Raw genomic sequence first — 144,179 nt, 5'->3', positions numbered from 1 at the left:
CTGTTTCTATTTCTGTTGACGGTAAAACTGTTGAATTGGATCCGAGTCCCTGTTTTTCATTCCCTCACAACACAGCGCAGAGGAAAAATGCACAGCGAAAGGCATGCCGGCTACATCATATAGCGCAGTTTGAATGGCTTAATGTGATTGGCTTATGAGCAAATTGTCTCCCGCGTTGGGTGCGTTCTTATGATTGGCTGAAACAGGGAAGATATCTGATTGGTTGCAGATCATTCCGTGTTTTAAAAAAAAAAGACATTTGTGGGTTGAGGCAAGTCAGGGGAGTCTCAAAATCCACACACAAATGCAGCGAAGTCCACAGACCAGAAGCAGTTTGTAAATCAAGTTATATTTGTGTGTGCATCAGAAATACATTTGTAAATCGACCTGCGCATTTGTGAATCGTGTCCTGCGCATTTGTAAATCGTCCTGCTCATTTGTGAATCTTGTCCTGCCCATTTGTAAATCTTGTCCTGCACATTTGTAAATCGACCTGCACATTTGTGAATCGCCCTAGGCATTTGTGAATCTTATCCTACGCATTTGTGAATCTTATCCTGCGCATTTGTGGATATTGAAACTGATTTATCTCCATAAGAGGGTACCCTGCCTGTTGCCCAATGACGGCTGGGATAAGGTTTGGCTATAGAACGATATTTCTTGTTATTTATAGAGTGTAGAAACAGTTTATAGTTGCCTGATATGCTGGAACATCTGCATCTAATGATGTTGCAATTATTCACAGCCAAACTCACGCAGATAAAATCTAGCATCAGTCATCTTTTAAACAGACTCCTGAGTAATTCTCAAGAAGGTGGTTTGGTTTTCCTGGTCATAGCTGAAGGGGAACTCGGACAAAATTACAGAGAAAAAAAAAAAAAAAAAAAAAAAAGTAGTACAAGTGGAGAACTTGAATTTTTATGACCCAGTAAGTAGCCTGGAGATTTCCAGGTAATATCAGTTACAGGAAATTATAGGAATATATGTGATAATTAGGTAATGGCTCACATTTCATTTTATTTTTAAACCAGACACAAATAAATCTGTGCAGCTCCAACTGTACCTACACTTCCCCTTGTATACTGCATTTCAGGAATACATTGGAATTGTAAAACTGTCTTATTTAATGTTCATACAACTGCGTCAGACCAGGAGGGGGGAGCTTGTTGCTTGGAGCCAGCAATCCCAGCAGAATAAGGTGAACTAAACCTCTTCTCTACATGACTGATAAATGGCTTGGACCCAATCCCCTCGCTTTGGTTTTTTAATGTCGTCACCTGTCTTTGATGTCATCAGATAATTGCTCCTTTTAGAACTCGGAAAGGGCCACTCAGCCCTCATGGCATGGAGCAGTATCCATGGTGACAATCTTTGTTATTCCACATTTATTGTACCAGATAAGGAAAACGTTTTGAGCAGATATTTAGCACATCTGGAGCCGTGGAAAAAGGGAGACAAAGGGCAAAAACAGGCAGAAATAATAAGACAGGACTGATGAGGGATGATAAAGGAGAGAAATGAAAGGCAAACTATATTTGGGTCTGTGAGCTTGTGATGGATCGAGAGACAGATCCAAAATGAATATATCTGTTCGGTTTAGAGAAAAGAAAACTTGACAGGGGCTAATGCAAGAAATACAAATCCACCATTTTTTTTTCCACGTTCAAAAAAGCCTCTTTATGAAGAGATATTGATACCCACCATTGACAAGATGGATGGATAGAAAGACAAGCTCCAAGAAAGAAAAACACTCTATTGTAATAATATTGGTAAGTGTATTACATATTTTCCCTAGAGTTGGCTTTGATTAGAGTCATGTAGAGTCATGTCATACAGTACTACTTGAATACCACCATTTCCATCGGGGGCTGGAGCCTCATGCCCAATGACAGCTTGTGTCATTGGGCATGAGGCAGGCTACACCCTGGACAGGTTGCCAGTCCATCACGGGGCCACACAGCGACAAACAACCACCCACGCCCACACACACACTCCTAGGGTCAATTTAGAGTAACCAATTAACCTAACATGCATGTTTTTGGGCGCTGGGAGGAAGCTGGAGTGTACACAGGCATTCACAGGGAAAACAGAAACCCTCTTGCTGTGAGGCGACGATGCTAATCACATGTTCTTCAGATCAGACCTTAATCCCCATATTTCTCTCTTGTAGTAGACATGATGATCGAGCTGAACTTCTTCACACGTTGAAACACTTTGAATTACAATCCTGTTCACACTCCAGTGCAACACTGAAGTTGGCCTTCCTACATTTTGGAAATATTATTATTGGATAGGGACCACAGCACATTTGGCAGCAAAGACATGGCTTCCAGCCAAGGTTTGACTTTGACAAGCTTCTATATTAAGTTTATTGTATCTTGACAAGGTGATAAGAGTCACACAGATTAATGTACTTGATTGATAAATCAATCTGTAACTCCTCATAACACAGATTGTTTCATGGTCCAGGACCAGGACCATGAAACAGTTTTTTATCTACTATATATCATATGTTTTGTGAAATTCTTCTTTTTCCGTTCACAGTACACAGACTGATTTTGCTTCAAGGTGGGATGTCTACTGTTATTTTAAAGAACAGGATGAAATACTGATCACTTGTGGATACTGACAGCATTTCACAGCAGGTTCAATTTCAAGGAAGAATTAGATTGTGATGGACTTGTTCAAGCTATGTACAAACTCAGAAAAGCACTCTCTTATGTGGTGAATGTATTACATATTTTCTTTCAAAAAATGTGGAAGTCATATTGTGTGAAATTGCCCCCTGTCTACAACCGTCTGCAAATGATCTACCCACATGATGTTTGTTGTTGTGTATGCTGAAGCATTAGCCGCAGCACTTGTTTCAGTGGCCCGTCGAAGATATCTCTGGGGTCTGGAGCAGCAGTCACTTCCCCGCACTGCATGTCAATGACAGGGGAGAGGAGTTAGAGGATAATGTGGTAAAGAAAATAAAGGAAAGTGGCATGTCTAGCAGGAGAGTAAAGAGCAGAATTGCACATTATAATATCACAGAAATAGGAAAATATTTCATAGCCATCTGCCTATTTTGGACATATTGATAACAGGCCTGTGCCATACAGGAGACTCATCCTTACATTTTTTGTCTTTTTTTTCTCCGTGCTTCTTATTTTTTAACTCATTTATTTTCTTATCATTTTTATTTATTCAATTTCTTTCTTTTTTCATGTTTGTGCTCTATTCAAGCATTTTTCGAATTTTTGTAGAAAAACAGGATAAATGTAATTACAAAATTTTTCAGCCAACAAAAGCCCAACGTCGCCACCATCACATCTCCTAACACTTAGAAAAGTATTTCTATGCCAAATATCTTTCCTTTTTTATATATACCTGAATAAAAGAAAAGGTAACACAGAGGTCACAAGAAACTGGATTTGCAATATCTGAGGTGAAACAAAGTGAAACTGTAATAAGCTCTCTCTGGTGTTGAACTCAGGTCTCTCGCCAATGCTGACTTAATACACTGCGACCCTCCTTCAGCCTCCAAATGCGGGCTTGTTTGCCAGCAGGCAAATATGCCTCATGCATGCCAAAACATTGTTCCAAAGCATTTGGACTGTATATTTCTGGGGATTTCAAGACAAATCACACGCCAGCATGAGAAATGTTGTAGTCATATGAATCTGTGGTCTTTCGATAGTTATCATGCTCAGGTGTAGGGATAGTGATAGAGATCACACCTGGAAGTTGCAACATCCTCCTGAATCAATTTTCTTTTTAAAAATATGCAGCGTATCAATTTAGTGTAGCCTTTTTTTTTTTTTTTCGAGAGTGCAACTGAACCGTTATTCCTTTGTAATAAGCAGGTAAAATCCATTGCATCTGTGCTAGCCTTATTAATGGATGCCTCTTCATTTGCTTTACCTGAGGATTCATGTCTCTCTTTAGATGTTTTTTTTTTTAAAGTATGTTCTTCCAAGAATACACCAACAGTCGTGGTGGTTGTCACAGTAAGAATCCATAAAGTCTACAGATGGAGGAGAATGGATTTGAGGGTAATCAGACATTGTTTGCTAAATGCAGTCAATAAATTATGAGCCTTTGTGTGATGTGAGATCAAGACAAACATACATTCTACCAGTGGCCCTTTGAGGCAGAGTTCTGACTTTTTGGGCTGTATAAACTGACCTGATTTGAGAGGCACAGAATAAAAAGAGGAGTAAAATAGGGTAGAAAAAGTGACAGAGAGAGTCCTAAAAATGTAAGTTTTGAAAACTGACCATAGCCTAAATTTGAATTTTAAGAGGCAGAAAGACTGTAAGTAAATGAGAGGGATTTGGAGGGTAATGGAACCTTGAAGACATGAAAGCAACACATAACAGAGTTCGAGCGAAAGTGTTGTATGTGCATAGCCACCTTTTTGTTTTTCCAGGAGTGCATAAGTATGCTAGCATACAGTAAGATTCCCTGCAGGGAATTTCAAAGCCAAGCCTCACTGGTTTCAAATATACAAAAGTCTCACTCTCCCCGTGGAGTTTCAAACATTTATTTCTTGTAATTTTGTTAGGCTGAGTTTTACGCTGAGTGTAACGTATTGTTCATACATCTTTGTTAATCCTGGTCTATTCCTAGTGGATTAGAGTTGAAAATTCCCCCAGGTTGTTGAAACTAAACTTTATTGATAGTCAGTGTTGTCTGGATGAAGAGGAGACGCTCTTGCTCATCACAATGAAAATCAGATAGGATTTCACCGTCTGCTGACTTCAATGGTTTTTCCCTTAACTTGTCATTGTCAAGTTCATCCCAACAGACATATTGCAATTTTCCTTAAACATACTGTCAAATGCGTTGCACAGTGACATGAGAATTGCCTGATCTTGCTCGTGACTACAGCTTTATATCAAAGAAAAACATCAGATTCATTATAATTAAACTGTCAGGAAGCATGTCTGCATAATTCATGTATGGTCAAACTGATTATTTTGTCAACACCATACTTTCTCCTGTCAGCTCTTTTGCCATACTGTAGTGTTTGGGGAACCTTTGCACTTTTTTTATACAACAAGTCCTTCATCTGAAATGGTCATGTCTGTCATTTGTCCACATAAAAAGGTAGGCGGAATGGTTGGATGCAGCAGCTAAATGCTAGGCTTCCAACCATGAGCCTTTGTGTGATGTGAGATTGTGACCAACATATGCTCCATTTTACACTTTACCAAAACACTTTTCTCATACATTCTTTTTTACAATGGGAATACCATCTTGACAGATGACATTTTTTAGGCTACCATGGTTACATATACACAGCATATTATGAAAAAAAATTGACATTGCTGGTTGGTTTTCGGCTGTAACAACACTTGGTAAGGGGGAGAATTGGATCATGATTTGAGCTAAAGAAACATTCTATTTACCACATAGTTTTAACATAATATCTGCCTGCATGCACATACACCACATGGGCACATTTTGAGTACTAGGACAATCTTGTCACTGTTCAAATTTAATGAAATTTAGGATCTAATTGAGCTGGAACTCAATAGATTAATTGAACTCCCATGTACTGTATATGAAGATTATGAAACATTGGTTTTATATCAACAATTTTTGACTCACTAAAGAATAAAGATAACTAACTTGGAAAATAGTTGCATATCTATATTACCAAGCTTCTTACAAAATGTCAATATTTTCATGTGACATTATGCGAAATGCTTACTTTGTTTTATTTTTTCAGATTCATGTCAAAGGATAAAGAAAGTAACCACAGATGAGGGTTCTCATCCCTTCCGCCACCGACAGAAACAATTTAACCAGACGACAGAATTTGAATATTATCATATTGACTCACCACTAATCTAAGTGACTAGTTACTAAGGAAAACAAACTGTAAGGATCAAATAAAGTCAAAGCAGTCCCCTCATACTCATTCGCTCACAAGTCGCATTAAAGAATTCAATTTCAGTCATCACAGCTTACTGTAAAGAGACAGGAAACAAGTAGAATACAGTCCAGGTTGATACAGTGCAATTCAGTCCAAATCATTATAATCCCAATCAGCAGAACTAGACTGCCTTATCCAATTAACGAGTGTGAGAAGACAGGACAGTAAAAACAACAAATACAGAAACACCTGACTGGGATTACCTCTATACGAATGCATATATATGTACATATATATATAGTCATGCTTAACTATTCCCTAAAGGTGAACCATCAGTTAACTGTGTATAGTTTTAAGAGACATTAGATTCACTTTGATAAAGTATAACCAGGTTCCATATTCCAGGTTTTGGAAATAGTAGGACATGATTGTTTTTATTTTCTTCCTTTTAAAGTATCTGAAAATATCTTGGGAATAATTAGATTAGAGTAAAAAATTTCAGAAGAATGTGTGACTCCAAACTGCAGTAAAAATGTCGCTCAGTGAGTTCATCTCATCCGAAAACCAGCGGCAGAATACTTTCATCTTTTCTACATGCTATATGAAATTTAGTAGTCTTTAATTATGGTCAATACCTTGTTTTCTACCCTTCTTTCATCCCATCCTCATGGTAACTGAGAGCTTCAGTTGTTTTTTGATGCTTCCTGCTATACTTAAGGCATTTGTATCAAGACTACAGCTCTACATTTTACAGGGTTCTGTAACAAAGCAGTGTTCCCTTTGTGAATACCACAACACACACTCTATGCTTTGCTTAGAGGTAACTCCATGACAGCATGTTAAAGACTTCCTCCATTCTAAAAACTAGTCTGTCCGTTAATATTACAAATGTAGACAATTCACCATAACAATAATTACTTAATGTCTTAAAATTATGATACTTTAGATAAAACTCGCTCGCAATTCTGGGATCTGTGAATAAATAAATTACTCCTGCCTCTCTCTTGTTCCTATTGCAGCAGTTTCAAGGTGAAAATGTCTTCTTGCCTATGAAACACAATATAAACATGTTAAAAAGGTCAAAAATGTCTTTTTAACTTGAGGTGGATTATAGTCTATATTGGCACCATATCATAGGCCCTCAACTCCAGTACATGAGGGTGAGAGTGATGCACCTGCTGGAGAGATTTGCACACCCTTGAAGGCAAAGAGGTAACATAAAGCATTAGTACAACATAAGTAAGACAAGCTCACAGAAGGCTTCACATTTAATGCTATCAGCATATTCTAACTTGCTCACTGCAGTTATGTTGATAACATTTGTATATTTCTACACACATGCACAACCTGCCAATTTAGCAATGGATTCTGTTCTGAATTTTTATAAAAGGAGGAGATTTGAAAATGTTTTGGGACAATATAAGAGTGGTAATCATTTCAGTGGTGAGCAAATTGTGCACTGACTCTGCAGCTGTTGACAAACTGTTCCTCCTGTACCTGAATTATTGATAGAAGATGAAATAGGAATATGCTATCAATAATGACTGTAGAGACAAAATTCATTCACTTATTTTTAAATTCACGAGTAGGATTTTTGTCTAGCGTCAATATTCGTCATCTGGGGTTCAATGATGTATCGGTTTTAAAGAGGAAGCTCAGTGCTCAGGCAAAAAAAGGTCATTCGGCACGAGGGAACTTTCAAGTGACAAGCATCTTAAAACTTGTGTTTTTGATCTTACTGTTTGTAGTTGATGCTTTTTTTTCACTCACAACTTAACTGATGGAATAAGTTGCTAAAAGCATTGTGTAAATTGCTATTTTCTTTTTCAGCACCACCAAAGAGGAACATGGTGTTCCACTTTGTGAGGTACTGTTAAAAAGGTAGAGTAAACATAGCTTAAACTTCAAACAGGAATGACATGTGAAAAAGCCAGTAAACAAAAATCAATCTGCTCTTGCTGATGGACTTTCTTTGTTCGTAGTCCCAGCACAATTTTGGGTATCATATCTTTCAAGAAAAGTTTACTATGAGCTAGCAACAGGTTTGTGATGTTTGCTGGTTAAACAAAGACTAATCGCCTGCTAAATTATGAAAAGGATACTTTCAACATGATTAAGGAATTGTACACGGGTCCATTATCTTTTACATAACCCTAACCAAGTAGATTTTAATCCCTAAACCTACCTTGACCGATGACCTTATTTTTATTTTTTATGACTTTTCTTTTTTTTGCCTGATCTTTAAGGGAATGACCGTAGAATACTCTGTTATGCTACACTTACTCTTTTGTGGCATTGTAAAGATTATATTGTGAAATAAGATTTGTTGGGAAGGTCTGATATAGTTTCAGAAAGACGGTTCATTAGATTTTTGCTTTGTGTCTGAAGACTTCGAAGCCCCGAACTACAATTACATAGTTAATTATGAGATGAAGCAAAGGGATTTTTTTTCATGTGGTGTTTAAACTAAAATATTTTTATATACCTAATTTAAATTTAAGTTCTTCAGTAATTCTGTAATTCTACGTGAAATAGCTCTACCTCCTCTTTTTTCTGGTTGTGCGTCTTAACGTATGCCTCTCTCAACAAGATGTGCCATACGCAGGTGGGCATTAAGGTTTTAGGCGTTAGAGAGCCGACAATGCCACACTGGAAGTTTCACCCAGGGAATATTATGGGTAAAATTCCCATGATATACAAGATACATGCAATAAATGACACAATATCAAAATGCAGCTAAGGCTTACCAGTAGGGAAGCAGGTTGACAACAGGAGTAACTCCAGATGACACGTGCATCGTACCCACACACACATGCACACAGTGCAACCAAAACCAGGTGGTGCAATACAATGTGCAGCACAGAGGAGGGAGATTGCTCCACAGTAATCTGTCAGCAGCTGAAAAAAGAGAAACACACTGAGTAGGGGAATTTAAAAAAAAGCATTTTACAGCTTCATAAGAAAACTCTGGAGAGGCCTCCTGCCAGCGGCGTAACAAAAGATAGAAATTACAAATAGAAAACACTTTTCATCAAGTTGTTCTGCTCCAACAAGGAGGAAATTAAATCACAAAACAGATTTGGAAAATAATGGAAAGAAATACGAACATTTTTCACATTCCGCCACCCGTTTAGACACCACAAATATTCACAAACAGGTAAACTATAGTCATGATATCTTGCAGTTTATGTCAAATAAGATGGTTTGATTAGAAATCCTTACATCGGCATCTAAAACAGAACTGAAAGCAAGGCTTAAAAGACATACCACTAAAAGTAATTCCAATCTGAAAGGTAGAGCAAAGCTGCAGCGTTCTTGCACCTTGCACCAGAGAAGTAGCAGCTTTCTGTGTGGTTATGACCTGCTAATCAATCAATGCTCACTTCAGACAAAATGTTCAATTGGTATCAATATGGTGGATAGTTACCAGGGAATAAGCAAACATATCAGCCATGATCCAAATGGGGAAAGTCTGGATGGAACCCACAAAGAGATCATCTTAAAAATTTAAATCTACAATAAGCAAGTGGTAAAAAGTAGTGACAGGAAATGAGACACATACCTGCATTAATGAAGGAAGTCGGGGAACAGGGTGTGCATCCAACATCTTGAGGAGCGCTCATAGCATGGCAGTGATACTGACTTCCATTTGCCTTTCATACTATCAGGGCCGTGATACTATTTGCCTATGGTCTCAAAGTCACTTACAGAAAACCTAAAATTCATATTCAGCCACTGCTCCCAATGTTCAGAAAAGTGGAACGAGGGCGAAAGGTCAAAGATTTCAGTCAGATAGCAAGTGGGTGCAGCTCTTCTCTGAGCAGCTATTTTTTCCATGTTAGAAAAGTCTATAAAACCAGACAGTGAAGAGAAGATCTGTGATTACTGATGAATAGTAAAACAGCATTGAAAGGGGTGGTAAGCAAGAAGGACAGAAGGTCAAAGCGGAGAAAGAAGGCCAGTAAAGATGAGAAAAGAAACCACGTCATAGAGGGTCATACACAGATTACTGCGTGTATTCGTAGACTTTTACTCCTGTTAGTTCATATTTAAACACACTGAAGCCAATGTTTATTCCAAAGTGATTGGTTTTATAAATGCAATAATCCAAGAGTAAGAAGAAAAATAACAGAAAATTGCAGACAAACAGAGAAAAAGATGTTGCTTTTAAACATTTGAATCAACCTGTGTTGATTAAGCCTGTGTTTGCAGGACATTAACGAGTTTTTGTTTGTACTAACTCCAGTCCATGACTGCTATAGATGAGTCTGTACATATAGTCTCATATATCTCCCAGTAAAATAGTGTTGTCCGAGCACCATAAGATAAGCCCCTGGGGTAACATCAGGACCGCATGTATCTTATTGGCCTCAGTTATATAGTGACTCAGTTTTTGAGTAATGAAGTGTCTTTGGGCTCTTATCCTTTTGATATGAAGAACTGCAGCTTAGACAAGGACTAATGGAAAGGTCTTCAATGTGAGTTTTTACTGCTGCTGTCCACTGACATGGGTTTTATAAGGTAAGTTGTGCCTAACAAGTCATAAGACACAACTGGCACAGGAGAAAACAAATCACAAATGGCCATATAGTACATGCACGGATGATGTCAAAATGTTATACCTATTTAGCATTTAAAGTTCTGGTCAGGAGAAGGCTTTACCATTCATTATGCAAGGTTGGCACAAGTATTGTGGGCAAGCAGATGTTACAGCAGAATGAGAATAAAGCTTAACATTTTAGCAGCTTGGCTGCACAGTGGTGTGGTGGTTAGCACACTTGCCTCACAGTAAGAAGGTTCCTGGTTCAAATCACAGCTAGGGCCTTTCTGTGTGGAGTTCTCAGGGTGTGGGTTCTCTCCAAGTTCATTCATGTGAGGTTAATTCTAATTATCCCAGAGCATGCATGGTTGCTTGTCTTGTTTGTTTCTGTGGCCCTGTGATGGACTGTTAACCTGTCCTTAGATGTACCCTGCCTTTTTCAGAGCTTGGATATGCTCCAGCCCACCCCTAAACTGGATTAAGAGGATGTAGAAAAGGGATGGATTTTAGCAGTTCAGTTTAATTAATCCTGGAAAATTACTACCTTTCTGGTTCTAAGCTAAAGAAACAAAATACAATGAGACATCCTTTTCATAAATGTCTGTGTGGCTGTTCGTTAAACTACCTTGTTGATACCACTAAAAAGCAAACAAGCTAAATCGGACCTGTCATAATCAACCTTAACATGTAACTTTTGCTTTCCCTGGTCGTTTGGGGCTCTGCTGACTCTGAGCCCTTTATTGGCTGATCTGTTTTGTTTTGACTGATGCCCTCATCCCTGGTGCCCATCTTGTGCTGCATGTCACTACCGTCATTGCCACTGGCATCCTCACTGTCATCCCCACAATTTTCTTTCAGAAGTAGTAGCAGCACCAAAAGAAATGTAAGGGATTATAAGTCATGCTGATACACCTGACTCAAGTCAATGTCTTGTCTGAGTGATTGACAAAAGGATGAGAAAGAACTGGGACAACTTGAACTCACACAGTTCAAAGTTATTTGGTTATACACATTTAAAGATGTCTTACACTTGCAGGCAACAGTGTTGCTATTAGTTGCCATCAGTTTGTTAGGCTGAGCCAATGATAGGTAACATCTTTTGCAAATTAGGTAGGAAACAGACAATCAATGAGACTTCTCTGTGTCTGTGTTTATTTCTATTTTCCCAATTAATGAGCGCATCTCCTGCATGTGTCAGCATTTTGTTAGCAATTAAGGCAACATGACTGAAATCAAAGATGTCTCAGTGGACATAAAAATGTGAGCAAGGGGATAAAGTTATTGTTAAAGATCTATGAAGCACAGACATCAAATAAAGGTAAAGGTAAAACGTTTTGCAACAAGACTCAATTAAGTGGGAACCGGACAATCAATGGGGCTTCTGTGTGCCTGTTTATTTGTATGTGCCCAAAACATCTTCTGCCTGTGTCAGCATCTCCTCAGCAATTAAGGAAACATAACTGAAAACAAAATTGTTATCTCAGTGGACATTAAAAAAGTGAGAAAGGAGGCAATGTTAAAGATCTGTGATGCGCATCCATTGCTACTGAGGGTGCACACTTTATTGCCAAAAAACATGCAAGCTGAGGGGTGTATTTCAGGTTGCTGAAAAAACTTTTAAAATTCAAAACTATACATTCTAATTTGATGTGGTCCCTGAAGCAAAAAAGCTGACATGTTGTTTGCACCCAAACTGTGAAAAACATTCATGGAACACGTGGTGAGATGCTCTGACAATGTATTGCACGAATTGGCAGAAGGTTAAAGAAAGACATTTCAGCTTTTTTTTTTCTTTGTTTTCTTGTGAAAGTTAATTTCATATCAAGAGATCCTACTCTTGGCAATATATTTTCCTTTCTGACAGGCAGTTGGAATGATGCAATATACACCAAATGATGTTTGCTCTCCAAGATCTTCCTCCTTCTCCCATCCTGTCTCTTGATCTTTGTTTCTTACTTTGTCTTTCCATGACAATAACAAGGTGCCAGGGGCAGTATGGTCACCTATTTTGACATGATTTTGTTTGAGAATCACTGCTACAGCTAGCCCTTAGTGAAGCACACTCACAAAGTTCATGTAGACATGTAGACCTAAATTTCAGATCTCTGAACAGCTGAATTACATCTAGATTTTGAACAGCAAATATTCATAGTGTATGACTTTGGTTCAAGGTTATACCAGAATCAATTGGATGATTGTGAGATAATTTACTAGCAATGTGCATACACTGCAAAGTATACATCTGGTGGGCATGGAGTGAGACTCATTATATACAACTGTGCACTTTAATCTGTAATAATGTGACACGTTATATTCAAGTCTTAATGACATCAAATTAATATTTGTTTTTTTCTTTTTAATATGTTTTGTCCCTTATATAATCTACACTATAATATTGGGCACATAAACTACATAAACGTTGCTTCATTGATTTCATCTGTACTTTCCAGTTGAAAGTCAAACTTCTCTTTTTCTTCACTAATTGAATATATTCCAATGTTAGATCAAGTGAAAAACATTTTGTCATCTGAGCTGCTGTAGATTGGTTTATGTTGTCTCTTCAGGCCAGAAGAGCTGACCACAGAGAAGACTGGGCCTGTGGGGAGAGGCAAAGACTCCATAGGTATTGAGATTTCTTGGGAAACATGACTAGAAATGACTGCAATTTGGGTTGCAGTCCTATAAATTTCAATCAGCCCTCGTGCTTAGATGCTTCGAGATCATTTTATTCAGAAAGCGACCCTCCCACTGTAGGCTATGCAAAAAAGATGATTCAATCGCAATCAACATTTCATCATAAGGAAGTTGGATTATAGCTCCAGAAGAAAGTTATTTCTATGAGACAACTGACGTCTCACAATGGCGAAGTTAATGGCTACTCAGTAATTCAACATTTATGATTCCAAAAGTTTTTCAAGCACAAACAGTAACAGTCACTCAAGGTGATGCCAGTAACAAGTGCCAAGTTTTAAATGAAAAACGTGCCACATGGTGGTGATGATGTTGTTTTGTGTATTTTCTCTAGTGTTTGTAATTTGACATAGTAAATGTTATCAGTGTTTGAATCCACGTGAGTTTGTTGTAAGTAAAATGAAGTTAAAGTTTTTGTTTTTAGCACCCTATTTCCTGTATTTTATGGATGTTTACTTTCTATGTTGTGTTGCCCAACTATTTACCATAACTGCATGTCCACCTTACTATAACCCTAACTTTAAAACCTTCAGACTCTTAAGCAGTTCTTTAAACTTGTTGGTTGCTGGGATAGGCTCCAGCAACCCCGCGACCCTGAATTGGATTAAACAGGTATAAAAAATGATTGAATAGATGGACATTGCTGTTTATCCTAACAAGTATAGTGTGCTATAACAATATAATAAAACACCCTAACACCCACCCACACACACACACACAGAAAGAAGCAAAATGTAAGATTGTACTGTAATTGCCTCTTGGCAACTGAGATGGGACTTGTTTAGTTTGGAGTGCACTTTGTTTAAAGACTGTTTCACACAGTCTGTTTGTGTCACTGAGCAGTGTTTGGTATGCTAACTCTTTGTAAGCCCACAGACTTTATCCTTTCGAAGTTTTAGAGCTGAGGAACACTTTTTGAATAGCACTGAGCAATCGTCTAGGGAAGGGAAAGTAGGAAAAAACACTGCACCACATGTTTACCTTTTGTTGAAGGAGAGACTGACAAGTTCTTTAAAATTTCAAAAGCTGAGGTGAAATGTTGCTGACTCATTGTAATGCTAACAGAACTGCCAAAGGGGGTTGCAACTTTTTGTCTCTGTTGGCCTTTTGAACTGTCTGTGAAAACAGCGAATAGCGCAACGGATAAGCTAGCGTTTACTCTTACCTGTTTTCATGTTTGCTGTTGTCCTTGAGTCCTCCATCACAGTGATGAGTTTGAGTGCACACAAGAGGCTATTTTATCCATCAACATTTAGACCATTTTGAGAAACAAAGATGACACATCTGTTTCTGACAAACCTACATTGTGAAAAATAACCATATCTGAAAACAGCCAAACCCTCATTTCTTCCCGTCAGAGTCTTTTCATGTATCGTCTCACGCTTGGCTGGAGAGAGAGCCTGTTCTGCCTGATGGGCTGTAAGATCCTTAGAAATTCTCTGACATATCAAAAAGACCCTGAAATAGGAGGGGGTGAGGCCGAAATATGAGGTAAGCATTCAGTCATATCTATTTCTTTGTAACCGTTTCCTTGTCTTTGCTCTCCTCTTCCTCGTGTTCTTTTTTCAGCCTTTTTCCACCCTGAGTTTATTTTCTATTAGGTCATTATCTTCCCTCATTTTTTAATCCAGCTTTCTGCTCATCCTCTCATTGAACAGCTTTCCCTTTTTTTCATTGCCATACAAACCACTCAGACAAATGTGCTTAAATCTCTTGTCCTCAGTTTACACAGGAGTCCGATTAACAGATGTCATCAGAACAGATTCCAAAATGCTTTTGTCCACTTTATGTGAGCTAAAACAACATCCTTAGATAATAATAAATCATTATCGTTATCTTAGTAGTTCATCCAGATTGAAAAGAAATCCAACTAAAAGTATTTAGTTGCATACAGAACAACTGACAACAACCATAACAACCAAATATTTGTCCATATTTGCCAGTGTCACATAACATACATGTCTTGTATGTGTTTTTTGATTTTTTTTTTAGAACAGAACCACTTACTTGGAGAAAAAGAATGACAAAAATCTGTAGTAGACAGATAAATCACTGATTTTTCATCTTGTCACAGTCCATACCACAGTTGGAATGTCCTTGGAAATATTGAATATATATATATTTTCTTTCCCCTCAGGATATTGACTTCCAGATCATGAATTGCTATTCAAATGCATTACAATGTTTGCACCTTCTTATCCAGGCAATATTCTATCATAATTTTCTGAAAAGAATATGTTAGTATCAAATATTTTTGGACTATGCTTAGTGTTTTTTTGTTTGTTTGTTTGTTTTGGCTTTGCTCTCAGGTTTTCTTTCTAAAACACCCAATTTAATATGCTTTAGTTATTGGTGGTATTTCATCCTTTTGCTGTCCCATCTCAAAATCAACTCATGTAAGGCAATAACAAATAGAAAAACTGTCAGTAACCTTGGGATTCCCTCTATTATCTCTATTTTTTGACTAACCAACCACAGTCTATTAGAATTAACAACGCCACATCCTCATCCATCATTCTCAATGCTGGTTTCCCCCAAGGCTGTGTCCTCAATGCTGACACATTAGTGCAGAGCTGGTTATCAAAACAACCTCGTAGTGATGACACTGCTTTGGTGGGACTCGTGACCAACTCGATCATCTTGAAAAGAAGCTCCTCAACACCTATACTTCCTAAGAAACCTAAAGAGAGCAACATTCTCAGTTCAGTCTACAGGTGTTTGACAAAGGGCACAACAGCCTTGTGCACCATTGGGTGGTATGCTTGCTGCACAATGGCAGAGAAAGATGGTACTGCAGTAAGAGGTAATGTCTGCACAAAAGATCATCAGAAGAAGCATACCACTCATCTGATACATTTACATCCGCAGGTGCATGCACAAGGTAGCTTGCATCTTGAGAAACTCCAGCCAACTTGCACATAAAATGTTTGCACCTCCGCCATCAGGCAGGAGTTTGCGCAGCATCTGAACAAGGATCACCAAACTGAAGATACCCGACATGTGCCGATTTTCATCACCCTGCATCCACCTGAATATTTTACAGAAAATACCCATAGTGAGTGAGATTAACACAGTCTCACAATCCAAACCTTTGCTGTAACGGCAAAGTTGAAAGCAGCTCAGCTGCTTTGTAATCTCCTATAACAGAACCAACATGTAATGATATTGATGGCCTCACACACTCAGTGTGATTCACCATTGTGAGCTATTCTTCCCTGCTCAGTGGCTTACACCACATAATCCACATTATGGGTTCCTTTGAGCTTGTCATAAGCCCAGAAATTGACCCAGATATCACATATATTTGATACATTTTCACAAAAGCATATTGATAATATTGACATCATAATAAAGCATCACTGAGCAAAACTATTCAGATGGTAAACAGAAACTGAAGCTACACAGACGGAGATATTTTATGGATCCCTGTCTCCAACTAGTATGTATTCATAAATGGACTCTATGACTTTGTTTGACTTTTTATGCCAAGTATACCTTTCCATATCATGGTTTAATTATTGTTTTATGTTTAATTTCATCTTTTCTAATTTTTACATAATCAATGCTGATGTAGTTCTGTCCTTATATAATTCAGAAATGTCTGGAAAATTATGCATTTTGTGATTATGCTCATAAAAATCTATATTAGTGAAATGACCAAGCTTTATAAAATGGATGATAATAAAACAAAGTTTTTATACAAAGTTTTGTTTTTGGGCAAAGTCAATTTCACAGCTTGGTGCTGAGTTTAATTTCCAATGTAAAATTAAAAAAAAAAAAATTGTTATCATATTGTATAAAAAAAAAAATACTTATATTTTTACACTTGACAGACTTTATATTGCTATTTTCTAAATAGCTGCAGAATCATTTCTCTGTTGCGTGACCATCAGATCATTCACTCCTTATTTCAGCGTGAGCACAGATTACGAGTTTCATCATTTGAGTAACCAACAATGCATCATGTGAAGATGCAGCTAAATTTTCACTTCAAAAACCAAAAATTATGTCAGAAATTAAGTCTTAGAAAGTTTCAAACTTACATTACAAATAGAAACTTATCGTGCAAAATGTGCATGTTAGGTTAATTGATGATTGATGGAATGGTGACCTCTCCAGGGTGAAACCTGCCTGTCCCTCGATGGCAGCTGGAATAGGCTCACTTTATGCTGTTAGACAGTCAGTGGGGGCAAGAATCTGAGCTGCCCTTGAGCGAGGTTGCTTACACCCTGGACAGGAAACCACTCCATCATAGGGCTAATACAAAGAGACAGACAACCATACATGCTCACATCTGCAACCAGTGTAGAATCACTAATTAAGATAACATGCATGTCTATTGGCTACTGGTGAAAATCAAACTGTAAAGCATATGAAAACAGCCAACCAGCAGTTAAGAACCCAGAGCCCTCTGTAATCACTACAACAAGGTGCCACACTTCTTGAATTCTCAATGTAATTAATATTCAATTAAGTGTTTAATTATATTCGTATTATACATCTACAACCTCCATGATAAATGCACAAAATGCAATCACTAATGAAGGTTGAACTTTCAAGACATCCATCTCTTCATGTGTTAAGATTAAATTTTTAACCATTTACCATTCATTACTGAACCATCGGTCGTTCATTATTGAACCAATCATATATTATTTGTAGGGGGCTATGGTGGTTTACAAAAACATTTATAATTAATTTAGATCAAATCAATTGCTTGAAGCTTTACTTTAAAATATCATTGTGTGTATCCTTTTTGTTTGCTTAAAGAGGTAAAATTTCAGAAGAGCTATGCTTGATTGTTAAAGTCAAAAGCCCCACCAAAACAATGCAGTGAGCAGTCAAATATCCATGCATTGATTCATTGAACTCAAATAAGTTGTAATTTTGGAGTTTTTCATTTAAAAATATAAAATAAAATAAAAAGTATTTCTCTCTTCAGAGCATCAGAGCATCAGACACCTTTGGCAGAATATCTTTGCAAACCAGAGGTCATCCATATATTGTCCTGCTCTGTCTCATATTCCTGTCTGTCTTCAGCTAGCAGCCTGCCTGCCACTCCGACAACCCACTATGCCTGGGGCTTGATGTGTTGCCATGACAACAGGTCAAATAGCCACCAATCTTGTGCAGCATTCAGGCCTCTTTGGGCCTTCCTGAAAGTTGTTTTCCTCTTTCCTCTTTCAGTGTCTGACAGCCTTTATCTGTGCATCTCCTGTAAGTGGATTTGTGTCTGAGATTTATGTGCTAGATGAGTGGAGTTACTGTAGCTATACAGCAAAATGGTTGCCTGCAACTCTATGTATATGTGGCCTATGTTTCTGGATAACCTATTAGATTTTGTGTTATTTTGCTTTTGCATGCTAAATTAAGAACAGATTTTTTAAACTTTTGACAACGTCTTTATGGAGAATGGCACTGCTCAATAATCAAATACAAGAGAAAAAAGTATTCTGCTCTCCCATTTGTTTTCTGTTTTCAAACAATCTCTCTTTCATTTTGTTGCTGCTTCTGTTATTTTGCAATATACAGGAAACAATCAGGAAATCAGAAATAGATAAATGGAACAGGTGAGATCTCAATAAGCAAAGGGAGAGAGAGATATATTATATCACATATGTATATATATATATATATATAATACCAGACAGTATTTTGGTTGAACAAATGAACAAATATTTCTGATCTCAGCATTAAAGTAAGTTTGATGGTGAGACAGCGGGCTCTATTCAATATCAATCAACTGAAAACCTCAGGTACACCATACTGATCATGGTCATCACCCATCGGTATAAAGACGGCCTGTCAAACTAAATATATAAATTGCTGCTCGACACCACAGAAAATACTTCATTTCTTACGACCTAACCTTTACGATGATATATGACGAGACCACTTGATATCGGCACAGCTTTTTTCTTGGCCCATTACTTCTTATTTTCTGAAAAAAAATCCACTCAGATTTCTTAATAGCTAAGTGGTTGCGTTTATTGTTTCAGTGCTACAAAGCTCATGGCGTGGGACGCCGCTTGCCTCATAATATAATGCATGAAATCAGCACAAGACACGTCTTGCATGATAATACAACGATGGCTGTCGTCGCATATTGGCTATATAATGGCTACAACACTGAAGAAACATGAGCTTGTACATTGAGAACCAACGTTTCTGTCTTATGTCGTTTCATTGATGGTTTATTTGTACACGATTCTCTAACACACACCTAAAAGAGAATTGTTCCTGAATAAGACCGTTATTGTTTTTTGCTGTTCTACAGTCATTTCCTGCTGTCCGTTTATTTGCTGCACATTTTTGAGTAAACGCAAACGTTTTCACTGTTTGGTTACGGTCTGTGGAATTTGCATTTTATGATCTTCTTGAAAGCAATTTGAAAGTCTTTGTTGAAGTACGCATATATGATGGGGTTCAGAAGAGAGTTGGAATAACCAAGCCAGTTTATAACTGCACCCAGCCAGTCGGGCATGTAACAGCTCTCTGCACAGAAAGGCAGTACCAGTGCCACGATGAAAAAGGGCAGCCAACAGAAGATGAAAGTTCCCATGATGATCCCGAGTGTTTTCACCGCCTTACGTTCCCTGGACAGCGCCAGCTTTCTCTTCGCCCCCGAGTTCTTTTCATTCATGTTTTCATAGCCGTGTGAGGACAACTGAGGGGTGTTTGGCAAAGGCAAGTGAGTCTTGGAGTTGTTGATAACTTCTATGATCTCAAGTGACTCGCCCTCCTCACCATGCTTCACTGCACCGTTTACGCACGGAGAGCCGGGCTTAGACTCATCACAGCTCTTCCAGCCTTTGCCACGGGTCTCCCCGTTGGTTTTCTTGTGGAATATGGACGGAGACACAGCCAAGCACTTGTCTGAAACTTTTTTTTTCTCGGTTTTCTTCACTGTCTTTCGAATCCGAAACCGCGCAGCCCTGAATATTCGCCCGTACAGGACCAACATGAGAATAAGAGGGATGTAAAAAGCTCCAAACGTGGAGTAGATGGTGTAACCTGGGTCCTGGCTGATCATGCAGGCGTCGGGGTTTGCCCTGTCTTCGGCACTTCTCCACCCTAACATAGGCGGGATGGAGACGGAGAAACCAATTAGCCAAGTTGCGCAAATCAAGAGCGCAGCTCGCTTTGGTGTTCGTTTATTTACATAGTCAATGGGGTCTGTTATGGCCCAGTATCTGTCCAAGGCAATTGCGCAAAGATGCAGGATGGAGGATGTGCAACACAGTACATCAAGAGAGATGAATAAGTCACAGATCTCCTGTCCCAAAGTCCACTTATTCAAAACCTGATAGAGTGCCGCCATTGGCAACACCAGCACTGATACCATCAGGTCTGTCACAGCCAAGGATCCGATCAGATAGTTGGCCACATTCTGGAGAGATCTTTCCAGGGCGATGGCTGCCACGACGCAAGCATTGCCAAATATGGAGCAGAGGATGAGGGCCCCCAAGAGCAAAGAGGTGATAATCTGGTAACTCAGCACCAGATCTGGCAGAAATCCAGACTCCGTAACATTTTCACCTCCAACCCAGTCGGCAACCACGTCCATCCCTTCAGGATACCCGCTGGTCGAGTTGGTGTCGTTGCTGCTTGTTGTTATAAAATCCATAATGCCACCACACTCAGGGCACAACTTTTTTTTTCCCAAAGCAGTGGGGTACACGCAACTGGAAAATGAGCAGGAGGCAGTCAGCCGCTCAGACTGCTGCTGCTCCTAATGTACGTTTTACCGGGTCCATCGTAGTTACCGCGCTCGTGATGTCGCTCTCAGGACGCATGACTCAGACGTGTTTGTGAGTGTATACGAGAGGGATTGAGCGTGTTGCAGCCCATGAGTGTTGATAGCCGGATTCGTTCACTGGTACTGAGAATCATTCGAGCTTGGTGACGCCGTGAATTGTTTTATACCAACAGGTTTGGGTACGTCAGACTGGGAGGAGGTTGCCCTGGAGTTTTTGTGCCTCTGCTTTCCATGTTGCTCCGTTTTTCACTGCAGACAGACGACGAGGGGGCTGCTTTCCCTTTGGCTTCCTTCAATTTACTCCTCGGACTCACAGCCTATGACATTTTGATTATAATTTTTTTTTAACTTCTTTTAAGATAGGTGTTAGTTGAGTGATACGCAGCACCGGGTTTGTTGATTAGGAAACATCACTCGTGGAGGAAATGTTCACAATGAAAGTATTCTCATTTTACGATCACGATAAATATATTGTTTATTTGCTTTCATCAGATGCAAGAGTTCGAACTGGGACATCAAATAACTTAAAGAATGTGAATAAGTGCTGAGCAGTATTCAGAGTCCAAATTACCAGAGCGTTGAGAGCAAAATGTAGTTTCAGGACCAAGAACAGCTCCTCAGTCGTTCAGAAAGGAATGCTGCTGCCATCTGCTGTTAACAGCACGTATTGCACCAAATGATGTCCATTGTTCTGTATTTGCTTTTAGTTTAGGGAACGGTTAGGCACTCAAAGGAGGTATATAGACAAACTCACGCCTTATAGACATAGATGAAAGAGGATAATGTAGCACAGGGGGTGATTTCTTTGATGAGATTGAAGACCAGCAGCTTTTCTCAGAATTATATTTGAGGGTGAATGTTATTTTTTCAAAACAACAGAATGCTTTTTAGAGGGCAAAGGTCTAGGAGTTTTTTTTTTCTAATACGATGATGTGACTAACTGCTGCAAGCTGCAGTTGATGACCCAAGTTATCCTGTCATAAGATAAAAACTACAAAGCTTATTCTTATACTTTCCTTTCTATGTGTGATGCCTCCCATATCAGAATATCAAAAGATGTGCCATGGCAAAAACAGTCTCTTCCAAATGATCCAGAGTGAGGCAGAATGTGCTTACATTAATGGAAAATGTCTCTAGTTGTAGTAATGCTCATGCTTGTAATCACAAAAAAATGCTTTAAACGTGCCAAACCCAATCAGACATTTTAGATTCCTTATCTAGAAACAATGAATCCACCCGTTGGAACAAAGCACAGATGAAAAACAAATCACCCTAACACACTTATATTTTCATTCTTTGTAAAATAGATTTTAAAGTTGAGCACACAGAAAAAAACAAAAAAAATCCGATATAATTTGTCTCAATCATTTGTCAAGTCAAACAAATGATTTTCCTTGACAACATGTAAATGCACACACAGATCTTTATGTGCTCTGCTTATCAACTAGTGAGTGAAAAAGCTGACACCATGGTGTTGGATGTTCAAAAAAAAGTAGCTCTGGTTTTTTCACCTTATTTTTGTGAGTTCATGGTTGCATAGTTGTGCTTTCTATAGGTCACACAGGACAATAGTGAGGCCATGAACAGTGCAGCTATTGTAATGGGGCTCACCATGGGGACTTTGTCTTTGTCAACAGTGTGGAATGCCCCAGGGGGCTCACAGGGGCAGGATAGGCTAGGCCAGAGTGTTGCACAGCTCACCTCCTCTCAACTGGAACACTCCCTCTAGCTCTTAAAAAAACAGAGCTTGAATTTACATATCCAGAAGAAGTGGGAGGCCAAAAGAAGACTGAGGGATGGACAGTTGTGGCTAAAGCAAAGTTAGATGGTTGAAACTGCATCAGCTTTTAAGTGCCATCATGAGTTCCTATGTGAGAACCTCTGTCGTAAGTGGCTCAAGCAGAGTTGGAGGTGGTGGAAATGGGGATGCTGGTGAAGAAAACAGAAACAGTGAGAGTCACAATCTGTGCTCAAAAGCAGTGAGACCCAGACTGAGGAGTTCAGATCCAGCCAGAGAAGGAAGGTCAAGTAATGTGGAGCAGCTGGTGAGACCTGCCCTACCTGGGAGAAAATCACACAGAAAGACCTTCACCGAAGGTCGAAGATGGAGGGAAGGAAACCAAGAAAGGGATGAAGAGAGACCAAGGGCTGAACATTGGGGAAGCAGAGAAAGAGAAAAACAAAGACAGAGAGAGACGAAAAGCACTGAGACACATGGAGATGGAACTCACGATGGACAAGGAAGAAGAAGCACAGAAAGTTCACCTAGCAGTAATTCTGACATTCAGTTAAACAGCATTTTGGAAACTGGAGAAGGATCAAACAACTCACAGAGAAGAAACACTTATCCTAGACCTCAGGGCATTGGGTTTACCCAGAATATCACTTCCAATTCAAACTCTCAGTCTCCTCGGCCTGCCATCCAAACCAGATCCACAGCCCTGCCACCACAGAGACTTTCATCCAGGGCAGCAGCAGGAGACTTGCACAGCCACTCCTCTAGAGAAGCAGATCCATTCTGGATTGAGATGAGAACTGGAGAAGCATCTGGACAATTATCACAAAGCCAATATCAGTATCAGACACACATCTCACCTCTCACCCTCTCAGAGCCGGAAGAGGAAGATGAAGAAGAGGAGGGGAATACAGAAGATGAAGAGGAAGAAGGCAGTGGGGTGATGGAGGTGATGAGCCAAGCCATAACCGTACCAGTGGTGCCATCCTGCATTCCTTTTGGGGAGAGGAGAATGAGTAAACGAGAAAAAAACAGGATTAAAAGTCTGAGAAGGAGGCAGAGGAGAAGGGAGAAATGGAGACAAAGTCAACAGCAAGAGAGCAGACAGGTGAATCACATTTGAATGACACTGCAGTCACTGCTTATTTTGCAAATGTTTCCCCAGTGTTTCTAGGATTAAGATTAGGTAACAGCCTCACATCTTCGTGTGGCATAGGAACCAAAAGAAATAATAGAATAATCTAATTTTCTCTTCTGTTCCCCAACTGATGCTATATGTTCACGCAATGCGATTAAGTTATAAACTATTGAAGCTAAATGTTTTTTATGGGAAAACTGGGAAGCATAGAAGTCATATGCAGTCTACATGGACAGGAGGCTTCACAATGAATAAGGATATTTGAGTCTCATATTTTGGCTAAACATTTTGGCTGTGATGTGTCGTGTTGACTGTGTTGTGTTGTGTTGTGTTGTGTTGTGTTGTGTTGTGTTGACTGTGTTGTGTTGACTGCGTTGTGTTGTGTTGACTGTGTTGTGTTGACTGTGTTGTGTTGTGTTGACTGCGTTGTGTTGACTGTGTTGTGTTGACTGTGTTGTGTTGTGTTGTGTTGACTGTGTTGTGTTGTGTTGACTGTTTTGTGTTGACTGTGTTGTGTTGTGTTGTGTTGTGTTGTGTTGTGTTGTGTTGTGTTGTGTTGTGTTGTGTTGTGTTGTGTTGACTGTGGGGAGTAAGTGAGCACAACAAACTCCAAAGTGAAACTCTAAAATTCATATCTAAGCACTTCAGCTTTAAATGGCGTAACTGAGCTGCTTAAAGATCTATTTGAATAAAATAGAAGCCAAAAGCAAAACAAAGTAAAAGCTTCATTTTGCATGAGTATGTGGCACAGAAAAAAAAAAGACTTAATACTGCATTGCGGCTACTTTCCACTACATTTATTTATAGCAACTCTATGTGACAGCGTGTGGTGTGTTTATCTGTGTGTCTGTGTAAGTTCATTTCATCTAGACCCTGACACTTGACAGTCATATCAGCGCCCAGCTCATTTCAATAGCTATTGTGTGTGCAGTTTATAGTGGGGTTACGTGTGAATTAGGTGCACGATGAGGCTTGGGCAGAGAGCCCTTCAAAACCCACCAGACAAAGAAGCAGATTCAGCTTTGATTGGCTGCTGCAGATCTGCAGTCATGCTGACAGACTAAAATCATTCTGACTGCTGTGTTACAGGAAGCTGAATATTGTGAAAAGATTTGAGACTTTCATAATATCAGTGTCTTATTTCAAGGACCCGTGCGAACATCATTGTTTTATTTAGAGTATGCCTTTCTCTTCCACATTGTTGTTGTTGGGCCAATATTAAGCCATAATGTAAATACATGATACCCAAAAATGTTGTTGGAAAATTAAACAGTTTGAATTTGGAATGTTATTGAGCAAAGTTTTATTGGTGCTGGTAACCAAATTTGAAAAAGCTAGTCAGGCCAATTGGGGCTTTATCTTCTAAGCTAACTTTTTAAAAAAGGGCTTATTTGGCTCATTAGATATTGTTTTTTATTCAGGTGAATCTGAATGTACTTTCTTGGCCATCTATCATTATCAAGCCCTATGATCAAATTGATACAGTTTCAGTTGCATCCATTCTTACTTGTGAGAAGACCAGTACAATCAAAACTTTTATTAGACTTTCAGCTCAACTGCAGCACATGTCCATGGTCAGAAATAGCTTTCCCCATAGTGTTACTAACTTTTCAGGTCTCGAACCCTCCAGTTTCAAATACTGGCTTTAAAAGGACCAATATTTGGTGGTACATAGTTTCCATAAGCTTAATAAATCTTTATGACAATGTCTATAAAATGTTTAAACCAGCCAATAAGTTTCCAATTTATGGAACATTTTGTCCGAAAATCTATCCATTTTCTTCTCACTGCTGACAGTATATTTAGGATCTTTAATGAAGAGAGATGAGAAATAATTCATCGTTCATCATTCATCATACAAATTCATTGTATTTAGAAAATCTCTTAACCTCACTATTATGTTCCACATTTACAGAGAACCCCCTTCAAGTAGGCAATTCTCTGTACATAAGGAATATGTAATCAGGTGCACAGATATCAGTCTCACTGTAAACACTCTTGACTCCACAGTGTCAACAAAATTTAAGGTTTTGGCATTTTGGCATCTACTGTTCAAAACTGATTTGATGTTATTCATAAACTTAGTTGCCGAAAATGTTACTTTCTTCATTTGTTGTGTCTCCCTTTAATGGCAAGATTTTTTCTAGTAATCCTTCCACTAATCTGTACCTGGCGTTACATGTATATAACTTAATTATATAGTTATTGGAAATTTGATTTAGTATATTTGCTAGAATTCCATGCACCTCTGTTAAAACGTTGCATCCCATTTTGCAAGCGGTGCACTGTGCGGCAGAGGTACAGTGGGTGTTATTGCTCAACAGCAAACCACAGGAAACTATTTCATCCTGTGTGACAGAGAGGCAATTAGTGTGAGCTTGTTCAGATTCTTTTCCATCTGTTCTCATTGCTGTTGTACATCTGATTGGTTTTAGTTGCTTTTTGAAGTTCTTCTGAGGAACTGGTGTAAAAAAATTAAAACGTAAAAGAAAAACTATTTGGGTTTAGTTTTGTGACTGTGCACGATTAATCAGTTACTCTACTCTTCACCAAAGCAGTAAAATCAAAGTTTAATATACAAATTAGTTGTATTTATTTGTATGAATGAACAGCATGATGTAAAACAAGTGTTTTATATATTAATGTGTCAATTTATCAATGTAGGCAAAACAAAGCTGCCATTTTACAGTGCATGTGTCCACAGGAGACCTTTAGTGTCCATGTTTACTTAAGAGCCATGTACCTAGCGTTCTCTCATATGTGTTAATGACACACCTTGGGAGGCAGGGCTGATGCTACAGGGAAGTCCCTGGAGCTCCCCCTGAGTGAGAAAGTGGTAATTACTCCGGAAACACCCCAAGGCTTTTTTTAAGACTTGAGTTCCAGACATGGATCCCGTGGGGGTCTTCCAACACGTCTGAAGAGGAGGTGGGGGACTTGAGACGGCTCAGGTACATCCTCTTACGTGAGTTCTTGTTAGGATTTGGAAATAGGAAGCTGAGTGTTGGTCCAAGTGCAGATAGTTTTAGGAGAGGAGGAGAAGAAGAGAGTTTGAGGAGCATTGTCAGATGTGTTGTTTTGCATGATACATAACAATACGCAAACATCTTAAAGAAATAGTAAAGACTTTCCTATGGGTTTAGATCATTTTTTTATTGAATAAGTCCTGGTTAGAATTTTGGCTGAGGCCTTTTCGTGTGGGGTTTGCATGTTATCCCTGAACTCAAATGCTCTTCCAGCATCCAAAAACATGCATGGTCTGTTAATTGGTGACTCTAAGTTGACCTTAGGAATGAGCGTGAGCGCACATGGTTGTTTGGCTCTGTTTTGGCTCTGCGATGGAATAGCAACCCATCCAGGGAGCACTCTGTCCCACTGTTCATTGGAATAGGCAAGCGAAGAAAATGAGAATGGATGGATATATGACTGATAATGTGGCTTATGGAAATATTGACAATACATTCAAGTGGTAAATCCTAAGATAGACCATCTCTCTATATATAAATGCCAACACCAGGGTCATTACTGTCTCGAACAGTGTTTATGCTGCTCAGTAACTTGTGGGGAAACATAGGGAGATAGGCATTGCACTCCCTGTACTCGCATCTGACTCCCTCATGTCCTCACACGTATTAATATGCTATGTGGGTGAGTGTCAAAGAGGTTTACACTCATCAAAAAGGCTGATAAAGACAGAAACACATTCTCAAGAGGACTACAGAAGAAGACATGCTCATGTATGTGTATCAACAGCTGGTGGAATGATGACTTGTTTTAGGGGAATCTGCTAAATATCTCATATAGCGTGTGAAATCTCTGGATTTCTCTCCTTGATATTTTCGCCCGATGCAAAGCAAATGTAATTGTTACTTTTTTTTTTCACAATGTGTATTCAAAATTTGATCAGACTTTCCTATTTTGGCATTTATCATTTTGCCTACAAAAACAACACGCTATAAAAGGACAAATTTGCTTTCAAATAAACATGTTTGCTCACATATACTTGGGTGACGACACAACTCTCCAGCTTCAACAATTTGCTTGATTTCCTAAATGTTTTGAATTATATTTAGACTTTCTGCATTTTTTTTTCTTCTCGATATACAGAGCTCAACAGGGAACCCAACCACTACCAGCAGCAGCAGCAGTAGTAGCAGTGAGGATGATGAGGCCCTGAGCACTGGGGACAGAGAGGGTTTCATTTGTGCCGTGTGCTTGGACGTGTACTTCAGTCCTTACATGTGTCATCCATGCAACCACATCTTCTGTGAACCGTGTCTGAGGACGCTTGCAAAGAACAGCCCCACTAATACGCCCTGCCCCCTGTGCAGAACAATCATTACGCATGTCTTCTTCCAAAAGGGTAGGATAACAGCCCACATCTATTAACCTAATACAGTAATAATCATGATCATGTAAAAGAGACCATCAAATCATTCAAAGTAATGATAACAACAGCGTAGGATTATGTTTGTTTCATCTGACCATATAGTCCTCTGTTTGTTGGTTACAGATTACATAAAAGCGTCAGATTGTTCAGAGGGCCAAGCTGCAGTTGCCCTATAGGGAACAGAGTAGACCTTTTGTTCAGTTCACACCAGATGAGTCATCGAGGCATAGAAGGCAAATCAAACACAATCGGAAAACTTTCATTTGGTACATTTAACCGAAATATGGACAAGTGTTTCTTTTTGGTGGGAAATGCACCATGATGCAGTAAAGTCAGTTGCCTGTTGTTGTTGCTGTTTTTCCACCAGTGAAAAATAAAACTCAAACACTGTTTGTAAGCATTTACTCAAACATGTTACGTCATGTACTGTCATTTGTGTTCATACACATATACATTTTGTGTATTGACAAGTGTCTTTTATGTAATGTAATGATGACTGCACACTGAATGCAGATAGTGTGATTTGGACAAAGCTATGAATAAGTAATGAACTTCCATGATTCACATTGGCCTACTTCTGGATATAGAGCAAAAGTAGCAGGGTTAAGGTGGATATGAGGACTACAAAAATACTGAGGGTTCTTGTCAATGATCAAGATTTTATTCTTGTGTTGATTGCTAAAACCAAGGTCATACTGAAACAGAATGAGGAGAACATTAGAGAGGCTAATGATGCTACATCTGCAGTTATTGAATATATCCAATAGATCAAACATTATCTATCCATGATTTTAAGAAGTGCATATGTGTGTAACAAGTTGATTTTTGCTCATTCATAGTTTATCCCTTTTCTTCCTTCCAGATCTCAACCAAACTGCAAGGACATTCTTCCCAAAGGAATACCTCTCCCGGAAACAAAGCTTTCAGAAAGCAAGTTGTGCAAAATGGCCTCTTCCAAGCTGCAGAAAACTCTTCCGCATATTTGGAGGCAAGTTTTGAATAACATGGGCTTAATAGTTGGGCAAAATGCCAGCAGCTAAGGCTGCACATGAATACTGAAGCATGGCACATTTAATTGCTTTTCTCTAGGGATTTGTGACATGAAACAATCTTAAAACTCTAAAAGCAGCTAAAGGTTTCAAGAGCATATTAAACACCTTATTAAACACATTTTTGTTTTATAATTTGAACAAAACAAGTAGAACCTGCTAACTTTTACATATCAACACAGATCAAATTGTTCTTTTACCCACAGAGTTCCTAAAAATATAACTTGAGATTTTATCAATGACCTACATTAAAGGAGTGGACTGAAAGGTTTTGCTGTACATTTACACCTATTCCCGAGCTTCTAAATCCTAGTTATAGACTATAAACAAATCATTTTAATGTTAAAAAATGTCAGAGATTATTTTCTAAATATCCTGAGTATGTGGTCTCACAGCCATTTCATAAGTCAAATTTTTGGATAATAATTTTAGACTGTAAAGTCTGCCATGAAACTGTCTGAATGACCTTGATGCCTTCAACAGTAGTTAACTGGAACTTAAGTTTGACTGGAATTTATTGTGCATGAATTCTACTCATGCAGAAACTGTGGTAATATTTCAAGATCATCTTTAATGGAAAACTTGACAAAAATTAAGTGTCTCATTTGTTTTTTACACCAGGCTTCCAGAGGCAGCCTAGTCCCATAATGAGACGGCAGTTTCCCCATGGGGGAGGCTACCGCCTAGACGCTATGGATTTTGAGGACGATTCTCGAGGCTGGCGATTCGACATGGACATGGTCATCATCTACATCTACTCAGTCAACTGGATCATTGGCTTTTTCATATTCTGCTTTCTTTGCTATCTCTTTTTCCCTTCTTTTTGACCTCCCTGGAAACTATTATTGGACTGCACAGAAACAGGAAATGTTTGACTGATGAGCGTAGAGCCAGTAATTAAAAAGATGAATCATATGTATCGTGAAAAAAGTGAAAACTGAGCTGTAGGGTTTAATGAGAAGCCAGTGAGTGAATTTCAAGCAGGTAGGATGGTGTGATGGAGGAAAAACAACTGTGCCAGCTTGTTGTCTCTCATTAATAAGTAATTGAGATGGGGACATGGTGTAGGTGGATGCTTTGAGATACAGTATTCTCTAATATCTGACTCCACATGATGCATATGTATGGTGAGTTGGACAAAATGTCCCTTTGATGTATGGAGAGGAGATAAAATAACAGTTTTTAGGTTGAAGTGTTTTACTTTCAACATAATCCTGTTATAATTTGATTTCATAAAGGCAGCTGGAACACTCCATTTCAAATTATTTTTTCTAATTGACTGTGGTTATAAGTGATTTGTGATCTTAATTTTTGAATGGATGAAAACCATTTGTTTGTGGCTGTAAAAACCCTTGTGTTCTAATTTTCTAACATACATCATATCCTGGCCACTAATACACTATGTTCACAATTGCCACTTGTATTTTTGAACTACACTATACAGTACATTTTGCTGGATGTTTTGTTATTTTTTTAATTTTTTCATTTAGACAGAAAACAGTTTCTTTTTCTCTTTGTACTCATACAGGAGAGAAACATTTTTTTGATTGTACTTCAGTCACTGTATTTTCTATCAAATTAAGTTGACAAAGAGGCACATACATACTGGTATGTAGATGTGCTTTTTGAAATATGTAAATACAAAATTATTTCCAATTTTTAGGGATTAACTAATGTAATTCAGCCAAATAAATTGAATTTATTCCAATTCATCCTTGAGATGAGAGACTAAATTTTTGTGCGATTTTCCAATAAACTTTTGTTTTCTACTCGCATCAGAAATAGTCGGGACTTTGAATTTCCATGTGAGGTCAATGCACATTTACTGCAACTTAGCAATAATGATAATTTACTTTTCAAGATGCTTAACCCATTGAAAACAGTCTTTCTGTTTTGTCAAAATATATAAAAAACCTAGTTGTATTCATACATATGCTGTCAGTTAGAATGGGGGCAATACTTTACGTGTTTATCTGATTATTCATTTACATAACAAAAAACAAAGAGAGTAATTAGCGTTGAAAAATGACCTCTTGGTCAAAATTTTAAATCTCTGTTGTATATTTCTATGAGCAGATTTTTGAGAAAAAGCCATTTCGGAACAATAGGAAACCATTAACCAGCCTTTTGAAACATTGGAGTTGGGTACAGTGTCGGGTTTTTCAAAGAAAACACCAAAATGAAATTAGAGGAGAGAAAAAAATTATCTTTTACATTAAACGTGAAAATACAATTGATATTTTCTTATTCGTTTTACTTTAAATGTCTTATTTTTGACTGTCAGATTATTTGAAAACTAACTAATCTGAATTTTTTTTTACATAAATCAAGAAATAGAATTTATTATGGACTGAAATTTCAATGATCTCATTGAGGTGAGTTTATTAGAAAGACGTCAAACAAATGAGGATACTCAGGAGAAGTTAGAAGTTTGTTGTTGTTTTAAGAAAAAAAAATAAAGGTTTGACCTTGAATTTTTTTACTTTATGTTAAAAGTAGTATGAATGTGTCTTTTAAAAATATTGAAAGCACATCTAACCAAATTAAGGTCAGTAATTAATTATGTCCTTTAGATTTAGAACGTCTCCGACTGTCAATGAAAGCAGTCTTTCAGATTGTTTTAGTGCTGACTCTGGTCCAAAATGACTTTAACAGCTACAGCTCTAAGTTATTAACGAAGGTACCAACTATTTTAACAAAGAAATCATAGATAAGTACTAATTTACTTGTACTATTCAGAATGTTGACCACACTTTTTTTTCTTCTTTTTTTTGTGGCTGAGAAAAACAAGGAAGGGCAAATAGCCACTAAAAGGCAGCAACACATTCTGGCATGTTAACAGCACAAGGATGCAAATGCTCAAGGAGTACATTTTCTTTTTTGCTGTAAACATAGACAGCAAGTTGGCACATTCATCATTCACTCATACCTTTGTGCATTTATATACAACCACCTATGAATACCCTTTCCATTATGTTAGTCTTTCATATCTGTGTCTTTACTTGTATTACTTGTGCCGTGGTTACACAAGTCTATCAAAGTCTCTCTTTTGAGGACAAAACATCAATCTAAAATATGCATATCATTAAATTTCAAGATGAACACCTGGTTTAAGTGTAACATTTTACTTGGCACGGAGATGATAACATTGTTAAGTCTATATAACCAAGATTTGAGGAATGTATCCAAACATATTTTAGAAGCAAACAGTAATCATCATACAAGCTTTACACAAATTTAGACCACTGTGAACTAACAAAGTAAAACTAATATGTTATTATAGAAATAGGGGACAGAGGTTAAATATGACATGTAAAAACTTTGAACCTCATTTAACCTGCATAACAGACTGAATATATCCATTTTCATTTATGTTTATTTTTGTTGTTTCAGTTATTCACTCGTGTATGTTGAATTCATACAGCTTTTTTTAATGAACATATACTCAAAGTGCTGTTTATTTCAGTTTTAATTTGAAGGTGTTTACATCTAAATTGAAGAAAAAGTTTAGAAAGTTAGAAAAAACTCTGTAATATGTACGGTACGACTGTTCAGGCACTCAAGTGTAACTGGACAAATGACAAAAATTCTGGTGTGGGCGTTCATAAGCTGTAACTGTGAACCAACTATGTCATTGCGAGTAAAACAGGCCACCCTTGCGAAAATAAGATAAATCTGCTATAAAGATAGTAGGAACAGTGGACAAAACCTAGATTTCTATGTAATCTGTGAGGAAAGAATGGTGAAGCTTGGCAATATGAAAGGTCTGTAGATCCACAGAGGTGGATGATGACAGGATGGTGAAGAAAAATTACAACATCCAGCTAAGTGAAAAACACTTTCCAGGAGTGGAACATATCAGCATCTACATCTGCTATAAAGGAAATACTTCTAAAGAGAGGGTTCACCACAAGACTCAAAGTATTCACAAGTCTGAAGATTAGAAGTTCTGCTCGAGCCATGGCAGTTTGTCCAATTCCAACTGAGTCCCTCACAAAGAGGTTCTCTGCTGTATACTGACTCCTAAATTGATTTCCTTTTCTTAAATCCCAAGTCATTATCTTTAATTTCCATATGAATACGCTCTCATAAAAGCTAGAAATCAGAACTTTATTGCACATCCATTATAGAACTGAAACTTGAATATGTTTTGGAAAATGTCAAAAGTAACCTAATTTGTTCAAATATTTAGAACCTCATTGTATGCTGGTTGATGAGCACAACAGGGTATGTTTAAGTTACAGTAGCCTATGGCCCATCCAATGCAACAACAAAAATTTAAACTGTCCCACTGACCCAGGTCGTTACTAGAATATTGATTCAATCTTCATTGTATTCCATACATGTTGATTAATTGTGAGTAATCTGAATTTTTCGCGTTGAGGACTTTATACAGCCTAAAGCTCAGGGCGTGGGTCTGTGTTGACGGGCTCTATAAGTATTCCCGTCCCTTGGGTGCGCAGTGTTGCCAGCCACAGAGCCACGTCAGGCCTGTAGCAACTGCTCGTCTGCTACTGCCTCTCCAAGGTTAGTGATAGGCCCGCCCGACTGGCTGGAAACACTCAAAGAAAAAAGGCACGGGGAGCCGGATTGAAATCGCAATGCCCGGAGGGAAGTTTTTTTGAACAATTACAATTTCTCCGGCACAGACGCTCAAAGTGTCGGCTGCGAAATTGTCAGCGTGGACACTCAGCGTTTTTTTCGTCTCCCCAAGAGGTTTTGCAGCTAAGAAAAGATCGTTATCGCCCGGTGCTTGATGGAAACGCGCAATCATAAAAAATGGTTGCATGTGGAAGACATCCGTGAATGCGATCGTTTCCTTTTGACATCGGTGCGTCAGGAAAGGCTCCACTGCAAGCGGGACTCTTGTTTGGGCGAGAAGTCTCCACGGTGCACCGAATAGTGCTGCTGGAGTGAAGGTGACTTGAGCCCAGTCGCAGGCGAGGCAATGCGGAGAGGACCCACAGGCGCTCATCCGGTACTTTTCCTTCGCCCTCAGGCTCGTCTGGGAGAGCATTTGCTGCCTCTCCCACTATAAAGGGAAGGAAGGTGAGAAATAGAGCAATAATAGTAATCGAGGTTCAACCCAGCTCGTAGCTGGCGAAGGTGAACTGGGTCTAAACGGAAGAGAGAATAAGGTGAACACTAAGGTGCAGGGTGGTGAGGCAGGAGGGGAGTAAGTGGTGGAGTTTTGGGGGATCAGACTAAATCATTCTGTCTTAGGGCTGTTTTAATAGTGGATCTGTATGCATGAGTTCTGCATCGAAAGGGCGCAAAAACCGCCCCAGATCCACCGGGAACATCTTCCAGATTGGCAAGCCTCCTTACCGAGACCCACAGAGGAGGGAGAGCACCGAAAGTACCCGCAAAGCCCAGCGCGCCGTGGCCGACTGCAGAATGGTAGGTCTGCGGCACGTTAATGCCTGCATAGTGCTTCTGAGAGAGTGCTTTTAACCTAACATTTCTCTGTTCTTGGACATTCGACTATCCTGTGCATATATGCACAATGGACAGCTGTTAATAAAAGGACAAAAAAGATTGCACCCAGGTCCGGCAGCCTAAAAATAGCTGTATGCATTTACATGGCTCTGTAGGCAGTGAAGCCAAACAGAACACCTCAGCGTGCAGATTTACTGTGTGATTTGCATTTAGAGTGTGCAAAGGGGCCAGTGATTTGGACTGCAAAATTTCATGAATTGAAAGAACGTCTGTAGGGATTTTAGTGACCATGGAACAAACGTCCTGTATTTTCACAACGCTCACAGAGATGATACAGCCTGCTTCCCTTTTTTTTTTTTAACCTTTCATACACCAGTGATTGTCATGGAGCCTCGCTGTTCGTTTACAGGACTACAGCAAGATGCCGTGCAGAAGTTGAACAAAACGAGTAAAATACCTGTACCCTTCAAGCTCTGATTTGTGCAGGCAACCAAATTTAACATAATTGAGCCCCAAACAGCTAATTAAGCAGTCGTGTAGTCTGTCTTTGCTGCCTGTTTAATGGCAGTGCTTCACTTTATGTTCAGTCACGTTTCTCCCGGACATCAGTGGGTTTTTGTGTCTGAATATGTGTGCAGGGTTGCCAGTTTGCTGCTTGTAACGAAGCACACCAACATGCACCTGCACATGGCACATACATTTTTGGATAGTGTTGCTTAACATTTCCTTCCTTGCTGACGCCTTGTCATGTTAACAACTCGGGCTAATGAGACTGTTCTGCTGCAATGTCCAGCCAAGGAGGTCAGGCAAAAGTTTCGTGTCATAATTTTTTTTATTTTTTTTTTATTTTTGTGTGATTTTATTATCTCCTTGTGATACAGATCGTCCAAGAATTCAACACACTTGTGGCTCTGTACCGTGAACTGGTCATCTCCATTGGTGAAATCACTGTCGACTGTCCTTCCTTACGGGCCGAAATGCTCAAGACCCGATTTAAGGGCTGCGAAATGGCGAGAGTGGCACACCACAGTCTTTCCCTAATATCGGGGTGAGTTGGCACAGATGCTGTCCATGGTGCTGAAAATAATTTGCAAGGCGCTATTGTGGCGGAGTGTGTGACAACCCGCCACAAACGGCGTTCTGCAACACTGCAGTGCCTGAAGTTGTAAAGTAGCTCATTTTACCAAAGTAAAGTTCCAATTCACATGAGCATCCCCATTTTAAGTCCATGTATATTTATCCAAGCCGGCTCCTCTACTCTTTATAATAATCTAAGTGTCAACCTTCTGTTATAAGGAGAGGAGGCATGTGGGAAAATGGAACGAGAGATCAGCTTTTAAAAATCATGACATCTCTAATTTGCAAGTAGAGCTTTGACAGGAAGCTCTCACAAGAACATGATGTAACTGATCATTCCCATGTAGCTGTGGCTAATGCACAAAGTGGAGCGGAAGTGGGATGCATCCCTGGTGGAATATCCAACACAATTATCAATATTTATGAAGCCAATTATCATTATTTTTTATTCTTGTACAATAGTGTGAGAGGGGTTCTGGGCCTGTGTGTGTAATTTGGGGGTTGCATCTGTTATTGGAGCTTGAATATCTAGATCCTATACTTTTCACAAAGAAAATTGTGTTTTTACTGACTGTTTATGAGAATCCAAATCTTTGGGATGACATTCCATGAAAAACACAATAACCAGGATGAAACAGCCCATGTAAAATGGCAACATTTTATGTTGGCTCACTGTTAGCTGGATCGGAACATGTTTTCATGCTAAATTTCAAGTGGTTTGTATGCGATTTAAGTTGTTCTTGAAGCCAGAGGGAAACAGCACAGATAAAAGCCCAAAAAGCCTGTTGACTTGGCCCATAGCATCCCCTCTACACTGGTGCCAGTGGAAGAAGGGCAAAGTGTGGTTTGGGATTTGAAGATCCCAAGCAAGGCTGAGATGCCAGTTGACTTGGCACCCTTAAACTTACTTAAATAACAATCGGACAGATTGTAGCCAGTGGTGAGAAAAAATTGGACGATGTTTGTAGTGCAAGATGCTTGCCAAAGACCAGCCACTGTTAGAGCAATAACAGTATTAGGTTTACTGTCGTGCTGTAGGCCGTATTCCTCCTTGGGATTGGCATTAAAAAATTAATAAACTTGTTAGACATTTGTGAATGAGCTTTCATTGACGACAAGTTTATTGGTTATGTTTATTTAATCGGTTAAGCTCTGTGCTGCTCTGTATCACATTCTGGCTCAATAATTCTTAAACGTTCTACATTATATTCTTCACTGTATGTTATGTGCATGACAAAAACTTTCCATTCACTCTATTGTGCCTTGACTCTATATGTACATGACACATTTAGCCAGTAAACAGGTCTACTTTGGATATATGAATTATAATATAGCATTTGCGCTGTGGCATTCTATTTGCTCTTTTATAAAAAAATACTTTTATAATATGATATTCAAATTGAGTAAACGATGCACCTCTTTTTCTTTTTTTTTATACATTATACGCCTTAAAATTATGCACCGAGACACAGTATTAACTATTATAGTCCTTAACTCGAACTTCCTGCTGTTGCTTCTAAGAGATGTTACAACAGTATGAGAGAAAACTTCCCACTGATAACAGGATCAATGTAATCTCAGAAGCACATATTCTAAACTTCCTCCAAAAAAAACTGTGTCCATGTGTTTCTATGGTTTGACTGGTGAGGGGGACCCTCCAGTGTGCTAGAGAAAGGCTGATAGCACTGGTGACAGCTGTGCTTTTGGAACAGTGCTGTAGAAGGCAGCATTGTCACAAAACAGAGAAGGCATGGAGATGAAGCTTGCTGTTGGAAGAGGGGATGTTCAAGTTTCACACCTTTCCTTCCTTCTTCTCTGATATCACACCTGCTAGATATCACCTGCAAGTGTCGCCTTCAACATCACATTTATTTAGTTGCAAAGCTAAAATACCGTCGTGTCTCATAAGTGCTGTGGCTCTGCTGTGGTTAGGTATAAAAGAAAATACTGAGATTGGCTTTTATGTTTTATTTGCATAAACACTCATGTTAGCTGCTAATACATTCTAATGCAATCGAGGAAAAATCAGTTCAGTAAATATGTTGAATATGTATATATATATACATTTGTATCCAGGATTAACATAAAGCATTGGGTACAATAAGCACAATGAATTCATCATCATTACAAATTTAATAACATATTATAATGTCAGCCATTCCTAGATATTTATCAGTTGTTAAAGTTATTGGTCAGCAAATTTTGGCCCCTTGATTGAACTCCCTGAGAGGTTAAGTTAACTCACCCTAGGAGTACATGCATAACCATCAAATAGATTTCAGAATTAGAACAGAACTCTGCTTGCTGTCAGAAAACATGAACCCTTAAATTTGATTAACTTTAATATCCATACAATGGATCATTTTATACATGTAAGACTTATGAACGTATATGCAATCAACTTCAATGAATTTCAGTGATGTAAAAAATATATTTATTTAGCTGTATCTATATGTTTATGCAAGTGTTTGCAACTGATGGCCACTTTGAGACCAAACAGGCTCCACACAGGCTCTGCTTTCTCAAAGGCTGAGCTGACACATGGGTCTGAAATCAAGTTATATGTAACTTAAATGTGCATTTATTGGCATCTGAATTAATGTTAAAAAATGCAGTTAATTAATATTCCTTAATTGATATGTTAAGTGAGAATTAATCACATCAATTATTTTCTTAACGCTGAACAAAACAAAACTTCATGACAAATCCAGCATTACTTCAGGCATGTCACATGAGTCATGATTCGTGAAACTTTGATTAATAAATGGTTTCTGCTCTTGATAGAACAAAAATAATGTTATCGTAATATAATTTAACATAATAATGATTTGACATTTTTAATCTCCCAGGTCCTGTAAATATTTATCTTGCCACAATGTGACAAAAGATGACCTGCTCTCTTCAGTGAAGAAAAAATGGTAGCATGGAATTTAACTGATAGCCAGAATATCCAATAACACAAACCTGGTAACTTTTATTGTCACATTGTTTGATTTCTTCCATTCATTTAACATATCCATAGTGATTGAAAATTCCAGTACAGCTTACTAGGAAAAAAAATCAAGAGACAGATGCATAATATTCTGTGTAGTTTAACGACTGAAACTGCACACACAAGGCAGAAATGTGCACTTGTATTCTTTTTCACTGGATTCGCAGTGCTTTACAAAAAAATGGGTATTGCTTCTGTAAATCAATTTTTAGGACATACCACAGATTGTCACTCAGACTGAAGTCTGGACTTTAACAAGGCTCTTCCAAAATATTTAAATGTTTGTCCTTAAACTACTCGAGTGCTGATTTAATAGAAATCTTAGGGTCATTGGCATCCTAGATGGTGAACTTCGGTCCCAGTCTAAATTGGATGGAAGACTGAAATATGTTTTCTTCCGTAATTTGCCTCTTTTTAGCTCTATCCACTATTCCTTCAAGTCTGACTGACTGTCCTGGTAATGCTTGTGTAAGTATCCCCAGAGCATGTTACTGCCACCTCCGTGTTTTACTACAGGAATGTTATTTCTAGGGTGGAGGTGTTGAGTTTGTTCCACATTTGGCGCTTTCCGGATGCAGTTTTTACTTTTATAATCAGAATCTGTGTTTCATCTGACCAGATTTCCTTCCCCCATGTGTTTTGACAAACTCTAAGTTTATAGTCGTTATTTTTTTATTATATGAATGGGTTTTTAACTTTTCTGTTCACCAAATATGACAATGTTTAGCATTTCTTTTTCACCTATTTAACTATATTCTAGGGGCTGCACGGTGGTGTGGTGGTTAGCACCATCGCCTCACAGCAAGAAGGTTCCAGGTTCAACTCCCAGCTGAGGCCTTTCTGTGTGGAGTTTGCATGTTCTCCCCATGTATGCGTGGGTTCTCTCCGGGTACTCCAGCTTCCTCCCACCATCCAAAATCATGCATGTTAAGTTAATTGGTGTTTCTAAAAAATTGTCCTTAGGAGTGAGTGTGAGCGTGTATGGTTGTTCGTCTTGTTTGTCTCTGTGTGGCCCTGTGATGGACTGGCGGCCTGTCCAGGGTGTACCCTGCCTCTTGCCCATTGACCACTGGGATAGGCTCCAGCCCCCCCGCGACCCGACCGACAGATTCAGCGGTAGCTATAGAAGATGGATAACTATATTTTTACTACTTGATTTATTACATCATGACTTCCTGGAAGATGTAAGAATGTTAATCAAAGTTTTTTTGGGTTTTTTTGGATGAGCTGCCATCAGACTGAAGCTTAAGAATGGCAAAAAACAAGCTAATCAAACAGTACCTGCAGAAACTATTTAGGAATTTTCTGTCAATAAAGTTGATTATTGCACTCAGAGTCAATCAAACTCAACCAGTATTTTTTCTGTGCTATAACTCTTTGCCATTTCAGGCCAGAGGATGGTGAAATCCACCCTGAGATCTGTCGGCTCTTTATCCAGCTGCAGTGCTGCCTGGAGATGTACATCACAGAGATGCTGAAATCTGTCTGCTTGTTGGGATCACTGCAGCTTCACAGAAAAGGTAAATACACAGACATGCCTGATGTGAAGCTTATTGATAGCATGCTTTATTTGATAATAATAATAATAATATATATGTATATATATAGAAAGAGATAATATTTTCTGCAACTTTTCCATCAAAATTACTGTTAGCCACCTTATTATTAAACTTGAATAATTGTGAATATACTGTAAACTTGTGCTTTTGTACCTGACATGTAATTGGACTGTAAGGCCAGCTATTTTCTCCCTTTTCCCTATATCTTATATTTTGTCTCGTGATGTGACATGGTAAGGCTAACATCTGTGTTCTTTAGGTAAAGATTCATGTGGCCCTCCTGGTGTTGACAGTAAGACTGAGGATTCAGAAATCCCCATCCTGGAGGACACCTCTTCGTCCCCCACCGATTGTTCTCAGCTCTGCTGGCTATTGGCCACTGACATAGATAACATAGAAAAGTAGGTTGAAAAAAATGATAATGATTCCAAGTCTACATATTTCTTTCTTATAACACATGTCATAAAAAGTAAGTTATATGTCTCTGAAAATGGAAAATTGCTGCTGTTACAAAGACCTGTAACAGTTGGAAACATTTCCAACTGTTTTATAAAACTGCAAAACAAAATATTAAAACAAAGCATTTCTATAGGTGATGCTGTACCGTTATTATGTTGATTACAAACTACTTGAAAAATACTGAGGCTGCATATCACTGTCAGCATACTGTGCTTGTTCAGAGTGTTTATTACATAGGAATCTAAAATTGTAAAATAGTTCATTTTACTATGCTAAACATACAAAGTTCTTAGAAAGATGTTTAGCTTAGGCTGCAAAAATGAGGATAGTATTTGTTAAAACTGTGGGTCTGGGTTTATGCATGTGTATTTGTTACTGTTTATGTTTTCACTGGTATTCTTCACACAGTGATGACATACAGTGGTGCTTGAACATTTATGAAGCCTTTAGAACTTTTCGAGTCTTTGCATAATGTAGCCTAAAATATTGTCAATTTTTTAAATCCTAAAATTAGACAAAGAAAACCCAGCTGATCAAATAAAACAAGAAAACTCCAGATGGTCATTTTTTTAACTGATGATATTGTTCAAATAAAACATCCATAGGAGTGGCAGAATATATGTAAACGTCAAGGATAAGCAGTTCATTTTAAAGTTCATTCCTGAAGTGTTTTTAATCGATGAGATGAAAATACGGTGTGAGTGGAGTTAGTTGCCTTGTTTTATAAAAAAAAAACAGGGATCTATAAAAGACTTGTCTTCAAATGAAAAGCATTATAGCAGAAACAAAGAATACTTCTTCAGAATCTCAGAAAATTACTTGATGGTGCTTATCAGGCTGAAAGATGGTTATGAAACATATCAGGGTTTGGACTCTACCAATCCACATGCAGACAGAATGCGTTCAAATAGAGTTTGAAAAATTCAGGGATGTTGTGAAACCAACAAAGAAAAAGCCCCCAATCACTAAGCAACTGATCATTCAGACAAGCCGGAATGCTACTAGAAAAACAGTTTTTTGGAGAAATTGGAACAAAAAACTTTATGGTTCAAAGGCTAAGTTCTGAGTAAGAAAAAAAGAAAGCTTTACATTCCAGTATAAGAATCTCATCCCATCTGTGAAACTTTGTAGTGTCGGCAATATCAAGGTTTGGACTTGTTTTCCTGCATCTTGGCCAGGACAGCTTGCTTATATTGTTGAAACTGTGAATTCTAAAGCAAAATGTCAGAATTTTCTGTCCGTGAACTGAAACTAACTCAAGAGAAATGCAGTAAGGCAAAAGTCTACACACTGAAGTTGTTTCAAGTCAAAGATTGTTTCAAGGAGAAAAAAAATCTGCTTTTGAGTGGCGAGGACAATATTGTGACCATGCTCTGAACTGAGCAGTTGAAGAAACCCACCAGCGGACTTAAAGACAAAGTCCTCCAAGCACATGGGCAGAACTATCAGCAGTTAAAAGAAACATTCAGCTGCTGCTATTAGTGAACAAACGAGTTATGCAAGTTACAGCAAGCAAAAGTTCACATACTTTGGCCATATCTTTTCCTCAAAAAATAAATTGCTTTTGAAGCATGATATTATTGTTTCGTTTACCAAATTTGAACCTCTTATCTGTTTTTTAAGACTTGTCGGAAACTCGTGTCTTGTTTCAGGTTAGAATGTGAAAGTTTCTAAGGGTTTACAAACTTACAAGCAACACTGTTTACTCAGACATACTGTTGGAACATCACTAATTTTGGAAGCAAAATACAACCTATTAGTAAGGTTAACGTGAGAGAAAGGGTTAGGATAAGTCTTTAGGAAATGACTTCTCCTTTTGAAGCAATACAAAAACCTACTGCGTTTGTGTGTTCATCTGCAAAAACACTAAGTGATAGATGCTTGAGGTGCATACAACATAAAACCCTTGTTTGTATTACTGCAGGGATATGAGAGAGATGAAGAACCTTCTCAGTAAACTCAGGGAGACAATGCCTTTACCACTGAAGAACCAAGGTAAGAACAAAAATAAGACCTGAATATTTCACCCTCTTGCTCAAATCCCCAGCACACCATAATTGCAAAAAGCAGTAACACAATTAGCAGAGATACATGACATGACACTGGTATCCTTGTGTTCTTTTTCCCAGATGACAGCAGTTTGCTGAACCTGACTCCCTACCCACTTGTCCAACAGAGAAAGAGGCGGTTCTTTGGGCTCTGTTGCCTGGTTACCAGCTAAGGGCCACACCTCTACATGTAGGTGGCGGCAACAAAGACACCATTACCCACTGTCCATCACCACTTGTGTCTACCACCAATCTATTACTGCCATTTTCAAATAAAATGTCTCTTTCTCTTTTTCTTTTTTTCCCCCCCCAAAGGATACCCATTTTCTAATTTAATTTTGTAATACAAAGAAGAATTGTAACTGCAATGGAGTGAAACAAAACTCATGAACATATATTTTCAGATATTTTGCAAGAAATGTTTTCCTTTTGTGGTAATTGCAGCCAGATATCTGCTTTTCCAATGTAAAAGAGAATGAGAGATCATCTGAAACATCATTGTTAAATTACTTCCACAGTCCAGAGTGAATGAAAAGAGGGCTCATGTTTAACAAAAAAAAAGGGAATATATATGTCTGTTTTGTCAGAAATAATGTAATAATGAACAGATGCCATTTCAACATGTCAGGATGGCACTTGCAAAGTCAAAGTTATACCTTCGTCTGTCTAAAATGGTGCAACAGGTTTGTGCAGAAGAGGTCTTTTGTGTATTCTAGTCTCTGTTTTCTGTTTCTTACTGTTAATGTACTTAATTTAGTCTTCCATAAACCAAGAACCTGTATCCAATTTAAACTTTCCAGCTTCAAAATGGAACATATGATAAAATACTCAAAAGATAACTTCTTTGCACATAATATCTATCTATGAAATAAGACATAAGACTTGTACATACACATACTCTTTACGCAATGCTCTGAATTATTTTCAAAGTTGGAGGTGTTTAGCAAAGAATGTTGGTATAAGAGGGAAATATCTTGTACTGACTGAGGCTGTTATGGAGCTGGGGCCAGATATTTGAGTACTGCTTAAAGAAGATAGATTTCAGTGTTAATTGCAAGGTGAAAGTACAGTAGTCAAAGCTGTAATAGGTCATTTTACATTGTTAATAAAAACTTTTGTTATAGAAACCAATCAGCTGGCATTTCTGATTGTCTTGCATGTAGTCCACAAAATGTCCACTGGATGGAGACAGGATCAAAGGAGACAAATGACACGTTCCAGAAAGAAAAAATGTATTTTTGTGTTTAAATAAATAAATTTGATAAAATGAGTAAACTTTAAGCAATTAGATGATGAATGTAACTGCAAATTAGGTGGTTGGTCGGTTACCCGACATCCCAAATATGCGATAAAGCATGATATACTTCCACACTGTCTAGGCGTAGACCTGACCAACATTCAAGAAATCTACCATTTTCCAAGGAGAGTTTCAGAGTTAGGCAGTCCCTTTTACGAATGAGGTTTTATCAACTTAGTCACCATCTGCAAACAGTTTTCAACCTAGATTTTTCCCAGGTGGTTATCTTTGTCAAATGGCTTTCTCCTTAATTGACAAGCCTCACTCTTGCTTGCTCCTTCTGAACCCTGTTACTGAATGAGCTAGCAACAGGACAGCTACTTTAACTGTTAACTGTAACAGTTTTAGGATGACTTTAGTCACCGTACCCAATGCTCATGATTGCATCTGTCTTGATTACACTGCTCTGTTAATAAACATGCAGCTGGCCTATCTTTAATAGAGTATTTAGTCAATTTTCAAAATGAAACACCTCACAGAAACTCCCAAAATCACATCACAACATCAACATAACTAGTGGTACTAAAACAACCAGTTGAAAAATTTTGACCGTGAATATAGAGAGATTTGTCAGTTGAAAAACACGAGGTGTTACGTAACACCACAACCTCATTAAAAAAGGACAAAATATGTAACAACCCTGGCTGAATGATGGTCTCTCAAACTGCTAAACGCTTGAGGTGAGCATACCTCTGTAAAAGCTACTTGGAAAACATTAACACCAAATATAAAAGTACATCTGTTTGCCCTGATAAACAGAAACTTAAATTTCAAGTTAAACTTAAAAACTTATCGCAGCAAAATTAAGGTGCAGCTCCCTTCAATTTCCAGGCTTCCAGCTTTACATTCAAAAACCCTGTACACTTGCAAAACCTTTAAAACATCATAACATACTGACAAAACTTGTTCCCAGTGTCAGCCAGGAGTTTACCATTAAACTATTATCATTAGTATTATCATTATCATGCAGCTTGAATAAACTGCCAGGGCTTTAGTAGACATCTTCTGAATCCAGAAAGCAGAGTTTCAAGCATCATCTTAAGGTAGTTTTTACAAAGCTATTTGAATTCAATCTTAAATCTTGTTGATCAGGGCTGCATGGTGGTGGTTGACACCGTCACCTCACAGCAAGAGGATTCCTGGTTCAAATCCAGTTCGATCTTGTTAATCAATATCTTATTCACAACATAACATGGAAAATATATCAAGTATTGAAAGTGAGACATTTAACTATGTAATGAAAAATATTAGCTTATCTTGAATTTGATGGCAGCAACACATCTCTAAAGATTTGGAATAGTGCCATGTTTACATCGTGTGGCATCCGCTCTTCTTCTAACAACAATCCATAAACATCTGGGAAGTGAGAAAACCAATGACTGGACCTTTGGAAGAGGAATTCTTATCTAATTTAGGATTCTAACTGCTCTTCAGTCCCGGGTCATTTTTTTTCATTACACACAGAACTGTCTCCAGATTATTTTAATATTATGATAATTTAATGTACTTTAGAAGATGGAACAATCAAAATCTTTGCATTTTTAAGTTGAGAAACATTATTTTGTAATTTCTACAAAATGTATAGATGAAGTCGTATCTCCAGATTGTAAACATTTACCCATCTTTACCCATCAGACTTTGTCCCTCTATTTGTATTCTGTTTATACCCAATCATGTTACTGACCTGTTGCCGGTTAACCTAATCAGTTTCAACGTATCCCTATGCTATTACTTTTGTTTTTAGTGCTTACTTTTACTTACTTTTCCAGCCTTTTGTTGTCCTGTTTTAAGTTTATTTTAGATATATTTTATAGACAGTAGATTTTTTTAGAAAATATTTTCATGAAACAAGTCATATATCTCACTTCAAGTTTTTGACATGTTTTCTATGTTTTGTTATGAATAAGATATTAGTTCTCCCAATTTGCCAATTTTGCTCAACTTTTATATTCTGTGTTGATGTACATGTACACTGTCTTTTAAACTGGAAATGTATATTTTTTCAAAAAGCAAGAAGCTTTACAACACATTCCATCAAGTGTTGTGCCTGTAGATTCCTATTTGTTTGTGATAATCAAAGAACTATAGGGCATATATGTGGGTCTCACTATCATATAAAAAAACTGCAACAGTATAGATTAGACTGGTGTACCGTCTTTAATTTCAAAATGCAGTTATTTTGTACATGCATAAAAATGTGCTTTTAAAGGGTTGTACATATTAGCACATAAAACGATGTAACGTATAATTAACAGAAAAAAAGAAGGTAATTAGAAGACATCAGTCAGCCAAGCCCCTGAATCCTCAGGAAGCACAGGGAAGGATACTGACAATCGACACATGTTCTCCTTTACATTGCCGAAGCCCTGCTTCACATTCACTCATGGTTTGTGTGGCCACGGCTGCATTCTCGCCAACGCGGACACACACACTCAAACCGGGGTTTGAGCAATCTTCAGGATTCTTACAGCGACACATGTTGGTTTGATCTAACAAAATGAGGTGAGAACAAATGGGATGAACAGTGAAAAACATGCAACTGCTGTCCATTGTGATGGACTGGTTGTGACCTTGTATGTTCCTACCATCACACTTCTCCCACATGTGACAGTTGGTGCAGCCTTCTGTCTTGCGCTGTGGCCAGTTGCAGCTGCTGTGCTCTGCTATCTCAACGTTTTTCCCTGCACACTGCAGTGCATGCATTTTGCACACAGAAATGGGAAAAAATGTGCTACTCACTGAAGATGTGACACACAACTCCAGTGATGAACTGGAGAAAAGAAAGAAAGGACAAGAATCTGCATAAAACACAATGAGCAAGATGAGATCGTCAATCAAATCGTTATGACCAAATTGCTGATTATCAGAGAAAATATACCTGCACTCATTAGCCATTTTGCAAATACATCTTCCTTTAAAAAGCTTCTCCCATGCCTTACATTGTACTGTGGGAGCAGTCGGTTGCTGGGCTGTATCAGCTGTGGTATACATGGAAATAAATTATATACAGGGCATCCATACATGGAACAGTTTTGTGTTAAAGACAAAGTACAACGTAAATTAACAATACAGCATGGTGTAGTCAAGTCTTGCTGACAGCATCTAATTAACATCAATTTGAGGATTACGTGAAAAATACCTTGGCTGCATCTGATTTCTGCTGGATCTGGTGAAAAATTTAAACTGGGATCACAAATAATCACTGCTTCCCCTTCTAATGTTCTACCCTCGGGGCAGGACAAGGTTACTCTGTCCCCAATAGAATAAATTGGATTTAAAGGAGAAGCTACGACATCCGTGGCAAGGGAATTAAGCTTGCATACTGAAACTGTAAAAAAAAACAACGACAAAAGAAAACATGAAAAAACAAATGAATGTCATTTAGTTTGATAGTTAATATTACATTTTTGGTTAAGTGTACTTACGTGTGCACTGTCCAAGTCTTCCAGACCAAGTTAAGTCAGCAGTACATTCTAGGATGCTTTGGCCAACAAGATGAAAACCTGAAGTGCAGGAGTACTCAGCTTTGTCAGTCACAAAGTAAATGTCTTTAGGGTTCTGTAATTAAAGAGAATAAAAATGTTCAGTTTTTAACTGTGAACAGACACTTCTTTAAATGAGCTGAAAAATGAGCTGAAAAAGCCTGACAAATGATGAGGACAGATGCAAAAGCAAATGAAACTGTACAAAGAGAAACATTGTACTTTTATGTCGCTTGGAAATATTGAATGTTTGCTTTGCCCCACAGAGCTTCATTAGCTTTGTCATACCTGGATGAAACCATTGATTAGACTGGATGGGGTTTCACACTTGTGACTTGGTGGAAGAGTATTGTCAAAGCACTGAGGCTCCATGGTCCTGTAGAAAAGTAGTTCAAAATAGCATGTTCTACAGCTGCATTTAGATGAAAGTTATAGTGAAACATTCGCTCATAAAAAATTCAATGCGTTAACTGTTATTGACTGTCTAGAAGAATATCATAGACATATTTGTAGTGCAATAAAACTTTAATTCGCTCTGACATTAAGTATTGCAGCTCATCATCGTCACACTGAGAAGACTCTGTTGGTTCTCCAATACAGTGTTGGCCCCCATTCTGAGGGTAGGGATTGGAACAGGAGCGAGTTCGTGAACTACGGCCCCCAGAGCAATGTGACCAAGCAGACCAACAGGACCAACTACCGTGAATCACTCCTTGATAGACAGAAATAGAAAAGAAGTCAATTTGTATTCAGGAATGTATGGCTTTTAGATTTAGTTTTTGTATAAATCCAGGAAAAAAAGATTGAACATTTTAAGTATGACTGTAGCAGTAAAAATCCTGTTTGAAATGCAATACCTACCCTGTTGGCCTCCCGCCTCTGCTCCCTGCTCACAGGCCAGCCCTTTTGTGCCTGTCTTGCAGATGCATTTACATGTGTTGCCATCCATTACAGCCATGCCATTGTTGCTGCATGGCTGGCAGTGGCAGGGGTGGCTCTCTGAGATATACTGTTGTATGGCCCTGCGTAGATAAAGCTTCTTCACCCCAGCGCACTGAACTTCCTTCACCAGCTCTGACAGCGGCCGCAGCTAACGAAACAAGACTTGTAGTCAGACGAGAAAGAATAAGACGTAAAAATATTCCAAAATAAATACTAAATAAATATTACATATTACCTTACCGTTTGTTTTATAACCTGTGGGAATGATCTAACAGACTCCGCCCAGTTTGAGTACATTTCTGAGTTCTTATTTGGATCAGTGATGTCCAGTCTCTCTAGTGCTGCAATATGTGAAACACCTCCTCCCTCCACATCCACTTTAGCCACATTATTATCCGATTTTTTATCTATTTAAAAAGAAAAATTGAAGAATTAATTAATGAGACAATGATATAATTATATAGTCTAATGAGCACTGGCATGTGTGTAAAGAAAAACATCCAGATTGTACCCCAGGAATATGGCGTCTCTTTTTCATCGTTCACACACTTCTCTATGGTTAGAGGGAAGAAAAGGATCCAGCGTTTAGTCCTTTCACATTCGTCATGCTTATACTTTTCAAGGGCTTGAATACAGGAAGAAAACAGAGAACAGTGCCAGAAATGAATGACAACATAAAGGCGGGGCTTTATGAAATGTTTCGTTGAATATACCAGATAGTTTGGTTATTATGAGAAAACTATTAATCTTGATCAAATTGAAAGTAGTTTCTGAAGGTTCGATGATATTTTCAAAACTTCCATCTGTTTATAGGCAATTAAAAGATATTGTAAAAAAAAAATTTGATAAATAAAAAAAAGATTTCCGAAATACAATGGAAAATAAATCGATTGAAATACTTTGTTTCAAGTAAGTTTAAAAGGATTTTCAAAAATGAAGAAAAATAACAGTTTGTTTTAATGAAATACTGAAAATAATCATTTAGAGAAGATTGTCATTTAATCCATTTTGTGTCATATTTTTCTTGTGATTGGCGAATACTCACAAATGTAGTTTTCAGTTTGTTCATTAATCGAGACAATGACTTTGAAGGAGCCTCCTAAGCTTCCCTCAGACACGTATTGCGTTCCAAACCTCTCCAAAATCTTCCTGTAGGCTGAGTAGTCATAGACATTTGGGAGTTTGCCTAGTGCCTTCCAAAACTCTTCAGATAATGGGAGGTACTTAGGAGAATTACTCTGGAATTGAGCTACCTCTACTTCACTCTTGAAAACCAAAAGCTTGTAGTTCTGCAGGGATGGAAAATATTTTCTGTCATTTAAATCAACTTAATTTTCTACAAACCCTATTCCGAAAAATGTTGGGACACTGTGAAAAATAGAAATTAAAAAAATTAGGGATGGGAGCAACAAAAGGCTGATGAAGTAATCACTACTGAGAAGAAACAGTTGGAGAAATGTGGTGCAGCTAATTCAAAAAGGTCTCTCACATAACTGGTTATAAAAACAGCACCGTAGAGAGTCAAAGTCGCTCTAAAATAAAGATAAGCAGAGGTTCTGGAATCGGAGAAAAAAAAAAACTGAGCAAATCGTAGAGTGATTTCAGAGTTATGTTACAGAACATAAGACTGCGAAGGATTTGAATATTCAATCAATTTCAAAGTATGTACAGGTATGTATCATCAAAAATTCTGAAAATCTTGACACATTGGTGCGTACAAAAGACACAACGGAAAATTATTGCAGGATGCCTATAATATTCAGGTCCTGAGACAGCATGTAAAAAAAAGCATGATTCTGTCATGGAAATCATTGCATGGACTGGGTGGGTGTGTAGTTGGTCTGTGAACAGCCAGAAAAAAAACTTTGGGGGAATGTTTAGTCTTGACTCATGCAATTGACCATTTTTCTTTGTTTTCTTTGTTTTTGTTTTTGTCTGGTCCTTTCTGGCTGCATTTACTCTTTTTTGTCCTCAACTTTACAGCTTTTTCGAGTAGTAGTGGCAGTATGCTCATCCTTTTGACTTCATTAAGTGTCAATTTTTGAGACATGTTGCTCCCATTAAATTCAAGTTAAGTTAATGTTTTTCATTAAATGATATATGGTCTCACTTTAAATATTGTATATGTTTTCTGTTCCATTTGGGGGAAAAAAATTATTGGTTGATGAGAATTGCAAATCATTACATTTTGTTTCTATTTACATTCTTCACAATGTCACAACTCTTTTGGAATTAGGGTTGTAATTTAATCTAAAGAATGCATTACCTTGAATATTCTTATTAAAAGTGCTACGATGATATTTAAGGTTTTTAAATACCTCTGTCTTGTCATGTGTCTCATGAAAGTCATAGTTGCGATATCCTGATGTGGTCCCAGTCACTGTCTCTCTGTTGACGACGTCCTTGGCATAATGCCATTTACTGGTGAACATTTCATCACTGAAGTCATTCTGAACTTTAACCTGGAAACAGCATGAGTTTAACAATGTTTTGTGTGTCACAATCATCAAATGTTAATTCAGTGAAATGAATGAAAAGAAAACTGAAGCCTTTTTTACATTGGTCCAAAAACAGCTGCTAACATGTTGCTTTTGAGTGCAAAGCAAAAGCGTTTAATAGGCATTCCGCCCTGGATCAAATTACTCTTTTGTAGTGATGGGTATTCATCAGCTCCAGCTCAGCGCGGCTCCGATGGGAACACAACATATATGTGTAAATACTCATTTTTAATGAGGATGCCAGTTCAGGACTACACAAGGGTGCACGGTTCCCTTTTTCGTCTCAGAACCAAATCTTTACTGACCATAACATCTGGCTCTGGCTCTGACAACAAAAACAGAGACAACTGATCTAATTTAAGTCATCAGTTAGCAGCTCGCTCTTAGGCCAGCACAGTGGATCTAACAAGCTATCAAAAATATAAACTAGTAATTATAAACTTATCTTAAGGTGTCCGTAACTACTATGTAAAGGCTAAACTAAAACAAATGATGTGGCAAACATTGTTCCTTACTTGGACACAGTGTGATAGGTGTACAGTTCTTACCATACCACCTTTTTCCCTCCATTAAATTCCTGCCTGCAGTGAGTGTAATAGTCTGTGTCTCTCTTTGCAGGTTTGTCAGTACGCGCAACTAAAATTTAAGGTAATTTGGCTTGCTTGAAAAAGCTTGAGATTTATCTATCATAAAGGGAGCTTGGTTTAATTAAACAGGTGTATTTTCATATGCAAAGAGTTGTCTTTTTTAAAATGATGCTGATAATATTTTTTCGACACAATGCCTCCATTATTTTTCTCATATAGTTAGGTTGTAAGCGTGCTCTTTTTTTCCTACTGCATATCAGGTCCCTACTGTTATATTGTTGAAAAACGCATAATCTTAACAAACTTTAAGATACTTTGTAAGTTTCTGTTTCACAGTGTTCTCGACTGTTATACTTTGACTGAAAAACAGAGATGTACATCAGGGAAACTAAACTATATATATTCATCTTTAGATAAATTAAGAAATGTTGCTTCCCCTGCCAGTATGATGTGTATGTTTATGTGAGTCAGTTTGTTAGGCAAACAGGTCAGTGGAAATAGTACAGAAAAGAAAATGTCCCTTTCAGTGCACCAAAATGCCAAGCAAGTAGACTATCCCTGGTGATATCAAAGGCTGTTTGGTATAAAGTCTTCACAAGAGAGGAGAGCATTTCTCATGAAAATGATTTTCGTAACAGTTATGTCAGAAGAAAGCCACAGCAGAAAACAGAGCTTAGCTCAGACCAGACAGACAGAGTCAGAGAGAGGAAGACAGTCTCAGGTAAGTTTGCTGATCAGTGTTATAAAATATGGAGCTTCTTCACATTTAGAATTACTAAAATGTAAAGAAAGAAGTCTCAGTGTCAAGCTGAATCATGTCAATCAGTCATCTTTATTATCACTGTAGTGTGCACAACGAAATTTGTGTTTGGTCGCTCTGAGTGTTGAAAGCACCTTACGTCTATTCTATAAGTAACACTGTTCAGATTTGGTGAGAGAGGTCAGAGGTGTTTGTATCAGGTGTTTGTTTTCGTTTTCTTTGACCTTGAAAGCAATATTGAGTTTGAGTCAAACTTAGTTGCTAAGGACATAAGCATGTCTATTAGATGGCAGGAATACAGTACAAAATTCAGGTATTGTTAGTCCTGTAAGACGCTGAGTAACGCCACTTGCAAACAAAACGACAACAACAACAAAGTGCATATAAAGAATGAAAACTCCACTGAGAACTGTTACAGAAATAACTGACCGTGACTAACCAAAAAGTTGTACTGGATAGTACTAAGGGGCAGTCGGTAGATAGTTCTGTGATCACCACTAAAGGTGGGTCGACATTGGCCCCCAAAGCTCCTTGAATTGATGACACTGGCTCTCCTCTTTCCAGACACCTCGTCATATCTACAGAAACAATGAAAAAATATATTCTGGCAATATGGTACCTGCTAGCTGTACTTGTATGGGTGGATTAATCCAAATAGAAATATGTCAAGATTTGTTACTTACCCAAGTCCAAGTAGGTCACTATTCGGTGGGGGAATGGTGTAATCACATATCACAAATTTTCCAGTGGAGCAGTCACGTTCATCGAGTCCATCTTCCTCACAGTCCTGATCTCCGTTACACAACAGAGATTTGCTGATACACTTCCCTACAGGCCAAATGACAGATACTTTAGTTTGTGACTATTAAGTTCTGTTTATTATGGAAGTGAGTTTTATTTCTAACCTGATCGACAGCGGAACCTGTTCCCGCAACCCTGGTCTAAGGGGCAACCTTGTGTGGTTTCACAGGGCCTGCTCTCACTCGACTGGCCATCGCAGGGATTCCCACCAAACTGTGCGTAGACAGCCATGGCTCGACTTCTTGTCTTTAGCATGCCACAATGATACAATGAGTTAAATTGCAAGATGTTATGGGTGAGAAGTCAGTTACCCAAAAACATTTACTGATCTCATAACCTGTGATCTGCTGCAGGGATCGCAATTTGACCAACTGCCATAAGGTCCCCACTGGCAGTGAACCCTCTGAACGCAAAATCTTGGAAATGAAAAGTGAATCAAATAATTAGATAAGCAGAAAAAAATTTAATCAGTGCCACCCAGTAATATCATTGTGGAATTCTAATGGATAGTGATATGTTTTTAGTGCTAAAACAATAAAACACAGTTACACTCTGGTGGTGAAGAGCATAAGCAGCCATGGCAAAATTGTTGCACCGAGTTGTGCAATGTCCTGAGAAGAGAGGAGAAGAGAGGAGAAGAGAGGAGAAGAGAAGAGAAGAGAAGAGAAGAGAAGAGAAGAGAGGAGAAGAGAAGAGAAGAGAAGAGAAGAGAAGAGAAGAGAAGAGAAGAGAAGAGAAGAGAAGAGAAGAGAAGAGAAGAGAAGAGAAACTTAACCAACATAAAAAGTAAATGAAAAAACTACTAAAGTCACATATTACTTAAATCAGATTGTTTGTAAAAGTATTAAATCTGTGTTTGTAATTTTATCAAGAGCAAAATGTACTTGCCTTCATGACGGGTGAAGTGCATCAATAAGAAAAGATATGTGCAGGCTTTCGCATTCGATATTTATGTTAAGGGGAGTCACACTGTTTTAAGGACAGCCCACCAGATTTCAACAGGAAAATGATGTGTTTTTCTTTTAGTGAAGAATGTCTTTCTCTCCGTGGGCATCTTTTCTTTGGAATAAAATTTGGCTGCTTCTGCCAGAAAGCTCTGCCAGACAATCCATCTGAAACCAAAAACAAATATGGAGTGAGTTTCCTCGGTAACATTCTTATTTTCTCATGGGACAGATTTCCACATGTTACAGCAAGAAAAATTAAGGTTAAAATTACAAGCACTGTGTTCTATTTTGTAGTTCCAGTAAGACAGTCAGTCCCAGCCACTATCAGTTTAACAGGCACTTGTTAATAGTTACCACATCTGGCCTTAGAAAAATGTGCTTTTCATTAAACTCAAACAATTCTGGATCCATCCATTTTTGCTCCAATTCACAAATAACTTAAATTCAAGGTCAACTCAGAGGTTTGCTCCATTGCTTTCAACCCTTCATCCAAAGAGCTGCCCGATTTTGCTGCATACTGGAAGATTTTCAGAGATTCTTGTTTTAATTAGATGCTGAGGGCTGGAATTCATTTTGAAAACTTAGATTTGACCGAGATGTGATTTTGTCAAGCAAACACTGGAGGGCAATGGAGATTTCAAAACCATTAATCTTTATGTTGATAAAATTGTGATTCTAAGCTGAGCAAACATGTACTCACTTTTGATTTAGTATTTTAGCAAGGGAAAATGTTGAAATTGGAATGTTGGTCGTCCTGATTGAAGTGCACAAAAATGAACTGGATAGAAATAAAATAAAGGTAAAATGTGCTGGATGACGTTTATACTAATCTCTAACAGTCAGAATTGAGATATTCAGCACTCAACAGTTACGGATGGTTATGGATTTCTGCTTTTTTTGTGTGGTCACCGTGTCATACTGTCCATATCCATCTCACACTGGCAGAGCAAGAGGGAATAGTGAGTGTTGCATTAAAGTGTTTTTTTTTCCCAGCTAAGAGGCGGGTGAGTTTGTGTTAGATAGCATTGATTTCTGCTACCCATCATATCTAGAGATAAACAAGAAACGGTCTTGTCATGCCCACAAATTTAAGATGTCAAATGAATGTAGAGCCTGATTGGAAATGAGTTGCAAATACAACTCTTTTGGAAATATATGTTCTGGTTTTTATCAGAGGATTAGGATAAGGAAACTTAGGACACATCAATTTCAGATCTTTATTCCTTTAAATAAAATATGCCCTCTCAAAGTAAAATCCTCTTGTTTATCAGATGCAGCAATTTTCAAAGTTATGCTGAAAATGTGCAGCATTTACTTGATTGTTCTCTAAACTGAGAAAAGTTTTTTTTGTGTGCATATCATTAATTTAATGAAATATTCTTTTGACACAAGAACATCAAGTCTCACAAAGGGGAATTAACATACTACTATATAGACTCTTATCATGATGACCCACTGGCATTTGCAGAAATAAAATTGAATGCTTTTCAGATACACATCTGCAATTGGCAAAAAATAATTGCCATATTTTGGCAAATAATTTTACCTAAATCGACAGGGAAAGTATGAAGTCATATTTTCTATGCAACTTTATGAAATAAAATTGTATTAAAGGAATGGAGGATACTGGATTTTTGCCAATATCTAAGATACAGATATTGGATTTAATATCTAATTCTAGAAACTGGTAACAATTCTGAGGAAGAAAACCACAGGTCCTGATACAAAATCAAGACAATCAAACCTTAAGTCATGCATTTTTCTTCTGCACTGACTGAGATAATAGATACACAAATGATTTTTTTCTTTTTTCTGAAATGTGCACCTTGTGCTAAATGACTATCACTGTATAACAGCAAGCCCCGGCCCCTCAGAGCTAGAGTTTTAACAGACACTAGGCCACCAGGCCGTCTCTTCGATTAGTTTTTCTTTTATGGGTCTCATATTTAGACCTGTAACTGTCAATCAGACAGTGTTGTCATTTAAGTCTTACATTTAATTTGTAATGTGTTGTTTTGAATTCATTATTTTGTGACGTGTTTTAAAAAAGATGATTTCATGTATGTTCTAAAAGGAAATTATTCCATGCTGTTAAAAAACTCATTATTTCTATGCGATAACTGATTGGTTGTATGGGAGTGACGTGGGCGGATGTGATGAGCAGAGAATTATGGGGAATACGTGGGGGAGATAAGAGGACTCATGTGCACGGCTGGGCACTTCGGACAGAAAGATGGACTCTGCACAAGGTTAAGGCGCTAACGTTGTCACGATGTTTTATGATGGTTCGTAAGTTTGGAAAAATAAACTGTCAACCAAACACCTGTATGAAGCGTGGCCATTCTCTTAACCCGTGCAGCTACAAGACCGATATATCTGCCCTGTAGGTTTGCTCTGCCAGAAAGTGAAGTTCAGAGACGAGTATCAGCAGATTTTGTGCATTCTTTATAGAAATGGTTCTCAGAAAGGAGATGTGAAAATGATAAGATTACAAACACTTTGTGATAAAACTCTAACTGAGCATCAGGGCAGAGCATGGCATGACCAGAGAAATTGCTAAAATCATCAGTGTCTAATTCCTACTTTATCACTAGTATTTTAATTTCATCAACTTCAAAGATAATATTTGCTCATTCCAAATGATTACTGCTTGTTGAAATTTTCCGAAACTTTTACCTCATCAAGTTGAATTAATCAGCGGGAAAATTAAAGTACTGTAGTGCCAGCACTATGTGCTCTACATGGTGATTGTCAAATTAGAAAAAAAATATCATTCATTGCTATTTAAGCTGTAATGGGAAATTCCATATGCCCATCTGGTTTTTGTAAAGTGCTCTGACCTTTCTTTACCCCACTCACCCTGTGATCCTTTTGTTTGGTTATTTAAGGGAAACAGGTTCTAAATTCATCAGGAGGGGGTTTATGATTGACACTTCCTGGGGAGTTTAGCTCAGGGGATAATGAAGAGGCAACCTCATAAACATCTTCGTTATCTTTGATCCTGAACAGGGTGAGGGGGCCATTCGTCCTTTGTTCCTAACCTGAGGTTGAGATGACCCCCGTACTATATATTGTGTGTGTTCATTCTGTTCGGGGCTCTGTTTCTGACTCGCTCAGTGACGGAGACTTCAAACGCTGTATGCCTTTGAATAAACTTAAAGACAAAGTCCGGATTTTCTCTTATTATTGAGTTGTCTTCTCACCCACTTTGATAGAAAAAATCCACAACAAAGCTTACACATAGTGAATCCACTGGATTTTTAAAAGTATGCATTGTTGAATGGAGCAGAGTTATATATGGGTTGAACCAAAATGCTGGTTCAGAAAAGGGTTAAAAAGGTACACTAAGATAGAGAAAAAAATGTATCTTTCACTCCATGGCTTAACTAGACATTCTTTTGTGTATGTATCTATGCATTTTAAATTAGGGTTGTGTGAAGTAGTTGCAGTCAGTGTCTTACTAACTCATTTTGGCCAACAACATCAAGCTAGCTGCTGATCAGAATGGGGCCAGCAGAAGAGGACTTATTTTTGCTGTCAAAAACAACTGAATCCTGCAAAATTTCACAGGGGTCTGTGAATGCTGTAGTGTGGATTTTTACACTGTGTCACTTCTTCATCAGACAGTTACAGGGACTGTAGTTGGAGTCCAACTGTCCATGTTGCAACATGAACATTCTCGTAGAGAATAATGTCAAAATAACCATCTGTCAAAGGTGCAAAGGTGACACAGTGTGAAAATCCACTATATATTATTTGGTTGAACCACTTTTACCTTTTTATAGATAGTTTTATATGGCAAAAATACCTATTTTTTTTCCATTCTAGGCAGCTTTAGTTTGATTACTTTGTCAGCCCTCCTCCTGTTTTCACGTTGACTGCTGGTGCAGGTAATGCTCAGACTACTCATAGGTACTTCATACAACCGCACCTCAGGAAAAACAGAATATCAAGAATCTAAGTTTTTAGCACCACCTGTGGCTTCTTCTGACTTTAGCATCTCATAGCCGGGTGCAACAGAAACTGAAACACAAAATCTCTCTCTTTCTTTCTTGTTGTCCCTTAGTTTTTTTCTGTTGTTGTTGTTGCCTGTATCTCTGCCCCATTTAGTTTTATGTACTTCTTTTGTAAATATTTGAAGAGCTAATGCAAGATCACCATGGCAAACTTTCATTCCTACTCTGAAATCCCACGTTGTTGGCGGACGTGTTGTCACCCTTCACGCATGTACAATCAAAAAGATTACTATTAAGTAGACAAAGTGAAATTACTTTTCCTCCTCCACACACCACACAACTTTTCTGAATCTACGCAAATCACTATTGCCCCTCTTTAAAGTGTCTGATGCCATCATCTATCCATGCCTCCTACACCTCTGCTTCCTCTTCATCTGCATGTGTGTGTGTGTGTGTGTGTGTGTGTGTGTGTGTGACAGAAAAAAGGCAGACATTAAGATACGCATACATAATGATTTGTCACCAAATAGCAACAGTATGTCAGAACAACTCAAGTAAAGACCTTGAAGGTACTGTAAAATAAGGTGCACACAAGATGCACACCTGGGCGCTCAATGGCCAATGCTTCAGTACAAAATGCAGGCTCAGTAAGGTCACCCTATAGGAGCCGTTGCCCACCCACTTTCCATCCTCATCACCCTGGAAACAGGACGATTTTAGGATGCTCCTCTGCATAGACAGCAAGTGAATACTGGCACGCAAGCTTAAAAGCAGAAAATCATTACATCTAGAGTGCTGCCATTTGGTCATGAAATTAAATTAGTTTTATTGTAATGGTTACAACAACGATCTCTTTAGTCAAGCAACTAACCAACCAAGCGACCAATCAGCACTCAAACTGCCAGACGCTGCATTCACAGAATAATACTTCACTCAGTAGGCATAGAAGCTTTATTTGATTGGCCATTTTCCACTTAGAACAGAGTCACTCTCATTTGAGTGAAAGTTTTTTTTTTTTTAAGTTTTACAACAGCAAAAGACTTTTCACACCAGAACATAGGGGCAATGACAACAGCTTGGACCAAGGAAGACACGAATGTTCTTACAACACAATTTGCTCTTTCAAGTCTTCTTGTTTGTTTGGTTTTAGGGGTTTGGAGCAGTGCAACATGTAAAATAAATTGATTTAGACATCTTAAAGGGAAGGAACATTTCCAGCTTTGATGCACGCATGCTCTTCAGGGAAATATGCAAAAAAAAAAAGGGCAATTGATGTGCACTAACCTCATGGACCCCACCGGTGTACAGCAGTAGGTATATGTAGAAGATTTCATGCACAGAAGTACAAAATAATAATAGCTGCATGGTGGCTCACTTAAGGTACAGGTCATAAGAAAATGTTGATTACTTTTAGCAATAATTCAAATAATTTACAATTTATCGGCAGTAGAATATTTGCAAATACAGAAAGTGTAAACTTTCCACGATATAAAACATTTTGGCATGAAACCACACAGAAGTGAAAGGAGTACTGCTTGCACTGAAGAATGCAATATAAACATGACTTTCTCGCTGGAATTCAGTCACTCGCATGAGACTTTTAGAAATGGCACAGTTACAAACAAAACACATACATTCACGAAATTGGAGGAGCTGAATTTGATGTTTTTGGCTTTATATTGCCTAACTTGACGATAAAGTTGTGGCAGAATACATTCTCTACAGAAAATGCCACATTGATCCTAAGATGTTTGGATGTATGAGATATGAGATTTGTTTTTCATGCATAATGTTTAATACATTGCAATAGATAGAATTTTTTTCTCTTGAAATGAAATACACCAAAAATAAATAAGAATAATGGGTCCTGAATGTGTTCCACCAGCATTGACAGCAGAAAGTCTGGGATTCAAAAACACGAAACATCTATTTAAGTTGACACCAAAAAGCTACAGAATTCAATCTTACCTTTACATCTTTTGTCAAAGCACTTTGGTCACATCAGGACCCCCTGACCCATAATGTTTACACTTTTCTTACTTGAAGTCGATTTTGTCGCTAAGTGACTGTTATGCAGTGTCATCACCTGGTATTATGAAAGACACAGCAAGGTGATACATTTCATGATGACTCATATGTACTGCACTACAGCAGCAAGTACAGACAAATGCACAGGGGGCAAGCGACCAGAAAAAGGAAAGACAGACACTCTGTGGATACACTCGTGCACCCAGGTATACTGTATTTTTTTACACTTCGCTATCACGACTCTGCATCCACCACAAAATACAAGAAATGTGTCACGCTGGATGAACACCATGAGAAGTTACTGGCTGCAGCTACTGCATTGCGAGCTGATGATTGTTTTGAAATTTCCAGCTTGATGAAAATGTGAAATTGATGGTTTTGTGCAGATGGACAAAATACATCTGTAAATAACATGATTGGTGTTATTCCCCAGCTAGCCAAGCTACACTCTCAATCTCTCTTCCTCTGTGGTTTGATTTTGCAAATCAGTGGTTTGAATCGATCAATCCACTGTTTCATAATGGATCTGCCTGATAAATGTCTTGACTGTGAGCTGACTCCAGTGGACAACATTACTGTCTCTTCTCACCCCCACTGATGTATGTACTGAAAAAAACACACTGAAAGAACACTCTGCAATCAAGGTGCCAAAGGGCGCTTTTCAAAAAACACCTGCAGTGATCTGACCGGGGATGCATTTTATTTGAAAAAGAAGAACAAAAGGAAAAAGAGGACTTCACTTGGACTGATTATCCTAAGAGGACATACAACAGCTAGCTACGTACACCAGCCAACAATTTAAGTAACACAGATTTATTTAAAACAACCTCTTAAAAAACTGTCACAATCACTTAAATATCAAGACTGAATTAGCGGTACTGCTTGCAGAGTGCTGATATGCTCTGAGAAACCTATGCTTGATGAAGTGGTGAACATTCCGATCAGAGGAAAAAGCAGTTAGTTTTTACAGCAGAGGGTGTAAAGGAAAAGAAAAGCTTGAAAAACAAAAAGGTTTTGATCCCCAAAGACAGGAAACAAACTTAACCTCATTCGGATAGAGCTTCAACCAAACATCGCCACTGCTTCTGCAACCCTCAATTTGTCTCTTCTCATCCCCCTTGATCTCTCGGTTCACTATAGCCCTAAATAAAGTTAACGGAGCACTACAGCTCCCCTCTTGAAATAAATGCCAAAGAGAAAAGGTTGAGAGCACAGACCCAACCACTGCTACTCGTGGCGGTGACTGCGCTCTCCGACGCCCCCTGCGGGCTTTCAGGTGGCATCATCATCATCATCATCCAGGTAATGATAGTTTAGGGTGATAACAGCGCTGATGAATTCTCCGAGCTCCACAAAATCAGCTGTAATGATGTTGATGCCACTCTCCCCAGGTCTTTGCGATCTGATCCACTGCATCATTCCCGGTAATGCCCTGCAAGGATGGACATAACATGCACAACAGTGTCACATTAGGGGAAAGAGCACTATGGGGAAAAGTCGTCAAAAAAGATACAGAGAGCAACAGATGAAGGGATGATTCATGGTTGGTTGGTTTAGCACAGAATGGGGCTGACTGTGATAAAAGATATCTGTGACGCAGCATGTGATGTCTGGCTGTGTCCTTCTCACAGCTGGTGTCTGGTTGTGAGAAGGACACAGGACACTCACTGGACGTGTTCATGTGAGGCAAGCACCGGGGGAGCACATCCCCAGCAAACGCCTCACCCAGCATTATGCGGGACTAAATTCTACAAGTTATCTCCCCCCTCATGTTTTCATGTTTTCTTGTAAGGCTGAGTTCTACACTGGCAGTCGATGTGGCAAAATGAACGCTTGGAATTTTGAAGGATACCTACATCAAAGTAGCTAAATGCCTGGTGAGAATGGCTGATAGCGGAATTATCAAATGAATAATTCATGCAAGGAAAATTTTATGGTTTTGCTGCTCAGGCTTTTAACAAACGGGTGACATTAAGAAGGAGTGAAATACAGACAAAGCTGAGGGTAAATCTGAGGGGGGGGGGCAACATATGAATAAAAGAAAGAGGAAGGAGAAGTATAAAAAGCATAGCCTCAAGGTTTTTATTTTTTTTGCAGCTGTTAAAAACAAAAAGGATTCAAATGAGTTCAGTGTCAAATGCCTATAGGGGCATCTGTTGAAACCAACAAGCCTTTTAATTAAATTCCTAAATGCCACAGTAAATCACATATATTTGTGTCTGCATGTGCACATGCCCAATAACTTAATTTTATAGTGGGTTGTTATGGGTAAATCGTGTCACAGCAGAGGTGCCTGAGGTGTTGTGACAAGTTTTGGTCCCATAGTGCCAGTGTTTATCCTGTCAAATAATCTTTGGCACAATGTGTGTTTCGCAGACATAAACACAAAAAAGCCCAGATAATTCAATTGTCTTTCAGTTGTATGCACCTTTCTGTAATTGTCTCCCTCAGTCCACTAGCCACACCCTTCATCACAGTACTGGCCTTCGGTGTCAGAACCACCTGGGAGACAAAGAACGTCCCTTTCCTCCTGCAGAGATCACATCATGCATTTACATTTTTGCTGTAAATTTCTTGCTTTGGTTACCATTTGATTTATTCGTGTAAGGCACCTTAAGACATTTGCTGCACAGTATGGCTGACTATATGAATAAACTTAACTTCACTTTTGCATTGGTTGCAATAAATTCCCCCCCCAAAGAAGTCAAACATTTTGGATTCATATATCCAAAATTATATATGAATTGATATTCAGGTTTTACTGAAGATGTTGCTGTATGTATAAATGTATTTGTTTTTGTCTTAGTTGTAGCAGTATACCAGTAAAATTAAATGAATAAGATGAGGAAATTACCCATTATAGTTGGACTCAAACAAAGGTAAAGATCCAGTAAACTACTTAATTTGATAAGTATCTAATTGTTGCCCATAACATGACCGAGAAGAGAGACTTACCTCAATTTAACCTAATTCCAAATGCCCCCAGATAAATGAATGTACTGACATACCTGCGGTCAGTCACTGATGCCTGGAGGAACTGAATCAGCTTCTCTGGGTCAGTGGTGTTGGCCCAGGGAGAGGGCATCATCTGGCCTGGCCACAGGAAAGGCACCTCCAGTGCCATGGGGTGATGGTAGAAGACAAGCACCTGGTACTCCTTCTCCCACTGATACTGCAGAGTCACCTGAGTACGGATGGAGAATGTTCAGGGGAGCAGGAGGTTATGTGGTGAGAAACGTGCCGTTTCTGTGCTGAGTAACTGAAAGACATTTAACCAGACTCATGATATCTACAGAGTCAAGGAACAGCCCTGGAAAGACAAAAGAAAAAATATTTCTACAGCACGTTCAACTTCATTAAGAGCCGAAGATACGATGCCTTTGCAAGTTTTTGTTATTTCATTCACACATCCTAGTTCAAGATAAGAGTAAGTCAGCACAGCAGACCGGCCTTTTACCCCAAAGAAGCTTGGCTCTTCTTTTAAAGACATAATCTTCTTTGAAACCCCTGTGTTTAACACTTTTTTTTTAATAAAATGAAAATGTTCAAGCAAAGTAGCTAAAAAATAAATAGTTAAAACTAAATAACTGTCTGAATGATATGATAAGTACAAAAGAGGAGCTCTGTCGTGGGGAGCATTGAGGAGAAAGAAAGATGTGTGATATCTGAATGGGCTCTGTAGAATGTACCTGGTAAATGTAAATAAATGAATATATGTGTCTCATGTAATAGATCACTCATGCAAGAAGCAGCACTGATCAATTCTTAGATCGTAGAAATTGTCAGGTACGTGTTTTGGATTTCAGACAGTTTTGTTACATACAACCACAGTTATTATATTACTAATCAGTATCACATGATTAGAAAGACTGAAGACTAACAAATTCAGCAAATACTTTTGTGCACTGCAGCAGTTTATACTATGAGCACAATCTGCATCTGTTACTATGGTAATGTCTCAATGAAAAACCATATAAATAAAAATAAATAAAAATAATGATCATTTGTCAGATGATTTAAGAAAACAACCTTGTTGTGTGATGAGCTAGATGGTGGAAAAGCATGTTAGAACTTAAGTGGCAATACATTTAAATCACAACCTAAGAGTTGGGCATATCCAGGGAAGTCTGTGCTAATTACTGGAAGACTTTTTTGCTGAAGTTTGCATAAAATATCTAAAAACATAAAAACAAAAGATCTTTTAGTTTTGAGCAATCTTCTGGTATTGAGCTACCTTGTTTGTTTCTTAAATAAAGGAATAAAACAGCACAATGTTGCCATTGCCAAAGTCAAGAGTGATGTTATGCCATTGGAGCAAATGAAGATAAAAGTTCTCAGTTGCACATACTCATTCAAGACATAGGTGCAGCTTATTTTACATTAAGGCATACTAATACTCCCATTAGGAGGAGAAACGTCCTATTAGCCCACCATAAGGACATTATGACACATTAAATGCATTGAAAAATATGTTTTTAAAGAGACCAGATTTCACCTACACCAATTTTGAGAAATAACTTACAATCTATAAACATAGTTTTCCACTAATACTTGAACTAATTATAAAAATGACTGAAAACAATACTGTGTTCTGTGACATATTAATGTTGCGGCTACATTCTAGTGGAAAGAGGGCTTATATAGTCCTGAATGTTCAGACTGCATTTCAGCCAAACTTCAACAAGGAATCAACATTGAAATCCTGGTTGGTGCACACTGAGATAACAGAGCAGCTGTGAGGTAAACAGATGACAAAGGAATAGTAGAATAGACAACGAGTATCAGGAAAGGAATAAGTACCTGTGGAGAAAAGAATACCAGTCATTTGTGCTGTCTGAAATTAAACACCACTCTAGATGTCCCTTCAACAATGAGAAGCTTATTATCTCCCTAAATCCACACATTCTCTACTGGCTTTTCCTCTTCCCTTTATTTCATCCCCACTCAGCTGCAGGTCTTCTCTACTTGTCTTTTGTACAAAAGACTCACTTACACACACAACCGGACTGCATTTTTTTGCACATTTTTGCACATATCTCGGACTTTAACCTGTGCATTTTTTTGCACATTTTTGCACATATCTCGGACTTTAACCTGTGCACATACATATATTTACTTTACTTTACTTTATTTTGTATTCTATTTTATTCTATATGTATATATTTTTAATCTTATTTTGTATTTTAATCTTGCTTATATATTTTACTTTAACTTTCTATTAATGTTACTTTGCTACTTAGTTTATATTTTGTAGTTTGTATTTTGTGGACGGCGGTCAAAGGTCATTTCACTGCATGTTGTACCGTGTATAACTATGCATGTGACAAATAAAACTTTGAATCTTGAAAAAGGGCATGTTCAGAGTAAAAAAAAAAAAAAGAACTATGATTAGGGATGTGATAACCATCACTCTGCATCTCAAGTGATCAAAAAAATGAATGTCTTTTTTCTGGCCTGAGAAAACAATAATTACCAAAAAAACTTCTAGTCTTCTCGAGATCAAGTTGAAAACGGTTGAAAGTGCACCTGAAATTAACTTTAGGGACTGCTGATAAGTTAAATAACTTCCTGTTAAAAGTAAAGTGTCAGTGTACCTCCTGAGCGAAAACAACAGGGCAGAGTTTCTCTCCAAACACCTCTTTCAACATGGCCACCAGTTTTTCATGGTGCTGATTCTGCACACCGTAGAAGTGGTTGAAGTCCAGGAAGACAACCTCTCTGGCATGAGCTGACAAGAAACTACTGATCTGCTCTAGGCCTTCTCGGACCTAAAAAAACAAACAAATACACAAACATCAACCATTTCAATAATTTCAATAATGAGATGGTTACACCAAAATCTAGACTAACTATGACTGTGTACTTAAAGCAATACTATGTAACTTCTCAAAAAGCCCATTATGGAGCTCCCCCTACAGGCTTGGAGGTAATGTACGGTTACACTGTCGTAAATCTCTTTCTCTTCTTTGCTTCATCAGTCAACGTCTTCTTCCGTTTCTTCGGTGCCGAGCTGCCATGATGATCGTACTGACAATGTTGCGCTAGCTTAGCCTTATACCTGGGAGCGTGAGAGGGGTCTATTTGTTTTTGCGGTAGGTGTGCGAGAAAGCAAGTCGAAGTACTTCCGCTCAGCTCCCGGGCCGGTCCAGCAAAGTTACATAGCGCAGTTATTCCAACTCAGACCCCCGAAGGGCATAGGAGACAGGCCAATCGTAATATTAAAACTCATTCAAGCCGCATAATTTTTTTGAAACTGTTATTTTAAGGTAGAAATGTTACATAGTATTGCTTTAAACTCTCTGAAGTATCTTGCATTATTAAACTCTTAGTCTGCACTCAAACATACAAGAGATATACCATCACAGAAATGTACAAACATCACTTGGCAACCACAAGTATTGCTAAATAGTCATCACATTAAAAAAAAAATCAAAACACTCTGTGCTCCAACCGTGGCACTGAAGAGCCCGTGGGCGAAGTACAGCTCATTATCAGGGTCGCGGGGCTTGGTGGAGATGCGCAGGTCAAAAAAGCGGATTCCAGCCTCCAGTTGGCTTGTGAAGTTCATGGTCTGTGTAGCCAACCACTTCCTCATTAGCTTCTTGGCCACCGTGCCAAAAACAGAAACAAAGTTCTGCACCGTCTCTGGCTGTTCAGGGCCCACTGGAGATGCTTCATCGATGTAGAAACTGAAGGAATCATGGGAACCTGAGGAGGACATCAACGTGAGTCTGCATACAGGTACTGACAGCAGCATGTTTTATTTGTGGTGCGAGACAACTGAAAGAGATGGGTCAGTATTGGAAAGCAGCCTGGTGCCATGGCAACAACTCTGAATAACAGCATCCGTTGTCCTCAATCATGAACTCTGACAACTTGAAATGAGGCAAGCCTGGGAACACTCACAACATTTTTCATCCATCATATTTCTCAGAGAGAGGAGAAAATGGTAGCAGTCCTGTTGGGTTTTTTTTATAGCTAAATTCTACTTTCAATGTTAGTTTTACAGTTCAGAAGCACGTATACTATTTTCCTGTTCTTTTTGCGATATTTTCGGTCCACAATACAGTATGTCGGCCCAAAGAATGTTTCAATTTGTGGCTGAGGGTTCATTTTTTTCATTTTTGGAAAAAGTAGCTTGATGAAAAAATTCTCAACAAAAGTTCCCATTACATTATAGTTTGAGACCCTGTTGCCATCAGTAGCATGTAAAAGTTTTCGGTAAATGTGGAGTTGTTTTAGTTTAGTTGCTACCAATTAAGCAACACAAGTATGGACGGGCAGATGAAGCAAGAGAGACAGCTATGAAGAGGTTGGAATGCGTTATTCAATTCCTCAGCTGTTTGCCAAAGCAAAATCAAATGTAGAACCCTATTTTGCCTCAAATGTTATTGAACAATTAATTCAAGGACAGGTTTCATGGACAGTTGTGGGCTTTTCTTCATTATTACCTCATCAAATATAATGATTAAATCTGGAGTTGATTTTGAGTGTTGTATTCACATTTGGAAGCTACTCTAAAACCATAATATGGAGTCAAAGGACCTCTCAGTCCACCTGAAAGTGAAAAAGGCCATCCTCATGCAGAAAAAACACAAAGAAAATCCTTTAAACAGACAGCACGGTCATGAAGAGTGGCCAAATCAACTACAGTCAACTCGAGGAGGAAAAACACATCAGTAAGTGAAGAGTTACAAAAGTTAGGGTAGCAAACAGAAAAACCCTTTTTATCATCCATCCAACTGAAGAATATTCTTTGGTAAGACAATGGATCATTATCATTATTTTCATCATCCAAGTCTACAACAAAGAGAAGATTTAATGAGAGCAAATAAGAAAAGGTTCACCACAGGGTGCAAACCATCCATTACCCTCAGGAACAGAAATGTCAGAACAGAGATTAGACTTTAAGATGCCAAGAAATCTTAATATCTTAAAATCCCAACCAGTTCTGGGACAGTTTTTAGACAGATGAAACTAAGCTCCACCCCTGCTTGACTGACTGGAAGAAAAAGGTTTAGAGAACGACTCATGACCCAAGGCATCCAACATCAATTGTAAATTGTAGGATGGCATGGGCATGAATGGCTTTCAAAGGCACTGTGTAACTACTGTTTATTGATGGTTTGATAGAAAACAGAAACAGTCAGATGAATACTGCAAATTAGATATTTAGGCTGTCTGTTCAGATTCTCCTGAATGCTGCAAAGATGATTGGATGGTACTTCATAGTACAGATGAACAGTGACCAGAAACGCACCGTGAAAAACAGAAGTTTGTCAAGACAAAGAAAAGATATATTATTCTGAAATGGCAAAGTCAATCACTGACCTAAACTTCTTCAAACTGCATTTTATTTCCTGAACACTAAACTAAATAACTTTTTTTTTTTTTAAATGGCTGAGAAGTACGACATTTGTGACAAAACATAACTCTTCAGAAACCAATTTCTGTCACATCACTTTCAAACAAACTTTTATTTATCAGATATTTTTCAAACAAGGTATTGAATATTCTGTTAATGATGAATGGACGATAAATCTATGGCACCTCTTGATGAGTTTTTGACGGAAAGACAGAAACACAGAGAGGACAGACTCACTTGACAGAAAAAAAGTGCACTCTAAAGTGCTTAATTATTATTAATAAGCAGATCTAACGTCAAACACAGAGCTGTGGTGCTCACCGTTATCTCTAAAGGATCAAAGTATAATTTTTTTGTGAGTAATAATGTTGATTCTGAAGCATTTTCTTGAAACTGATCCAAGGTGAATGCCGTAATTTAGATGTGAAGGTTGCGTGTGTAAATGTGTGCAAATTACCCAAATTAGCTCCTCCTGTGCTACTGCAATCACTCCTATCTCTGCACCCCTACCTTCCACCAACACACTGACACACAGCCTGAACTGACCTTAAACTATCTATACACCAGTGCCAGGTCTTCACAGAGGATGGCCATAAGCAGAGTAGACAGTTGAATCCTGGGGTAGGGCAGCAAACCACATCACTACTGGCCCGAGCCGCGTCACCAGGGTCACAGCGAAACACAGTATGACCTTAACTGGCCACAGCAGCTGTATCAGCTGAATCATTTTCTTTTTGGCCCTAAATGTTGTGCAAAAATACATCAAATGTCACTAAATTATCATCATTCTCCATGTGAGTTATTTTCTCCATGCAAATGTCAGAAAATGCCAAAAAATACTCGACTGCTGTATCTTCAAGGCAAAAACGGTGCCCTCAGTTAGCTTCTTACATACAAATAATCCAATTTTTTTTTTTATCTAATTCAACATCAAGTATAACAAAAAAAAAACAAAGAGGGAGCAGGTCGTTACATATGAGATACTGATTGTAATTTTGGACTTTTTTTTTTCTTTTGAATATACTTTATTAAATTGACTAACCTGTAACAAATAAAGATCAAGGTCTAAAATCTTCAAATATTTTTTGTGATAATGTCTTATGGAAAGAAGTGCCGTTGATATAAATGAAAGTTATAATAGTAATAGTAATAAAATAATAGTAATAATAGTAATAAAATTCTGTTATTCTACAGAATATATATTTTTAAGTTCCAGTGACAGCTGAACCCCTAACGGAAACTTGTGATGTGAAAGTATCAGTCCATCACAATCAATCCTGCCTTTTGAACACGATTAATTATCATTTTTGTTATGAAATCACTTACTGTAAACGCAGCATCACATCTCAATGGAAACATACAATTAGGTAATATGTCAAACCATTAGAAACCATGAGCAATTAAATAATTAATTTGATGCTCTGGAATTCTTTTAAGAAGTCATGTAGGTAGTTACTTTGGTTTTAAGTTCAGGTTCAAGTTTCTTCCTTTGATTAAAAACATCACAAGGAAACCAATTTGCATAATGTCTGGTCTCTGGCCAGTTTGGAACATATGAAACAATGAACGAACCAGCTGTTTGCCCAACCCTTTTCTGTCCGGTCAGCTGACCGATTAGAGCAGACAGGGTCTTACAGGAGTAGGGCTTTAAAGCAGGGCTCAGTAATATGGGGTTTGTTTACCATGCAATACACACCCCAAAGCTGTAGGGGGAGCTCCGTAGAAAATAGGCGACAGTCTAGCCAGACTGTCGTAAACCCACCAGAGGCAATTTACGGTTTATTTTTCAAGACACTGGCAGAGAGTTGGAGAAGTAGAGATGCTTAACTCGAATCTTTTGGGCAATCCGGGCTGATTGGATCATTTCGAGGAGGGGATTCGAGTTATACTGACCACTTGAATCACTTGAGTCACTTATTAAAAAAACAAACAAAAAAAAAACATTTCTGCTGTTTAGTGGCTATGCGCCTCGCCTTTTTTTTTGTCCCATTTATCAATTCATTTTGATAAATCAAAGAGCAGCCTACGGCTACAAGTTCATTCATTTATTTTTGTCAAGTAATTAGTGTTGTGACGTTCGCGAACGAGCCGGTTCTTTTGAACGGCTCTTTGATATGAACGAAGGGAGCCGAGTCGTGGCGGCGCGGGAGCCTATTTCTCGTTCTTTTTTTTTTTTCTTTTTTTTTTACTCATGCGTGTTTCACGCAGCTCCCAGGGGACATCTAGTTGCGGATTCCCCCCACATAGGACAACTACGAGTAGGGGGGCTAGGGCGCAGGCAGCTTGCACGTGCCCTTCACATGAGCAGTGAGTGTCTGAGTGAGCACTGACACTTCTGTATGGAGGGGAGGCCTTCATGGCGCGAAAATAAGTGCCTAAGCAGCGCCACGCCGACAAGCGCACACATAGAACGTGAGGGAAAAGTAATAGAGGAATCTAGTCAGACAGTCAGTCACTCATTGCTCGCAGAAAGGGACAGAAAGGGAAGCAGCCAAATTTGTTTCGAAATGAGCCAGAGAAAGAGGAGCAATATTGGGACCACTTTTCAGCTGAGGGGGATACCAAAGCTAAATGTAACTTATGCATCTTATGTATGATTTCTGCCGCATTCCCAAATGTGTGCAGGACTTTGCGTTTGTGGAGTAACCAGAGACGGTCAAATAGGACTAAGAAAATCTTTTGAGTAACCATGGGTACGAGCGGACATGGCGGAAATTGATTATAAGCCTAAAATACTTTAAAAAAAAAATAAAAAAAGAGCCAAACAAGCCAGTTTTTTGAACGGCTCTTTGAAAGGAACGAGCCATGAAGAGCCGGATCCCCCAAAAGAGCCATAAATCCCATCTCTGCAAGTAATAATTCAATGCCATTTTATCTGAAAGCCAGACACAACAGCTAGTGTGTGCATTTACACAGCGACAAATGTGGTAGCATTAGGTGAAGCAATGCTGAGTTTAGACCTACAAGTAAACAACATGGAATGATCTTGCCCTCCCTATATCACTAAATGATTATTTTTCAACGACTGTACAAGATGCATGAAGCCACGCTAACCGAGCCTGTAGCTGCCTGTAGCTGCCTGTAGCTGCCTACTGTAGCTGCCGACTGGGCGCTCGCTCGTCAAGTCACGAGACAGAATCGAAACTTAAAAAGCTCCGAGTTGGCATGGATCCGCTACTTGCCCGTCTGAATCGCTGGCTCTGGGTGACTCAGCGGTCAGACGGGCAAGTAGCGGTGGTTCTTCCATCACGATATCTATTACAAACTATATTACAACTCTAGAAGCTAACCGCATTCAAATTAGCCGTCGACAGCTAATGGAGAGGGGGTGTGTCTCTCAGGCTACCTGGCTCGGCTCAGAGCCCTTTACGACCTGCCGTGAAGCAGTAGTTCTCGGCTCTCGTGTGTCGCGAGACTTCCAGAGCTAAACAAAGCACGCGGCGCCACAGGCAAAGTTGCAAGCGCTGTTTCGGGCTAGGGCCACCAGATGGAGATGGAAATGTCACCGTTTTCATCTGAACGGGTCAGCCAAGCAAACTGATGATTGCCAAGCAATTTTATGACCATGAAAAAGTTGCATAGCATGTCTTTAAGGATGCAGAAAAAACAAATGTGTTTAATTTTAACACTGAGACAGATTTTTTTTTAATACTAAAGTTTTATGTTTTAGGACATAATTAAATAGAATTCACAGATCTCGAACCAGGTCTTGGTTAGGTTAGGTAGAGATTAGGTAAATGACAGCCTGAGATGAACAACAACACGTGATATTACACCATAACTTACACACCATCACACACCATTGCGGAAGACATTCCAACAGATGGCCTCACATTTTCTGTCTAGAATACGTTGATATACATCGGAGTTTATGGTCAACTCAATGACTGCAAGATGGCCAGGTCCTATGGCTGATAAACAAGCCAAAAATGATCAACCCTCCAACATCTTGCTTGGCAGTTGGTGTGAATTTGGCATTATGTCCAAACATGCCCACTTTGTTCTCACCTGTCCAAAGGACATTGTGACAGAAGTCTTTTATTCAGATGCAGATTTACAAGCCTGTGCTGCCATGTTCTTTCTAGGGAATAGAGGTTTTCTTCTGCAACCCTTCAAAACAGGCCATACTTGTTCAGTCTTTTTCTAATTGTATATCATAAACTAAGATTTAACATGCGAACTGAGGCCTGTAGTCACAGGTGTACTTTTATTTAATTTTTCAATTTCTCTAACCACTCTGACTGTGCTGTGAAATTGAAGGGATGCCCACACCTGTAAAGACTGGTAACTGTCCTCTATGTTGTCCACTTGTGAGTAATCTTTCCCACTGGAGAATGGTGATCTCAAGTTGTATTTACCTTATTTTAAAATCTGTATGGATCAGATGTGTGTGTGTGTGTGTGTGTGTGTGTGTGTGTGTGTGTGTGTGTGTGTGTGTGTGTGTGTGTGTGTGTGTGTGTGTGTTGGTACGTAATATCTTAAAACTGAAAAGAGAGTGTGCTTTCTTTTTTACATGACTGTGAGTAAGCCAATAAGATATTTTTGTATTTTCCCATTTAATTCCTGGCAATCTGACAATCTCTCTAGTAAAAGCTGTGGTGCATTAGGGCACCATGGGACAACTGTTAACCTAACACTTCTTCTTTAGTAGAGAAAAGAAAAATGAATTGATAGGGGCAGGGATTCACAGAAGAGATGCTTGGGTTCTATCTGATCACTTTGATTTGACAGGGCTACTGTACAGTCCATCGTCATAAGGACTTGCTCATAGAAAAACATTCATAAGCTTTGTACTCTCAAGCTGTTTGATGGCTTCACTGTTATAAATGAATGAATAAATGCCAGCTTTTTAAAATATTTTTTTCAATATGAGTCACCGTGCTGAGTTGAACTAAGCAACATAGAATCAGACCATCCTCCTTGTCTCAATATATATGCCCGGGAGTTGGATCAAGTTATCAACCTAAGTATGTCACTGCAATGTTGTATTAACATGAACACAGGCTTTATTGTTTTCTAAAATAAAAAAAGAAGCAAGAAGATGGCAGAATGTGTGAAACACTGAGGCTAATCTCTATATGAGCGTATACATGCAGGAGTGATTTGATTCCCCACTGCATTATTTTAATATGTTCGTCCGGCTTTGAGAAGCTTCATTTTGTGCAATTTCACTTAGACTAGCGTGCATTTTAAAAGTCTGGTTTTCATTAGATTAACACAGTAATTTGTCTTTTTTTATTTTCTAGTGTCATAAAAAAAAAAAAAAAAAAAAAACATGAAGTCAAAGAAATGGTCACAGCAGCCGGAAGGCACAGGAGACTTTGAACTTTGGTAACGGTTTTGCTCTGACAGTCAGCTTCATAATTACAAGGCACAAACTGTGCCTGCCAACACACGGTTTGTGTGTTACTAAAAGTGAAAAGAAACAGAGCCAAAGCCCGAAGGTGAGACAGAAAAAGGCACAAACGAGCAGAGACAGAGGGAGCCACTTATTGATGATGGTGGTGGTGATGGCTGATGACTGTTGCCTTAAAGAATTGACCTGTGTGAACTGAGTCATTCTCACTGAATGAGAGCAGAGCTTTCAGAGAGGACCACCGGTGGTTTATACTCTTCTTTAAGCAAAAAAAAAAAAACATTACCTCTCACCGTGGTCCTTTTCAAGGTCTATTTTGGGATGTTAAGAGAGAGGAGAAGAATATGAGAAGGGAAAGAGAAATGACAGGATGGAGATGAGTTCAACGTTACTAGAAGATAGATATAAACTGAAGATTCCTTATCTTCTATCATCTCCTCTTTGTCTGTAGGATGTTGGGTCTTTGGATGTTGCCCTTTCTGCAATCATCTATTCTTTAAACTCCTGTTCGGTTTGCAGCAATCTCATTTTGTCTGCAGCAATGCTACCCTTTTTCCATTTTGTTTGAGTAGCAGTCTGCAAAAGGTCATACATCTCGGATGAAGCTGAATTATTTGACTGTTAGAATTAAGTGTTCTTCTGCTGGAAAACAAATTAGCTCCAAGCAGATAGTGGAAAAGAACCCGTAGGGACTCCATATTGAACCACTTCAAATATATATGTGGCAGCTACAAATTCTGACAACTTTGTCATGCTTTATGACAACCATCACTGAAATCCCATTTAACTTAATGTGCAAATGAAGACACTGGTATTGCTTGAAAAAAACAGTGCTAAATTGGATTAAACACTTTTCAGTAGGTTAGTCTGATACTGAAAAGGTTGGTGAAACATTAAAGTTAATTTAAGAGCCACAAATAGACTGGATGTGCAACCGGTAAAATATGTTGACTTAGGAAAAACTTAAAGGAAAAGGTTGGTGTACATCCATATCCTACAACAGCTGTATTGTGTCCATTCACCTTTGTTTTCTTTATTTCCCTGGAATTAATATTCTCATCATCTCTGTTTGTCTCACAACCAAACTTCTTGTTTGTTTCGATTGTTCCATTTTCTGTTTTTCAATGGATTCTACTTGATTTTCTGGCCTTTAAAACATCTTATTGCACCACCAGAGTTTATCCTGGCATGTCTTTTTTTTTTTACCTTATTTTAGGGTGTGAAAGTCATTAGACTGATAGCGGGATACAGAGCTAAAAGTCCTGAACTGACCTTTTTTTCCAATCCAGAGAGAACCACGAAGACCGAAGGCAGCTCGTCTCCAAAGGATTTGCTTACACATTGCCTGCAAGACAATCTTAACTTAATTCAATAGCCTTCACGCTTCTCCTTTAGCTAAAGGTATCCTATTCATTTCTTTCCTAAAGCCTTGAACGGTTACAGATGGCAATACAAGAGGTTAAGAATGGCTCCCCTGAGCCCACTGCAATTCCGATACTGCTATTATGAGGGCACTACATCACTGAGGTACAGTGTCTATCCTATCTAGTAGTTTGCCTGTTCGGGATGAAGACATTTTTCTTCAGAGGTAAATATACCACTTTTAGCCAAATGTAATGCAGAGTGTTTAATTCATGACCCCAATTAATGTAATGAGCTTTTATCACCAATAGTTTTCAAACTGTTCTGATCATTATTGTTGATATTGGAAATGAAACAAATTACTTTGCAAAGGGGAAAAGAAGAAACTAAATAACCTGTTTGTCATTTCTGTATGTCTGGCATCCTCTTCGTCCCCTCTGGAGAACAAATATTTAGAAGTACATCGTTAAACAAAAAAAGAAAGAAAAGAACATTTAAAGATATGAGTTGCAGAGGGTTGCATTTAGGGACTCTCTTATCATAAATGTAACATAATATTCAAACTATGTTTGCAATAAGTTAGAATCACATGAAAATAACGTTCTTTTCTTTTTCTTGCAACACAAGACAACTAAGTTTGAGTCCCTTACGGCCCAGTGTGGTTCAACAACTTTTTTTCACATTTGACTATGTTAGGGTAAGGCATAATAATTCGTAGTTAAATTTAGATATTAATAAATGGTTATAGGCAGTGAAAAATATTACCATCTCACAATTTCTGCAATTTTATTGTGATACTGCTGTGTTTCGGACATTTGCGACAAACACACATATTGCACATTTTCTTGTGAGGCTGATTACATGAACTGACAGTGTGGATCCTCCTTCCCAGAGTCCAGAGTCTACCGTGTTTCTATAGTTGCCCAGAGCAGACAGACCAAACGCGAGCTTTAATGAAGTTTATCCTACATTCTTGAAATAGGAAGATGAAACAAGGGATATTCAATTGGTTGCCTTCTCCTCACATGTCAGTGACAGAACCACAGAGAAACAGATCCACAGTAATTTTTGCCAACAACTGCAGGCAAACTCAGCCATAAAAATGTGTTGCCAGGCAATCTTCAGCACTTACCTAGCAGATCTAGTATTAGGTAAACAGCCTATCATGTCCCTCACTATTTGGCTTAGCCAGTGGGGGACGTGACTGCATCCTTTCTCAACTACATCTTCTATGCCTCCTATGGTCATCCTTCCACCCTTAGTGGAACCAGCGCAGTCCGCCCGAATCCTACTCCATAGCTCCTCATAATGTGACGCTAAAGTGGCCAGTGGCCAGTGTGTTGCCAGTAAAGCAAAGCTGCTATGACCTTACCTCACAAACACGACGGATAAGCGATAAGGCAAATGGGATTATCCTCACGAATATGTGCATGATTTTTTCTCAAATGATTAACACAAGCAAAACTCTCTTGCCCTGTGTCATGAGTCACAGCACGATACACAGCTCTTTAACTCTAATTATCTAAATGACAACGTGCCGGTCAGGAATCATGCTTCCTCTTGCCCTCAAAATAAAATGAAAAAAAAAAAAAAAACTTTCTACATGGATATTACCGAATATCCTCCTTTCTCAAAATTGTTACAAGGAAGTGCTCACAAAAAAAGTTGTTCTTTCTTAGCTCATCTAAATTTTTCACAACACCACTAAGTTCCCCCCAGCTCTCCCCCAGGTGACACATGAGTCATTGGTGCCTTTAGGCCCTGACAATCATGCAGTTTTTACTTAGTCATAACCTATTCTTTTGACAGAATCAATCATCTCTTTCACCATCCCAGCATATATAGCTTTAAATAGTTTTTCACTTATCCAAGAATTGATTACTTTTATTTTCCTCAGAATTTTATTCTCACAATATGTTTTACCTGGTTACACTGATGCCATCCAGCTGTATATTTTATTTAAAGCTAATAATGTCTTAAACTCTTCTGTCCAGAGGACAGGGCAAAACTGTTGTGAGCTTTTATCATTTTGCCTATTGATTACTGTAACTCACAGACACTGGGTGATAAGGATAATTTCAATCTTTTTTAAGGGACATACTTTTTGTCTCAATCTATCATTATCATTGAGTAAATGTTAATTGCACAACTTAATGGCCAGAGGCTAATGATACCATCAGCGTTTAGATGGGTTCCCTCTACGCGCCTTGCTTTATTGATGTAATTATTTCGGCCAATGGGTGTAAAATCTCCCAGGAAATTCAAAGAATGATTTATAGCTTAAACAGAGAGCTTTCGTTATTGTGCAACCTAACAGGGACACGGATGTCATTTACTTTTCTCTGGTGGTTGAAATGATTTCAGCTGAAATGATGAATGCCAGAACAACCTGAGGAACATAGAAAAGAAACCTGAGGAGGCAAAGAGGGTGAGGAAAGAGTGTTAGAAAATACAGTACAGTTCAATTGAACCCGAGTCAGATACTTATCAAAAAGTGAGCTATAAGGCTAAAGACTTAAAACTATCTTTGATTTCCACTGCATCAGGGAAAACTGCTCATTTAGTAATACAGCCAGTTTTAGATTGCCTATATGAAAGCACAGAAATTCTGCCATGTGTTGCTCTGCATATACGTGTAGGACTATAAGAAACTGGTACTTGGAAATGAATGAATGGATGAAAAATACTTTATTTATCCCAAATGTAAATCATACACACAGGGAAACACAGAAAGGCAGAGAAGTTAGAAGTGCATAGAAATGCATAAATCTAAAGGAGATAATTAAGTATTACAAATTATTACCAATTCATCTCACTGTCAGGGATTTGTGTGCTTTGGAAAGCAAACCTACATGTGCACTATGCTCTATTTGATTTATATTTGCAATTTAACCATCTACACTGGTTACACAAACACATCAACAACAACATAGATCACCCAACAAATAGACCAGCCCTGTAGTCAACAGTACACTACAGGACCTTCATAACCTGCATTATTACTACTGCAGCGCTTGAACTGATTTCAAAATTAGTCAGAGAGATCAGAGGTACAGGAACAGCAACATCACATTTGGTATGCAGGTACAAGCTGACTTACAGCAGCTGTTGTCCTGTCAAACACCGGTGCTACAAAGAGAAACTATAATGTGTGATAAAGTGAACAGTATCCTCCTCTTCTACATAAATCATTCGGCTGCACAATACCTCAAAAGAAAGATTTGCTAATCATACAGAAGGTCTGTGGAGTTACATACCATTACATGCTCTCTACATGATTAAGACCTAATACAGCCTGCATCATCCTGACTGTGGCTGGTTATTTAATTGATTTGTTTTACTCAAAAGTAAGTAGCATCCCTAAGTTACAGGTAGTAGGAGTGGTATGGTAAAGATTACACTGCAGCATTTTTACACCGACATCCTAAATTGAAGCAATCCTTGCATGCAGGTTGAGAAGAGATTAAACTTGTGCAGGAGGTGAAACGGTAGATCTTTGTGATTCTTGTGTGTCCCACTTTTATTCCTGCTTGAAAAAAGGCTGCATTCTGAGATGAGACAAAAGAGTGTGATGTGCGACATGCGCTTCTAAGAAATCAAATGTACACTCCAAGAAGAACACGTGGCTGCTGCTAAAATAAGGTCTTATAAAATCCTAGGGATTGGAGGATTTATCTTGGTAAACATTATGCCAAATGTTTATAGACAAATACAAGATGGTGCCACGATTTGGTGAATGTTTTCACAATCTGTATCCAAAGGGAGGATGGACTAAGAGCAACTGAGCTGCAAGACAGAACCAGTAAGTAATGACACGTAATTAAATTGGACAGAATATGTTTGCATGCTGCTTTGGCATCGGCAAACTGTGGTGTAACACAGCACAATCTGTGTGATTCAGCAAAATGTCAAGCATGCATGCCATGCTGTTTCAGATCTCAGTTGGTACTGGATTAAATACAGGAGCAATTGCATAACCTCTATTAGCATCCTCAAGAGCACTGGTCAGTACTGGTAAAATGCCACGCCTCATTGGACATTGAACATCAATCCATCTGCATCTGAAATGCCATGATTCCACATGCCAGCCAGTAAACACAGCAGGCAATTTGTAGTTAAACGTGAAAGGAGAGATGGGGATAGTGAAGCTGAGACGGAGAAAAGGGATTAAGAGAGAGTAGACACAAAGGATTAGAAATTTAAAAAAAATGAAGAATGAACGCGCTTTCTGTGGAGGTGTGATAATCGCTCGGCAGCAAATGGGGAATTAACTAACCGCTAATAAGCCACACCATCAGTCAGATCAGCAGCTTTACAAACAGTATTTCCAATTTGAATGGAGTTTAGGAGACCTGCACACTTGTTGGCTAAAGGTCTAACTGCTCATTTTCCTATCTTCAGAGGGCACAGACTGAACTCATCTGCAACGTATCTTCTCCTCTTTGGCCACCACCCCAGCAAATACACCAGAAGTCAAACACTAAAACGAGTAATCCACGTATTATTCATCTCTTATGCCTCTGGCATTCTCATCGGGAGAAGAAGACATCAGTCACCTTGGTGTTATTCACAGCCTTGAGATAACGGCCCTTAACGCAGGCAAGTTGAGCTGAGACTATGGGTAGCACTTCTCGCGCTGCGCAACAGGTCCTGCATTGTTCTAATTATGTACAGTTTAACTCCCATCATTTTTTAAGGACGCTGGAGTTGCAGGGAATGCAAAGTAAAACATCAAAGTTTAAGAAGTGGCTAAATGACCACAGTGTTAAAAGTCAGCACACCCAATCAGTGTAATTCTCATGCACTAGAATAAATGCGCGATGAAAATAGCTGGGCATGCTCCACACGTGATTAAACAGGGGGGCAACGGAAAGAAGCACCTACCGGGAATGGCCAGGTTAGTGAGCGGGATAGTGTGCATGCCCTGCGGTAAACTTGCCATCCAGTCTGCGAACCGCAGGTCGCTTCTCCCGTGAGACGAAGCCATGCTGGCACCTTGCACAATGCTCAGTTCTCCCGGACCGGTGCCTGCGCCAACCTGGAGTGCGCGCTCTCTGTCTCCCTCTCTATCCACACACACACACAGCCTCACTTCTCTCTCTCCCTCTCACACACACACACACACACACACACACACACATTAGCGTGTCCACACCCCCTTGAGCAGCAGCACATCGGCGCGCAGCACAATTATGAAGATGCGGTTGGACGGATCCAAATATGGCAACACTCGGTGGGTAGACGTAAAATACGTGACCGAGTAATACCACTGACGCGGGTACATTTAGTTATATAGTTACCCTTTAGAAAGCACCAGAATATAATGCAACGCGTCCAGTTTTATTACACAGAACACATGCGTCTTCTCATAATCGAATTTAGGCGGCCAGAATATCCACCATCCGACGGCTGCAAGTAAAACCTCTTTTCGAACAAGGCAGTTGGTTTGTGGCACACATCAAAGTCAAAGATTAACAAGGTTGATGCCACAAAATACGTTGATTCGTGAATAACTTGTTTTGAATGAATGGAATCAATAAATCACGGAGTGGAAATATATAATATCCGATGTATTTATCTTATCAGAAGCCTACTTTGCGAAGAATTTTGAATCCAAAACCTGATTGCAAGGAGCTTCATGTCCAAGGTCGTACTTGAGTGACTGAGAGCATTATGGATGTGATTCATTACAGCTGCAATTAAAATACCAGTGACAAAGAATTGCTGACATAATCTGTGGTGGTAATCAGCTGGCACGCCACTATAACATGAGTCATTCAAAAAAATGGACCAAACTGGTATTAAGACTGAGAATAGGAAGACTTGCATCTTTGTATCTTTTTCATATGCATGACATTTCACTGAGCCTAAGAAAGAATCGTGCCCACAAACCCACACTAGGAGAAAAAACAATAAATCAACTGGGACACATGTTTAATAGATTGAACAGAAAATGTGCTTGCATAACATCAATTTACTGCGTTTAGGTTTGCTGTTCATTCTCGATGATTGTGCATAAATCAAACACACATAAACCCATAACATGTTGAATATTTGGCTTTTTTTCCAACAGTACGCAATTCTGTTCTTACATCTTAATAGATCTGGGTTGGGTCAACATTTTTGGGGATTGATACTACATATTCAAAGGATTGACTCTCAGCTTAATAGGGTTTATGCCTTATATCTTTTGTGTATCCAAAGCCAAGAGCTCCTGAACTAAATTTCATTATGCCTGCATAGTGACAATAAAGATTCTTGATTGATTGAACTGATTCAATATTACTTGCTTTCCTTATTGAAAGAATCAGTATAAGATTGGTCAGCTTTATTCTTATCAATCTTAGTTAGATCTGTTTTCATTCAATTAACAAGACGGTCACAAGTAACCCAAAGTACTTTTTCATGCAATAAGATTTAATGTCGTTACACTGAAGTGTTTAGCCGATATAAAGTGAATACTAACTATTTCAACTATACTTATTAAAAGTAAATATTTGGATTTTGTTTAGGGGAATTAATTAGGCCCTAATAATATGTTTGTTGGTAAAACATATTATTTGGGCCTAATTAACTCCCATGTTTGTGCAGGTACAGTCATTGCTGGTCACTTCAGAACTCTCCAGCACTTAGTCCTCAATCATTTCTGGATGCTATTAGATGTATGTTTGGGGCCATTGTCCTGCTGGAACACCCATGACCCCTGACTCGGGCCCAGCCTTCTGACACTTGGCCCTACATTGCATCCCAAAATCTTTTGGTAGTCTTCAGATTTCATGATGCCTTGCACCTACAGTATATACACTGTATATATATATATATTCTTTACATTTTTAAACAAAAGTTCATTTAACAAGTTTTTTTCCTAGGCAACCATTTTTGCTCTGCGTTTCTTTCTGTCCATTTCCCATTTGGTGGTGTTTCAACAATAATTTTTGATGTGAAGTGGCACGGGTGTAAGGTCTAATCAAATTAAAAATATTTCGGACATACAAAATCGATAATCACATAGCAGAAATCCCTTTCGCTGTGGTGTCTCCACTTATAGGATTGTCAAATGCAACACCAATTCCAAAAAAAGCTGGGATGCTGGGGAAAATGTGCAGAAATAAAAGCAGAATGCAGTGATTTGCATATCTCATAAAGCAATATTTCATTCACAACAGAACATGGGAAAAAAAAAAAAAAAAAAAACTAAAACAAAGCTCAGCTCGAATTTGATGGGGGTTAAAAACTAAAAACGTTTCTCACTTTTTTTTGGAATTCAAGATGCAATACGGTTTACCGAAATATAAACTAAATATCTTGTAAAATTTGTTCCTAGAGAAATTAAGGAATGGTGAATATAGATTCAAGTTCAGTCATACTGAAGCTTACGTAATTTATCAAAAAAGGTCAAGTCAATTCATCAAAACATCATGTCGGATTTGCCTGACATTAGTTTGCCACAAATCTGAGTGCTTAATAGACACTTGACACACACACACAGTAAATGCTCTTTAATGCGGTGTTACTGCATCTGTCTGCTCTCTTTAACCAACTTTGCTTAAACCTGCTTACTACACCCGTTTACAATTAGTCATTTTAAAGAATAGGGTCCCTTCAGTTCTACCGTTGACATTTGGTAGCGTTAAAGCCTGTCGCGTTTCTCATAATTCCCTCCTTGCATCCAACTCAGAGTATGTGAATAATGTTACAAACCGTAGGCTCCTATGGTACCACTCAGGTTTTACTCATGAAAGGATAGGGTGGATAAACATCAACAGCCGGTGGCAAAAGCCCCTGTCACTTTCTTCCATTTTTCTGCTTGATGATCCAACCCAGTTGATCTCTTGGACCCAAAATCCCACTGGCGGAATTTGCCAGCTATGTAACAGCCCTCAGGTAATGACAGTACCTCTCAAGTGGAGAAATCACATAAAGAATGTCAATGTGAGCCCACCATCTAAATATAGAAAGCTCTAACCTGCACTCTCTAAAGAGTCATTTGCTTTCAAGCAATACTATGTGATGAGCAAACTGTTGATGGCTTGTTTATTCTTATACGGAAGACATAACAAACCAGCCAAAAGACACACTTGCTTTACACTGCACACCAGGTTGCATTTTATTTTATATACAAACACAGTGGAACAAATGTCTGAGTACAAAAACGTTAAGGCTAATAGTTTTTCGGTCTGAATTGCATTGAGTTGCCGAGAAAAGAGGCTGGCATTATGGCAAAAGTGGTTGTTACAAACATGTGACCCACATTACTGCATTTCCCTGGTTTTTTCAAATGCAGAAAAGCAAGACTGCATAAAAATAATTTGTTGTTGTTGCATCACAATGTCAAACTAACTACCATCTGTGATGCACAAGTGATCACTCGACCTCCAACACCCTTCTCCTCTAACGCGCTATGTTTTAAATTTCCATCTTAATACATCACCGTATTTATACAGCAACTGCGATTTAAATTGTATTGCATCAGTTACATTCAAAATACTAGAAAACTTATCTTATTCCTACAAAAACTTAACATTATAATCAGTTTAATTGTTATTTTCAAAAGGATGATTTGGTAACAGCTGCACACAAGAAAAGTGAAAATTAAAAACTTCATTACACCACATCAAGAGCCACTAATGTTGGCTCCCAAGAGTCTTATTCAGTTGTCCTTGCTGCACAGTAAATCCTTTAGATATTTGCATGCTGATTACCAGAGAACTGAGCATTTGTGTTTTATTAGCATATTTGACCCAACTTATACCGTTACATCACCAGGTGTTAGTCGCTGAGAAATGGAGCAACACAAACCAAAAAACACATCTTCAGACCCATTGGAAGTTCCTCTAAATTTGCTGCATAGGCCTCAGGTTGGGCGACACCTAGATGACACCACGAGGAACAGGGAGATGGAGCATTTTCATCAAACGTGACATCAGGAAATACATTATGATGCTGGTAGCCAAACTGTTACGGTTACTCACCTCAAAATCGGTGCCAGTACATGCCTTGATATCCTCAGGAGTAAGGCCCTCCCAAACTTCAATCAGAGTCAGGCCCTTTGTATTGTCCACATCAAACACAGCCTGGTAGAACGACGGAAGGTAGACAAGAGACAGGAGGAAAAATATGGGTATTTTAGAGTGAGAGATGGTAGTGGGTGGTTAGATATAAAGACAAAATTGTGAGATTAATTATTTCTGTAACAGGTGGGTTTAAGCCCCTATGGTGTGTGTGATGGGTTGAATGACATACAAAGATGTCAGGGCCTCGATTATCAAATGGACCTAAAAGGAACAATAAGCTCGCCAAAAAAAAAAACCTAAGTGGCTCAGTCAGGAGGCCAGAGTACCACTTCACTGTCACCCATACCGGAGATGACAAAATAGCAGCAATTATTGGTGACACATCCAAGAGACGCTTCCGAGAGAAGCCCTCAACTCCCTGAAGCTGGGCCACTACAAACAAATGAACAATTACATTGTAAATGTTGCACAGCTATTAAGGAGTTTAAACACAAGAGGAAACTACCGGAGTTTAAGAATAATGTATCCGAAATGTGAAAGATCATCATTAATGCAAAGTAATTCAAGCTGAAGATCACGCACAAATATGTTTAATTCATGAGACACTGCCACAAAAGACAACAACAAAAAAAATAAATAAAACATAAAGTTAACTAATTAGAGGTAGTTTCTACAGTGAATCTGAGTGCAAACAGTTTTGAGATGAAGCAGAGCATATTTGAGTGTAAGCAGGGACTTTCTCAATGTGCGGGCTAGGGTCTAAAGAAGAGCAGTGCAATATCTGAGGGTGAAAACACGGAAGCATGCAATCAATTCCGTACCATCCCATTCTCCCCCTTCTCATAGGCTGTTGGTTTCCAAAACTTAAGTGACGACTATGCTTGTTGCATTGGTCGCAATCAATGTTTATATCAGTGCTTGAAAAAAGAGAAAAAAACAAACAAAAACACACACACACACGCACACACAAATGTAAATACCCAGTTTCAACTACTCCATTTTATTTTTGAGCCGATTTTGAAGTATTTTGTGGCATTGACAGAAATGAGACCTTCCTGGGTCATAATTACTATTCAACACAGGTCTGACATGACAAATCAGGCAGAAATTCATACTGTACACCTCGTGAAAAACAATTTACAACTGAATCTCGAGCGATGCCATCATCCTTATTCATGCAATCAATGCAAAATACTTTTTCAGGACAAGCAGGACCCTGTTGCCTTTCTCAGCAGGGACTGACAGGAGATGCCTCAGCCTGTCATGACTCTCAGCTCATTAGAACCCCATACAGTGACAGAGCAGGAGGCGGATAACTCACTCCAATATAGCGAGACAGATGGAATGTCACAGGGACGAGGGTCCATGGATAACAGACACCGACGTGCATTTCTAACTGTGACATTTGTCACAAGTGATTAATGGGAATTGAAGATTTATCAAAATGTATCAGAGGTAGTTGGTGTGTGGGAGATCCTGTCATATGTCAATGTGAAACTCGGTTTCACTCTGCTTCAAAATCTATGAGACCTGGACACAAAGTGGTTTGGGTATGTGCATCAGTTGACCTCATTTCTAACATCTAATATTCATAATTATTAGACTGATGCAAGTTATTCATTAAAAGTCTGGTAGCCTATGTGAAGTGTTGTCTGCCAAGGCTGAATGTCATGTAACAAGGAAACTACTCCACATAAGGAGAAGAAGAAAGACAAAAATAGTATTAAATAAAAAATAAAAAAACACAACTTGTAATACATTCAAGCAATTACAATTAAAGTTAATTTGGAGATGTGTTCAAAGAAAAACTCAGAGTAGAACCATAAAATAATTTCAATTTGGTTGCTGCAGCCATTACTGCCTTCTATGGTCATGCTGTTATTATGCAAAATGAGAAAGGTAGCATTTTTCATGGGCTCACTGTGATGACTGAATATTTAAGGAGTCAATCTGCTTCATCTTGCATGAATTAATTTAAATCTTTCATTTAAAAGAATATATACGGAGAAAGAGAGGGAGATGGAGATCTCTGTGAGCAGCTCAAGCCACATGGACCATAGAGGTGATGTGATTTTACTTCACTATGACACGCACTTCTTCATTTTAACGATAACGCTGCTTCAAGCAAAGACGCTTGTAAACAGGGCACTTGCGGTCAAAAGCGGAGAAATGGAAGCATAAGATGATTCAACAAAGAGGAGCAGCAGAGACACAGCCTGAGGCAAGAGGTTTCCCACCAGCCCAAGCCTCAAATCAAAACACAGCTATTTAGGACAACACTTGATTTACCATCCCGCCGGCCAACAAGAGCCAAGGAGGGTGCGCACTTGTGAGAATGCGTTGTGTATGTTAGCGTCTGCATGTGTCTGAATGGGGAGGGAGTATCATTAGCAGGTTTTAAATATCCCCCTTGCTGCTCTCATTTAGAAAACAACTTGGAGCCAAAATGTTTAATCATATGAGGATAGAACCATTGGAGAATACATTTACGATAAGCAATATCAGGCTTATTAAAGGTACTGTTTGTTGCATGGTTTATGTTCCATCCTTTTCAACTGCTGGGAGTTACCTCGGGTGATCACCATAATAATATTTTTCCGACAATCACAGATGAAGGTTTTTCTCTTCACGGTAGTCATGGTGAAATAACTGCATTCATTAATGGATTGGTTTGGGGACACACAAACCTTGCTCGAGCGCCACTTTCAGAGCTTTCCTTTCGGGTCTTTTATATCCCTCAGCAAAATCTCTTCTTGAAATTCTGATCATGAAGTTGGTTCACTGTGCTAGTAAGGTACCGGGAGGTTTCCTAAGGGTAAATGGCAAATTTGCAATCATTGCAAATTGTTTACTGATCATATCAATCAACTCATGCATACCATACACATTTTAATGCACTCTGGAATCTAGAAAAGTCTTACTCTGCCTTAGAGCTGCACCATTTGAGCAACAGTGTTTCTAAGGCAGTGCTTGTCTATCCCATTCAGCTGTGTTTTTACCAAGATGAACCTTATTCCAACTGACTTCTCCAATTGAATTACAATATCAAGAAAATCTTTTTAAAAAGCCCGAGGAAAAGTTCAGCATTGATGGAGATCACATCCCGATCGGTGTCTTCTCGTGGGTGTAGATTCAAACACCCAAACTTTAAGAATGTCGAAATAACACAACAGATAAATTTTCCATCATGCATTTTCTACTCTTCTAACATTTGATGTCTAATAGAAACAAAATATATCATTTAAATCTCAATATGCAAATAATAAGGATTAATGCATTGATACATGGTTGGATTTTCATCCCATCTTCCTCATTTCTGATGCTTATATTTTTGTCTTTTAAAAAAAAAAAGCTGAATGTCAAATGTGTCAATAATCTAGCTGTTGTGCTAATGTCAGTAGACAACAGCAGCCCTTTGCCAGTACAAAAATCATCATTTGATCAATTTTCTTGATGGCTAGCTGCCAGTTAACCAAGCTAAAAGTAATTGCTAAGCTGTTCCACTGACGTCCTTATTCCAATTATGGAGGTAGCAAAAGAGTTGGACTCTCAACGCTGCTGCCAAGGCTGCAAGAGGATGACAAACTGACAGTTACATGTGTGAATTTTTGAAGGGTTCGGTTTTGCTTGCCCAGACTACAAAGAGAGACTGGCAACATCAAAAACTCTCAACATAATGCTTTTACTTCATGACAGACAATGCTGGTTTGTTGTGGATGGAGGGCAGAAGCATTCACTAAAGTATTCAGAGCACAAGATCTGATGACTAAAGTTGAAAATGGGGGATGTGGGAGTAGGGAAATAAAAAGGACAAAGAAACAAGTGGAAAATGTGTGTTAAAAGAGAACGAAAATTAAATTAATTAATAATAATAAATGAATAAATCATGGATAGCAAGAATACAAGTCATTCTAAGGAAAGTAAAAAGCCGGGCATGTATTCAAGAAAGAGAGCGCTTACGGCGAGCAGGAGAGTCAGCAGCAGAAGTTGAAATGAAGAAGGTGGAGAGGATGAGGTGGTAATAGGGTTTGCAGGGCCGCAGAAAGGGCTTTAACCTTTATACAAGTTGACAGAAATATGCTTGCTGACAAATGTTGTGCAATCCCGATAAAAGCCAGTTGAGAATGAGGAGGATTAGGGTGGGTGAGGGCACAAAAACACACCGACTTTGGCGATGACAGGTCATGTTTTCATTGGAAGGCAGAAACCACTGGAGGGTAATAAGCGCCTGATCAGAGTGCACACAAAACTGTAGCAACACCAAGCTTCACTGGACACTTGAGCCTCTCTCTGGGCTTTATTTTCACATTTCTCCCACTCCTTTTTTCCAGTCAGTATTCATACCTCTGTATTCTTCCTTCATGTATTCCACTACTCTTCATTTTGTATCTAGCATTAGTAATGCTAGATATGTAATGCTGCATTACATATAACGAAGATGCCCTGCCTCACCCAAGTTCAAGTTCACCCTGTCGTCTCTGTTTTGCAAATGGAAAATAGAAAGCAACACTCATCTTCCATCTCGTGGAAATTGTTTAATTAGTGTCAAAAGCTACGCGCTAGAAAACAAGACGTATCCACGTGATCACAGAGTGCACAGATCAGGATCTGTGAGCAAAGACGCACACCAGACTGATTTACACAAAAGCAATAAATCACAGCAAATAAAAATAAAAATAAAAAAATAATAAAAATTGGTTATTGGTATACAACTTGAATTTCCCTTCATATGCAGGAGAAATATCTTTCAGAGAGGTGAAAATAAGAGCCACTGAACATGAGCCTCAAACAGTTGTTCCTAAACTGCCTTTACGGAGCATTTGTCTCTCACATTTCATCATGTTACAGCAGTGGTGGGCCATCAGGGCCTGCAAGGCCTTCTCTGCTGGCCTAAACAATATCTTAAACAAAATAAAATGAACATCTGTTTGTGATTTTCTTAATTATTATTTTATTTCATTTCATATCTTACTATTTTATTGTCTGTCCGTTTCCTTTCCCCTGGCTGCGCTGCTGCCAGACGTGTATTTTCATATTGACGCATTTAACCAATCATATTTCAGCTATCATTGGTTGCCAGGCAAACAAATCTGCCGGGAGGCCAGAACAATTGGGTCTGCTGGCCCTAACTACATCTAGAATGTAGAAGACAGCGTAGCGAACCCCGAACCAATGTTATTAGACTGTCTCTGATGGCCCCCAACAGCCCATTGCAGGCGTAGGTGTCAGGTTCTGGAGGCTTGGTTGTGTTTGGCTGCTGCTTACAGCTCTGTTCCAGGAGGTGGCGTCTGACTTCAGGAGGCACCAGCAACAGGTGCAACCTGTTATCCACTCATCAGGAGAGGATTAAAGGAACCACCTTGTCTGCAGTTCCTCGTCGGAGTGTTCACATGTATGGTACATTTGTTACCACCCCGACCAAGTCTATGCTCAAATCTTGCTCATGTATCTTGTCCTGTTTTTGACACCAGGTGTTTCCAGAACTTCTCGCTTTTGGATCAAGCCAAGGAACTCAGTTGAGAGTATTACCCCCATCCATGAAACCTTCTGCCAACCCTCTGGAAAGCTTATCTGACCAAACGCTGTTCACCCTCCAACGCAGCCCATCTCCGGATTCTCCAAGAACCTCACTACTCCTCCCTGGCGGATTTCGTTCACTCACCAGTAAGCCGTCATCCACTTCACCTTCAGTATCCTTAAACAACTCTCTACTAATTTCCTCCTCTTGTACAGTGCTCATCCAGTTCCAGGATCTTCAGTTGCCGACCATCCAGTCTTATTTGCAATAAACATTTATTATTTATATCGGTCTTGTGTGTGTGTTCTGCATTTGGGCTAAGCCATGACAGTAGGTGGTCTGATTGGCTCTAAGCAGAAATATGGAAACGTCATTTTAATCACATTCGATGATTGGGTAGATTTTGACATGACGTCTGATGCTACAAAAAAATACATAGTGCTAGTGCTATTCGAGTTATTGAATTCACGAATATTGAGGAGCTTTTATAAGATATAGTTGAGTTATTAATAGACTATTAATAATAATTATTATTATTATTATTAATTAATAATTTACCTAACAACTATTAATAACAGTCGTTAGGTAAATTTCCGTTTTATACAAAACATCAATGGCTGAAGGAGGAGGAGAAGTTGATTTGGTGGCAAATTTATTGTTGCAGCCATTTGCCCGGGGGACTTTTACTGAGAAGCTGGACATCGTAAAGAAAGGTCGGCTAACTCCAAAGTTAGGTACGGGTTGTGTGGGTATCAATAAAGCGCTTGTAATGTCTGCACATCGTGTGTTCCCTGCCGCATTAATTCTTCACAAGTAGATTGGAACATTTTACTTAATAATATTGTAATATGATGTCATTGATGATTTTATGAATCACGTTGCTAGTGTAGTTTTATAGGCTTTATTAAGGGGTGGATTTGATTCAGACAGAGTACCACTGAAGGGTTGCCAACAGTCCCTTGAAATACGAAATCGTCCCGTATTTAGAAACAAAAGTACGGTTCTGTATTGAGCTGAAACGGGACACAATTTTGTAAAAATGCAGGAAATTGCATCTAAGAAATGCAAAATTTTCATGGTCTCTGTGTGCCCTGCTTACTGTCAGCATGATCATGAAACTGTCTGGCTGTGAACAAAAACTAATTCAAACCCATGGACCTTCGGTCACCTTATTGCTTTTCATTTTAAGTCACTCCCTGCTTCAAGGTGAACAGCCCTGGACTAAAAACAAAACATGTATACAGTTCAATAAAACAGCAAAAAAATGTATAGATTAGCTGTGCTGTTTTCTGTGTGTTTTAAGTCCCATACTCACCTGAAATGGATTCGTTCTTTCCTCATCAGTTGACAATATTACACAATGAGTATAGCTATAAAGTTTACAGAAGAAACTTTGAAAGTGCAAAAGTCAGACATTACTAAAGTAAAATACTAAATAAATGTGCCATCTTGATTGTATGCCTTTTGGAAATCACTTCGTCTTTCACATTATCACTCATCTATTCACAATAACAGAAATTTTGACCTGGGGTTCTTCTTCTGTTGAATTCAATTTCAGTCATTTATTAACACTTCGCAGAGATAGCAATCTAACAATTCTATTTTCGCTTGCAAATGTATGTACATGGCACATTTCAGAGTTACTTCTAGTAATGTTAACAAAACGAAACAAAAACTGTCTTTGCCTTGATATTTTGGAGTATTTTGTGTCGATGGATGCGAAAAAGAGTCACTACTTTGACTACATTGTGATAATGCACAGTATTAATATTAATTTAACCGTGTAGACTCACAGTTATGCCTTGATTTAAGAAAAAAAAAGAAAAAGGTAAGCAGTAAACATTACGTATGTCATGTACACAAATGAAATAAAAATGCACCTTTTCTGTGATGATCCGGTCCACACACTGTTTTCCTGTCAAAGGCAGGCTGCACTTCTCCAAAATCTTGTGTTTTCCTCCCTGAAAGGAAAAAACAAACAAACAAACAGTTGGTTAAAAGAAAGGTCAGTTATTAACTAAGCCATTAACTAAGACTTCAACAGTGTCCCTGAAAGACTGAACACTATGAAGCTTTAATATTTATAAGGATGCAGCCGGTTGTTTACGCTCATTCAAAAGAATTTGAAGGACATATTCCGTGTGTGTGTGCGCCTTAGTCCCCCCCGTCATCTTTAAGAAAAAAAAGCACACATATAAATGCCTCCAATGCTGCCTGAAAAGCACACATCATACATCATCCACCCCTTTTCCCATCATGAGTGAAAACAGGCTTCAGGGCAGTAAATTTATGCTCACCTGCTGCACCATCTGGACTATAGCCGGGTGCCAGACAAGAGTCCCATTAGCAAAAAAAACAGCATGCTTCTGTGAATACAGAATGCTACAGCGCCCTTGCATCATGACGGTCTTGACTTTCTAAAAGTAAACCAATTCAGTTGTACTGTCCACCTCTATTGTAAGAAGCCCCTTGGGGGTAATTCATCTCGAGTTGGAGCCGGAGTCTAACGAATCAGCCCTTCTCGAAACACAGAGGAGTCCTATTCTAGACTTGCATCTAAATTAATTGAAAACTGATGAGCAGGGCATGGTTTCTGTGTCGAACCTCATCAGGATGTTCTCTGGTAAAAAGACATTAAGCAAGCCATTTACAGACTTGTCCTCAGCCATAACACTCCCTCATTCATTATTATAGGAAGCAGATATAAAAGATCCTGGTGAAGATCCCATCATGGGAAAAGGAAATTGCTAAGTTAATTTGACTTGGGTTAGGTTGCTCCAAGCAATATTGGTCAGAAGAAGCATGTTAAAAGGCAGACCCACTCTTACCCACCTTAGCTGAGTGTTCCATGGTGATCACCACTTTGGTTCCAGCACTGGCCACCAAATCCATGGCTCCTCCCATTCCCTTCACCATCTTTCCCTAAGAATGGAAGAAAAAAGATCCATTCTAGTTTTAGTCATTTGATGTCGGACAAAAACAACAATTTCAATACAATCTATCCCAAACATTAAACATTAATTACAGCGCTAAAATATACCCTAAAGTTCCATGGCCAAGAAAAATCATAAAAATGTTGAGTATCAACAAAGAAATGAATAAATGAAAAAAAAAGGCAGCTAAATAGAAATGTCAACAATGCCTTTCACTCCCCTGTAGCTAAGAGGGAAATGTCTCAAAAGGAAATTCCGCTCCATCAAAAACAGAAAAGTTTACAAAGAAGCTTTGTGTCTTCAATGGAAAGATGCACTCTGTGCTCAGTATCCCCAAAACAGTGAGACCCTGAAAAAACTTGACAAAAGGTGACAGCGGTGTAACCACAAATGTGTTCCAAATAATGATGGAAAAAGGTCTGTCTCACATATGATGAATACCCTTTCAAAAAAGGAACACTTTTAACTTCATGGAACATGAAAGGAACATACCCAGTCCCCAATAGAAAAATGTACCATATAACAAAACAAAAAACACAACTCAAACATCTAATTAGGACCACCAAGAGACTAATTTGCAAGTCTTTAAGAAAAAAAAAAAAAAAAAAAAAAAAAAAACCCACAAAAACAAGCATACAGTTAACCCATAAATATTCAGAACTACTGCAGCTTATTTTAGACAGAAAAACATGATGACAATAGCAAACAAATGAAAGCATTGCAGAGACAAAGTTGTTCAGCACCGAAGTAAGCAAGAAGTGTCCTACCCCCCCTGTTTTCTCTGAAACGTTAAACTAAAAGCTTTAAACGTGCCTGTATGCTTATGTGCAGACATCCCGGGCATTCTACAGCTTCCTCGGGCCACAAGTCAGCGAGTAAATAAAAATAAATGAATGTTTCCTTCAAATTACACAAAAGAAGAAAAACAAATCAAAGCTCTTAAAAGCAGGCAAAAAAACAAACAAAAAAGCACTTTTCAAAAAAGAAAAAATCCAGAAGATCATCACCATAACACTATTGCCAGCCTTGTGAAAAATTGTTTTCAAGTTCCACATTGTCCCCAGCAAGCTGGTTTCCAAATAGGGAAGGCTGACATGCAGATATGGCCACGGGGTAACGGTTCAGTAACTGAATTAAAATCCCATTTCCTCATCAATCACGTGAAGAGCCTGTTTTGCTCTCTGCTCAATAACCAGAGGGTGAACATGCCAAGTGTGGTGCATCATAAGGGTACTGTCTGCCTCTGGGGAGACCAGCTGGGCAGAGAAGATATAAACTGAGAGCAAAAAGGAGGTTGTGGTAAGAGAAGGTGGGTTTGAGGAAGTGGGGGAAAGCAAATGCTGTGCATATACTTCACTGTATTATCCTAAAGAACAGCAAGTGAAAGTGAACCGCTATGACATCTTATTGTGTCCTTTTTCATATGATCAATGTTCATGCGTTGGCTGACAGTCAGTGGGCTCACAGGCCTTAGGGTACAACACTGTCCCACCTGATGGCAGCAGGCAGGGATTTATACCTGCCGTCTGAGCTGGACACCTGTTAATGCACTCCACCTTGGCTAATGATAATCCATCTGTTTTTGAGATCATAAGCACAATGGTGCTCAAATACTAGTCTGGTTATCGTCAAGTGAAAAGCTAAATATGATCCTGACAGTTTGAATGAAATTATATAGTTCCAGTTAGCTGGAACTACCCTGGACTTTAAAATTCAATGAAAAAAATGTTGTTGTTTTTTTCCTGGCTACTGAAAATAAAATGGTACGAATGGAAATTTTGCAATAAAAGGGTACAGCCACAGTTTGTACTCAATTGAACAAAAAACAAGCTTACTAGATCAACAGTTCAGCTGTTAGATGTGATTAGATGTGAATGTGAATGTGTGCGAGGCCAAATGTGTCACCAAATGACAACATAACGGCCTGGAATAAAACAAAACTGTGGTGAAGACTTACAGACAGGTTGGACCTCTGTGGTTCACTGAGCAATGAATGTGACCCACATTCATAAGAGGATTGGTATTTGATTGCCTCTGATGAACAGCTTTGGATGCGGTTATCTGTTAGCTTTGATCAAAGCTGTCCCGTGCAGCGAAACTCAAATTCATCATAATCCGTACGTGTGTGACGAAGCACCCATTTATCAAATGACACGTTAGTATAAGATGATAATCTAGTCCATCTTGCTCACTAAGTCTTATGCAAGAGTTTTTTTATTCAAGCAATAACTTCTGGTTTGCGGTACATTAGACTTGTTTAGTCATGGCGGGATGTAGTTGCCACGCTCTTGCAAACTTTCCCACATGAAAGTGCAGCACCCAACTAGTCGTGGAAACTTGTGTCCTTCACAGTTGTCAGGATTAGTATTTTACCAAATCACTTCATAGAGGATACAGAGGGTGCCATGTCATGTGACATCGGACTGACAGGACACGAAAGAGGGCACGAAGAGGGAACATGCATATTTTCGTAACTATATCCAAAAAAATATTTTCTGCCGACTTTGCCACCAGCGGTAGAGTAATTCAGTCATTTAATTAACAAAGCTTTGATGATGGGGAGGGGTCTTCCCGCACCCCTGTTGCCTGGTTGCTGCCTGGGGCGGGGGGGGCCAGGAGGAGGAGTTGTCCTGCTGGTTCGGGGTCTGTGGTGGCTGGGGGGCTGCTGGCCCCCGTATGTGCCCACTGTGCCACACTCCAGCGGAGTTGGGGGATGGATGCATGTGCTGTGTGAGTGTGTGTGGATGTTTTTTTTTTCCCTTCTTTCTTATATGATTTATGGGGTGACTGGGTCTGGGTCCTGCTGTCCTCTGGCCTGTGCTGTTCCTGATGGGGGGGGGCATTGCTTCTCCCCGCTGCTCGCGGCCTCACCCACCTGTGGGCACGTCTTGACTCCCGGGGCGCTTGCCCAGGGGCACTGGGGCGTGCGCTGGCCCACTGCGGTTGGCTGTCTGGGGCGCCTGGCCCTCTCGGGTGTTGGGTGGGGCCTCTGCTGGGGGGTTTGGTGGCGCTCGGGCTCGCGGGGACCGGTTCCGGCGCGCGGCCCATGTCTGGGTGACGTGGGCCTGGCGGGGCTTGTAGGCTGCCACCTCTGGTCACCGGGGGGGCTTTGCCCGATGCTTGTGGGGGCTCTCTCCGGGGGCTTCCTCTGCTGTCTTCTGGGGGGATGCGTGGTTGTCCCTATGGTGGTCTTCCCGGGTTCTGTGCACCTTGGGGGCTGTTGGTGGCCTGGGTCTGGGGGCCCTCTCGGCCTGCTTCTGATTGCTGGGGGGGTGGGGATTGTGGCCCTATACACTGATATTTAAGCATGGTTATTATGTGGGACCATCTATGTGTATTGCTTGTTCATGCGCACACACACACACACACACACACACACACACACACTCTCACACACACATTCATTAGCCCAGTAGCATGCTCACTAAGCAGTTGTTGTGCTGTCCTGTGGTTTAAGGTCACCTGTGTATTATATGAGATTACTGCTGCTTATGCTTTTTTGTTTGTTTGTTTTGTTTGTGTGTTTGTTCTCTGCTTGTCTGCTTACAGGTGCTCCTGGTGCTTCTAAGGCTGGATTCCCCACAAAAGCCGTGAATTGTCTTCAGTTTTGTTTTTACAGGTGTAGCAGCTGGTTGTCTGATTTTTCATTGTTTGTCTCTTCATGTTTCTGTTCCTTTTTTCTCTTCTTCGTTCTCCCTCTCTCTCTGTCTATCACACTATCACATCATGTTAAATATTGTAACAAAAATAAATAAATAAAAATGAGGAGTTGATGGGCATCAAGGGGAGCTTTACATTCATAAAGCTTCCCTTGGCATAGCAAATGTGTTTAGCATAAACAGTATTCAGATTACAATTCTGCTGCCATAATGCTTGACAGGACAAGGGGTAAAAAAACAAAAAAAACAAAAACAAAGCTTTGATGATACTGACCTTGCTGGTCTGACTGAAGCCCAACAGGTTTTTCATTTCTTCACTGCTTTGATTGTGTCCATTTGCCTGCTGTAATCTTAGCAAAACAGGACCCTCAAAAGCATCTATCTAGACGCAATTTCTTAGCAAAAATGCACGTGAGAAAATAAAAATGTTCTCATGTATGAAGTGAACACTAGCCTTCAGGTGCACTGATACAATCCTGGGGATGCATTCATTCATGCGGTTTAGGTAGAATTATTTAAATGTTGCAAAATCTAAAAAAATAAATAAATAAATAAAAAATTTAAAGCGGTACAATGTAACTTCTCAAAAAGCCAGAACTGGAGCTCCCCCTACAGGCTTGGACGGATACGACACTGTCGTAAATACAACACCTTTTCACTTTCACATTTCACGTTTGTTGACTAACCGGCGAGGAGTCAGAAGGTGCAAGCTATGTCGACTGAGAAGGTAAGAGTAATCAAATGTTTTACGGTGCGTTCACACCAAACGCGATGCGAATATTCGCACCGCCTTCATCGCGCGATCGTTGCCGCAGGTGTAAATTAAATTCCATCGCCTCAAACGCCTCTTTGACATCCTCCGGAGGCGCAGTCAGCTCGGAGAATTTCACCGCCTTCTCCAGGAGTTGCGTCTGGATGACGGCCGCTTCCAGCGGTATTTCAGGCTCACCAGGACCCAGCCCGACGACCCGCTCAGGAGGACCGGCGCCGCGATCTCTCGGCAGGACACCATGCCACAGGCGCCCCGCAGCTGAAACGGAGCCGCGGCCCAGCTGCGGAGCGCCTGCAGCCGGCGTCCCGCCGAGAGATCACGGCACCGATCCTCCCGAGCAGGCCACCAAACTGGGTCCTGGTGGGCCCGAAACACCGCTGGAGGCGGCCGCCACGGGAGGACCGGCGCCGTGATCTCTCGGTGGGACGCCGGCTGCAGGCGCTCCACAGCTGGGCCGCGGCTCCGTTTCAGCTGCGGGGCGCCTGTGGTTGGTGTCCTGCCGAGAGATCGCGGCGCCGGTTCTCCCGAGCGGGTCGTCGGGCTGGGTCCTCAGTTATAACAAACTAGCGAGTCACTTTCCGAACACAGTGAAACATCAAGCAAGTACAACACAGCACAAAGCATGGCAGCAAATAAGCTACTTACTAATCCAGCAGAAAGGTGGCTAGCTCTGAATCGAACTTGTATCCAAATGTTGCTTTCAGCTCTCGCCAACGAGTAAAAGCTGTTCCGAGAAGAACTCTAGTCCGATCTCTTGCTTTATCGGCCTCTCTCTTTCTCTTCCTTGCTTCATCAGTCAATGTGTTCTTCAGTTTCTTCGGTGTCTCTGCCATGATGATCGTACTGACAATGTTGCGCTAGCTTAGCCTTATACCTGGGAGCGTGGGAGGGGTCTGTGGTAGGTGTGCCAGAAAGCAAGTCGAAGTACTTCCGCTCAGCTACCGGGCCGCCATCGGGCCGCTCCAGCAAAGTTACATATCGCAGTTTTTCCAACTCAGACCCCCGAGGGGCATAGGAGACAGGCCAATCGTAATATTAAAACTCATTCTAGCCGCACAATTTTTTTCAAGCTGTTATTTTAAGGTAGAATTGTTACATAGTGTTGCTTTAATTCTATACAAAAAAGTAACACAGATTATGCTTGAAGTTTATCGGCCGCTGAAATGACTGAGCTGGTAAGGGTGGCAGTAACAGGCAAAGTGATCTATGTGTGTAAGGGCAAGCTGGCATTTCAGAACCTGGCACTCTAACAAAGGATGCTGTTGTCATTCATCTGTGTAAGCACACAACAATGCGGGGTTGATCCCCCTCTGTTTGGCATGAGGGAATTACCAAAGAGGAACAGCAGCAGGTTAACAAGGAAGTCTTATTTTTGCCTATGAGGTGCAGCCAACACGTGAAAAGGGCTATAGACTAATGGAGAGAGTGTCAACCAACTGCAGGTGACCCTGTGGATACATTTCAAGGACTTCACTAAGCTCTGCACCTTTTTACCTTTTTGTCAGGCTAGAGCAAAATAAAATTTAACATAATGCTGTGGACCTCTAAAAGTCTGCTTCATCTTTTGTTATCCTTTATTAGGAATTGCCAAATGGCTAGAGGTTGACCATGGAGTCAGGAAGGGTGGGCCAAAAATTCAGCAGAGAACTGAGAACTTGTGGGAGCCAAACTAAAATATTATGTCACAAAGGGTAAAAATAAAAGATTGTAGTGCTCTCAACACTGACGGCATAATTCACTTTCTTATATGTGTTCTGTTATCTGTTATCTGGTTGTTGGTTCATCGTCTTTAATGTTGTGCGGTTCATTGTCTTGAATGTTATGATGCATTTAATAGTTGCGGTCTCTTTAAGAGATCCGGTGACGTTTCATGATAACAGCTGTTCTGTTGATGCGCGAGCTGTCAGTTGGAACTGTCAGTTTTTGTCAGTTAATAAACGCGACTCACAGAGTCTTAATGTGAGAAGTTTTCGGCTCATCTTTTCGCCTAAAGGCAACTTCCACACTGGTGACCCCGACGCTTGTTTACTGGACATATCCAGATCGCCATGACCGCAAACGCTGTGTCTCTCAAGCTCCCCGAATTCTGGGAATCGTCTTCTTCTGCCTGGTTCGCTCAGACTGAGGCACAGTTTGCCTTGCGTCAGATAACGGCCGACGAAACGAAATACTACTATGTGGTATCTGCCCTCGGAAGTTCTACGGCATCGAGAGTAGTGAGCCTTCTTAAACGTCCTCCTCTGACGAGAAAGTATGAAACTCTGAAAGAATACTTACTGAAAACATTCGAACTATCTGACACAGAGAGGGCTAGCAGGCTTTTCTCTCTTCAAGGGCTCGGTGACAGCAAGCCCTCAGAGCTAATGGACCGAATGCTCGATCTGCTCGGTGACAACAAGCCAGATTTCCTTTTCCTCCACCTTTTCCTGCGCCAACTGCCTGCTCATGTGAGAGCTGCTTTGGCCAACACTGCCAGCGCTGATTGTAGAGAACTGGCTGCTGAGGCTGACAAGTGTTTCCTGGCTAGTCAACAGCCCTGCGCAGCTGCCCTTCTCTTCCTGCTGGTGCTGTTGCTGTAGCTGTATCAGAAATATCCGATGATCACATGCTCATCGCAGCAGCAGCCCCGCGTCGGCAGCAGTCTTCAGGTGTGTGCTACTACCATGCCAGGTTTGGCCCCAAGGCCAAACGATGCCGCTCTCCATGCAGCTTCAGTGGAGCGGGAAACGCCAAGGCCGGCGCTCACTAATGGCCGTGAGCGTCGGCCATGCCGGCGGGCTGCTCTTCATCCACGACTCCATCTCCGGCCGGCGATTCCTCTGCGACACAGGGGCACAGCGGAGTCTACTTCCTGCTTCACAGGTGGACGTGGTGGCTGACACCCACGGCCCCCCCATGGAAGCCGCCAATGGAAGCCCTATCCGTACATACGGCACAAGGCATGTTGAACTGTGTTTTGACGGCCAATGCTTCGGTTGGGACTTTGTGACTGCCAAAATCGCTGTTCCCCTCTTAGGATCAGATTTTTTGTGTGCATTTGGACTGTTAGTGGACGTTAAAAATCAGCGCTTGATCGACGCCGTCACTTTTTGTTCTTATGCCTGCGCGCTCAGCGACTCTGGCGCAGAACACCTCTCCAGCCTGCTCTCTGTCACGGACAGTTTCCAACGGCTGCTCGCCGAGTTTCCAGCACTCACCCAGCCCACTTTCTCCTCTTCTACAGCCAAGCACGGTGTAGAGCACCACATCGACACCACTGGCCCACCTGTGTACGCTCGCGCTCGACGCCTCGAGCCGAACAAGCTTGCCGTAGCCAAGACAGAGTTCGAGTCCATGGAGCGCCTGGGGATTGTTCGACGCTCCAACAGTCCTTGGGCCTCTCCCCTACACCTCGTCCCCAAACCAGGGGGGGGCTGGGGTCCTTGCGGGGACTACCAACGGCTCAACGACGCGACAACGCCTGACCGCTACCCAGTGCCGCACATCCAGGATTTTTCAGCGCACCTGGCTGGTAAGGTCATGTTTTCGAAGGTGGACCTGATCAGAGGATACCATCAAGTGCCCGTACACCCTCGCGACATTCCAAAAACAGCTGTAATCACACCGTTTGGTTTGTTTGAGTTCCTGCGCACACCATTTGGGCTCAAAAATGCTGCTCAAACGTTCCAGCGGCTCATGGACTCTGTGTTACGGGATCTGCCTTTTCTGTTTGTGTACCTTGACGACATCCTCGTGGCCAGTTCATCACCTCCAGAGCACCTTTCGCACCTTCGCACTCTGTTCGAGCGACTTACCGACCACGGGCTCATCATCAATCCAGCCAAGTGCGAGTTCGGTCGGTCCACCATAGACTTTCTGGGGCACAGAGTCACGAAGGACGGGGTTGTTCCCCTTCCGTCAAAAGTGGAGGCCATCACCACTTTTCCACGCCCAGTCACTGTCAGAGCCTTACAGGAGTTCCTTGGCATGGTTAACTTTTACCACCGTTTTCTCCCCAGGGCTGCCCAAACCATGCGGCCCCTGTACGAGGCTCTGAAAGGTGCCAAGCCTAAGCACACTGTGGACTGGAACACGGAAAGAGACAAGGCTTTTGTGGACGCTAAGACAGCCCTGGCTAAGGCTGCCATGTTGGCCCATCCCGCCTCCTCTGCCCCAATCGCACTTACCACGGACGCCTCGGACTACGCGGTCGGTGCGGTTTACGAGCAGTGGGTGGGTAATGCTTGGCAGCCTCTCGCCTTTTTCAGCAGGCAGTTACGTCCCAGTGAACGGAAGTATGGCACTTTCGACCGGGAGCTACTTGGAGTGTACCTCGCCATCCGACACTTTCGTTCACTGCTGGAAGGACGCCAGTTCACCGTTTTTGTGGACCACAAGCCTCTGACCTTCGCCATGTCCAAAGTCACTCAGCCATGGTCCGGCAGGCAACAGCGGCAGCTGACTTACATCTCAGAGTTCACGACGGACATTGCACACCTCTCTGGGAAGCACAACCAGGTTGCAGACTGCCTCTCCCGTGCTGTTGCGGGGGCGGTCCACCTCGGTTTGGACTACGGCAGCATGGCAATGGAGCAGGCCACAGACCCGGACGTGCAGGCTTGCCGTTCATCCGCTACTGGGCTGCAGCTTCAGGATGTGGCATTCGACAACGCTGGCACCACTCTGCTTTGCGACATCTCTATGGGCTCCCCTAGGCCTGTTGTGCCTGCGAAGTGGAGGCGGCCTGTTTTCGACGCCATCCATAGCCTCTCACACCCCGGAACCAAGGCCTCACAACGGCTGGTGGCAGCAAAGTTTGTGTGGCACGGACTTAAAAAGGACGTGAGGGACTGGGCGAACACCTGTGTGGAGTGCCAACGTGCCAAAGTACACCGCCACACCAAAGCGCCACTGGAACAATTTCAAGTGCCTGAACGACGTTTCGACCACGTCAACATCGACCTAGTTGGCCCACTTCCACCCTCGCAGGGTTACACTCATGTACTCACTATGGTCGACAGGACCACACGGTGGGCAGAGGCTGTTCCACTGTCATCCATAACATCAGCGGACGTGGCACGGGCATTTATTGGCACCTGGGTGTCCCGTTTTGGCGCCCCTTCAGACATCTCCTCAGACCGTGGCGCTCAGTTTACCTCCGAGCTTTGGAACGCTGTCGCAGGGAGCTTGGGAGTTAAACTCCACCGCACCACGGCCTACCACCCCCAGAGCAATGGCCTCTGTGAACGATTTCACAGGTCCATGAAAGCCTCCCTGCGTGCCAGCCTGAAGGACAGTTCCTGGGCTGACAAGCTCCCATGGGTCATGCTGGGCATCAGGACAGCGCCGAAGGAAGACCTCCAGGCCTCCTCCGCAGAGCTGGTCTACGGTCAGCCACTGCGGGTCCCCGGGGATTTCGTCCCCAGCACCACGACCCCTTGGTCAGCCACACTCCAGCGCTCCAGCCTGTTAGACAATGCCAAGCTGTTTGCTCCACTTGCTACCTCCTGCCATGGTCTACCAAACTCTCACGTCCCCAGTGGCCTACAGTCTGCTGGGTATGTTTTCATTCGTGTGGATGGGCACAGCGGACCTCTCCGTCCGCCTTACGAGGGCCCTTTCCGTGTTGTGGAAACTGGGGACAAGCACTTTGTGGTGGACATTGGGGACAAACCGGAGTGTATTTCTGTGGACCGCCTTAAACCAGCTCACCTTGATCTGGCCAGGCCAGTTGAGTTGGCGCAGCCCCCAAAACGGGGACGGCCTCTGACTAGGCCCCCCCTTTCCGTTCCTCCTGCCCCTCGACCATGCCGCAGGGGAGCCCCACAGACAGCCACTGAGGGGGCGGTTCCGCACTCTCAAATTCGGCGGAGCCGCACTGGACGTTTGATTCGCCCCCCACGCCGTTGATATTTTTTCTCAGGTTTTCTGTTAGAGTGAATTCTGGGGGGGCATGTGTAGTGCTCTCAACACTGACGGCATAATTCACTTTCTTATATGTGTTCTGTTATCTGTTATGTTGTGCGGTTCATTGTCTTGAATGTTATGATGCATTTAATAGTTGCGGTCTCTTTAAGAGATCCGGTGACGTTTCATGATAACAGCTGTTCTGTTGATGCGCGAGCTGTCAGTTGGAACTGTCAGTTTTTGTCAGTTGGAACTGTCAGTTTTTGTCAGTTGGAACTGTCAGTTTTTGTCAGTTAATAAACGCGACTCACAGAGTCTTAATGTGAGAAGTTTTCGGCTCATCTTTTCGCCTAAAGGCAACTTCCACAAGATCACACATAATTGTGCAGAACCCAGATAACGCAAGACTTTTTAAGACAAAGGTTTGTTGAAATGACACCTGTCGTAGCAGGTGATAGGAGAGACAAGACAGTCAGCCCCACTGAACCATTCTCACTGTGAAACCCCGATGGCACACAAATGAGGCTTTTCGTATTCAGTAACTGATATAATCTATATGAGTAAATATGTGGGAGCACTGACCAAGCAGTGCAATGCAAATAGATTGTGACTATCCAAACATACAACACTGCTGGTCATGAAAATGTGATAGTGGAGTGGCAATGAAAATGAAAACTGTTTCAGTGCGCAACTGTTGACATCTAGGTGGGAACGTTTATTATTATTTTTTTTTTAAATATGCTACTGCGGCACTAAGGCTTGAGACGAGCATCAGGGGGAAGGATGCATTTTGACTGGTTCTGTATTTGTCTTACAACCCTTTGAGGTCAGTTACATTTTTATGTTGCCATGACAACAGAATACAATTTTCTCTTTTGTTGTGCAGGTGTTGACTTTTCAGTCAGTTGCAAAATTGCTGCAATTTTGCCCCCCCCCCACTCACTCACTCACTCACTCACAATCCAAGAGTTCCCACTTACCAACTAGCTTCCTTTCTCTCCCCCTGCAATTCTGTGACAGTCTCCTCTGTCTGATACTAATGTCTCTATTTAATAACATAGCGACGGACTGCCACGAGCCTTTCGTTACCCAGACAACTAATGACAAGAGTCAGAGAGATGGAACTGACAGGAAGACAATGGAAACGGTGTCCAAAGTAAACAGAAAAACACAACTGTTTACACTGTGACGAACACAGCTCAATTTAACATACAAATGACATTCGATTCCATGTGGACTCATAGCTAGAGAGGCAGCAAAACATGAAAAAAAAAATGAAAGAATAAAAAAATGTAGCCAAATAATAAATAATGAAACTGTGGCAATAGCTTACAGATAAATCAATAGCCCCTTTCACACTGCCGAATAACCCGCGTTTAATTCGCGAATTTAGCGTGTCCGCTGTTGCATTCACACTGCCGACCCGGGCTGCCGCGTCAACTCGACTCGCCTTTCGACCCGCGTCGGACCCTCGTCTTTTTGCCGAGCCGAGTTTGATGTGAACGCAATCGACGCGGGTCGGACGTGGGCGTGGCGTGACGTGAGGAGTTTAAAAGACAGAATGGACAGCTGATTCAGAACAACAGCGACAGGTGAGGACAAGTTTTACTCTGTTTTAGCCTACATCAAGTTGGAGACATTTTTTAATGTGGCCAACTGGGGAGACAAGGAGGTCCACGAGCTCCTCAGCCTCCGAGCAGAGGACGTTATTTACCGCCACATGTCGGGGACGGTGAAAGATGGACCTCTGCTGGAAGGGCTGGCGAGAAAGATGGGAGAGCGCGGTTTCCCACGCACCGTAAAGTAACATCTCCATGAACTGCATATACAATTGCATAAACGATATCTCAAGGTGTCCCGCCATCGTTTGTTTGAAAAATTTGATGCAGACAGGTGTATTTAACCCTACCTCCGACGCATGGCTTGTGCCTACGTCATTGTACACGCCCAGCATTTTATGTGTTTCGTGTGACGCTCTGCCACTAGGCAACGCCCCCTGAACTCGGCTTCAGGCGACACGGGTCACCCTGACACGCCAAGCGTTCACATTGCTCGACGCGGGTCGAAGGTGCAATTTGGACCCGCTAAGGTAGCGGGTCGCAGTGTGAAAGGGGCTTATAATGCTGTCAGCCCAAAACAGCATTAGATATTTTGTGCTACTTATTTGATACAATTACATTGGCTGAGAATAAACATGAGAGCCGGAAACAAAGTTTCTTTTTTGTAACTGATGAATAATTTGCACCATAGACGGTATAAAAGATGGATACCTATGGTCACACATTGCGGCTGCTTTGTGGGCTGCTGCTTTGAAGCACGGAGTTCAGCATTTGTCCATCGCCATCTTGAGTTTTAGCAGCCAGAAATGACTTACTAGGATATATCCGAGCAAGAAAAAAAAAGTAGATTGTGGATGTTCACTGGGTAGTGCAAATGTCACTCAAAGCACTCAACGCCTATAACAATGCACAACTACCTCCACCAAGCAGCTTAGCTGTTTGGTAAGGTGTGTTTGTCTGTTTATTAGAAGAACAAACAAATAATCACACTCCCTACAGTCATTATAAAGCCATTTTTTGTACCTGTAATCACATTGGATTCTGCTGAAAAGGTCATTTAACATGAGTATAAGGACTGATTCACTTTTTTTTTTTTTTTAGTTTTTAACTCCTCTGCAATGGCTTGGTTTTACCCTCTCAATGGTTGTCACTTGCTCTACAGACTGGCATTTGCTTTCTGCTTGTGCACACTTACGTGTCCTTTTTACAGAGCTAAGACCCACTTTTTCTTCATGACATTGCCTTGAGGTTCAATACCATTTGGGATTGACAAGGGGCATTGTATTTGTTAAAGAATAAAATAATCCTGAAGAATGCCATTTGCACATAGTGCCGTTCACATGGTAATTCAAAAAATATTTTAAAAGGAAAAGAAAAACATGGAACACAGATCCTGAATATATCATCCTCATTATTACCCACTCATGGTTGTCTTCCTTTGCTCCGATAAATTCCTTAAATTAGACGCTGATTCAAATGTGTTTTTCATGCAACCATCTTCCTCGAGGTGACGAGTATAAGACGACCATGTCTCCAGTATGAGGACAATGAAAAAGCAAGACTAATTTCACATTTCCCCTAAATCACACACTACATGGATTCAAGGCAGCATAGCAACTTATCTCAGTATAAAGAGGAAATTTGCCAGCTAATAATTGGGCACAAACAGATCTCAAAAGAATAAAAATACATACTTTGCATCAGATTATGAACACAATTTTAGCACACTTTCTACTCTGTTCTTCCTAAAACCCTTTCCAACATGCATTATGTCTCTGTAACTCGTGGCCCAGTTTGTTGCATATCTTGTTAAGACATTTGTTTGGATTGCTTTATATCAGCATTATCACCTATTCCATAGACTGAAAATTCAATTGTTCCATCCAGTTTCACATTTTGTGACATTTAAGTTAATAAAATGTGTTTGGTAGTCCTACACTTATAATAACTGTGTACATATACAGTATGATACATGCATCATCTACCTCCCTCTGAGCAACTAAGTACAAGAGCTCCAAGTTTGGGTTGACCTGAAAAAGCTCAAGCAGCTAAACGGTAAAATAGCACAACAAATCCAAAATGGCACCCTTACTCCATTACCGCTCAACATGCATTGGCTTTTTTCAAAAATATCTTAGGCCAACTGAATATGTAAAAGCATTTTTAAAGCCCTCAACTGGAAAATGTTCATATGCATTTTGCATATTAAAAGCATTCAAAATTAACATAATCATGCTGAGTGTACTGCATCCCCAACTCCCACGTAAAACATTTTCAATTTCATGCTATGCACCCATCTTTAGATAGTGGATCATAATTCATTATCACAGATGGTGGGAAATGTAATTCTCCTCAGCCATCCTTTCAAAAGAGAGGACAATGAAGATTGAAGCGTAGGTGAGAACTGAGGTGTATTTGCGCGTGTGTGCCAGCCTTGCCCAACACAACAATGACCACACAAAGATAAACACCCTGCTTCTGAACAGCTCCACTCCAGGGCTTCAATATCTGAATAGCATGCTTAATTAAGCATTGGCTCCATGGCTGTTGCTATTGACAAACAAGTACAAGTGGAGGGATAAATAGGAAATTTAAATTTTTAAACCACCATATTCCTATACAACCTTATATCTCATAATAATTAAGTTACCTGACAAATGTTGAATTCTCTGGGTCTATATACATCTTTAGCATTATCTATATCTACTTGGTTGCTAAGAGATGCAACTATAAAATACACTAACTGAGACAACTTTCCATGTGCACTTCAGAGAAGCAGGAAACAGCCAAACATGGCCATGGGACATTCTGCTTCAGCCCTCCCACACGGCAAAAGAAGCTTTTAATAGGTTCTTGACCTTAGTAATCGTTGAGAAAGACTTTGGCCTTGACTTTTTTTGCGGTTTTAAAACCAACTGACCCGGTAGAATATCTAGTAATAATGTTCGCCACCCATTAAACTGTAACACACACAAATAACCTCTTACGCTCAGTACTCCGACAAGATTATCCCTGGCCTGTGCTCCTGCATAAAAACCAAAGCTGTGAAAACATAACATTTATTTTCTGGAGATATTCAGATGTCCACCTCACATGAAATTTTCAAAACAGAATTTTAAGCTCGGAATATGAGTCTGCGATTTCAAACTATTTGATAAAGATTTTAGGGCAAACGCAACTCTGCTTCATGCCAATTAAAAAATTAAAATTCTTTGGCATTTGGACTGAGACCTGGACAACAGAGGGTATGCACATATAGTGCAGTGTTCAATCTAGATATGTCTTGATCACTTAAATCAACAGCTGCCGAGTAGAAAATGATTCAACATTGCTGGCACTAGTCACTGTATTGGAAGAATAGCAAATGAATAGCATCCTTTATAATAGGTTATTGGTCTCGACAGGGATTCTTGACACTTACCAAAGAACCTGTGGGATACTGACAATAACATCCGACCATAAAAATGGGGTTTTCTGACATTTATATGTAAGAGGAGAATTGGTAGTTAGTCTATGGTTCTAAAGCACAAATAAATGTATGTAAATCCCCAGGGGAAGATTCTCCAGGGCAAGAATACAGCTAAAGCAACGGCATTCTGTCTACTATAAGCCTCAGAGCTCACTGTTTATGGACTTAGGCCTGGACCCATTATCACAAACACACTAAGCTGGAGCTAAGAGTTCGTACTCTGCTGTGGAAATGAAAGAGCAAGAGCTAAAAGGAAAACACACTTGGCTGGCTAAACAACGGTATAACTTCCTCAGTCAGTTAAAAATCATGAGCTGTGCCACTTACAGACCAGTCAAAAACAAACAATAAAAAGACATAACTGTGAGCACATGAGAACGCAACACGTGTACCCATAAAATATTATGACACAAACACCATATATATACAAACACCAGAAGCACAACTGTTGTATTACCAGAAGACAAAAAGAAACAAAAAAAATACGTTCCGCAAGCAGTACCTCTGCGATGAGGCATTGTACATTTCGATGGAACAGGGCAGCGGGAATGTGGAAATAGATAATAAATGTGTTCCATCAAAACCAAACTTACTGGGATCATCCAATTGGCTAGATCTCCATGTTTTGACACCTGCATGGCTCCCAGCATTGTCAGGTTGATGTGACCCCTTAAGAGAACGACACAACAGAAGAAGACAGCTGTCAACTTCAGAACCAGTTAAACTTCTGAACTCAAGTCCATTCATCAGGAATAAGAGAAAAAAAAAAGGAAGCCAGTAGTGGTACATTTAGCCCCTTCAGTCACAAGAAACACAGTTCATATACAAAAATATTGGGTCATTGACAACAAATCGAATACATAACAATGTTAACCACCTTCTGAAAATCGATCTAAGTGATGCTGCTAAACTTTGTCGGTCATGAGCACTGAATATAAAGAAGTGGTAAAAATCTAAATGGAGCAGGATATGAGTAGGTGCTAATGTGGTATTGGATGTAACATGGCATACAATATACTATATACTTAGTGATCATTTTCCAGCATCAAAGGACTCTTAATTGTGTTAGCACAACAGCAGACACACTTGCCCACAAATTCAACAGGGTTCCATTTAGTCCCCGCCAGTGTGGCTGGAAAGCACTATTTATGACCACTATTGAATTTCTGCTGGGTGGACAAACAAAACTGATGCTGCAGGGAGCGTGGGTGGGCAATATCAGTCAGCCGGCAAATCAATAAAAACCATAGACCTTGGGTATATTGACAAGGCTGCTGTCTAGTTGTACTGGTGGCCATTTGTTAATATCTAGTGTTACACCTTCTGGCTATGTTGCAGGGTCAAAGTCTGCTTAATACTTAGAGGAAGAGGAGATTTGGTGGAGATGAAAAACTCAGATTATGAGGAAATGTGTCCTTTCTTTTTTTGGTTTCATACATAAACTGCAGTCCAAGGATGTGACTAAAGGGTATTCTAAAAAATGCTTTCAAGTCCCTTTGAAACGTCAGACATATCCAACTTTCAGTTGACAAATAAGGCTTCAAAGCTCATGCGTATGGCCTTACCCTCGTATCATGGCAAATGACTCATCACTGGAGAAATAAGCAGCCCCCGGGAGCACAGTGACAGTCTCCTTCCCTGAAGGACAGAAACACAAAGTACAAAGTAGTAAGAGTTTACACATAAACATGACAAGAATGAAAATAATTGGCATGACATTAAAATCAGTGATTGCAAAGATGAAAAAGAGTTCAATCAAGAAGTGCTGATGTATGAAAGAAACTAGCAAGTGTAAAAAGTCAACATGGTAATATGACTTTAAAAAATGAGCTGACGAAAATATAAACATTTCTGATCGTGGCAGAATTAATCTGTGAATGCAATGAATGGAATCAGAACTAAATGTGTAGTCATGTGTTTATCTTTGTATTGCAGAGGTCAATACTTACACAGCATCATGACTGCTTTTAAGAAATGTAAATTTATCATTAATGGGTATTAATCAGGATATCCCTCACCAGCATTAATCAGATCTGCATCAACTGCATCTTCAGTAGGGTATGGCCCCTATGCAAAAAGAAATTAAGCATGAGTAAGCACACAGGCGGGCAGCAACACATACGCCACCAAGATCAATCAGACCTGACCGGCCATGATCTTTCGAAGGGGATACAGACACGGACACAATGGCGATAGATTTATTTTCTCTAAGTTCAATAAAGGCATCAATCCTTGTGAACAACGCGAAGGGGAAACCAGATGTGAGACAAGCACCTCTCTAAAACTAAGACATGTAATTAAATGAAACTTTGACAAATAAAGAATCGGCACAGGTGCCTGCATTTCCCTGTCAGCAGTAGTCCCTGAAAAGTCATTTCACAGCAGCTGCAGAAGTCTTTCTTAAAAAGCCCAGCCAGCAAATAATGACAAAGTGTCAAAAAACTGCCACCACCTGCTGTATAACAAACCTAGCACAATTCAAATAAGGTCCCCAACCAGCAACACTACTGCTCACATGAATGGCTATTCATCTTGCCACAAGCACAGAGCACAGTTTGGTTAAAGAAAAAACTTAACTGCGGTCAAAATGACCGTCTATGCCTATTGTTAGCTTGTTAAGATTTGAGGCACTGAAAACAATAAAGAAAACTAGATGATGTAAAAGTCTTACCAGTCCCAAAATTCCATTTTCACTTTGGAGATGTACAATGATGTCTGGTTTAATAAAGTTGCTGGCCAGCATGGGGATACCAATACCAAGGTTAGCTGATTGTCTCTTTGTTAAAAACAATAACTGCTTCATTTGTATTCAAGTCAAGTATTCAAATGAACAGACATGTATAATGTTGGATGCTGCTTTCCCAGAATCATCATGCATTTTATAGGTATCTCTTTAGCTATCTCAGACATGTACAATGGCTCAGTGTCAGCAGTCATAGTGTGAAGAGGCAAAAGAACATTAACTGTGTGGCCGATGCTCAAAACAAACAGAATTTCATATTCCTGGAGTTTCCAAAATACCAAATGTGTCAGGCTGGATTAAAATAGTCAAAGCAAAAAAAAAAAAAAAATGCCCAAGAGGTTCATCTCAGACAAGCCCCTCAGTACCTAAGGCTGCTTTCATAAGGAGAGACAAATGCTATCAATACAACACGGAAATGTGAAACACTGAAAGGAAGAAATGTTATGTATAATTTGCCAACTGGTGCAAAACTGTACTTATTCATTATGCTTGTTGGAAACAAAGGAAGCTAAAGTGCAGCTTTCTTTTTTTTTTCTGTGGCTATTACCCATTGCCTGTTCTGGTATTACTTAAAGTACTAATTAAATGGCAACAAAAGAAAAAAATGTATGCGATTTGCATACTGACAAAATTCTTATCAAAGGATACCGTACATCCCATCCTCAAACTCCAGAGCAGCCCTGCGAATGATCCTTTCCCGAACAATGTCTGAGTCTTTCTTTGGTTTGGGCTTCTCTTCTTGGCTTTTCTTCACTGTGCGTTTCTGGAACCATGGGGGGGAAAAAGATGGATAAGAAACAGTGAGATGTCATCTTCTGACCAAGTACAAGAAAAACAAAACATTGTATGTGCACAACCAAACCCCGCTCCACTCCACTGCTCTTCCATGAAGCTTTGAATTCATTACAGTGACAGTCAAAACGACATGATGCAGAAACTATAGGAAGAACCTCCTCACTTATATGAGCACTGACAGGATGTTGTTTTGTACCTCAATCCTTTTCTCGTAGCTGGCTCCCTGAACAACCCTTTGGACGTAGACACTAGGTATGTGGATGTCCTCTTCAGCAAAGGTCCCAACATCCACCACCTCCTCCACCTATGGAGAAAGATAGACGGATGAGTGCTGCATTCACCTGGAAAATGTCAAGCGATTCCTGAGCATGAAGTTCAGATGAAGAAACCACATACTGCTGGAATTACACTAATAACCATCTATGAAATTCTCCAGGTTAACTGACAAAAATCCAGGAGATGCTTTGCTACTCTGCCGACTAATCTCAAGGTCTATCGTGATTTTCAGCTGGTTGGGTCATTTGGAAAGTTTTTATTTCCCGATTTGGAAAAAATGGAAATACTCAACATAGATTTTAATCAATAGAACAGACATTGTAAATTAACTTGACATCCGATTCTAATCTGACCAACAAATATTTTTGGTGAAAATAACAAATATTTGTTCTCCCAAAACATGATCTCTCAGGTTTCCAAAAGTCTGCTACCGTCATGCATTCAACCGGTATGAGAGGGTAAATATTTGCGGAAGATGCTGCTGCGTTTAGTCTCTTAGCAACTCCAGAGTCCAATAAACACGTCTGTCCACTAAAATCCAGTTTGGCTAGAACAAAACAGAAAGGAATCATTTGACACACCAAAACCAGTGGCTAGCAGGGGTGCATTGGAATGATTTTGGTCTATGGAAAACCAAACATAACCATCTTATGGACAAAAAAGTTTATTGTAACCGTTTCAGTGAAGCTGCTCAAAAAACCCTACACTTACACTTCCCTTACTGAATCCTCACATTACTCTTACACTTAATAATATATATATATATATATATTATATAATAAGTACTATGTTTTTTTCGCAAATCTACCAAAAAGTATATTTTTGACTTCAACTTTATGTGGAGCACAGCAGAAGAGTAGTACACATAAGGGATTATTTATGTCTGACTGACAAGAAACAGAGGGAAATAGTTATTGATTAAGTAGAGTTGGATCGACAAAACTGGGATAGAAATACAACAACGAAGACACCGGCTCCCTTCTTAGGTAACAGTTGGGAACTGCTGTAAAGTGAGCCTCCAGCCTACACTTCTTCAGGAGTTCAGGGGGAGTTGTGCAGCCTGTGTGGGCTCCACTAAAGCTTGGTGCCCATTTGTAGTTAGCTAAAAAGGTCTTAAAAGTCATATGTTACATTCGGCTCTACTCTTAAAATCTATGATCCCTGAGGTTTCTGGTAAATATAGGAATAAAGCTGAGTTCGGGAAGGGACAAACTGCAAGTGTTCCTCTGAGGAAAGATTGTCCTTCGTGAAGATACACTTAAGTGATAACATTTACATGGCAAAAAAAAAAAAAAAAAAGAGTAAACTTAGTGTCTCAGGAGGGCAAAAGGGGAAATAAACCATGACAACACAATTCCCATCCCCACTCCTACTTCTCTGTGCTTTCCTTCTGTGTGGCTCACAGTGTAAGCTACTTACTCCATTTACATGAGGAGCAGGCAGCCGTTCAGAGCAAATTGAATTGAATCTCTCCTTATCTTCACTTCCTCCCTCAGCACTCAGCACTGACTGAGAGGAGTCAATGGCCAGGAGAGGATCCCATCTTCGTGTTGTCATGGATACACAGGCTTTGGTCTCTCATGAGCTCGGGCCACTCAGGATCATAAAATGATTTTAGACTCCTTTCATGGTTCTTGTGGTCGGTTTATGGTAAATCTCGAGTGCTTTACAGAGAAAAATGAGGCCATGCATGATGAGATTGGCAGCGCCTGATCACCGTAACAGCAGTCCCACGCAGTCACCCACATGAGACTCTGGGGGCTTGAGCTGTCTTTTGAGAGACTGGTGATTTCCTGAGACATCTTCATCAAGCAAGAAGGTGCTCGTCACGACATAAAACTCGTAAAATACTGAGGCTTGGGGCATGGGAAGCACAACAGATATTTGTTGGCATGAAAACATTTAATTAATAGTGTTCACTTCCTATTTTGTCTCTTCAGTGAAAAGATGTCAAATAGTGAGCCCCTTGAATACTTGAAAACCACAAACAAAAAACAAGAATTCACACCTCAGACACATTGGTTTCACCGTGCTGTTAGCCTCACACACATACACAAACAAAGCTCATATTCAGCTCCGTTTTCAATTAGCCTTCCAAAGCCAAGTCACAGCACATTAACACACTCATAAAATTTAAATGCGCCATGCATATGAAAAAAAGCCTCTGTTCCTTTCATCTGTGTGATGTGTCCAGACTCCACCGGAGGTTCAACGGACAAGGAGGGATAAAGCTTTAAAATGCAATAAAACAAACGAGGATAACACACAGAAACCCACAAATGAGCAGGTGTGTGGAGCGAATAAACAAGCACATGCGTCGACATTAATATTCCTGTATCTGCAGACCTATTTTCACATCAATGAAAGTAGAGCCAGGCATGAAGAGAGCTGGCAGGAGGACAGAGGGAATCAAAGTGCCCTCTGGGGACGCAGCAAGCGTTTTGTTTTTTTTCCAAGAGGGTGTGCTTTTTTAGGCCATGAGCTTTGTCAAATCTTATTAAATCTCAGATTGATCTGTTCACAATGCAACCAAATCCCTAAAATAAACCACTGACAGTGGTGCTGCAAACAGTGTTCCCTGTCCAGCTGTTAAGCTATGATAGAGACATGTTGTGCTCAGCACAAATAGTTGGTCTGAAAATAAAATCAAAACAAGGCTCCTTTCATAGTTTGACCTCTTTTTTAAAAGAATGGAACAAACACCAATAGTGGGGGGAGAAAGCAAAAGGGAAGTGCAAATGAGTCAGCTAATGCTTTCCCTTTGCTATGTATAAACGTGCATGAATGCTACTACTGACATACATGAACAGAAACAGCATTTCTTTTTAAGAAGACAAACCTTTACCAAAATGCTGACTAAATACTCTTGGGGTTAAAGCTATTCACTTGAACTGATCGAACTCCAATTGACCAGCTGCCCGTCGCACTGCAATCACCAAACTGACAACTGCAAGTAAAGTCAAATTATGCTCACAGTATTGTATAATTCCGTCATGTCTCAGTAATGTTCAAACAACAAGCTACCAGTTACTTGAGTCTTCAAAGTTAATGGCATCTTTGATTACAAGGACAAAGAACAGAGTGGATAAAGACCATTGCTAATTTTACTCTAAAACCTCACATAACGCTACATGTACAACCCTAAAATTAGTCTTGGAGTGATCCACTACCATAACATTTTCCTTATGTGTCATCATTAATTAATCTTCCTGTGCATAAAACACGGATACAGCATACATATATACACTAAAAACAGCTCTATAGTATAAGTATCATAATGTTTAGAGCAAACTCTAATTTGTAATATCCATACCTCTATATAATAAAGTGTACAAATGTATTAAGTTGTAGACTGACTGGCCTGAAACTAGATAAAGAAATAATTTGACAAATGTAATAATAATAAAAAAATTCATCAAAACTGAGTTGTTTTTTTTTCTTCTTTCAAGTACTTCGTGTCACAAAGGAGCTATCGAGCAGAGCTCATTCTTGTTTGAATTTTTGGCTAGCCTCTCTGCAGCAGCATCGGGGAATTAAACGGATGGCGCATCCACTGGGATGTGTCACAAAGTTTATTAAGTAGACTGAGAACAGGCCCCGCCCCACTTTGGACACGTGTATGCCGGTTAAAATCTGTCCGTGTGGAAGTGCAAAATACAAGGTCTGCATGTGTCACCACAATTAAAAAGGAATAATCTGCAAGGGGCCATGATTACCTGAATCAGATTTAATGGCAATCTGGAAAGTAGTTTTGCCATTGTTTATTTGTGTCAAAGGACTGAGTTCTCTACCCTAATACTTTATACTTTTTATCATATCTAAGGGAGATGAAAATAAACGAACAGGCCAATATCAACTTGGATCTCTCTGTGGGGGCCTTTTTAACTGAAAAAATGTGATTCATTCAGTTGAGGAAAAGTAGTGTTACTTGTGGCTACAGGGACTCGCCTGTAGTCTGGCCCACTGTAACAACACAGAACCCATGAGCAGATAATACAAGATACACATCGGAAGAAAGAACATGGGCTCTGTTACGATAAATGTTTCACAAAGTAGACAGAAAATAGCAACTAGCTGTTTGCGACTGCATTTATATACAAAGTATTTTTACACTGGAACCATGAGATATTTATGGAACTGAATTGAAAACCGACAAAAATAATATGGTCAAATGTGGTTCAATGTACAGTTTTAATTCAAACTGCCTTTAACTGCCAGTGTGTAAAAGCCTCAGTAGCTTCTTAATTTGACAGGGAGCGACTTGAGTTTATGTTCCACCTTTGTCTGTATTTTTTTGGGTGCGCAAGTCCTGAAATGCAACATTCAAGAGGTCAGAAGAAAAACATGGTGTGGCTACAGGCAACAGGGTGGCAGCGATGCCACACACTCATTACTGTGAGTATTTTTAGCCTTTCCATCTTCCCCCCATTGTGTGGGCACTTGGCCATGCTCTGTTTCCATTTTCTGGGATCAGCTCAGGCTCTATCCTCAAACCCAGAATACTGACATCACAAGCAATCTGTTTCCACACACTGGAAGCTTGACTGCTCTCTGAGTATCCAGATGAAAGGAGACAACCATCTGATGCAGTTCCTGACAATATAACAGGAACCAATGTCAACAGAGTTGACATTTCAAACACCAAAAAAACCTAAACCAAATGTCAGATTTAAATGATGGCCTGTTGTATGATATCTTTTCATTCATAGTCGGTAATTCAGCTCATGACAATGTTTGGCAAATCCGTTTTCCCCTTCTTCTGCCTCTAATCATACTTTTTGTATACCATGTGCCCCTCTCTGCCTCTCTGTTTGAGAAGTCCTGCTTTGACGTGTATCTGCTTCATAATCCCCAGCGGTGTGTCATTGGTTTTAAAATCAGTCTTCAGTAAATGTCAGCATGGCACTTGAATATAAGTCCACGTCAATCTGATTTATTTCTTGTCGAGTCAGTGCCAGGCTTACTGATGATTTGTTACCTTTAAGGTAGAGCATGACCGAAATGTTTGGTTTAACCTCTTGTGACCTTGAGGTCTTAGTTTACATACTGTATGCTGCCATCAATACCCTTAAATGTAAGAAATGTAAGCTATATGATACAGTCATAATAAATGTCTAAGGATCAGTGATAAATGAATCAGTCTGTTTTTAGATCAATCTGATACGATCTTCTTCTTTTTTTGTGTGTGTGTGGGGGGGGAGGGGGGGAGAAATCAAAGGCTTTTATACTCATCTCCTTTGATATTACAGCAATTTACTGTAGTTTCAACTTATTAAGCCCTGCAATTACCACCATTTGCTCAAGGGGTTTCAGCTCAAAGTAAAAAAGCAGTGACAGTAAAGGGAGAACAATGTTAATATTGCTGATGTAGAGACGCTCCTTTAAAACAAGTACTTTTACAACACCCTACAAATAGTTTGTTTTAAGTACAATTTTCACACATGTGAATTCTCTCACAGGACTTGTGCATGGCTCTACACAACTCTGCATGCAGGGTTTTTAGGCACACTTCAATGAAGAGCAACCTGAACTTTAACACTGATATTTTTCCAAAGAGGGAAAAGATTACTTCAGCCCTGGGTCTCTTGTATTTCTACTGATGTCGCAGGAAAAGGGTAGATTAGGCACATTAAGCTAATTGGAGTGTGAGATGTCACTTCCTGATGATATTTTTTAGGTTGCCATGCTTCTCACAAAGCAGCCTTACAAGCAGTCAAACCAGCTTTGTTTTTGTTTTGTTTTTTTTCTTGCCCTAAAGTGTAACCACTCTGAAACATCAGAAATGAATATTTCATTGCTGAGATTTACAGCTTTCTTGTCACAACCAAAGCTATCATGGCTTTGACTCATTTACCAACCGCCAGCAAGATGTTACGTTACATCAGCAGTCCTATGTGTGGTCTGAATACAAGCCGAAACAAGGCTTTGATGGCTTTGAAGGCTCCCCAGTCCCCGCTTTCTTCAATAAGCAGCTAGAACTGGGAAGGGGGAAATCGACTAAACCACTTACAGCAACCACCAGTCAAACAAAACTAAAAAGAGCATGATGCACACTTAATGCAAACTAAAGTCAACTCATCATCTTTTTTTAAGGAGGAAACGATGGGGATAACAATGAGCCCAAAATTATTTGCAAAGATTAGCTTACGAATTTGGATCATTATAACGGATTTATTATGGCCGGAATCCAACAATTTGACTAACAAAAACTGGAGTCAAAAAAAAAAAAAATCAACAAAACTCAACAATCAAACAAAGTTCCCAAATAAACACCAAGACTGAAGCCGTCTCGTACTCTTAATCGGCATTTTACCATTTTCATTTCGAAAGAATAATAAAACCTAAAAAACAAAGCTATAGCCTGCCGAGGGCCTGCATAGCAACTGCTATTTTGGCTGATGCTGAGACCTCTTAAGAGGGAAATCATTTATATCCACATCTTGTTAAAAGGACAAAATGCACTTAAAAATAAATAAACTCAATTCATGTTTGACAAATTTAACTATAACAAAATGCACTTCATCGCTACAAGACCACAGCCGCGTCATTTACTGTGACATTAAATAAGACCCCTGCTTCCATTCAGTCTCTGGCTCCCACAGTCTTTTGCTGTACCTGGATTAAGGGAGAAACTAGACCAGCTGGAAACCGAGGGAACACTGAACAATTGAATAGCAGGGTTTGGTTGCCTGGCAACCATGGCGGTAGCTGGTGATGATCTGATGATTTACGTCGAGTCATTTATTTTCACCTGCTTTATTTTTTTTAGAACCCTTCAAAACTCTCGGTTAAAAGAAGTAGATCAATCAAATTTCAGACTAGAGCCACCAGCTGCCACTACAACTGCCAGCAGTTGACGAGGTGAATGATCGGGGCGCTATATGGTCAAAATGTATTTCCATACATTAGGAAGGATTTATCAGAAGGGAGCATATACCAGAATATAGCAAAACTGATCACTAACAATAAAGAACATAACAACAAATACAACAAACACATTGATATTCTACATGAACATGCCAAAAAAAAAAAAATCTGTAAAGGTTTAGTGCACCTTTGAATGTAGAACATTCAAACTGATAAAAAGTTAAAGTGCAGATAAAGCAATCATCCATTAGAGCGCTCTGGGTAAACACGTATTCATGATACTTACTTTGATGTACTGTAAGGTGCACGACAAAATTCAAGTAAGGTATTTCGCCCAAGTTCCCCGAGTTTTTCCATCTCCCACCCAGAACATTTTGGCATTTTTTGCCCCCTGATAACCATCGATTGTTAAGGCCTTAAACACTGAACCTTCCAGGCAGCAAACAGGCCAAAGCCCCAACGAGCAAATCTGTTCCAACAGATGCTCAAAGCATTGTCCAATACCCTCTTTTGAGCGACTGCCAAGCTGATTTGCAGGTTAAATGAACAGACTCAAACACACCTGACACTCTGTTGGTAATTTAATCAGCGCACTGGGCAGATGGGTCAATATTGACAACAAATCAGCAGATTTATGACTGAGCACATCCTGAATCTTGAACATCCATTCATTTTTACAGAGACAGTAATTGCATCGGTATCAGATAAAATGTTTTCAATGGGTGTTACCATACAGCCCAGACAATCAGTAACATGTTATTGATAATGTTCATATTGTCTACAGGGCAATGAAAACCCTTATGTAAAATTAACACCTCAGTGTTGTATACTTCTGTTAACCAAAATAATCTTTCATTTTTCATAGTTTCTTTTTCAAAAGTTTTCATAGTTCCATTTTGCCCATTGATCGGAGATAATCATCATTCGATGTCGAGGATTCAGGGAATGTTGTGTGTCCTACAGGTCGCGGATGAGAACTGATCGGGTCAGGAATCGGCTGGTTAATCTGGTGTTACCTGGACAGGAAAACGCTCCTGCCATTTACAAGGCCGAGAGGTTGCAGAAAAACTGTATATGCCATTCTCTATGTGGCCCAACCTTTGGAGCTCAAACTAAATTTGCAGAGCCAAACATGAAACATTCACAGTGCACATCAACAGTGGAAGGTATAAACTATGCAAAGGCAGATGCACTGATGGAGTGGCAGCACATCTGCTGAAAGCTGGGGCCAAAATGAAAAGCTTCATTTTCAAAAACTTCAAAACACCATCACATTATGAAGCAGAAGCGACAATTCACTTAACTGTAAACTGTTAAACATTAATTGAGTTCAAGTGAATCGACTAATAGCAAACACATAGCCTGTTGTTGCACATTCACATGAAGGGATTACACTCATCTGTCCTTCATTATTGCTTGGGATAATGTGCGTCATCTAAGTAAATGAAAACCAAAGCGGCACATTGACATTTTTCATCATAACAGTATTACTGCTAAAAACATTGGAAATAAGTGGACAAAAGAAATATCAATTGGCAATTTTACAACGACAGAGGAATTTAAGCCTCGGAACTCAATCCTCCATTTGTGTGGGCTAAGTTTCCCTGGTCTGTAGAGCGAATGTTTTCTCCACGCTGAAGACACACTCCAGCAAGTTGGCATTTTCAGAGCATAAACCTTTTATATCTTCATTGCATGACATCAGAGGCCCTCTTCGAGTTTTGGTGGGTTTTTTTCATAATTCATTTGGCATTTGCGGGTGTAGGTTTAATGGATCAGGTTAAGGAATTGAAGAGTTCCTTTCAACCACTACTTTGTGCCTATTGACTTAAAAAATAAAACAGGGATGCATCAGCATGCGTCAATGACACAGTTAAATGGAAATTCTATTAATTTACAGCTTTGGATCAATTTTGTTAGTCTGGCCAAATCCCCCTACCTCGGTTCGCTCAGTGTTTTGCCAATCAGCAAACAGTTGCGAGTGGTGACGCAGAACTCACGCGCGGAGTCCATTGTAGTCCATATAATTGTAGTTCAACCGCAGCGGAAATAAACATGGCGACGGAAGAACGCTAGAAGCTATCCATGAAGTTGTCTCAACCCTGGAGAGCATTACACAATTAAAACAAGAGCAAGAGGAATGCCTCGTCAATTTTGTTAGTGGCAAGGAAGTCGTAGCTCTCCTTCAAACTGGCTTTGGGAAAAGTTTGATTTATCAAATGGTACCGGTATAATGAAAGCGGATGTGGGAAGCGTGATTCGCGAGCTAGAGCCTCGCGAGAGTAAGCATGAACCTCGGCGCATAACCTACGTCCTTTCTAAACATTACTGATTGGTTAAGGGAACTCCAATGAATTTAAGTTGCTGAGTAAGGTCCCACCCTCCATGGAAACGGATTCCTCTTGGGTTTTTCCAGACTGTTTGACGGAGTCAACAGTCAGCTTTCGCCCAGGCTACAATTTTGTGCCAATACTCATAACATTTTCATTAGGGAGCACGTGTGCTACAAACAGAAAAACCTGGTCCGGGGACCATAAAAACATTTTCATTATTTCATTCTAATAGCCTTGATGTTGTGGACAAGCATCATTGAGGAGGAGAACCCACTTCAGTTTTTACTATCATACCTTCAAAAACCATGTAAAACAAATTAATTAAAAGAAGGAAGACAGTTAAGACCTTCAAATTTTGTTTCAATACCATTTATCACACTGCAGCTCTAATGACAATGTTTGCAAATATAACAAGCTAGTTGAGTATAAAAAAGGAATAAACCCATTAAAGAATTACATTGAAACTGACCCATTTGATGCAGACTCATCTGCCTTCTGGCAGGGAAAGTCAAATTATATTTAAAAATAATAATAATTAAAGAATTATTTAGAGCTTTAGTTTCCTAAAATAAGATGATTTATGTCAGGTTGGAGGGGGTGTTTTGGGTGAGATTATCAATGATTAAAATAACATTTGAAATCGCTTTTCTTTTAAGCTACACACGTGTCTTGTACTCCACTTTAAAGGGAAGTGCTTACTATGTCCCTGATGGAAAAAGTAAGTCCAGACTTATCTCTCTTTTTTTTTTTTTTTTTTCCTTAATCCGTGAGATTGCAGAGGCTGTTTGTGTACAAAACTTTTCTTGGACCTTGTTAACTGAAATACGTCGTGCATCTTTGAAGCTTCTGATAGAGTGGGACCGAAATCTCTCTTTCAACTCGTGTCATTCCTTTTTCCTTTTCTCTTCTATCACTCCTGCCACTTGCCACTGTCTGTAAGTGGAAATGCCACAAAAAACAATCTTGAAAACGCACCTGGATATTTTCTATTTGTGAGACCAAATGCAAACTGGGCCTCTAATCCCCTTAAGAAATAGTTACATCCTTCCTACTTTCCAAAAACATCCTGAGCAGATGATTCAGGGCGCACATACATTTTTAGAAGATGGTTAAATATCAAATCCAACCCTACTTGTATATAAGGACATCTGTCAAGGACTCACAAAGACCAGTTTCTCAGTGCCATAACTATCCTCACTTTCCGTATCAAAGAAAAATGGGCAAATTCTATTAAAGCACTACACGGACTCCCCGTTATTAATTAAGAGTCACTGCGCAAACACTCTGTTAGGTGTTATGGCAAATAGCTGAAATCAACTCCTTCGACTATCAATAAAGAGTCCTTATTGTCGATTGATCACTGAAATTTGGTTTATAATGCACATAGGTACACAACAGTTCAATGATGACACAATTTCTTCTCCCCACTCAGTCCCAGATATTTCTCATCCACAGCAGACAAAATCTCAGGTTCAACAACGAAAATGTTGTTTGTGTAACTCAGATTTATGGCAGACCGCAGTCTTCCAATTTATTTTCAGAAACTGCCTGTATCTTATGGGTTTCACACACACACACACACAGTCCCTCTCCCTGCCTCTCGCTGAATCAAGCCGTGTCTATATGGGAGGTGTGAAGCCGTTTGTGTGCTCGAAGAACAGAGGAGGCAGAGACGAACACACATACATACACACACGGAGGGAAGAGATGGGTGATCACATTTCTCAACTGTCAAATGTTAGAAATGTGGCAAACCAGACAGATAGATTGAAACCAGGTGTGTCATAGACAGCCCAGAGACAGAAGGACACAATCCATTTGCTCACTGAGTTTTAGATATCAGAATTTTATCGTTCGTTTTATCATCTAGTTACAACGTCTAAGTGTTGAATTCAGGGTTATATCAAATATTTCCGGTTCACAGTGACATGTTCAAACCACAGCCATGAAGCCATTGAGCCTAACACCTGCAAGAGGCATGCGAGATATTTCTAATACTGTCCCCTCATGCATGCTTTTTTCAAATCTCCAATCAAATCTTAATCCGACTTCCTTCACAGTAACTAGACTTTACTGAATTAGCATTTATATATTTTTGCTCAGAGCGGCAGTTTCATGTATGACCCAAGAGTTGATAAACTCCTCGAAAACTTGAATCTTCTTATCATATCAAATCAATTAATCGAAAGGCAAAGCGTAGCATCTAAGCTGGTCCATTGACAGAAATGTGTCAAGAGGCGTGTTCCAGGCAGACATTAAAAGCAGGTAACTGTGTTATTGGAAAAGCATACCTCAACTATGGTGGTTTTAGCTGCCTTGCACATGGGCTGGTTGAAGTTCCTGGCTGTCTTCCTGACAAACACAAGAGCGAGGCAGATATGATATGAAAACAGAAAAGAGATAAGATAATGTCTAAGCTGAACCCAGAGAGAGCAAACCCTCATAAGCTTTCACCGTCATGTAGTACATTCAGTATCAACTGGTAGTTACTGGAGAACACTGCTCTCTTGTGGAGGAAGACTTTGTTACACCTGCTATTTATGATTAGTCCTCATGAATAGGGCTCTGACTTGTAATGTATGAACACATATTTTAGAATGCGTCACTACTACTCAGGACATTCATAAACAGGTCAAGTTAGTTGTTTGTTCAACATGTGTGCTGTGTAGATCTATGTTTGAATGAACTAAATCAGAAATACTCAGTGTTGGTCCCAACCCTGTCCTGAAATGAATTGTTTGTCACATTCTTTCTTATTTTTTTTTATTTTATTTATTTATTTATTTATTTTTTAAATCAAGGCAAACTAACTACCCTTAAACCAAACTAAACTAACATTTCAATCTGTAGACTGACACCATCTTAGTGCAGCCAGAATCTGACTAAAGACACAATCATGTAATCTCAACTATGGCAGGAAGGAATCTTAACACAAGGATAACTTCACCCTAACACAAGCCACTGTGCGATCTCTTTTCATGTAGTAAATTTCATCATTTACCTAAAAACAATGTTGCCTGCCTTGTCAGCTTTCCATGCCTTGATCAGTGCAAAATCTCCGGTGATGGATTTTTCCATGATGTAGTGCCTGCCGTTGAACTCCTTTACCTGTGAAGAACGACACACAAGTGAGTAACTAGTTTCGGTACAGAATGGACTGTTGGATAGATCTTCAGCGTTATTACACACAGCAAACAAAAAAAAAAATTATGAACAGCATTACGAACGTCAGCTCACCTCTCTCTTCTCACTGGAAATGGCAATGCTGCCATCTTTGTTGTACTTAATAGGGGAGCCTCCCTCTTGGATCAGAGTGCCAAAGCCAGTCGCTGTGAAGAAGGCTGGAATCCCAGCACCCCCTGCTCTGATCCTCTCTGCGAGAGTACCCTGTGGGAAAAAAACAACATAACAAGTACAGAAATAACATGGTGCCATGGTAGAAATGCAGATCGATTGATTATTCAATGAAGCTATCAATGACTCTAAATATCTGCATGGTTTCAGGCCCATGCATTAACCAAATAAAAATAGATTGATTAGATAGATTTATTAGATAGAATAAAAGATTTTATGAAAGATTTGGCCAGTGAATATGTCTTCACTGCTAATTACAATTTCTTGGTTGGTAATGTAGGAACCTTTTTATGTGTTTCTGACCAACCTGCGGGGTTAATTCCACTTCCAACTCCCCGGACAGATACTGTCGCTCAAACTCTGCATTCTCTCCAACATACGAGGAGATCATCCTCTTGATCTGCTTAGTCTGGAGCAGCAGGCCCAAGCCAAAGTTATCCACTCTGATCAACAGAAACATAGTATTACAAAAACACTTATGTGGGCTAATCACACCTCAGAGTACTGAACAAATGACAAAACAGTGAAGGGTTTATAAAGGAATGGAACACAGCGGGGAAAAAGTCACATTCAGATGCTTCTACTACAAGCAACAGAAGGGGTGTAAAATACGTTTGAATTTGATATTATTGGGCCTACATAAGTTTTCAAATTGACATATCCACAACATATCTTTTAAATTAATTTGCAATTAAGAAAAAATGTGCTTCATTCATATTACTTAACCATGACTGTGCTCAATTCCTAAACTATGTGGCAAAGGACATATCATCACAGATCCAAAGAGGGGTTTTTCAAAGTTGTGATGGGCCAAACCGAATAATACAGTCCAGTTGTGTCCCATCCAAGGTTCATTAGACCAAACACTAATCAAAGAGCCTGAGGTTGCCACAGAGGCAGTCTTTGTTTATTATGTGGTCAAAACTCCCCAAAAGTATTCTGAAAAAGAATGATTAAATAACAAATCAGGTTGACTGATGCTGTGAAACTGATATTGGTTGAGAGCTTTTGTGTCAACAGTGCTTTAGTGTCTTCTGAGTCTAACCTCTCTTTCCTCCCTCTGTATTTTTTGTTGGAGTATCAACAGTGAGCGAGTGAGTTCTCCCTCTTTTCAGTGTCCGTAGACACTGAGAAGACAGAACATTGTGCTAGTGCTTTGTCTTCAACTCTAAACTCAGGTCAGCTGACAAAATATCTAGGTCATGTGCACTAAGAATACCAAAAACAGATGACTGCAACGAGTATACCGTCTCACAGGCAGACTGTCACACGCGCACACAAACAGGCACATACACGCAAACGGCATGCCTTATAATGCATAGTTCATTTAAAGAGTTTGGCAAAAATAACTATTAGTTTTGTCATCTTTTGTATGAAACTGGTAAGTGTGTGTGTGTGCGTGTGTGTGTGTGTGTGTGTGTGTGTGTGTGTGTGTGTGTGTGTGTTGAAGACTAAACACTCTCAATTGTGAAAACTCAATGCTCACTGATGAGAGAAGGTTCCAGTGGTGATTTTGAACACAAGTACCCCTGGCTTGTATACAAGCTCTCTTGTTTGTGTAAAATTTCTGCAGCAACTGATTATGTGGCGAGTTTGAAACTGTGAGGGGAGACAGCTGAATTCCTCTCATCTCATGTTACAGAGCACAAGGAGCCCGCTGTGTCAGAGCTCTCCAAAGCAAATCAGTAGCGTTTCCTTTCACTCGTCCATTGGTAGAGAGACACAACCAAATTGAAAATGAAAGAGTAATGTTTCCCCAAGTAAGCATAATATCAAAAACAAAATGACAAAAAAAACACATCTAAATTAAAATCATCTTATAACTCTCAGCTAAAACTGTGTTCATCACTCTGCAATGATGCAGCTTTGGCAATCCAAATTTCCACTTGACCATCACTGCGACCCAATTCAGTGAGATTAGCTTTATGAACAAAAGGGGTAATTAAAGAATCATACTATGTTAACATATATGTCTCTTATGTGCAGTATTACATCCCTAAACCTAGATACAGTTGTCTAAATTAGAGCAGTCAATAGTTATGAAGACTACATGGCAGTAAATAACGCCTTCTACAATATCATATATGTAATTTTCCTAAATATTGACAAAAGCTCTAATAGTGTAATACAATTTGAGCCCCTGAGGCTACTCGTTCTTTGCCAGGTTTTGTTTGACAGTATTGATAAACAATTCATACATTTAATAAGATGCAAACAGAGAAAAAGGTGGAGGTTTTGAGTGTCTTCTCTCCAAAAGCCAATGTTACATAAAAAAATCTTATCCCCTTCAAAACCTGGGGGGGGGCACTGGGAAATTGAAACACAATACAGATGTAAGCAAGAAAACGATGGAGACACCAAAGCCTGTCCAGGAATGTTCGGAAATAACATAAAAGAGACAATATTATTATTATTATAGAACATGCGTACCCTAGCCTCTATCAGCTAAATTAAACTTTTAGAGGGCAAGTTGCAAAAATCAAACTTTAAAAAAAAAAAAAATCTAAATCCAGGTGATCGTTCATTCATGTACCACATTTTACTTGTAGAGAAAGCAAAATCAACTTCAACCAATGCAATCAAAATGAAATTTTCTGTGGAATCTTTCACAAAGCCCAGCTTTGGTACTTCAGTTCTGCAATACTGTCAGCATGTCCAATGCAAAGTTACATCTTTACTTCAAAATAAGTACTCGGTATTACAACACTCGACACAGCTGATCCACAGGGTTGGTCTTCTAAATTTCACATGCATTAGATTAACTTTGAGTCATAAGGCAAAAACCATCTTAACCAAAGATAAAAAAAAAACAAAAAAAAAAAAACACATTCTCGTAAAGTTGAATGTTTACAAGAATGTAACAGTCCCCCAAACCCATTTCATAAAATATAACTGCCTCTTTGAATCCACAACTTCAAAATGTGCTTCACATCCACATTGTAGGACACACAACTATTGGCTCAAGTTTCAGTGTTGCGGTATAAACACGGGGATTATGATTCACTGGGTGCCAGCACTCTATGTGCTCAAATCACAGATGTACATTGAACACATAATCACCCTCAGCCACTGAAGGAGCGGCTGGCAATGCAACACACCTTTTCTACGTGCCTCCAACTCTGATAGCTTATCAGTGACCAACTACTGTGCATCTGCATATCAGGTCAGTACTGACTGTTTGAAGACAGTTCAAACAAGGTCACAGACACTTAGACAGACCAGTTTATGTCTGACACCTCTTCAGCACAAGTCAAAATTAAGAATAAGAGTGACCGTGCAGTTTGGTTACAGCACGTGACTGTAACCAAACCCCTGGTTATATGACCTCAGACACACACTTACCCTGCATTGTTACTGACTGCAGTTATACCCTTTACACCAGTCTTCAGTAAACTGTTGATGAGGTTCTCTGGTATGCCACACAATCCGAAGCCTGTTTTGGAATACAATAAAGTAAGTAATGCACATTTAAAATTACAATAAAAAAAAAAAAAAAAAAAAAAAAAAAAAAAAAAAAAAACACCCAACAAATCTGTGTGTAAGGTGAACCGTGCAAGTTTAAAGTCAAACTTTCACCTAGCAGATTGGGTACACTGCAAACTTGTTGGGAAAATAAACACAAGATGATTTTCTTTTCAACTATTACGATTGACATGGGAAAATCCAAAGTCCAGCAACCTTAGATAAAGGCCCAGGGAATTCTAGTCCAGTGGATAATAGGGTGTCAACATTTCTAATTTTCCACTGAATGAGGCTGTTTTCCGTATTTCTGCTTTTCCCCTTCAGATATAAGATTGACGCAGTGGAAAATTTCAAACAATATCTCTCTCGACTAGACTATAAATAAGACCTGCAGACCGCGTGGATAATCAACCAGCATGCTCAAGCTCACTCTACACAAAGTGGTCACAGCGCATATTGTTACACATAACTTTTGTCGTGATCTGTATATGTTGTAAGGAGTACCCCAGCGTAACCCTGGAGTGTCTTTTGTCATTACCTCCAACTAGAATTGTAGCTCCATTGGGGATATCTTTTACAGCTTCTGTAGGATCTGAGTAAAACTTTGAATTTCTCAGGCTGGAGGTGGAAAAGAAACAGCCACAAGCCTGTGAAAAAGTGGAGCAGGTCATGAGGCAGGTGCATTGAACTTTAAACACGCAAGGACATTTTGCAATAATAAAGAAAAGAAGTGCCCCACTTCAAGCAGTAAGCAAAGTACAAATGATTGTGAAATAAATGCATCCAAGTGAAACTATTAAGTCAATAAGGGCCAAATGCCTATGAGCAGTTAATATGCTTGTACAGTTTAAATGGTTGATCCAGTTTATTCTGCAGGGAAAGGGAAAGGCAAACATGACTGCTGGACAAATCCTACTACAAAAGGAAGGAGATTTGTGGATGTTCACAGCCAAAAATCCCAAACAAATAGTGAGGCCACAAATCTAGAATCATAATAAAAGAAAATTACATCCACTGAGTAAAATCGTATTGTGTTAAATACCTGCAGCAAGGAATGGCAGATAAAATCTGAGATATAAGATTTGTGCCTGTATCAGTGTACTGCTGGTTATTCATAAATAAAAACTACAAAAGCCCCCAGCCTTAGAAATTGACTAAGGTATGAGAAAAACTTAGCATGTGAATCTGTGGTAGTACAGGATAAATCATGTGGACGCATTTCTTACATTTTCTGTTACGGCTCGGCAAACAGACATCGTGAGTTTTGAATCCCTCAGCTATGAAATTAAACGTGTGAAACATTTGAGATTACGGCTCTTGAAAGTTAGTGTTCGTGCTGAACATTGTAAATGTACCGACTTGAGAATTCACGGCAGGTTACGCAGCCAGCAAGTTGAGGTCAATCCACAATAGCATTGGAAAGCACACTAAACACATCAAACGAACAATGTATGTAGAGGGATTAAACTACCCAATCTCGTCTGATTCAGGAAAGGTTCACTCAAATGAGGATAAACCCTTCATGACGTGACATTTTAATCTTGACCAGCTAATTGCAACAATCTCATTTTAGCGCTTATGAAACGCGTTAATGCTACGGTATACATACAGACCTTTCCCAAGTGGTTATCGAAGTTTAATTTGGTTCTGCGGGGACCTGGGAGGTTTTTGAAGAGTATATTTTCCGCTCTGCAAAAAGCTTTGAGGGCCGCCATGTTTTGGAGCTATATACGGGGTATGAGCTGAGGGGTAGTATGAAAGCCCCAGTCGATAGTCATCAGGTCATGCAGCCTGCAAGGACGAAAAATCTAGCTAGTATTTCAACTGGCTCAGCTGCACTATGACGTTGCTCAGCGTGTCAGCAGTAACGGGTTAAAGTGAGAGGCTCGGCAAACTAATTAAAATTTAACCCTCTCATGCCCACTACGCTATCGTTACGTACTGGGCGTAAACCAAGTTAATTTAACGTTAACATTGTTTCAAAACGTAAGATAATTTGACCAATGCAGTAAAAAATAGATAGATTTTTACAACAAAATTGCATCCGTGCTGTTGAAAACTCTTTATGTCTATGGTTGAAAATGCCACTGACGCGCTATGAGCACGTGAGTAATCCCTTCCTCACGTGACAAGTACTTTTAGTCATGGCCGACGACTACAGGCGACAGGGTTTCGAGTTGGAGAGAAGGATATTTGAGTTAGACATTAAGTGTTCAAGTCTGAGAGCTGAAAAGCAAGGTACTGGCTGTGCAATTTATCTATGTATCGTCCCGTAACCATAATTGGTATATTTTGTTCGCAACCATAATTATTTCCTGGATTGTTAGCTAAGTAGCAGAGAAGCTAACTTAACGTTAATCAACGAACGTTAGCTTGCAACCATAACAACATTGTTATCTGATTACACGGTGCATATTAACAAATGATCCATATTATAACGGTTAACAGCAGATTATTTAGGACCTGTATAGTTCAGTTTACTAACCATGTGATGGTTGTTTTTCTATATATCGGTTTTTAATTTAACGGCAAATTATGCTAGCTAAATCACAGTATTGTTGACAAACATAAAACTGACAATATGTAAAGCTGTTTAACCCATAGATGAGAAGTGGTTTACAAAGTATTTATGTTAACATTAACATTTGTAATTACAGTTTAACATTTAAAAGAAATCACAAATTTACGGACACATTTCTTGACTACTTGGTGATCGCGTAAAAGAGGCGCTATCCTATTGATGCTGAAACTGTAACACCTTTTCCAAATTGTCGTCAGCCTTCAACAGCGGTATTATCTGAATCATATGAATACTTTTTTCATGGGTTTAGATTTGTATTGAGTAATATTTCAACCTGTCGTTTTTCCATAGATGACGACTATTTACAGAATGCGTCTGCCATACTAGACAAGTTGAAAGGCTTTTATAGGCAAGGAGCGGAGAGCAGCAACCTTTCCAAGCTGCTTCAGGATTACACACAGGTATGTCATTGCATGATACTTCATTAAATGTCTAATTACTATAGTCAATTGTGGAGGGGGTTGTACTAATCAGTAGGTTTATAAAACCATAGATAACACTATTTGAAAGGAACAAGCATGTGCTCGGTAGTTTTACTTGTTAACAAATGATTTTCAAAATTGCTACTTTTATGTCTGAACTGGAGTCTTGATACTTAACTGGGTTCCAAGCTTTAAAGGAGGCTTAGGTTAAGGGTTAAAATTTAAATAAAGGGTACTGGAGTCAGTGGTAAGGCATAGACCTACTTATTCCGGTTCATCCCTTCATAAACTAAGGATTCTTTCACTTTTGTTTATTTTCTGTCATACTTCCTCACTTCAGTATCCTCTGGCTTGTGACCTAGATGTTACAATCACTTAAATGTATCTCAGAGTAAAGAATGATGGATGAGGTTCCCAAATAAACATAAGTCCTTTTTAGATGTGAGTTATATATCTCACAATTCATCAATCTGTTAACCCGACAGCATGTATTCAGATATTGTTCATTCCAACATTATTGTTCATCGCAAATCTATGCAGACATATGTCCAATGTCTAAGGACTGAGATACAATGTGTTTTAGATATTTGTGCGATATTGAACGGTAGTTGAGTCAGTTTCCTCCAAAACAACATGTCATATCATAACAATTGGTATCTGTGGGTCGAGTATGCTGTAAAACTTGCCAGTCATCAATAGGAGGTGTTGGAAATGTCAATAGTCAATTTATTAGAATTAGGTCTGTCTTTTGAAAAATAAAATTGAATTGGCTTGTAGAGTTAAATCTTTTACATGATTAAATGTTTTTTTGCTATTTAAAAACAAATTCAGTCCAGCAAGCAACACTGTATTGTGTTAAACAAAATGGTGGCAACACTGAGCAGAAGCTAAAAAGCAGAGGATTTTCTCTTGTTAATTTCGCTCAGATACTGTGAAAAAAACAATTAGTTGCCATAACTGATTACTTAAGGGAAAACCTTTGAGTTGGAAAGTCTGGTCAGTGCTGTTATCATAGTATTTTAGTACATTCTTTGTACACGCTTCTTCTGAACAACTGACCATGTGCCAAATTTGCCCACCACCACTGTGTATGCCTAATTTTTGTTATGAATGTATTTATTGGTGCAATATAATGCTACATTCTCAGATAAATTGGTGCATGTTACAATGTAGCCTAATCATTGTTGGAGCTACAGTTATCTAATGTAAGATGTTTGTCTTTTGAATTCTCGCTTTTTCTGCAAGTTTTTACAAATGTGATTCTGTGTTTTATGAGCAGCAGTTGATCATTTTCAAAAAATGATGTTGATTAATTGCAATTCCTCCATTCCCATATACCGTTCTCGCCTCTGTCTTCTGGGTATCGCAGAGAGGAGTTACAACTCAGTCGGAAAATGTGAGCAAGGGAGATATTAAAAGCTGCCCAGGTGATGTGCAATGGCCTAAGCCTTGACTAAAAAGATTCAGTAAGGTTGTTGGTATCAAATTACCAGCAATCAAGCAAGTGGCTGCTACTCAACACTTTAGAGAAGCTCTTTAGATGCGTGTAAGGACACTTGCTCCTCAAGTTTTTTTGTTGTTTTTTTTACAACAGGCTGAAGATATTTAGAGAGGAGACTCAGGGTGTGGTTACCACCAACTATATTATCAGTTAGATTTCTGATCAGTTCTTACAGATTGAACGATCCAATTCAGTTCAGTAGTACTTTGTTATTCCATGAAGGGGAGTTTTACTATTGCAGTATATATTATTGTTATAGATGACGAAAATGGGATAATATTCAGTTGACAAACTTTTAAGTGGAGGTGTAGCAGACTGATGTGGTAGAAATCTTGAGGTTTGCCATGAATGGATGGAGGTGTTTTTGTTTCCTGGCATCTACTCAACTGGCCATGTCACACACAGTATCGGCAGACAACACAGGTGAGCTCCTTCGCTAGATAAAATGGACATAAACTCACAGCCAACAGCCCAGTTGTCTGTCTTTATCTGCCTGTATAGTCTGAAAGATGGATAGACAAGTGTTAGAGTCAAGCCTGCAGCCATGTCTCAGTGAAATAAATAGTATTTCCTTTCTTTTATTTTTGCGGAATTCTTGCCAAGGCTCCAAGCTCGTCCATTTTTATCTGCCAGTGCTCTCACGTTTTCCATGATGACCAAGAGAAGAAATAGTTTAAACGTTCTCCTCCTTTCTCTCCGTTTTGCTTCTGCCTTACATCCATTGGCAAGCTCAGTCGGCTGTTCCCACATGCAAACAGCTTTCCCGTTGCCGTGGTTATGCAGAGATCATTTCAGCAGCATAGCATCCGACTCAGCCCAGAAAATGTTTTAAAACGTTTGAGAAAGCTATTCAGTGAAACAAAACTTTAGTTTTTTTTGTCATGCAGGTGATTCTTGACATCACTTTTTATGAAGAGAACAAACTGGTGGACCAGGAATTCCCTGAAGACTGTTCACCATTCAAAATCCAGCAGCTGCTGCAAGACCTCACTGAACCAGAAGTTTTGGTGGCCAGATTAGCCCCAGCACAAGAGGTATACATGTGTCACAATGTCTCATTCTACTCCACATAAGATATATAGCATCAGATAAATCAGAATAAGGTGTCATGTTCTTTACTTAGTTTTATATGATGCATATCTTTTGGTCTGTGACAGGTGCAGTCTGTTTTGGGCATAGAGCTGTTAGAATGCCTCTACTGGAGACGGGGAGCTCTGCTCTACATGTATTGCCACACCCTTCATCAACGAAAACAGTGGATCAAGAAAAACAAGGACACTTTCCTTAAGGTACCACACTGCAGTAAACTCATATTGATTATTTAAGTCTTGCTTTTTAACCAAGACTTTTTCAGCCTTGACTGACTCAGTCAAACAAATGTATCGTTACTAGATGGAAAAAAGAAGTTTGATTTCTAACGTTTTTTTGTTGGAGCATGCTGATATTAGGTCTATTGACCATTTTGACCCAGTGCATTCAGGAAGGCGTTCGCTACCTGATGCGGATGCTGCAAGTGAGAAACTCCGTTAAGCTCAATGACGGGGTGGTGCTCCACGACAGCGCCGCGGCAAGCATCCTATCTGAAGGTAAACGCATCGTGTTTGTGTCTAATTGACAAAACGTTTATGCCATCTTCATTTTGTCACACTCACTAACTACTTGTGCTTTTGGGTAGGCATCTTCTCTGATACACACTTGTTGACGATGATGTACATTGGGGAAATGTGTTTCTGGGCAGTCAAGTACGAAGACTGCAGTGATGACACTACAGACCGCAAAGAAGATCGCCTCCAGTTTCGGGACATTGGTACTCAGATCCTCAACAAATACGTGCTTGCCTGTGAGGGTCCTCTGCAAGGCCAAGGCTGGAACACAGAGAATGCCAAGGAAATCCTTAGTATTTTACAGTGATCTAAGCTGCTCCTCTATTGAAGTTGCCCAAAGGCACAGATCTAAGTTCAGTATTGAAATGTGTGAATCCCAAATATGAGGGGTGTAATGTTGTTGAAGGTTAAGGGGAGGCACAAGGAGACAGTGTATATGGAGAAGAGTCTTTGGATCAGTGTCTTGAGGCAACCTAATCCTATGCCAAATGACCCGGCCAAAGCAGGTGAATGACAGTTTAGAAAGTACAAGACTGGAGTTGTAAAACAGAGGCTGCAAGTGAGGATATTGAATGATTGTTTGCCCTTTCCTGCTGACAAAGCAGCTACCATCCTGATTTCAGACTGTTGCCAGGGGCACTGGTTTTATTTTAAGAATGTGTTATAATAACATTACTATTACTTTCAATGAATATTGATTTAAAAAAATAATTAAAAAAAGACCATCTTTCATTTTAAACATTGTCAAACATATAAAAAAATAATCCAGCTGGAAATGACACATTGCACAATAATATTTAATTTATTGTTTTGTTGCCATTTTGTTATGCTTTTAAAATATTATATTAGCATTATACCATAAGTGTGTATCAAATATACACACAGAAGGCAAAGAGAGGTGTTTAAAAAAAAAGAAAAGAAAACCGTGTCCATGACCAATTTTAAGTATGTTCGAGTTCATACCAGATTTGTAATGAGACACTAATTTTCCCATTTTGTTGCAACTTCCTTTTTCCCTCCACTCTCTTTGGATAACATTGGTAGTGTAACTATTATTAGAGAATCTGTGTTGTTTTGACAGAACTTGTTTTCCTTTTTTTTTTTTTTTTTTTATGTCTTCGTTGACAATAAACACGTGCTTTGTTTAAAGAAAAACAATCTCGTTTGCGTTTCTTCTCGTGCCTAATTGACTGAGGTATGCGCCGTTTCAGAACTACACTACCCACAGTGCTCCGCTACTGCCACTAATGAGGAAGTGAAAATGCGAAGGGTAGAGTTTGTTTTCGTTTACAAGGTTCAAAGAACTCTGTACAAGAGAGACATTTGCCATTATTAGAGGAAGTCATGGCAGAAAATGTCCACCAACTTGAATCTTCAGTGATTCGTAGTCTCAGACGGTTCAAAGCCCGATATTTTCCAGATAAAGTGACCAGACGTGATTTGACGCCAGTTGAAGAGCCAGGAAAAGAAGAGCCAGAGGGATTTTTAGACCGCTTACCAGTAAGACACGAGCTAGTCATTTACAGGATTTATTTTTATGTATTCTGTTACTTGCCTGGTAAAGGTATTTTGTAATAATATGATCCTATTAACACAAATCTGATATTTAGTATCAGACGTATCATTAACATATCATTTTTTGATGTATATATTTTAATCAAAATATGTTAACTGCTTAGAATTTTCAAGTTGAGAAAACTTTCATGCTCATTAATTTAAAAAAGATAAATCATAATTTACTTTAGGATAATTAATCTATTTTAAGAGGTCGTTTTTTCCATTGTTTAGCAATTTACTGTGGTGACCAGTTCTGACTTCAACACAGATATTCTGTGTTCAGAGAGCTTCTACTTTCTGGACAGAATTAGTATTAATAGTAATAAGAAAAATTCAATTAAATAAAAAAGACATACGATTTCAAGTGTCAAACTGGACATATTATATTCTACATCTAAGTTGGGTCGACCATCCATGAAAAGTAATACCAACCAACACACGTAAGTTGGCTATATGATGTTTTTATTTTGGTCATTTAAGTGCATATTCTTAAATACCCTTGTGTACTTTAAGTATCATTTTAAATGTTTCTGATATATTTACATAGATTTTATACTAGCTTAACTCCAGTGGCCTTAAATTGATGTATATCTCCACAGATTGTTTCCAATCCAGGTAAATCACAGAATTTTAAAGGCATTTCACTATAGAGTTGCTGGTGTCAGTGATTGACCTCATTTCCCCTCACGTCTCCTTCTGTTACCTAGATTTTGCCCAAACTTTACAGCCGAACTTTGTAACCTTTGATTGCCGACTTTGCTTAAAAATTTGAACCAATCCAATTTAGTTTTCCCTTCTTCTCTGCTGTGCTTCAGCTTGGCCTCAAATGCTCTTCTGCTGATGAGACCGTTATTCTTGTAAATGTAAGTAACAGCTGAGGTGGCAATAACTGACACCAGTTAGAGACAACTACTGGATCAGTCTCCACCCAACTGGTTGTTTTCCCCCAACCTTGACAGATTCTTGCAAATTTGCACCAGGAGAATAGAAGCTGCAAGAGGAACCTGATTTAATTTTTCTCTCTCTCAATAATTGCCTTGTGTATTTCTGTCAAGAAGCAGTGGCACTTTCAGCAAATATGACAGAACAGCCCTATTCAATTTACCAAGTTCAGCTTTTTGTCTCTCAGTTAGGTTCCTACCATTGAGCATCCATAAAACACATCTTCCAGGTTGTCAGGTTAGGACTTATTTTAGCCACAAACTAAGTAAACTAATTAACTCGTCCCTCTTCCTATAGGTGGGCCTACAATTCTTGATCATGACTTTTCTTTCTCCTGTGGACATCTGCTGTCTGGGAGCCACCAGCCGGTACTGGAGGGCCATGGTGAGAGATCCATTACTGTGGAGATACCGTCTGTTGCAGGACATGCCATACTGGTCCTCCATTGATCATTTGTCCATGCCCCATCTTGAGCTGCTGGATGCACCACTAATCAGTGAAGAGGAGAGCCTGGATGACAGAGAGGAGGGGGGAGAGAAAGAGAGGGAGTGGAAATTGGACTACATGTCAGAGTGTGTACCTTTTGCATTAAGGTCAGTTGGTCACAGTTTGCTGCATGTTTATTCAATCCCCTTGTTGTCTCTACAGATACCTCAAAGGTTGTCCATCCTGCAGACAGCAATGGCTCCCCACAAAACCCCCATATGAGGTTGTGACTTCATTTCTTCAGTATCTGGTACCCTCATCTGAACCGCGTTATGCCATGTTTGGTCCTGGCATGGAGCAGCTGGATGTGTCTTTAGTTACAAGATTGATGTATGCCCCAGATGTGCTTCCTGTGTCAGGCACACCGCACAGACAAATCAACGGTGAGATTATGCTGCTGTTAAAGACTCCTTGCCATTATTGAGACCATATTTAAGCTTACTGTTTACCAGTTGTAAGATCAATGTTCTTTGTCAGCTGCTTGAGTTTGACTGGAATGTGGATGTAAGACAAATACCCCAGTGCACTGATGCATTATTTGAGGGGGAAAATACTTACTTGTAGTTGCATTTCTCTACCAGTAGATGGAAGTATTGGCCCATTAGCTTAATATGTTCTATCAGTCAAGCGACCCAAGAGAATTAACCATGCCAATGCCAGCCTACTGGGGGTTTTTTTTGTAGGTATTGGCTCAGGGATCAGCTACATGTTCAACGAACAACATAAATTCAACATCCTAACTCTGTATTCAACCAACAGGTTAGTACTCTGATGATATTGTCTGGTGTCTGAGTTGCATCTGCTTTGAATCATTGTGAATATAGTCGGTTATTAAAATTTGTGCTTTCGTTTCTGCAGGGCAGAGAGGGAAAGAGCCAGAATGCAGCAGCAGAGCACCAGTAATAAGCTGTTTACTTCTGAAGGAACTGATGAGTCAGGCTACCCGGTGTACAGCCCTGCTCCTCAGGTTCAGCAGGTGTGCCAGGTGGTGGATGGATTCATTTATGTAGCCAATGCAGAGTCTGTGGGAGGTGTGAATCCTTTTTTTTTGGGTTTTTTTTTCCGGTATTTGCAGCTCATGATGCATTCTCTGACTTCCATTTAATATCGTAGATGTTGGTTTTTGATCAATCGGCATAGAACATTTACATGAAAATCGTTTCTTTATTAGGTGATGAGAAGTCTGAGGTGGCCCAGATCAGGGCTGTGCTGAACTGTGCTGGGGACTCTAAATCCAGGCCTTTACTGGTGCTCTCCTGTGTCTCCAGAGAGCAGCCAGAAACACTTAGTACCACCAAATGTCGAACTCCCTGTGTTTATATGGCTAAGAGACTCTGCCTTCCCCAGCTCTCTAACCACTGGATGGTAATAGGTTGATATTTAAGCGGCTGGAAGGTTCCTTCATCTATCATTTGTCACTTTGTGGGTGATTTTCAACCTGCGTTTTTTTTTTTTTTCCATAAACCAGGTGCAGGATACAGTGGCAGAATCTCTGTCAGGTCTTCTGGATGGTGTTTCCTGGCTCTTGAGATGTTCTGGTGTCAAACTCTACGATAGCTAATTCCCAAACTCCTGCTGGCACGTGATGAATTTAGACCTCATGGCGTCGTCACCCTCACACCAGTGCACACTACAGTGGGGTGATTTCTTTTGGAGAGATGTGAACAATGTATGAACGACAGTCTAGTGTCAGGACTGAAACAGTTTCAAGACTAGGGCACTGCCAATGAAGTTTAATGAACTGGATGAGCAAAAAAAAAGATAACTATTAGTCATCTAGGATACCAAATAGAGAATAATACTTTTTTACAAAAAGATGTATATGAAGGACATTAAATGTTATAGAAATAAAAAAAAAACGTTGCTTTCTACAGAGCAGCAGCAGGAGAAATGCTTTAAGCTGCACCACCAGTCATTTTTGTATAAAACCCAAATTAAGCAGGAACACACAGCTAAATAGGCCTCTATGCATAACTAGAAAAATGAAATGAAACTTAAAAGAGTTTTTGTCACCTAATGGAAAACTTTTTGAGTTATTGACAGGTGGCCTTGTAGTATAAAATGGGATGGAGGAAGGCTGCAAATTTGATCAATATTTCTCCCTGTTTTAATTTGGGATCATGATTTCAGTACATAATAACAACTTTCTGTTTATGAGCTGACTCCAGGTCTTCTGACCTCCACTTTATACAGTTATATTTATACACTCATGTCATTTGCAACAAAGTTCACAGCCTTAGGATCAACGATTTGCACACAATTACGTCAGTGATATGACTTGTAGAGTATTACAAGTAATTAAATTGATTACCTTTACTTTAGTATGTGGTGACGTAATGTTGCATTTTGCCAAACACTGAACACTTTCAAGTCTTTTTTTAAGCTGTTTTTGTTTTATGCACATGTTCTATTTTTAAAACCCCTGTGAGCAGAGTCGGGCTTTTTTTCTTTTTATTTCTTTTTTTTATTTTTTATTTTTTATTTTTTTTTAACCATTGGTACATCTTAGTGTGTGTCCTGTCCTCTGGGATTTGCCCTGGCATGTGCAGCCGAGTCTCCCTTTCTTTCTCAGTAAGCACCATAGAATATCACGTATTGGCCACCAGGGGGCGTTACTGATCGTTATGCATTTCAGTGCTTGTCTACAAAGCAGACTTCTCTAACTACTTTTATCACATTCCCCTTTTCTTTACATTTTAAAGATCTTTGTGTTGCTTTTCGTCATACCAAGTTCAGCCCTGGAAAACTATCAGAATATCGAGTTTTCTGTATGAAATGCACAACAAAGACAAAATCTTAATGTTCTCTGTAAAGACAAGCCGGCATCATTCACCCTTCCATTTTTTGTTAGAAAGAAATAATAAATAAAATAAAATAAAATGCTGCAACGGCAAGCTCTGTTTTACCATTTATACTTCACGAAAAATAATAGCACCTACCATGTCTCTTTATATGCAGTTATATTCTCAAAGAGAAAAACTGAATTCCAGCACTTAAATCATCACGTCTCTCCCTAAAGGTGTTTAAAAATGTTTTCCCCCTGAAAATGACCACCTGTTACATTTTCAGCATCCCTGATGGCTGTGCTCAGATGCCCTAATGGAAACAATAGGATCATTTCTACAGCATGTCAGGTATGACAAGATAATGTGCATCACTCATGCCTCTTTATTCTAGTCCCCTAGGTAACCACAAATTATAGGCAAAAGTACCCCCCTCCCCTCCAACCAGCCCTTCCATCAGAAGGTTCCTTAGTCTCAGCAGTCATTTTCATTTTCCCACATAGTTTTAGAATAAGATCATTATTGGTGCCATTTGGATGCATTAAGCTGAGCTGAATAGCGGCGAAGCGGAGATTGGTTTTCTTTTTTTTATTTCGTTTAAAACAGGTTATCTGTATTTTTAGGTAGATGATGGGAGAGTAAGCTGCGATGTCTGTGCAACTGTATTTGATTTGAGTGCTTTCTGAGAGATAGAGAGAGACTTCAAATTTTCTCTGCTCTTCGTAAACAGGATGTCTTGTCTTTGGCCCTCACTCCGGTCTGGATGATCAACAAGACAAATGGACCGCATTAGAAAAAAAACCTTTTCCATAAACCACGGAAACCTGTTTTTAGGTGCGAGTGGGGGCAAAATATGCCCTAATTCTTTCTTTCACCCTGCGATCCTGATCTTGCCAGTGGGTGTAGAAAATTGGCGCCGACTGGCATTGTCAGTATGTCTGAGTATGTAAGCGTGTGATTATTGTCTCGATGAATAAAAAGTGAAAGTGCGTCAGTCTGATGATTAACTACTTTTGTGTGAGTATAAACTGAAAAAAATACAGTGGACTTGCAGTTAAGATGTTGGCTGGATGTTAGATTCACTGCTGCAGCTTACATGGATATTTTTAAGTTCTGTTTAGTTAGAATCCAGACTGTGAACCTATAGCCCTCAGTCCTTTACATTGGTGGCTGGGCTTTGGTGGGGGAGGTGCTCAGACTATGTTTTGGAAGGATGAATGAGTACCAGAGCTCCAGCTGCAGCTTGTCATCCATGGTCACAAGGGGGCCTCTGGGATTAGATGCCATGAAGAAGAACCCCCCTTTTACAGATCTAAGACAGCTTACAGATACACGAGGACACTTGAAGCATACCATGCACATACTGCAAAATGGTTACAGAGATAAAGGGATGCAATGTTTTGAAAGTACTGTGAACATAAAGAGTAAAAAGAAGTCAGCAGTCTGCAAATAGGAGGTCAAAATTACATATCTCGGTGAGTGTGTAAAGGAGACTTAATTTAAGAGACTTTAATGAAGTTTAGGTTATAGTGTTCTTCGTACAAATAAAGAATTATCATTGTTTTATTGATGATGTTTCTTGCAGATGTGTTCCGACACGTTTCCCCTGGTCAGTGAAGCAAAAGTTTTCTTGCAATTGAACATGCTCTAAATTGCTTAAAGAAATACCACCAATGGTGTTTTTTTTTTATTAGTGTTAAAGTATCCTTTTTTGTTCCGATTCTTCATTCTGTTATATATTTTTTTTGTGCAACTTAAAGGTATGCAGTGTTAAAAAGTACACAACAAATAGAATTATTGTCTCCAAAAGAGGACACTGCAGCTGAAAAAAAGCCCTGTATGATAGCGACTATGACACCATCTGGTTTCTGGACAGCAACGGCCTCAAATTGGGCATTTAGCTGTCGCTATCATGTATTTTTGCAGCCAGAACCGACATGCAAAGGGAGATACTTGAGCAAGAACCTTGAGAAAACTATGTGCATATATTTGACAACTCATTTGCCTCTCAAAGGATGTAATATAATATTTAATTTTAAGTCTTTACATGATTCAAACAGATGAGTTCTAAAAAAGATGGCTTGCCTGAAAATATATATACTCCAGGATTTTCTTCCCATATTAAATCAATGAACCCTAAAAAATTTATATATATATATATATATATATATATATATATATATTCATTTTCATTATATATATATATATATATATATATATATATATTTTTTTTTTTTAAATGCAGCAGCGTGTTGATTTTCTGTCTCAAGACTGTCCCATAGGCTTCCACAGTGCTGTTTTGAAATACAACTAAAAAACAAAGGAAGTGTCTATTCATCCATTAATTTCCATTCATGGCTAAAAATGGAGGTGGAGATCAGGTTTGTAATGTAATGCACATAGTTTCTTGATGTTTTATATTTAGAAAAGAGAGCCATACTTTATCAATCTGCCGTAAAGAATCTGTAAACAACTCTATGCAAAGTGCAAACACACAGCTTTAGTCATGACTCTGCTCACGGATGTATGCATCTGTCTCCAGGAGTACATGCATTATGAACGAGTAGTGCACATGCAAAGTGTTGAAGAAAGCCGCTACTAATCTGATGAACTTGACTCTAAAGAGAGCTTGCAGTGTTTCTCCAGCTTCTGTTTTTTTTTTCTCCTTGTTCCGCACTCCCTTTTCATCATTCTCTTCTTCTCATTAGAGTTAATTCACTGATTTGTATTCTAGGATAAAAGCCAAGATTAAAGTAGGTTTAGAAAAAAAAAAACATCATTTACATGATGCATTCATTGATTAAGCTAAGCGTCTCTCTTAATTGTGTTGTTTTGCACATGGTAGATCTTTCATGCTGACACTATGTAGATCCTATTCATCCCATGCAATCTCACCAATTCACTTCAATTTCCTGTCCACTTCACTGTGTCTATCCCACCTACCTCCTGCTGTCATATATATATGGCAGGCAAGGGACTTGTAATATTGGATCAGGGTTTAGACATACAGTGATTCATTTGTGAATCACTTTAAGCCTATCTGCAGCTCCGTAATAAAGAAGATATGGAACAGGGAGCACAGTGATCCATCCTTATATTTTATCATTGTTGTTATTTCTATGTGTGTGCGTGCTTCAGATAAACACATGTTGCGAGGACCTAAATGTATCTACACAGTCATGGTACTGTGACACATCATCCTTATGGGGGCAAAAATGTCCTGGAAGTGTAAACCATTCAGTTCTTTTAATAGGTAAGGTTTTGGTCATGTTTACGTGTTGTGTCCATTTCTTCTCATTCCACTTAATCAAATATGCAGCAAGGGTCTGACTTAGTTGTAAATGGCCACACTTCGACATGAAACTGCACTAAATGCATTACAGGTGACTCGAAGGGGTTGACACAAAGGGCAGTCTTTTGTTATGTGGAAAATAGAAACAGACATCCAAGTACAAAGGGCTACTGAAAGATGAGCTTTAGCTGAAAACCAATTATGGGAATGTGGTTGTGACTTGTTTTCGCCTGAAGCGTCTCAGGTGGTTTAGAGACCGAAAACAAAAATCCCCCCAAAGAAAAATGCTTTTAAAATGTAACCAGTTCCTCAGTCCTGGTGAAAATAATAGAGGTCTCTGGAAAAACAAAAAAAGAGAAGAGAACAAAGAAACAACAAGCTAGTATACTGAAACTATTATCTTCTGCACCTAAATGACCCATGTCATTATGTTGCAATGTGGTCTCGTAACAAATTGTTTCTCACAGGGCAAAACATTCAGTTTCACAATAAAGACTGTATATGTATTAGATTACTATTGTTCCTCCTATTGTTTTCTATTGCCCTGTTTGAAGATGGAAAAACCACAGAGTCAACCCGCTTTAGGAGGTCGATGGGTGGAGGTGATGAAAGTTACAGGACCTTTACTGCTGACACCATTTTTTTGCACAATTTTGTATTGGATAAAGGTTTGTATGCCTGGAAGAGATGGGAAAAAAAAAGAAATGTGGCAGTTACCTGTAATCTTAAAAAAAACATACTAGTAATATTAACTCTTCAAAAGCTTTCTCACTGTGGTCTCTGTCACCATTCTTTGCATCATGTCTGTTTGCCTTTAAGGTTTGACCGGCACTCTTCTGAACATCTCATATTGTTACTGTCTCCCTCTGTAGCTCTTACAGGAGAATTAGGACCACCAGCTGCTGATATCGGTTGACTTACCGTCATCCACTGCATAACACTTGTGGAACGTAACGCATGTAAATTAGAATGTGAATCTCTGAAGATTTTGTAAAAATGTGTGATGTATCTGAATGGAAGTCCAGGGGCTGTTTATTGCATATACTATTCACCCTCTCAACAAGTTTATTAACAACATATCATATACAGGAAGCGACTCATTATGACTTCCTGTATAAAAAAAAAAAAAAACTCCCATGCTCCCATGTTGTAAATATCACTGATGCACAAAAATAGCCCCCAAAAAGCGTGGTGTCTAGTTTTGTTTAGAAATGACTTCACATTAGTTTTTTACCACACAAGAACATT

At 39.5% G+C, this 144,179-nt stretch overlaps 7 protein-coding genes across 8 annotated transcripts; 3 read left to right on the top strand and 4 right to left on the bottom strand.

The window, feature by feature from the left end:
- Positions 1-19,136: 19,136 nt before the first annotated feature.
- Positions 19,137-20,965, bottom strand: htr1aa (5-hydroxytryptamine (serotonin) receptor 1A a). The gene has a single exon (XM_075469010.1). It carries the CDS (start codon positions 20,722-20,724, stop codon positions 19,441-19,443), a length of 1,284 nt encoding a protein of 427 aa, XP_075325125.1. The 5' UTR covers positions 20,725-20,965; the 3' UTR covers positions 19,137-19,440.
- Positions 20,966-33,647: 12,682 nt separating this feature from the next.
- rgs7bpa (regulator of G protein signaling 7 binding protein a) lies at positions 33,648-43,955 on the top strand. 2 transcript variants are annotated; one of them, XM_075467730.1, is made up of 7 exons: positions 33,648-34,568; positions 35,489-35,655; positions 40,066-40,196; positions 40,495-40,636; positions 42,619-42,689; positions 42,824-42,932; positions 43,058-43,955. In XM_075467730.1, the coding sequence occupies exons 1-6, from the start codon at positions 34,419-34,421 to the stop codon at positions 42,913-42,915; spliced, it is 753 nt and encodes a 250-aa protein (XP_075323845.1). In that variant the 5' UTR covers positions 33,648-34,418; the 3' UTR covers positions 42,916-42,932; positions 43,058-43,955. The 2 variants fall into 2 exon arrangements, with proteins under 2 accessions (XP_075323845.1, XP_075323844.1); XM_075467729.1 differs by having other exon boundaries at positions 42,824-43,953.
- Positions 43,956-46,173: 2,218 nt separating this feature from the next.
- Positions 46,174-54,043, bottom strand: c7a (complement component 7a). The gene is made up of 18 exons (XM_075467728.1): positions 53,998-54,043; positions 53,659-53,720; positions 53,447-53,525; positions 53,214-53,355; positions 52,992-53,136; positions 52,748-52,886; positions 50,782-50,925; positions 49,509-49,752; positions 48,975-49,088; positions 48,704-48,870; positions 48,383-48,611; positions 48,062-48,233; positions 47,810-47,897; positions 47,465-47,597; positions 47,179-47,367; positions 46,918-47,017; positions 46,625-46,809; positions 46,174-46,528 (listed from the first exon to the last, which is right to left on the bottom strand). The coding sequence occupies exons 1-18, from the start codon at positions 54,001-54,003 to the stop codon at positions 46,344-46,346; spliced, it is 2,523 nt and encodes an 840-aa protein (XP_075323843.1). The 5' UTR covers positions 54,004-54,043; the 3' UTR covers positions 46,174-46,343.
- Positions 54,044-58,945: 4,902 nt separating this feature from the next.
- On the bottom strand, positions 58,946-80,269 carry plcxd3 (phosphatidylinositol-specific phospholipase C, X domain containing 3). Its single transcript, XM_075467726.1, has 6 exons — positions 80,008-80,269; positions 66,492-66,748; positions 65,635-65,808; positions 63,049-63,224; positions 62,469-62,570; positions 58,946-61,472 (listed from the first exon to the last, which is right to left on the bottom strand). Exons 1-6 carry the CDS (start codon positions 80,108-80,110, stop codon positions 61,313-61,315), a joined length of 972 nt encoding a protein of 323 aa, XP_075323841.1. The 5' UTR covers positions 80,111-80,269; the 3' UTR covers positions 58,946-61,312.
- A 2,932-nt stretch (positions 80,270-83,201) lies between these two features.
- On the bottom strand, positions 83,202-129,578 carry oxct1a (3-oxoacid CoA transferase 1a). Its single transcript, XM_075467731.1, has 17 exons — positions 129,377-129,578; positions 128,302-128,410; positions 127,644-127,734; positions 124,609-124,744; positions 124,185-124,334; positions 123,949-124,055; positions 123,239-123,299; positions 111,668-111,775; positions 111,325-111,439; positions 110,605-110,699; positions 109,952-110,000; positions 109,499-109,571; positions 108,527-108,602; positions 92,488-92,577; positions 91,536-91,616; positions 84,096-84,197; positions 83,202-83,993 (listed from the first exon to the last, which is right to left on the bottom strand). The coding sequence occupies exons 1-17, from the start codon at positions 129,476-129,478 to the stop codon at positions 83,958-83,960; spliced, it is 1,581 nt and encodes a 526-aa protein (XP_075323846.1). The 5' UTR covers positions 129,479-129,578; the 3' UTR covers positions 83,202-83,957.
- Positions 129,579-129,892: 314 nt separating this feature from the next.
- On the top strand, positions 129,893-135,014 carry rimoc1 (rab7a interacting mon1-ccz1 complex subunit 1). Its single transcript, XM_075467733.1, has 6 exons — positions 129,893-130,001; positions 130,636-130,745; positions 133,155-133,301; positions 133,425-133,556; positions 133,739-133,853; positions 133,943-135,014. The coding sequence occupies exons 1-6, from the start codon at positions 129,908-129,910 to the stop codon at positions 134,176-134,178; spliced, it is 834 nt and encodes a 277-aa protein (XP_075323848.1). The 5' UTR covers positions 129,893-129,907; the 3' UTR covers positions 134,179-135,014.
- A 111-nt stretch (positions 135,015-135,125) lies between these two features.
- Positions 135,126-140,846, top strand: fbxo4 (F-box protein 4). The gene is made up of 7 exons (XM_075467732.1): positions 135,126-135,371; positions 136,668-136,942; positions 137,019-137,239; positions 137,540-137,615; positions 137,715-137,887; positions 138,028-138,221; positions 138,325-140,846. Exons 1-7 carry the CDS (start codon positions 135,216-135,218, stop codon positions 138,415-138,417), a joined length of 1,188 nt encoding a protein of 395 aa, XP_075323847.1. The 5' UTR covers positions 135,126-135,215; the 3' UTR covers positions 138,418-140,846.
- The last annotated feature ends 3,333 nt before the right edge of the window (positions 140,847-144,179 follow it).

This window comes from Odontesthes bonariensis, chromosome 6, assembly GCF_027942865.1.
Source record: "Odontesthes bonariensis isolate fOdoBon6 chromosome 6, fOdoBon6.hap1, whole genome shotgun sequence".
In the NCBI taxonomy this organism is placed as follows: Eukaryota; Metazoa; Chordata; class Actinopteri; order Atheriniformes; family Atherinopsidae; genus Odontesthes; species Odontesthes bonariensis.
The sequence above is the reverse complement of the archived record's forward strand: the minus strand, read 5'-3'. Positions and strand labels throughout refer to the sequence as shown.

Coding starts and splice junctions, on each gene's coding strand:
- htr1aa (XM_075469010.1), bottom strand. CDS start 20,724: ATGGATTTTATAACAACAAGCAGCAACGACACCAACTCGACCAGCGGG.
- rgs7bpa (XM_075467730.1), top strand. CDS start 34,419: ATGAGTTCTGCATCGAAAGGGCGCAAAAACCGCCCCAGATCCACCGGG. Junction 34,569..35,488: donor CCGTGGCCGACTGCAGAATG/GTAGGTCTGCGG, acceptor CTTGTGATACAG/ATCGTCCAAGAATTCAACAC. Junction 40,197..40,494: donor ACTGCAGCTTCACAGAAAAG/GTAAATACACAG, acceptor TGTGTTCTTTAG/GTAAAGATTCATGTGGCCCT.
- c7a (XM_075467728.1), bottom strand. Junction 52,887..52,991: donor AGTGACCTACTTGGACTTGG/GTAAGTAACAAA, acceptor TTGTTTCTGTAG/ATATGACGAGGTGTCTGGAA. Junction 48,612..48,703: donor CACAGGTTATAAAACAAACG/GTAAGGTAATAT, acceptor TTGTTTCGTTAG/CTGCGGCCGCTGTCAGAGCT.
- plcxd3 (XM_075467726.1), bottom strand. CDS start 80,110: ATGGCTTCGTCTCACGGGAGAAGCGACCTGCGGTTCGCAGACTGGATG. Junction 65,809..66,491: donor ACGGGCTCTTCAGTGCCACG/GTTGGAGCACAG, acceptor TTGTTTTTTTAG/GTCCGAGAAGGCCTAGAGCA. Junction 63,225..65,634: donor CTGTTGTTTTCGCTCAGGAG/GTACACTGACAC, acceptor ATCCGTACTCAG/GTGACTCTGCAGTATCAGTG.
- oxct1a (XM_075467731.1), bottom strand. CDS start 129,478: ATGGCGGCCCTCAAAGCTTTTTGCAGAGCGGAAAATATACTCTTCAAA. Junction 124,056..124,184: donor TTTCCAGTGAGAAGAGAGAG/GTGAGCTGACGT, acceptor CGTTCTTCACAG/GTAAAGGAGTTCAACGGCAG. Junction 111,776..123,238: donor CTAAAACCACCATAGTTGAG/GTATGCTTTTCC, acceptor CTTTCTCCATAG/GTGGAGGAGGTGGTGGATGT.
- rimoc1 (XM_075467733.1), top strand. CDS start 129,908: ATGGCCGACGACTACAGGCGACAGGGTTTCGAGTTGGAGAGAAGGATA. Junction 130,746..133,154: donor TGCTTCAGGATTACACACAG/GTATGTCATTGC, acceptor TTTGTCATGCAG/GTGATTCTTGACATCACTTT. Junction 133,557..133,738: donor ACAAGGACACTTTCCTTAAG/GTACCACACTGC, acceptor ATTTTGACCCAG/TGCATTCAGGAAGGCGTTCG.
- fbxo4 (XM_075467732.1), top strand. CDS start 135,216: ATGGCAGAAAATGTCCACCAACTTGAATCTTCAGTGATTCGTAGTCTC. Junction 135,372..136,667: donor GATTTTTAGACCGCTTACCA/GTAAGACACGAG, acceptor CTCTTCCTATAG/GTGGGCCTACAATTCTTGAT. Junction 137,888..138,027: donor CAATGCAGAGTCTGTGGGAG/GTGTGAATCCTT, acceptor TTTCTTTATTAG/GTGATGAGAAGTCTGAGGTG.